The 144,179-nt window shown below is 39.3% G+C and overlaps 6 protein-coding genes across 6 annotated transcripts; 5 read left to right on the top strand and 1 right to left on the bottom strand.

The window, feature by feature from the left end:
* Nucleotides 1-18,634: 18,634 nt before the first annotated feature.
* LOC115808005 (RALY RNA binding protein like) lies at nucleotides 18,635-54,265 on the top strand. Its single transcript, XM_030769240.1, has 7 exons — nucleotides 18,635-18,896; nucleotides 45,087-45,162; nucleotides 47,179-47,226; nucleotides 48,255-48,430; nucleotides 52,212-52,325; nucleotides 52,953-53,122; nucleotides 54,233-54,265. The coding sequence occupies exons 1-7, from the start codon at nucleotides 18,641-18,643 to the stop codon at nucleotides 54,263-54,265; spliced, it is 873 nt and encodes a 290-aa protein (XP_030625100.1). The 5' UTR covers nucleotides 18,635-18,640.
* Nucleotides 54,266-71,744: 17,479 nt separating this feature from the next.
* On the top strand, nucleotides 71,745-75,963 carry LOC115807444 (carbonic anhydrase-like). The gene is made up of 7 exons (XM_030768427.1): nucleotides 71,745-71,816; nucleotides 72,115-72,312; nucleotides 73,614-73,732; nucleotides 73,836-73,928; nucleotides 74,038-74,100; nucleotides 74,230-74,385; nucleotides 75,807-75,963. The coding sequence occupies exons 1-7, from the start codon at nucleotides 71,783-71,785 to the stop codon at nucleotides 75,924-75,926; spliced, it is 783 nt and encodes a 260-aa protein (XP_030624287.1). The 5' UTR covers nucleotides 71,745-71,782; the 3' UTR covers nucleotides 75,927-75,963.
* A 20,531-nt stretch (nucleotides 75,964-96,494) lies between these two features.
* rdh12l (retinol dehydrogenase 12, like) lies at nucleotides 96,495-99,373 on the top strand. Its single transcript, XM_030767444.1, has 7 exons — nucleotides 96,495-96,610; nucleotides 96,988-97,103; nucleotides 97,377-97,532; nucleotides 97,641-97,745; nucleotides 97,876-98,085; nucleotides 98,560-98,752; nucleotides 98,981-99,373. The coding sequence occupies exons 1-7, from the start codon at nucleotides 96,597-96,599 to the stop codon at nucleotides 99,081-99,083; spliced, it is 897 nt and encodes a 298-aa protein (XP_030623304.1). The 5' UTR covers nucleotides 96,495-96,596; the 3' UTR covers nucleotides 99,084-99,373.
* A 1,940-nt stretch (nucleotides 99,374-101,313) lies between these two features.
* LOC115808669 (phthiocerol/phenolphthiocerol synthesis polyketide synthase type I PpsD-like) lies at nucleotides 101,314-111,090 on the bottom strand. Its single transcript, XM_030770114.1, has 6 exons — nucleotides 111,033-111,090; nucleotides 110,634-110,787; nucleotides 110,361-110,521; nucleotides 108,597-108,803; nucleotides 107,662-107,843; nucleotides 101,314-106,913 (listed from the first exon to the last, which is right to left on the bottom strand). Exons 1-6 carry the CDS (start codon nucleotides 111,088-111,090, stop codon nucleotides 101,349-101,351), a joined length of 6,327 nt encoding a protein of 2,108 aa, XP_030625974.1. The 3' UTR covers nucleotides 101,314-101,348.
* Nucleotides 111,091-114,386: 3,296 nt separating this feature from the next.
* LOC115806730 (patched domain-containing protein 3-like) lies at nucleotides 114,387-119,699 on the top strand. Its single transcript, XM_030767595.1, has 4 exons — nucleotides 114,387-115,031; nucleotides 115,493-115,620; nucleotides 117,652-117,797; nucleotides 117,886-119,699. The coding sequence occupies exons 1-4, from the start codon at nucleotides 114,387-114,389 to the stop codon at nucleotides 119,697-119,699; spliced, it is 2,733 nt and encodes a 910-aa protein (XP_030623455.1).
* Nucleotides 119,700-125,089: 5,390 nt separating this feature from the next.
* On the top strand, nucleotides 125,090-129,712 carry LOC115806729 (patched domain-containing protein 3-like). The gene is made up of 5 exons (XM_030767594.1): nucleotides 125,090-125,099; nucleotides 125,211-125,734; nucleotides 126,137-126,264; nucleotides 127,410-127,555; nucleotides 127,642-129,712. The coding sequence occupies exons 1-5, from the start codon at nucleotides 125,090-125,092 to the stop codon at nucleotides 129,294-129,296; spliced, it is 2,463 nt and encodes an 820-aa protein (XP_030623454.1). The 3' UTR covers nucleotides 129,297-129,712.
* Nucleotides 129,713-144,179: the final 14,467 nt, after the last annotated feature.

The raw sequence follows: 144,179 nt of genomic DNA, 5'->3' as shown, positions 1-144,179 counted from the left end.
AAGCATTGGCCGAATATGACTCTTAAATTTATGTCATTATTTTGACCATATACTGAATTTGCATAACTCAGTCTTGAAAATTGAAAATGCATGTATGTGTGTGTATATGTGCGTGTGTGTGTGTGTGTGCATGTGCATGTGAGAGAGTCCTTGCGTGTGTGTGTGTGTGCGCGTGTGTTTGTGTGTTTGTTTGTGTGTCTTCCGTGCTTGTGTTCACCTGCTCTTGTCATGATGTGTGGGGATTCAGCGCATAGACTCTGTCAGGATAGTCAATGCGTTCTTTGCTCTTTTCCCCTCGTGGGGCCAACGCAGTGGTTCAGAAGCACGAGCCACTGAAGTGCAGGCTTCACTACACGGATACACCTCCACACAGTATTGATCACCAAGACTGCAACGGCAGCAGCCAAAAGCGACCTGCGCCTAAAGACCTGTGTCTGCCACACCACAGGGCTCAATAAATATTGACTAATGAGAGTGGGTCATGAGATGCCCCCTCGGCCATAGTCAGCCTCAGAAGCGGGGTTTGCTTTATTGGGGCAGTTCGGCTGTGAAACGATGTGACGGTGCAGATCTCTCATCCCCTTCCTCCAGGTCTAACAAGGGCCTTTTTACAAGACAAGCTTTAATACCCTCAAGTCTTGGGCTCAGTTCACTCAATATATGAATCTAGGCACAGAGAGTGAGGAAAGGACGTGGCATCTACCAAGAATGAGATGAGCAATAGAGTAAAGGGTCAGTACAAAGGGGGTGGTGTGATAAACAATGCAACTGTTATTGGCTACAGCACAGAATTATGATAATGTGTAATTGTAACAGTCGAAATCTGGAAGTTTAGGTGCTGCTCTTTTTTTTTTTTGAGAGTTCTTGTGTTTTGTTTTGTTTTTTGAGAAATGTTCCAGTGGTTGTCCGTACTTTTTAGTTCTGACTTTCCATGGAATTTAAATAGGAATTAAACACATCCCTGTCCTGGCAGAAACTTTCACTTTTGGAATCTTTCATTCTCTATATTTAAGTTTTCAGATTAATACTCAAAGCACTACAAATTTCTTCATAAAATATCCCAGTTTTGACCCCTGTTCATTCTCACTGAAAATCTTTTATATGGGATCATTTTTAATGCTGCAAATCAATTCAGAGCAGCAAGATATATATTTAACAGCTTCCCTTCTGTCATAAATTTGAAAGATTTACTATCCTAGTCCACTGTAAAATATAGCCTCTTTTCCCTGCATGGAGTTTTCCAATTTTGTACATATGCCTTTTGAGATATTATGCTGTTCTCTGTCCCACTTCTAACTTTCTAGGTTGGGCTCAAGTAGCCAAGTATGTAAGGAAAAGAAAATCTATAATGGCTCTGTGTTTGGTGAAGAAATGAAATTCTTCCTGAATTGGGCAAGTTATACACCAAGTGACAGTTCCAAAAGGACACAAGCAGTCAGCGTATAACGGTTTTATAAAACGTGACATTCTCTGTGCTGAAGGTGCTATTGGGGGGGTGGAGGGTGAGGGGTATGAATCACAGAGGTATTTATGAAAAAATCAGAGGAGAAAAGAGAAGAGTTTGACTTTCCTCCATCTCCCATGAACAAAGAACAAGGACACTGTTAGCTTTTGTGTATTAAAGCTGGCTCACATGGTTCCATCACCAACTTTGCATTGTAGCCATGGAGACATCCTCTCACTTTTCAAACAGGTTTTGCTGATTAAATCTGAGGATGCACCAAAGTATCTCATGAATGAGGTTTCAAAATTAATGTCAAGTATCTGAGTAATCCACGGTCTCTCACAGTAGACGATGAATAAGCCTAGACTCATTTGTGGCTGAATAAGAATGCATAGGATAGAAATTGTCCGTAACGTGTTTATGTTATCGTTCATGACACAATATCGATAAAAGTTTATGACAGCAGAGTAACATACAGGCCTATCGAAGAGACCCATCTTAAAACCCATCTTTTCACGTCCGATATGATGCTGCCGTGCTATGTGTTAATAGGGATGTCAGCATATGTGGTGCTATTTGAATATCTACTGATAAAGTCTGATATGCTTTCTCTTTGTGTTCCGATTGCACAGTCATGTCTGGTGTAATGATAAGCAAAGCCTGGTTTCAATCTCTTTCTCCAGCTCTGTCTATTACAGACAATATTCTTTCATAAATAAGCTCCACAGAGAGCCATTAATTATCGGAGAAAGTCATTACATCCCTTCCGCAGCCTGAATAATGGAGCGCAGTGGAAACTCGTACGCTCACCATTAATAAATTCATCGCTGAAGCTCAATCTTGCCTTCCGTCCTGTCCAAGGATACAGCTGCCTAATCAGTTCTGTCCTTTTGCAGTGATGTGATGAGCTCTTCTTCATTAATGTGTTGGCTCTGTTGAGTCGTATCCAAACCCAAACACACTTAATTGGCATGGTCTTTAAAGACGCTTTGTTTCAGAAGGTAAGAAAAGGGGACTAGAATGTCAAACAAATGAAATGACAGAATAAAGTGGTAAGATGGAATGAAGCGATAAAACGTCGTAATGGCATTTCATTTCAAAATCAAAGTCGAGCGAGCCACAAATTGTTCATTTCCCCAGTTAAATACATTACTGAAAACATGACCATTGTCTGTTTGTTCAGAATTCCTTTTCATTTTCAATCTGTTTGAGTTCAGTAATTCTATGCAGTCTTAGTCAGTGGGTGCCTAAGTGTTAGCATTCAAGGGCTCATAAAATAGCTCATAAATGTCAATGATTTTCAACAGGCTCAGTTCCTGTCCCCTTCTGCCAGAATTCCCAAAAGAACTATGAAATTAAGCATGTCTTGTCAGACAATTTTTTTTCTTTTGCTATAATATGTAATAATACACACTTGTGAATTGTTTAGTGCTGGCTAAAAGATTACGCTGTCTGCGGGCATTTGGACACAACGGGTGTGTACAGTGTGGGGAAATGATGTATTTATCCTGTGTTTGCTTCCCTATTGTGAAAACCCACAGAGAGGTAGGAGCGGAGGGGGATCTGTGGGTAATGGACAAAGAGAGGTTTGAAGAGTCAGAGCTGAGCTATCCCAGACGCTACCTCATATCCTCTTCATGTTCTCAGAGCCTGTGATATGCTGCAGTAAGCACTGATCTGCCCTTAGTCCTGTCATAAATATTATGCACTGTGATATAATGCAAACCTTGAAATAATCCTCTGAAGCTCACGGGCACGTTTGGGAAATTTATGTACATTGAATTAGCGGGTAATCAAGGCTCTCCTTCTCTCTCTCACCATCAGAAATAGAGAGAGAAAGAGAGAGAGAGAGAGAGAGCAACAGAGCTGGAGAAAGGGAAAGAGAGACTGTGTGTGTGTGTGTGTGTGTGTGTGTGTGTGTGTGGGTGTGTGTGTTTGAGTGTGGGTGTGTGTGTGTTTGAGTGGTTCATTTCATATTTATGATATAAATTCTTCACTTCCATTCAGGGTCAAGTTGGAATGTATTGTTTAGGTTGCACTTTACCGTTGAGTTATGAATAAATCATACAGAAAGGAATGAGATGCTGAAACTTGAACTGACCGCAATATCAAACTTAAGCTTTCCAGAAAGTCTTGCCACAGGGACAAATTTGACTCATAGGAGAATAATTTCATATCGGAATGCCATCAATATTAAACCTAAACTCTTCAGTGTGGCCTTATTTTCCCCTGTCGTGTTTGTTTAGACCATACAGGCCAACTCAGATTGCATGGAAACCTAGTGTTACACACTGGTCTCCCAGACGTACAGTTACACTTTTCAGTTGGTCCTGTGTGTGATGTGTTTTTGTTTTTCACATTAAATCATGGATGATTTGCTGACTTTTTTTTCTGTCCTGAACTGTCAGAACTCTGTAAAGTGTTCTGACCCTGATGCTCTCCAACTCTTTGCCCTACTTTCATAAATGTATTCACCTTACAACCCCAAATTCTCTCTCTCTCTCTCTCTCTCTCTCTCTCTCTCTCTCTCTCTCTCTCTCTGTGTGTGTGTGTGTGTCTCAACCTCACCTCTGATCTTTTTTATACATAGTTTAGTGGAGACCTTGCCTAAGGTGCAAAAACTTTTAGTTGACAAATATTTGATTTTGGATGGGCCTTGAAATACGAAACAAGTGAGAGACAGAGAAATTGATTGAATCCCTGTTAAAGGAGATGGAAACCTTAAACCGCATATATATGCAGAAACAATCATTTAACAGCTAGTGGAGTCTCAGATTCTGATAGTTTGCTTCTTCTCATTCACCAGTCTATGAAGCATATTCACCCATCAATCAATCAATCATTTTTAAAAAAAAACAACAAAAAACTGTAAAATGAAGCTTCGAGAGTTACGAGACACCAAATACGGATCATTTCATTACCTTAATTATTTTTGAGTGGGAGAACTTCACATTCAGTTACTTATGAACTATGAACTGTGTCTGATTATGAACTGTAGGAAGAACATTAAGCTTTTTGTCAGAACCAAATGCCCTGAATGATTTATCCAAGATTGTGTTGATGTAATTACTCAGCTAGAATGAGCTGACCATTTGAAGCCATGCAATGAAAATGGCAAAGAGATGCCATGTAAATCTGATCCAGTTTGTGCTATCAGAGTTACAAGAGAGAAATGTCTGTCTAATTAGTTTGTGTTTAAATAAATACCCACATGTCAACAGCCCGTGGGACTGTAAACTGCTTTTGTTAAATGGAGTGCAGTATTCAGGCATCGTGGTAACAATTCCATTCCCCTTATGCTTCCGCAGATCAGCAGACTAAATTAAAATAAACATAATTAGTAAAATTTAGGAAAGAGAGTGCCTTTTTTGTCATCTCACCTGGCCAATACCCAGACAAACAATTTATTACTCAACCAGTTAATATTTCATTTGTGTCAATGTTTAATGTGAGTGTTGGGTATATTAAAAGTGGCTATTATTTCTAATAGGTTATATTTTCCTTTTTCATCGTGTTGAATTATTATTATTTTTGTATTATCTTTCCACACATAAGTGTATAATATAAATCATCTCCTAAGACCAGAACAAGATCCACTCAGTATGTAAATTGCTCATTCTGTTTACCTTATCTGGTCATCTTTCTGCCATTGTTTGCTATCATAAAGATCTTGTTCATATTTGAATCACAGTGTCAATTTACTGGATCACTCGTGGTAATGTGTTTTGGATGTCAGTGCAAACAAAGCAATGGATGATGAGAAATCTAGAAACAATGATTCCCTAACTCATTTCAAATACATCCATCTTTTTATGTCTCAAAGCAAACATAATGATCATGTTCCTTTAAACAAACAGAACTTAATTAAGTTCATTCAGAGTTGTAATCACACAGAAAGCAATGCAAACTCTTGTCTATTTAAAGAAAAGAAACAAATCCAGAAGCATCGGATAATATGTGTAGAATGCAGTATCTGTGGACAGGGAACATAGATATGATTGTTACACAGAGGGCAAACAGCAAGATGTGTGTGTTTTTTTTTTAATTATTTTTTTTAATGCATTCATATCAGAACTGAATTTAATCGGCAGGCTTTTGTTCCTTCCCCAGGCTTTGCAGTGACTAGTGCAGCTGTGATAGGGACCAGTATGATAACTCTATTTTCTTTTATTATTTCCTGCATGAGGCCTGAACATTTTTTTTTCCCACTGTGTGATTACAGATATGAACACAATCATTCATTCTACACCTTCCTATTTCAACCATTTTCTTTTCTTTCCATTGGTTTAAACAATAACAGATGCCCTCTAATTTTGGCGTAGGGAAAACGCAGTCCCTTTACATGATGATAGAATTACAATGTTGGGATCAGATGTGTGTTTATGACCACTCAGCTACTGGTCTGTAGTTAAGACGTTAGAGGAGCCAGCAGACAGGGGAGTAATTGCTATATTCCATCTAAATCATGTCCCTCTCTGAATCCCGTTTGCTCATGGCATTTACAACACTATCAAAACACCACATTGTTATTTACCTCCCTAGTATCAGCAGAATATAGATTCTACCGTGCAATTCCACAACATAGATGGATAAATAAATGCATGTATCAGAGCACTCACAGTTACTTTCACTTTGAACCTTATAATCGTGTTGGTTAATGTGAGGACTAAGTATTTGTTCAGAGATATGTTAGGCCAGTACGGAATTCAAATGCAGCCTAATTCATCATTGATAGAGCCCATTTAAGAGGTCTGAGAACATGGAGTGCATAGTGTTTTCACACAGTTTACATTTGTGATGATGATGCTGATGGTACGGTAATGACCTCTCCAAGTGGGAGACGTTCTCACAGTTGTCTTGGAATAAAATCCAAGGAAAAGATTATTATGTTTTGTGAAAACATGTTTTCCTTTAGGAAATTAGATATGCTGTAGATAGACTTTATCTATTAAGTTGTAATTGCATTGTGAACTATGATTTCAGAGAGAAAATGAGATTAGAGTAACTCTATATTTGGTATGTTGCCTTAGGAGCTAAACTGAAATTTATGTTCAATTAAATTAGTCATGTTGGATATCATAATTTATCATGTTTAACGATAAGAAAATTGTCCAGTCAGAGATTCTGATATGACGTGTCATTCTTGAATACAGTTTTTTTTTTCAAATCTTCTCTTGTTCATTCAAGTCTTATTACTTATAAATCTCAGATTTCAATTCTTAATTTCCCAGCTGAACATTTTTGAATGATCAAGCACTGAAAAACCTGTTATTTCTCCTTCCATGCTGATTTGTGGTAAATCTTTAGACACATTTCACGTGTGCATTGGTTAGAGTTCTACACTGAGTAAGCATCCTGCTGTGTGTAATCTACACTGAACAAATCTTTTGCAACATCTTCAGATGAGCTGATCAAAAAGAGTCCACTCTCAGAATGAATAAACACAAACACAGAGTCGGGAATCGTTCAAGGCCAGTCTGTTTGATCCATCCTTATCTCCAATGTGATTTCTCCTCTCACATCCCAAAAACTTTTGATTATTTTTTTTCCCTGATTCTTTTATTCTTTATTCTCTTAGTCTATTCTTTAATTCAACTTACCTCGTTATTACAATCAAACATAACCGATATTTTCCACCGCTTGCTGGCTCATGTGTAATGAGTATTTCTGAGCTCAAATATATTTCAATAGATTTGATTGTTTTCTCACCTGTCGATAACACACTGAATCATAACAAACTCTAATAGGAATGCGCTAACAAGAACATAGAAATATACCTTGTCAGCTTACTGTTAAGCATGCACTCATATACCGAAAGCTGAGAACAGTACTTGATTCAAAACATGCTATCTCTCTGGGACTTCATGTCTTTCAGGCTTGTTCTTCATGTTTGCTTCACTCATTCTGAGGGAAAGTGGAAATAAAAACAGGAGAGATTTAAGGAGGACACAAGCCTCTGAAATGAAACACAGTGCAAGCTTTGATGTGTGTGTGCGTGTGTGTGTGTGTGTGTGTGTGTGTGAGAGAGAGAGAGAGAGAGAGAGAGAAAGACCGATAGTTGAGGGGGGGGGGTAGGAAGAGTAAAACAGAGGAATGGCACAGAGAAACAATGAATAGGGAGAATTCCAAGGAAAGAAGAGGTGAAACACCGACAAAGAATGAGCGGCTCAGGGAGGCGGTAGAAAAGAAAGGCCAAGCGTGCTCGGAGAGTTGCAGTGTGATGACATGAAAGTTGCCATAATGAAATAGTCTGATACACACGATGAGGCAGCAATAGCCCTCCAGCAGCCTCAGGGAGCACCAGAGGCTGCTCCAGGCTCTACTGTGCATAACACAGAACATTAGACTCTCTCTCTCTCTCTCTCTCTCTCTCTCTCTCTCTCTCCCTGCCTGCCCCGTGAGTTTTCTTACTAATTACACTCTTTGAATGATTCCTCCATGGTCATTCGCTAAAAAAGCAGGTAATTAGCTCGGTAATTTATGTAGGCAAATTAAAAGACAGAACTGCACAAGAATAGACTGCAAAGTGCCGTGGAAAACTAAAAAGAATATAATGTCGCGTAAAAATGTAAAAAAAAAAAAAAAAAAAATGCGAGAAATGTGCCTGACATTGAAATGGAGTACTTTTATATGACTGGTCTTTTTCATTAACCCAGTCTGTTTTGGCCCTTTCCACGCCATCTCTCTCTCTTGCTCTTTCACTCTCTCTCTCGCTCTCTCTTTCTGTAGTTCATCTACAACCTTAAATTATTCACTGTGCGACAGACATGGAATGCACCTCTGCTAAAAGATTCATATACCTTACCGCAGGCTCCCAGGCTACCATGAAATATTGAAGGTTATTTGTGCTTTATCCACAAAAGCAAAACGCAATTAAAGGCAAAGGGAATAAATAAGAGAAATGATATTTTGTTCCAGGTTGGAGACGTAGCCAGTTGGGCTGGGCAGCTATATTAATATATTAGTTATCTACTCCCTCTTCCAATTACAAAATGTAGCTCAACATGTAATTTATTTTTCTGTGATGTGCAGTTTACCTCTCAGGCTTTCAAATTGGTCTAACTCGGCCCCTCCTGTTATTTGACCCAAGGGTATGAGGCTTGAACTCTGAGTCCATTTTCCTCCATCTCTTTGACCATCGCTGTGCTTTTACAGCTTCCGACCTTGTCAGGCGTTTAAGCTCATATGCATGTGTGGGTAATAGAAATGTAATTGAAAGCACCTTTGAAAGAGGGGGGAGAGAGAGAGAGAGAGAGAATCAGTGAGTCTAGCATACAGTCATGGTCTCTTTGTCCTGCTATGTATTTGACTGGTTTTAAGTTTCTTCATTTACATAGCTGTAATCGAGAATAAATATCACGTCAGTCAAGATTCATGTTTCAACATTCAAGATTCTTGCCTTCATCAAAGAGAACAATGTTTGCCCTTAATAGCAGGCCTGTTTATAAAGGTACCTGGCAAAACAGCAAGTGATTGAACTGAAATACAATTACATTCTTGTGTAAGCATTGTTGTATTAAAATTCATAACTTTAATGTGATACAAAGCTCAGCAAAGTTTCAAAGCAAAGTGTGAGCTGTGTTATGTAGTCTTCCCACCATACATCACTATATGAATTACACAAGAGAGAAGGGGGTAAAATATATGTGTTCAGTGTTCAGTGATCTCGCTGACATTTCACATGGTTTTGAAGTTACAGAAACCAATTCTGCACTGTAGGCCTATGTGGTTTGATACATTGATTCACCCACTGCAAACGTTTGATAAATAATTATAAAACTCGGACAATAGATCAGATGTCTTACGATAAACGCAACAAAGTTGAAGTTGTCCAGGACAACGCTCAAGCTTACGCAGCGAGCCGCTCCTGGGGGCCAGGAACAACAAGGCTGAGACAACGAGGACAACACGACAGTGGTAAATCAAGTGTTGGGTATTTACAAAGGAAGCTAATGACAACAAAATATCCCAGACTCCACTTTAATGTCAGGTCTCAACCTGTGATAGCACATTAGCTTGACTGATTGGGCTGTCCTGACAGTTGCAATTACCCGCATGTCTTCAGCTAGGGAAGGGCAATCCACACAAGCAGGGGGCAGTCTGTGTCTCAATTAGTCTGCTATATTTTATCACTCTCACTACACAAACACCTCATTGGCTCTGTGAAGGACAAGACAAACAAGTGGCCACACCAAATGCCAACGTGGAATACTTTCTGTCCTTGAAACAGCAGTGGGTATATTGTGAAAAAGAAAAAAACAAAACAAAACACAGCAGGCAGCATTTCACAAGGTTCTCCTTTTGAAGTCTGTGAGTCGCATTTTAGAGTCAAGATATGGCTGTCCTCAGAAAATGAGTGCTTTGCAAAGTAAGTGTTTTTTTTTTTTTTTTTAAATAACTCTAACAGTGTCGAAATCTTATTTGACATAGTAGCCTACGAGTGGTATGTTGTTACATCTTTTGTCGCTGATCGTGGTACATCTTGAAACATAATTGGAACGTTTTAATCAATTGCACCCCCCCTTCCTCCCACCTCCAACCCCCACCCCCCACCCCCACCCCCTTAGTCATCTGATAAATACTATGGTGGCAGCATTCTGCTGTGAGGTAGGAAAATAAATAACTTTATGGTGGAAATAAAAGCTGGAAGCTAAATCACTCATAAACTTTACATGCAGATGAGCTGCATAGGCAAATAGACTCATTAGTTATACAAGCTTCTTTTACAGACTTCTTGTCCTGCATACAGTGTAAAGAGCCATATTTGCCATAATGTCTTAACACACAGCGAAATCAAATGCATAAAATGGAATACATAATGTTTCACGTGAACATGTCTCCTGGGAGAGTACGTCTTTGGATTTTCATATGCCTTAGGTTTCCTTTTCACCTCGTGTACAGGTGTGTGCGCTTCCCCTGAACATCCCCAAAGCTTCATTTAGATCTGCTGCTGCGGTCAAGCCATCACACAGTGGCCTTGTTGACTTGGTGTGTCTCTTAGGATGGGATGAGGAGGAGAGGAGAAAGGCCCTATGATTGCCCTTGCTCTGCTCCTGTCCTTTAATGTTTGCTGGAACACAGTGTGCAGAGGCACAGTCTGTCTTCAGCCCCGACTCTAAAACAGCTCTACCTTGATCTGGCTCTGTCTCCCATGCAGGTGCACGGGTGCGCGCACACACACTCACACACACACACACACACACGCACACACGCACACACCTAGTATACTAGGTTCTGAGGACCCTCTGTTGACTTACATTATAACAAAAGTAAGGAGTAACACGCTAACCTTAACCTTCACCCTGACTCAATCCCCAATCAAAACATTTTTCACACTTTAGTTTTACCAAAAACAACATTATTTATTAAAGAAGCATATATGCATTTTTTTTTTACTTGTGGGGACTAATTTTGACCCAAGTTTATCAAGGAATTTCGACCCCACATTGACTAGGAATCCAGAGTAGAATAGTGTGCTTTCAGAAAAAGGTCCACCAAACTTAGCTAAAACAAGTACACACATCACACACACACACATATGCACAGACTCAGACACAGACACGCACACCAGGGTGGTGCTTCCTCACGACGCTAATTTCAGAGACTAAAGGGACAAAAGCAACAGCAGGACTTTGCTCCATCTGTTTGTCCTGCCTTGTTGTGTAGAACCAGGCTTCCAGACATTCATACTTGACAGAAAAAAAAAGAAGAAGAAGGAAAAAAAAAAAGAGAGCAGCAGCAGAGGGGCAAGGGACTGAACTCTGAACATGACACAGCTTTAGAGTGTGGTGTGTGTGTGGCACCGCGGGGAAGGACAGCCACTGACTGAGCGGGCTGAACCTCTGAAGGGTCAACTCAGCAATCGCACATACAGAGCCTTGTCTCACAGTGCCTTACTCAGCCTTTTGCTGAAAACACACACACACACACACACATATTCAATTTTTAGAGATTCTATTCAAGTGTAATGTGATCTGACATGAGAAGTACAAAAAAAAAAACCCATTGTAGCTAAAAGGAAGGAGAAACAGAATGGCCTTAACCATTGGTCAAATCCCTTTTTTTTCTTTTTTTTTTTGTAGGAGATTGGCTCAGTTTATTGAGTATAAACGAGGTATGTGCGATGCATATATTGCTTTAGGCTGCCATTCATCCAGTCCTATACCAGACAATAAAAAGACTTTTCCTCTTGACACAGCAGCTTGCGTGGACTTTGGAACTCTTTGAACCTTCTTCGTTTTCTTTTTTCGTTGCGGTAGTTACTGTTTCCCATTTTCCTCTGCCAGACATTTTCCCCAATTACCAGCACATTGCATTTCCTCTCCTTCTCCCAATCAGAAGCTGCTCCTGCCAGGCCGTAAGAGGGGGATAATGGCCTGCCATCATGCTGACAGAGATCCACAGCTCATTGGCGAGTGTACTCTCAAGGTCTTTGAGGGACTCCTCTGTACTGCAGTACTTTTTTTTTTATCTTTTCTTTTTTTTATCGCATCATTATGAGCAGGGAAAAACATCCGTCTCCTTCTGTAAGCTCATGTTTCTGGTGCTGTTATACACACACAGCTATCAAACACACTCCGCTAACTGCTAATTGTTGGTCCGGAGCTGTGCAAATACGAGGGGTAATTTGACTCCGTAATTAGAGCCTGAGAGGGTTTCAGTCTTCATATGTGTAGATATGAAAGCATCGTGATCAGGGGGCATGCTTTTCATGTAAGGTTTTGTTACAGATCTGATGCTGGTTTCGCACTCCCCCCCCCCCCCCCCCCCCTTTCTCTCTCTCTCTCTCTCTCTCTCTCTCTCTCCCTCTCTCTCTCTCTCCCTCTCTCTCTCCCTAGCTTTCTTTCTTTTTCTGTTTTGGTTTTTTTTTTTGGTTGTTTTTGTTGTTTTTTTTTTTAATATGGATTATCCCTGCTAATTAAGAGCATCAGTTCTGTTTGACTTTATCAGTGCAGTAAAAGTAAACAAGCTCTAATTTGTTCCCATTAAAGCCATTTCTATGATTTCCGTCCATTCACCTGCAGTGGTAGTAAGAGCTCGAATGGGGCTATTGGAGGTGAAGCTTATTTTTAATGAGGGAAGCAGAGCATGGTCAGATCTCAGATAAAGGCCAAAGACTGCATCTTCACACCAGCTTGACTCAGTCTGTGTCGCTGGCCCAGCTCTCCCCTCACTCCTCTGCAACTAGCATTCCCCTGTGTGCCTCTGGATCTTAAACGGCTTTTGAGTATACAGAAAACAGACCAAAAAAAAAAAAAAAAAAGAAAGAAGGAAAGAAAGAAAGAAAGAAAAAAGTTTTTAGTTTTGCTGCTGTTCTAGGGAATTTTTAGTTAGCGCCACGTTAGACTGTGTCCTTCCCTAGGATGGTTTGCTTGTCAAGACTTTGTGTCACAGAATGCTCTCAGGGAGCAGCCTGGATATCATTTGTTGTACTTGTTCTTTGACTGTATCCTTCGTTATTTGTTTATGCCCCAGTTCTGTTCAATTAATTTTCTGTGACTTATATTTGCCTGAACAATGCTCATATATCACTGGTCCTGATGGATCCTAAACTATTTTGATCGTACGTGTGATTATGACTGACTAAGTATAGCTCTGATGATTTTAGGAAACGAATGATTTGTTTTTATTTTTTATCTATTTTTATCTTACGATGCTCATCGCGCCATCATTATTTCTGGAGACTCAGTTCCAGCAGATGATTCTCTCTCTGTTAATCAGAGCGTTCTCAGAGTGAGGAAACTGCAGCCGTTTATGACTTATCTTTATTAGAGGTTGATAATGTGAGAAGCAGCTGGCTTAGTCTGGTCGCTCTCCTAGAAATATGAGTAACATATGATTTTTCTGTCTTTTCAAGGGCAAACAGGGGCAAGTACTGTGAAGCTGTTCCCATGTTGGCAATGAATAATGGGCTGGAACAGGGCCAAGGAGACTTGTCTGTGCACCTGCGGCCACAAACGGGCAGCGAGGTGTTGAGGGGGTGCTGGAGAAGGGGGTTGTGATTGGAAGGGGGTGAGATTGAGGTCAAAGTTCTGCACAGTGATGTGCGCCAAACTGGGCAATTCGGCATACGGAGACCGGCGGTTAATGACACACTCTGGATCTCTGCTGTTTGCTTCATACTAGCTAACTGCTTATATTGATTCGGGCTTTGGGGTTCTCGTACGCTGCCCACATTCAATTTAAAAGGATTTTAAAATGAACTCTGTGGGTTTTTTTTTTTCTTTTCTTTTTTTTACATTTTTTTCTGTTGGGGTGGATGGGTAGGGTGTTGAATTCCATATTCTAAATTAGAGGGCTAGACTTTACCAAGCACAATGCCTTTGGCTTATAATGATGACAAATCATTCTGAAGTCCGAACCTTGCACTTCACATGCAGTCCAAGGCCAGAGTTGGATTGATCTTCCTCCGCCTCCCTTTTGTGCATCTGTGGAGAATAACGTAAATAACATGGTGCTGCGAAGGAGCGGCGGAAGGCAATTAAATCCTGTCACAGCGAATGTGTCTCCTTGTCTTCCGCAGACAAGAGATTTCTTTTCAAGCCATTAGAGGTTCAGTTGCAACAAGTGCAGTATCATCAACTAAACTCTCTCTCCACTTCTCCTCTCTTTTTCCACTACCACCTTATACACACACATCTGCTAATGCAGGTGACTACATCCCAAATGAGCTATAGCTTCATCTTCTTCCCGGTTAATTGGATTACTTCTCACAGCACTATAATAAGAGTATTGAATGGTGTTCCAACCAGTGCTGGAAGTTGAAAGGAGGAACTGAAGGAGACCACATACAAGAAGCAATTTTCCAGTAAAATGAGCTTGGCTCCAGGTGAGGGGGGGAAGGGTTCCTACTGTGGGAGAGGTGCCAATGGTGATGTTCTAAAAGATGAAGCAAAGAAATCTCACACATTTTAATAATGCACTCATATGGGCGCACGTACATACAAAAGCTTTTTTCTCCTGCATTGCCTCTGAGTGCCATATTCGTATTCTTAACTTTCAAAAAAAAAATGTCTGAATCATCAACCGTGAGGTCAGGGACTAGAAATATGTGTTTGCTTGTGTGTGTATAAGAGTGTGTGTGTGTGTGTGTGTGTGTGTGTGTGTGTGTGTTTGTGTTTGTGTGAGTGTGAGTGAGAGTGAGAGACAAACTGACAGAGAGATTAGGACAGGGAATTGGATCTGGAGGTTGATTTAAAAGCATGTTTTAAAAGCATGTCAACTTCACATGGTGTTTCTGCACCACAGAGGCCCTGCCTGATGCGAGTGAGGTGATTGTCATCTCTGCAGCTGTGTGTGTGTGTGCGTGCGCGCGTGTGCGTGCACATGTGCATATTAAAAGTTGTGTTTAATTGATCAGCTTTTCAGCTCCGATTACCACTTTGACAGTTCTGCCCAAGCACCGAAGGGGCAGAAGGAGCTGCACAAGCACCCTAGACAAAAATTACACAGGAAGGCAATTCATAGAGTTTCTGTGACTATCTTAACCAACCCAGGGGCAAGCCTCTTTAAACTCCAATGTTTCCCTTTTGAGCAGGCTCTCTAGCATGGCGCTATTCATTATACTACTGCGAGAGTTCCCAGGTCATGGTTCTCCCTCTGCTTGGCGCTTCTGAACTCAGCTTTCAAATCCAGCTGTTAACCTGGGATGGTCAATAGAGGACTGTCTGCCCTGGATGTGCTGTCTTTTCAACCGTACATTTCAAATGTAACAAGACAGGTGTATCTCATCTGTGTTCAGCGTGTACAATTAGAGAATGGCCTATAATGATCCCCGTTTCATTTTCCTCTTTTATTTTTCCGGAGGTATCACATTGTAACTGAAGCGATGTAACATGCTTTAATTTTTAATGGAGGGGATATGGTAGGTTTTTTTGTGCGCTTTGTCTTCAGGACACCGAAAAGAATGGATTAGTGTAGATGAGTTTATGGTCTACCCTGTGCAAAAAAAGACAAGAGGGACAAGGGAGAACGTTGTGTTAACATCTCATGTAATCCCATATCACCGCTTGCTCTTGGTCCTATTGTGTTCAGTGCAGTAGTTTTGTGGGCTTCCTCTAAGGGTATGACATGGCTTTGAACAGTTATTACAAGGCTTGTAAACTGAGTAAACAGTAAGTGCTGCAGGAAAATTGGAGATAAAATCAATTAAGCCCCGAAGCTCTTAAAAAGAAGAAAAAAAGAAGAAGAAGAAGACGAAGAGAAAAGTAGAGAACCTGACATGCAATAACTTAGAAAGGGTGAGGAAAGGAACACTACCTGAGAGAAGGAGCGAGAGACACTTGCGTGAGTGCTCAAGAAAACTGATTTATCTGACATGGGAGGCAATTTAACACATCTCCACTGATTTGTGAATGTTCTCGCTTCCCTGTCCAGTGACATCAATACGGGTGTCAACACGTCTGCTTTAAATTACAGTTAGCTGCTCATTACTCTGCCAAACCAGAAGGAATCAGGGGGAAGTGTTGATACGATGGAGACAAGGCTGTGCACCTTGCCCAGAATCCTCATAAATGACCGACAGCGATATAAATATCAAGGCTTCACGGAGCGTTAATCAAGTTTGGCTATTATTCAGAAGCGTAGTCTCATGAGGGCACACTCTGAAACGTACACCAAGGCTAAGCTCTGACCCTCACCTGCCTAATTCTTTACCACTCCATTGGCATTTCTGTGTGTGTGTGTGTGTGTGTGTGTGTGTGTGTGTGTGGTGTGTGTGTGTGCGTGTGGTATGTGTGTGTGTGTGTGTGTGTGTGTGTGTGTGTGTGTGTGCGTGTGTGTGTATGTGTGTTGTGTTTTCTCTGTGAGCATTTTGAGAAACAGGACTTGAACAACTACACAGAAAATGGTGGTCACTCTCTCGTTCAGCCAGTTGAACAGCTGTAATGATCCCAGTCTCAGGTAGTGGAAAGAGAGAGAGAAAGAGAGAAAGAGTGAAAGAGAGAGAGAGAGAGAGAGAGAGAAAGAGTGAAAGAAGGAGTGAGAGGGGGGCAGAGAGAGGGGCTATTTGCTGCAAATCATTCGCTTCTCTCCTATGCCAGATGGTTGAATAGTTGCCTCCCCAGCCAGGATTGAGCTACCTCCACAGATGTGTATCAGTGTTTCAGTGTTGACTGACAACGATGCGCTTGGTGAGGCTTGATCTGGACAATGACTTTATCTCACACTACCAACGCGGTACAATAAGCCACAATGTCAAGTCGTTTTTTAGCTGCACCATGGAGGCCACAATATTTACCCTCAGCACCATGTCTCTCTTTATGCCTGAGTTGAACAGGGGTGTGTGGGGTTGGTCTGGGATTAAGCCTTTGTGTGTTTGTACAAACGTGAGGAAGGAGAATGAGCTGTGGATGGTGGAAGGTAATCCTGACAGGTCAACAGAGTGTGTATGTCAGCACCTCCAGGAACTGTTGAAAACTCAGCTCCTGAGCCCATGAGCCGCAGAGGCTGAAATTGCACAAACAATAGCTGGCATCTCAATATTACAGAACCAACTCTGTGTGTGTGTGCGCGCGCGTGTATATGTGTGTTTACTTGTGTGTGTGGCCGCACGGTCATATTGCTCTTTTTTTTCACAGAGGCCACTACAACAGAGTACAAGTGGCAATGGGCAGAGGACATAAGATGTCAACAGAGCAAATTTTATTTTTCAATTTCTGACTTCATGCATTAGAGTGTGGTAGTGTGTGTGTTCCCACTGGCATTCCCACAATATGTGTTACCTTGGTAACTAATCCTATTTACTGGATATTGGGTCCATCATTCAGGCTTTAGTTCAAGGCTAATGAGATATAATCTCAAGAAATAGTAGCAGCTACTCAGCAATGAAAGATTTAAGAAATGTTATTGATGTAAATAATGCATGACTGTCACATTAGCCTAGATAACCCAGAAAAAAAAATGTATAGTCATTTTTACATGCTGACATTGAGAAGTGCTGTTTTAATACGTCACGTAAAATAGCCCGCTTGACCTTTGACCCATGTCTGTAATGTTAACACACCCCACAGATTTTTATTTATTTATTTATTTAACACGTGGATTTTTTTCCCACTAAGAAGACATTTCAGCTTACATAGTGTCTGTAGTCATTTTCCATTTCCTTTCTCTCACACTTGCATAGTCTGTGACATGGGGAGCCTTGAGTGGGCGTAGTTGACACAGTGAGAGACAGACCATAATGCATTTCTGTCTCCGACAATAGCAGTCAGTGTGTCAGCCACACTTATTCGGAGTGTCTGTGGGGCTGGGTGACACTCAACAGGAGGCTAGTTGTCATGGAATAGCAGGGGCTCCCAGCCAAAGACAGTGCTGCTTCACTGTACAGTGAATACTCACTATATATATATGTGTTGTAGAGGTCTGAATACGCAGCACACTGCTCTGTCACTGTGCCATTCTTATTGATGACATGTCATGTGCAGTAAGGTTGAGACAAGGTCATATCTGAAAGGACTGCGCTGTAGGTCTGTGTAAATTACGTCTACCAAGGACTTCTAGGACAATAAAGAAGCATCAGTTTACATAAATAAAAATAAAAACCTCAACAATCACAATCAAATGATGTAACGTCCTGATTTATGATATCTCCGAAGCACATATGATGTGTGATCTTTTTTTTTTTTTTTAAATTTCACACACACAAATACACAATGCCATATATAAATATCTTTATAAGTACATATGGACAGTACTGGCTTTTTAGTAACTGGGCTGTAATAACTGCAACACATTCTATTCATTTAATATTCATGATATCATACTCAGTGTTCATTCACATAAATAATTAAATCAGGTACAGAGCACATATAAAAATTCAACATGTAACCATGATGTGAAAAGATAATCTAGATAAACTCATCAAGACATCACCCTAAAATGCTATGAAGTAGTAGCAAGGAACAGATGTGGGTCCAACTTATTTATACATGTTCTTTCAGACTAGCATGATACTACTCCTATAAAAACAGATATAGAAAGAGCTAATATAAGATCTCAGGGAGCTACCTCAATGGAAACTTTTAAAACGATTACGATGTTACTTTCACATCACATTCTTAAATAAAGCAAAAACGTGTTGTTGTACATGATCATAACAGCCAAACATACATATTAGAGTAAAGTTAATACGTTAGATCTGCAGTCTGAAAGAGGTGTGCTCGTTTCTGTGTATCTCAGGACGGCAAACGGAAGAGGATGACCGGTAAGAGTCAGACCAGCAACGTGACCAACAAGAATGACCCACGCTCCCTCAATTCCAGAGTCTTTATCGGCAACCTCAACACTGCCATCGTCAAGAAGAGCGACATCGAGGTCATTTTTGCCAAATATGGTAAAATTGTGGGTTGTTCGGTGCACAAGGGCTACGCTTTCGTCCAGTACATGAGTGAGAGGAACGCGCGTGCCGCCGTGGCGGGGGAAAATGCAAGGATCATCGCTGGCCAGCCCCTCGGTGAGTTGACGGCTTGTATTTTGATTGCGATGCTGTTAAAACTGCATGAGTTTCGTCTCTGTCAGTCTCTTTTCCTGGAATGAACCGACTGGTTTCACAGAGACCCTCATTGCCTCGGGCCTGCTTTTGATGCTGAGTTGTTTTGATCTGTGATTCTTGGATGCAAAAATGCATCTGAATGTTTTGCTGTTTTTGGAAAAAGAGGTTTTCTTGAGACATTTAACTTGACTAGCACTTACATGCGATGGGGTTTCTTCAGCAGGGGAAAGTGTGTCACTGTTCCTTCAGCAGTGCATGGGCAGAGATATTGAAAATGTTACAAAACCTAACTACTTTGTTTTGTTGAGTAGAAATCTGTCAGCTCTCTACATGATTACCTCTGATTCTGAACAAAGATCAAATTGATTTTGAATAAGTTGCTGTCACTTTTCCTCCTTACATGTTTGGCTACCTCAAACATTTCAGAATGGCACGTCTAAAAGCCCCTTCCAGCGCCTGCTTAGCTTTGACAGAGAGTTTTTAGTGACTCTTAAGAAGCAGCCATTGGGGTTCTGTCCCCGCTTCAGGCTCTGAATTGGTTTCTCAGGCCAACCTCAGGAGAGCTGAGGCTAAATCAAAGATCTGCTGTACTGCCGTCTTGCCTTCAAGCGAAGACCTCCCGAGACCAGTGCTTTTAAGAAGGAGGCACCACTGATTACTTACCCTTTATCTACTGTCTCATTATGCACTTGACCCGCTTTTAATTCTTTTTTTTTCTTTTTTTTTTCTTTTTCTTCCTCTTTTTGCAATGCAAATCCAAGGAACGAAAAAGCGCAACAATTTATATATAATGCAAAGAGTAGCCAAGAGACCTTCATTAAAACCCTGCATTGAGGAATCCCTGTAAATGTAACTGCAGGCAGAATATAAACATACATGGGAAGAAGCAAAGGCAAAGAGCATATCTGAATACAGTATCGGTTGCTTTTCTAAAGGGATAACACCATCCCTGTAGAACAAACCTGAAATCTGTCAAACAGCCTTGTACGTTTCCCATACGCGCACAGTGTGTGTGGATTTTTTTTAAATGAGGTCTGAAACCATCCTTGTTGTAGAGTGACTCATTGGAATTGATATGTACCGCATACACATCCTGTGCATATGTACAGCAGTGCGTGATCTTGGAATTGCATTTCAGTGCTGGGTGTCTGGTGTTGTGAATAGCTGTGAGACTGAGCTCTCGGCACTCATTCAACATACCTTTATCTCTCTGTCTTGTCACTGGCTCACACGCCGAGATGTATGATCCTGGCCTCTCTCCTAATCTGCTCACCACACAGACCCTGGCTACAGGCTAATGTGGGAATGCTGATAGGCCTTTCTCCTGACTGACTGATGAAAGCTAATGCTTTCAGTGGTGCAGTCCTCTCTCTCTCTCTCTCTCTCTCTCTCGCTCTCTCTCTCTCTCTCTCTCTCTCTCTCTATGTCTCTCTCTCTCTCTGTCTCTCTCCCTCTCTCTCTCTCGCTCTCCCTCTCTCTGTCTCTCTCTCGCTCTCTCCTTCTCCTTCTTTCACAAGACTACATCCCCTGCTTTCTCCCATTCCGTGTAGACAGACCTGGGCACTGCCTAATGGAATCCAGTCAACGCCTCCGATAGCATCACCCGTTGTGCTGCCTCACCTCGATAAAGGCGGCGTTGGCTCTCTTTCTGGAGACGTTGCCAGCATCTCTGAGACCTACGGCGGATGTTACATATTAATACCCGCCGACATTTCCCGCTGATAAGCAGTCTGGCAATATATATTTTTTATATCCACTTGCGCCGCCTTTGCTTGGCTCAAGCAATCTTGGGGGCTGTTTTCTATTTGCGGGCTTATATCTGAATAGAAATGTTTGTGCTTCTCTGTTTTCAATAAGCTGCCAGTGAGTGAAGTGTTCTTTGCCCTACGCGGGGCTGTGAGGGAGATCCGTCTTTGAAAAGACCCTGTATTATCATGAAGTGAGATTGAATTAGAATGAAACTCATTAGTACTGCTGGTGCTTTATCTGTTGATCGAGGCCTGTCACTGGCTGATAAATCATTCAGACAGCAGGACACATGCGTGAGTGTGTGTGTGTGTGTGTGCGAGCGAATGTGGGAAAGAGAGAGAGAGAGGTAGACAGAGAGAAAGAGAGAGTAGGGAGGGGAGGAGTGTGAGTGATGAAGCTAAAGAGAGTGTAAGACAAAAAGAGAGCATACTATAATGCATGTTTGTGGTTGGGTTGGCCAGGGGAATCTTAAGTGTTTTTGTCCGACATTAAAGGTCAAATCATTACAGCATAGCTGATAGGCAATTCTGTAATGATTATCAGTCAATGTGCAAATCATGACGCAGAGTGCCAGCAGAAAATAAATTTCTGATTGGCAATTAAGGACACACACTCATCTCATTCTGCTGGCCTGGCATGTTTTATTAACGATGGAAAACATTTCCAAGGAATTCAACTGGGGCAGTGCTTGCCATGTTTTGTAGAATGGGATCACTGCATGACAAGAAATAACAATAACCAAATAAGATCATTTTCAAAATCATGAGCAAGATATTCAGGATGTCCGTGTCTGTCTGTAATTCATGTTTCATGTTATACAACATTATATTGACTCACGGTTGTTACAAAATGCCAGAAAGATGGAAAGATACATAGCAAAACATGACAGAGGGAGAGACACACTGCATGGTGAGAGTGAGGGTAATGACAAATGACAATTGCGCCACTGTCTTCTTTACGCCCGAAATGTTCCTCTTACCATCTGGCTAGTTCTGCGTTCAGAGACCACTACAGCAAAGCATGATGTACTTACCTTTACAATAAACCTTAATGAGCAGGTTTATGCTCTTCACAATAATACCATTACCTCTCACTGCACCTCTGTGGCCTCTTTCAGATACATCCAAATGTATCAGTGGAGACAGTTCCCAGGAGGGCTGTTGGCACGGAATCTCTACTGCCTCTGCAGGGACCCCAGTAAAAGTGAAAGGACAGGGAGCACATTCTCAGTGTAGGGTGAACTGCATCATAAAATCTCCTTTGCCAATGAAACAGGTCAGAGGAAGAGCCAGGCTGTTGAATTATCAGATTACTGCCAGCTTTCTGACGAATGGGCCATTGCTCCGCTCCAGGCCCACAGTGGCACCGTGTCAACAGTCAGCAGCATAGCACCGGCGTAAACACTCTTCAGCACATCTGACACCCTCTCCCTAAGCCCTGTCCTCACAGCACACAGCATGGAGAGCAGAGGAGAGAGAGAGAGAGAGAGAGAAAGAGAGAGAGAGAGAGTGAGATAACATCAGCTTATCTCCCTTTATCTGAAGAAGAGGAAAGAATGAATAAACATGTCATACACGGTGAGAGAGCCACTTAAGTCTGAGACAGAGGTTCCTAAGTCTGATCATTCTGATTTCTAATACATTTAATGTGTGCTACTTCAGCAGCGATCATGGGAGCTTAAATCTACAACTTTTGATAGATACTTGAAGTACTACCAGTTATTACTCTACTTTCATATTTCTCTCTCTCTCTCTCTCTCTCTCTCTCTCTCTTTCTCTGTCTGTCTCCTCTTCAGGTCTATGAGCATGAGAGAGTCACTGTGGAGTTAATAAGTAGGGAAGTGAAAATGGAGTAAGAATTCATATGCAGACCTCAAGTCTGACCTCTGACTATAATTTATACATTTTTCTTACCACTTCCACTTCCCATGAGACTAAAGTTCATATTCTGTTACCTGTTTAAAAATAAATGATGGTATAGGAGACCATATCTGAAGCGCAGTATCTATTTAAAAGACGTTTAATGCATTCTTAACTACACAGGTTGGAACATGTCAGTGTTCACTACACAGAATCAGCTAAGACATAAACATGTCTGAAGTTCACTAAAATCATGTCTTCATTTGATAGCACAGTGAAAGCCATGGACAAACTTCAGATTTGGTGCATGAAAATACATGGTTATGTTGGACTGATTTTATCTAGAATCTCCAATGATTATAAGTGAGAGTAACTGCAATGCTGTCTTCAGGCTTATTAAGAGCTTTTAATTATGCCTGTAAAAATCTAAATGTATGTTATTTTACCGTATACAGAGAGAATAAAAGCATTTCACGTGAAATGCAATGTAAACCGTTCCCTCGTTTCTCCTTAACCATTCAGAGACGGTAATCCTTTAACCTCTCTCCTGCATTCAGCATTATTAAAATACCGCAGCCGGGCAGATATAGCGAGAAGTCACCCCTACTGCATTAGAATGAAAAACACTGAAGTCATTCTCTCTCTACCCAGGGCTCTGTAATGTGTTAGGCTGGATTGCTTGCTGATTTTAGGAATGTATGAGCATGCTCACAACAGACGGTCAAGCTCTGGGCCCGCAGGTAGGAAGCAGTGTGCTACACATAATGAGCTTGGACGTTAAGCTGCACGCCACAAAGTCCTGGCACCGCTGCTTAGCACTCAAGGCGTCGTGTGTCGCTCTGCTGGCCTCCGCAGAGCGTGAGAGAGCAATGTCCGTATCCCCATCGCCATCACTACAGTTTAATGTGGAAGTGTGAGTCATGACGCGTCCCAAAACTCTGTTGTTTAGCATTTGCTCTTTTTTCTTTTTCTTTTCCTTCTCCAACCAAGCCCCCCCCCCCCCCCAACTTTTTGTTTGTATTGTATTATATTGTCATGTGGAGATATTGTAACTGATATTTAAGGTTGTGTATCTGTTTGGAGAGTAGCATTTTGTGCTCACCTCTTGCTGTTTTTTTTTTTGGGGGGGGGGGGGGGGGGGGGGGGGGGGGGGGGGGGGATGGGTTGCTTTTTTTTTCCCCTATAAACACTCAAGGCATTGAGCTTCAAATCTGCATAGTCATCGCAGAGTAATACAACACACTGAGTGCATTTAGGCACTATACTTGAGATAAACCTAAACTGGAATATCAGACTACCCCTTGTTGTAGAGAGAAAACTGAACTAACTTTTGACAGGTTGACTGACAGGGCAGCTGACAGCCTTGCCCAGAGACAACGAGTGAAGCGATGCAATGAGTAATGATACTGCGGCACGACTGCTTTAACTCCTGCCCTTGCCTTTTTATGAATCTAGGTCATCCGTAATCGTGAGCGCTGTGTAAACTAAGAAGTTCATAAAAGTTAAGAAGCTTACACACCTTAGGCTGGGAGCACAAGTTGCAGCGTCTTCTTCTGTGCACAGTGGGGTATTCAAACGTGCTTAAAAGCACACCGTTCAATGACAAATCTTATTAAGAACATACATGTCCAGATTCTCCAATTAAACACAGATGGACAATAAAAATGGCTAGTTTTCTTTACATCTCACTTAAAGCAAAAAAAAAAAAAGGTGTAATGATACTGCACCTGCTGCAGAGGAGTCAAAGCCGGATGAGTTAGGAAAAAGAAGAAATCGTGATTTAAAAAAATATTCTTCTGACTCAATTCAATTTCAGAGACACAGTTAAAGGTTACTCTGCTCTCTTTTTCTACACTTGGCATTCAAGCAATTGGCAAGACAGTAACTCTATAGTAAAAGTAATATTATATGTAGTCATCCTGTTGACCCACTTCCATTAAGATACAATGAATTCAGAGAGAATCACATTTGAAAATCTAATATCTCCACAACTAGTATCATGTCTGACACAACAAATATCTCAGTAAAGAAAGAAGCACAAATTCTTCCGAGGACCAAAAGTGACCATATCCTGTCTCACAAACCATAATGTCATATCTTTGACTGAAGTTTTTTTTTTTCTGACCAACAGAGAAGATTACACTCTGTCCTCTTGCCCTTCAGTCTGCCTGTATGTACTTCTCCCAGGTTGAGTTCTGCTCTCCCTGCAGGCTATGGAGGACTCCCACTGGTGAGTTGGCTTCTGCCACACTTTACCTCTCAAAAGAGGCCATCTGAACTGGCAGCCAGCCTTCACCTCGGCCCCTCTCACATTTACATAAGGAGGCCAAGCCTAGAGCTGCACCTCTCCATGTGTCAACCCAGCACCGTGGCCTAACACACATATGCTCCGCCGGGCCGTGCCAGCTGAGACCTCCAGGACGGTCCATACTTCCCTCACCCTGCCCGCTGAGAGCAGGAAGCTGACAGACGGTACGGCGAGAGCAACCTCGTTCTTCAAGAATGAGCCAGTGGTTGTCTGGCCCACTCCCAGAACGCAGCGCCAAAAATTGAGTGTTAAAGCATATCTATTATTCATCAAAAGCGAAGCTCTCATTTCAAATTTATGCCCACTGTGCGTATAAGATTGCCCATATCTTCCTTTTTTTTTCTTCTTTTTTTTCTTGGCACAGTTTAGTGATTTTCTTCTCATTTTGCAAAGGAGTTGTTCAATAATGGGAACTTTCATACCTCTGATGGATGAGGTAGTCAAAACATATAAAACTGATGGCAAGTCAAATAAAACAAATTAGCTGCCTTCAATATAGCATCTAGAGCACCATTAAATGTTAATTCACTAATAAATTCTGTCCTGTACTCGTGTCTTGTGTTGAAGTGGAGTAATTAAATCCAATTTGTCGATATTAGTGTTTCACAAGTGAGGCCTAGTAAATTTGGAGACACTGGACTTGCCCTTGTCTCAGTGTATGACGTTAGTAGGAACACACTAAGCCCCTTGTTGCTCTTTGAAGACTAGCTCAAATTACGTGCTGATGGATGGTGTGTTGAGGAGTCTGATATGTGAACATTTGATTGGCACAGTGAGATTAAGCGCTTTGTTTCCATTGCTCTGCTTGGCGAGGACACAGAAAACCCAGCTCAGTATACCGTGGGCCGTCTGCAAAGAACACTGTATCTCCAGCTACAGGCAAAAGAAGTGCGCTAACAATGTCTCTGGAGAAATGCTCCTGTAAGGGGCAGGTGGTGCGGTTACAGAGAACAGAAGTTCCGCCGAGACACGTCAGCGCTAGTCCTGTTGCTACGCTCGCCTTGTCAAGGTTTCTCACAGTCCCACAGTTTAAACGTGGATGTATATTATTCAAAGGTCAGTGCATCGAATGAGGCCTTACATGCCAAGTAATGTAACAAATTGCACTGGATGGTTTGTTTCAGCAATGTGACTTGTTTTTTTTGTTTTTTTTGTACAGATGATCTGCTGTGAACATTCTGATCCATCTACGTTTTGCAATTTCGTATTGCTATGACTAGGACAGGTTGAATTTATTACAAGGATAAACATGAAAGCCTTGTATACAGCGTACCTGAGGAAAATGGAGTAGCTCCATTAGCATTGCTCAGACTGAAGGATAATGGGAGATGGATCACCTATAGCTTTCTCCAAATAACAGTGGGAGAATTAGATGCATAAATAACTGAGTGATTTAGAAGAAAAATCCATGCTAAGCAGATTACAGTGGCAGCAATGCTGCAATCAATCGTCATTTTAGGCAAACATGATGCATGGACAGTGCAATAATACTGAGAAAATAATCACGGCAGGTTGGGGGGTTCCGTGAGGTACCACACAACAGGGACCTGCAGAGATGACCAGACCACCTGCCTTATGCCCCCCCTCCCAGCCGCTCTCTCTCTCTGTCTCTCTCTCTCTCTCTCTCTCTCTCTCCCTCACATACATACACCATACACACACACACACACGCGCGCGCACAGACATTTTCTCTCTTTTTCTGTCATACCCCCCCCCCCCATTTGCACATGCGACTCTTCTCATTTCTATCAGTTTTGACAATTTTTCTGACACCTTTATTTCCTCTGTCTATTCGACTTTTCATATGTCATCTCCCTGCCTCCCCAAGACTGAAAGGTCAGGTCATTTATCTACATTTACTGTTTAAAATGGAGGCACTGCATCACTGCACCTGAAAGCATGAAAAGCAGACAGTCTTAACTTTTTGATGGGCGTTATAGTTATGTAAAAAAATTATTTTCAAATTGCAAGTAACCACTCCATTCAAATCCAATATGGCTGTTTCCCTCTGTGTTAAGAGATGATTTAAATCATAAATCGTTCAAACATGCTCCACCAATGCATGTGAACCATATAAATAAATATACATGTAAGAAAGTAACATAAAGCCAATAATCATTGGAAAGAATGGCATTCATTGTTTGGTGCAAGGGCATTTTCAGCGCAATGCCTATTCAGTCTTTCCTGCTCTCCAAGACTGCTCCAAGTCTGCTATGTTCCTATTTTCTTCAATGTTCCAAACAAATAAGACATTTCACAGAACGCACGCGTGTGTGTGTGTGTGTGTGTGTGTGTGTGTGTGTGTGCAGCATGTACACCTGTATGTGATTGCATGTTTTCACTGTAACCCAAATCGATAACCATTACCCCCCTCCCCTCCCCACCTCTGAAGAGAGGTTGAGATTTTGCAGATTTTGCAAATGAAACATTTAGAGCTGCAGGCTCACTGCATCCCAGAGCAGTATTTGGTATTTGGTACATATCCCCTCTGCATAATGTGGTAGTGCTGTGGTATTTACCCGCCTCCATCCCAGGATGGTTCTGTTGTGTTTATCCTGCTCCATCCCGGGATATTGCTGTTGTATTTATCCCTCTATAACCTGCAACAGTGTTCTATTTTCATTCCTCTGCATCACTGGATAGCGCTGTGATATCTATTCCTAACTGATTTCTCAGACTGGCTATTCTACTCATTGTCCTTGTGAATGATTAGAATGCGTCCTCAATGTCTGTCTGTGTTCTCATTAATCAGACCATGTGTGAGCGTGGTGGATGCAGAATAAACAGCATGTCCTGGTCATGTTCCTCCCCTTGGCTTTCATCTCTACGGATCGGTTCTGCGCTTGAGAGGAAATTTATTGTGAGAAATTGCTTTCAGCATTACGGAGATGTCAAAGGATTGCAATCAAGCCTAAAAAAAAAAAAAAAAAAAAAACTATCTCAAATCTTTTTTTATGTAAAAAGGATCATTTTACAGCACAAAAGATGTGAACTGATTACTTTGCTGCATGAATCATTGCAGATGCAAAAATTGAATATAAATGTTTAAGGCTAGTCGCTATTCATGTTCCTAGCAGAGGTAGCTGAGATATTTTTAGCATACTGAAAAAGCTGTATCATGTATGTAGGTAAATGTCATATTTCATTCTTAGAGTAGTTTTATATTCATCTCTGCTAAATGAAAATGTAACATCTCTGCTAAATGAAAATGTAACAGAAAACAGTACTCAACATTCACAGTTTGAGAACCTGCTCAATCCTTATTTGATATCTATTTTTTGATCAACCGAAGGCACATCTGAAGATAAAGACGAAAAGTAAACTGTCTGAAGAATTCTGTCTGTTTGCAACCAAAAACCACAGCAAATGACATTTGCATGAATGTTGTGTGGGTAAAGGTACAGTCATGTGGTTTTGCGCAGTCTCACATTAAGCCCCTTCACGGCCGTGATTCTGATAGAGCGCTTAGCATTTTCCTGCTTGTGAACCCAAATTTGTAATCGCAGAATTAGTTGCTTCAGTCCTGCCAAAATGCGCGCACCGTAATCCATCTCACTTTGCCCAGACTGTGGCTTCGGAAGTGTGGAAATGCGCATGTGGGAAAAGCGTTTGGCACGAAACGTTCATCTGTTATTTACTCCGGGGCCTCTGTTGGACAACAGTGGCCCCATAATCACTGATGTTTCTCACCTAAACAAACCAGCATCTACAGAGAGTTTTAGAGTATGTGTGGAAGTCCTTACTGACAGATGACAGTGCAGTGTCAGGGTCAATGTTCTTTAAAACACTCTTGTACTTTCAAGCGTGGAGGATAATAATTTTGACGAAAAAGTAGAGGGACATGTGTGTGTGTGTGTGTGTGTGTGTGTGTGTGTGCATGCGTGCCTGCATGCGCGCGTTGTGTCTGTGTGTTGCACGGTTGCATGACATCACCACATCTTGCGTATAAAAAATACATGAAGTTACAGCTCTGCCACTTCAGTGGTCTCACAGAATGAACTGAACCGAGCACGTTCCCATGTGTAGGGGTCTGAACACAAACACTGAGTGTTTCCGTATGGTATGTAAACAGGTGATGCTGGTCACTGCTGCTTATGAGACATGCCTTTTTTTCTTGAAAGCCTCTTGTTGAAATGAGGCACGAGAGGCTTGTATTTGTTTTGATGTGTGTATTCTCTTCATCTGGGTTGAGTCTGGCTGTGGCTAAGCCTAAGAATCAGTGTGTAAATATCAGACGGTTCCCTCAGAATATATGTTGCCATGGTGTAAAGAACATCAGAAAGGTGAGGGTTTCGCTCTCAGCTGTCTTGCCAGCTTTCATTCTAGATAAAGAAACGCATTTGTGAGAATGAGGTGGGTTATCTATCCACAACACGGCTTGACATTGTAAGAAAATAGGAATTAACGGACATTAATTAATGATGCCTCTTGTACATGAGTAGAGATAACCAGTGGAAGATGTGCAGCATTGTCAAAACATAAACCTTGACAAGAAACTACACAGAAGGTAAACAGATATCTGCTCCGTTTCTCAGACTCAGTCATTATTTGCAGGAATTTTGGGTATGATTATTTCCAATGACTTCATGACTCATTTTCAAATGTTATAGTGCGATTGTGATTCGTAAGTTTTAAATGATTTGGCTCAATTTATTTTCAGAGATAAATTAATGTGTCTCACCAGGACTGATGCTGTGTAACCCAATTGCAAAACCATGTGACCTATATAACAAAATGTGCCTTCAATGTTACCTTTACCAGGGCAATTAAAAAAGGTAGAAACATGCTCAAAGCTCATGATAAATTAATGTAGCGTGTGTGTGTGTGTGTGTGCGTGCGTGCGTGTGTGTGCGTGCGTGCGTGTGTGTGCATGCGTGTGTGTGTGTGTGTATGCGCGTGTGTGTGCACAGGCACGTGTGTGTGTGTGTGTGTGTGTGTGTGTGTTTGCCTCTAGCTAAACTACAAAAAGCTTTTTTTTTCTCCAGATTAGCTTCCACCTGACTGATCCTCATCAGAGCTGCTTCTGTGGATGTTTCCTTTACGTACAGCCTACTGTAAATTGTTCACGAGGACCACACACAGGGCAGGTGTACATGGCAACAGGCCATCGCCAAACAAGACAATCCACTTTGGAAAACACTCATTAGAATTCCATCCGGTCGTGTAGAACACACGGAGAGCCGGCCTGTGACAAACCAGGGCCCTGACAGGGCGCCTGCAGTCAGGAGGTTATTGAACGGTTGCACCCTTGCCGTCCACTCTAACCAAGAGATGCGCTTATCCTTGGAATCAAGGTCAAACTCTCGCGCAGATAGTGGAAAGAAAAGATCAAAGACACAACAAGAAAGAGACGAGAAATCAATGGATTTTTCAGTGATTTCATTTGTATTGAGAGATAATGCTAGGCTCTGGTCGAAAGTGGCCGTGACTTTGGTGATTTCATTTGTCACGGTTTTGGGACAGGAGCGTAGTCTTTATATTAAAGCTTAATGGAGGTGTCATGGAGTCAGTGAACAGAGACAGAGAGCATGAAGCACCGGGACAGAAACAATTCTCGACCTTTAAGCAGGCCACTTCTTTACAGCCTAACAGATACAACTTTATGGAGTTGACATGGACCTCCTCAATGGAAATCTTGACCTTTCTCACTCCCACAGAATTGATCGATCTGACTCTTTATTCATGCCATAATCATTCACTGATCGTGCCCTGCAGCCTGCTTAACTAACTGTCTCTTGTGAGAGGGACAGGTGAGAGAGAGAGAGAGAGAGAAAGAAATACGCGACATGATATTGTACAACATTTTCAACCTGTGCAGCAGTAGTAATAACTCTTATCCCCAGAGGTCTGTTTGGTGTCCCTCTTGTGTTCACTGTAGTGGAACACTGTGCCTCTCCTGCTCCCTACACACAATTTAATAAATATTCGTTAAATTAAGTTAAGCATGTCCCTCCATCTCCCACACACATCCCTACAACACACATACACAAAAACACATACACCCATACGTACACACAAATGCATGTACACTGTCTCACTCAGACAATTAAGAAAACTGCTTTGAGGCATTGAGTCAGCTGAGAGGTGGAGCAGATAAGCAGTGAGTCACCTCCTGTCCTGTAGAGGCAGCATGACTCAGGACTCAGAACCCGCTAAAAGTCAGAATGAGTGGATTTTCCTTGGAAGTACACTATATTTTTCTTCATCTGTTACGTGCTAACCATGAACACTTAGTCAAACAGCATCCACCCACTGTATCTCTGTAAAATGGTTACTAGTATGCTACCAAACCCTCTTTCCAGTGCCAAAAAAAGATAAAAGTGGTCTGTTTTCAAAGTGAAAACAAGAAAGCCATAGACAACAATCTAGTTACATTCCACAGGGACACAAGTGAAGCAAAGAGGTGCAGAATATAAAATGTGACATGCTTGTCCTCAAAATCCCCGCCCCCCCCCCCCCAAAAAGTCTCTTTTGCTCACATGTACAGCTCAGAACAGCACATACTAAGTGTGCGGTATTCTCTTTGTGCACATGTGCAAAATAACCTTTGTCCTTATTGTAGTCTTTTGACAAATTGAGGCAGCTTTGAAGAGGGAGGGTATCTAGTGAATGAGCAAGTGTTGATACAGTGTGTGAAAGACACGAGACTTGTCTATAGTGGGCCTTGTCTCCTTGCCTACCAGGGTGACAGCATTAATAATGAGATGGAGCTGTATTTATGCACCTAATATCCCCTGAGAAAATGAGCTGACCCTCACTTTAAGAGTTTTGAATACAGGTGTCAAGTGAAATTTCGGTGTGTGATAGGATGATGGTTTCTTGTTATTCCCTAAGTGGAAATATATTAAATATTAATTGCATTGTGAAATTATTGTGCAGAGAATGCCTGTCAGATCAGACATTTGAAGAACGAAGCAATGGTCTGATCTTGTTAGTAAAGTGGGTTTGTATAAATGACCAGTTAACTCACTTTGTGGTCTGTGAGCTCCCCGCTGTGGTTAATATGAGTATTACAGCATTGACCTAAAAATTCTGGATTCCTGAAATGTAAAATATTGAGGAATTGATATTCAATTGCATTTTGATGAGTCAGTATTATCATTCACTTAATTAGTCTCTGAAGTCGAAAGGAAGTATTTAAACTCTGTAATACAAACTCTAGAATACACTGGATTATTAAAATACTGTGATAACATAGTCGTATATTTCTTTTTAAATTTTGTATCTCGGCAATTCTGCAAAATTAATTTACCATCAAGACACAGACAAGCGGAAAAAGATAACAGCAGACTGATGGTGCTGTTGTGAATCAGATAATGCCATCAGCTATTACTCCAAATTCTCAATGGCTTCAGATGAGCTTGACATCATTGGTACTATATCTAACCCTCTCAGCCTGTAACTGTATCCTGCCTCTTCTGCCTGGGATTCCATTCAGCATACGAGTGTCTGTCTCTCAATTCACGATAAGATTTCAGATTAGTCCAAACCCGAGAGGAACGACCCTTGTCAGCCCTGTTCGGTGAAGGAATAAGCGACTCGATCCAGCACGTCTCTGACTCTAAAGATGACTTCCGTATTCTTGGAGATGACCTCAGAACAGCTCTCCATTAGCACTAACTGACAGACGCTCAGAGCAGCAGAGCCATGACTCACACAGTCTGTTCAACGGCAGACCCTCAAAAACTCACTCGTGTGTAAACCGTACGTATTGCATCTCTCTCTCTCTCTTTCTCTCTCTCTCTCTCTCTCTCTCTCTCTCTCTCTGTCCTTCTGTTATTCTGGGAATCTTTCTGTCCCTTTTAACGTCCCGCTCTCTCGCTCCAACAAAGATAAACATATGCATGGAGTCTATCATTCTTAACTACTAAGCTTCATGTTGTGACTCATAGTTCCATACTGTGTGTCTCCTGCTTATACGATTGGACTCCGATCAAATTAAAACTGTGCTCATGAGATTATGGTATTAGGATGGGTGTGCTCCAGTTTTTACCTAATTAACATAATGACATCAGGGTGTGAGATGACAACACATACAGTTAAGGTAAAGGGGGGGGGGGTTTGAAGTAAAGCAGGGGGGGGGTTGACCTCAATCTTCAAAGTATTATATATTCATATGATAACTACAGGGAATGTTTGATATAATGATCTGATTCAAATGTCTACATTAGGAACTGAGACTCATGCCAGCAGCTTTCAAGCACCTTCTGTCTATGAGCCTGTCAATCTCAGCACAACATTAGTCCATCCATCAGTCATGCTATATCAATTTTACTCTAGCTGACAGCAAATTTGGGATCATTTCCCTCAAATGGAGCACTTGAGGATAATAGCACCTCCATTATTAGCCATATTAGTTGATGAATGCATTACCCCGGTGAGATGGAAAAGCAGAAGGAAAAAGGCAGAGAAGCCTGAAGACAATTTATTCCTTCAGTAGATAAACAGGAAAAAAAAGCAAAAGACTCTACACATCCCTTCCATCTCTTCAAATATGATTCCATGGTTGACGTCCCTGCCATTTGAAGCTCCATTATTTTTAGAGACATTATGGTTGGTGAGGCAGGTTTTTACAACCCCTGGTGACCTGCCGCAGCTGTATCTGCTCTTCTGTGTGGATGAGTGGCTGTGGGAGAGATAGCGCCTGAGCAGAATTAGATTAGTCAGACTCTAATGGCTATTTGAATAGCATTCGGCAAAATTTGAATTTTTTTTTTTTTTTTATTATTATTTTTTTTTTAACATGACTCTCTGCACACTGCTGGCTTTTCAAAGATGGTAAGAATGAGGAGAAAGAGAATGTGTGAAAGAGAGCCATGAAAGAGACACAGAGAGAGAGAGAGAGAGAGAGAGAGAGAGAGAATGCTTACATTTTGTGACAATTGCTTCATTTTAATTAAGTATACAAAGTTTGCAATTAATGATTTGTTTAGAATTAAATGTGCTAATTTTTTTTTTTTTTTTTTTTGGAACAATTCAATTCTTACGAACCCAAACAATTCTTACGTGTTTGGGGAATACTTTATGACAGCGTCATGATCTAATGAAACAGAGAATTAAGTCTTCTGAAGAAGTCCTGTAAAGTGTCTTCAGAATAGTATGGATTTTTCCTTGGATTACAAGATCTAGCCATAGTTAACCAGTGAACTACACAGCCCCATTTTAGTGATAGAGCTCTTGGCTGTAATGACAGCCTGCTCATCAAATAATTAAGACTGTGGTCAATTAATAAGTAATTTAGGCATGTTTAATCTAACATTTCAAATAGTGGTTGAAGTTGACACAGAAGAAGAATTTGCGACTGAAACTGCTTTATACCATGGTGTTCGATATTAAACTCTGCCATGTCGAAAACATGTTTACCCAGACTATTCCCTAAGAACCACTTATACCCCAAGAGAGAGAAAAACAAATCAGGCATTTTAAAATATTCCTAGAACATGACATGTTCCAGTTGTATGCAAGCTGAAGCAAGCTCATGAACTGTCTCAGCAAATAGCATTAATATTAGCCGGGTACTGTGCACGAAACCATCAAAGTATTTATCTTACTTCAACCAATCTACTATCTAAATGCTAAGAGGTGTGCAAATGCATTTGCTTCACTTTGCAGTGAGTGAGTGTGTGTGTGTGTGTGCGCGCAACTCTCCATGACGATATAAATATCTATAAAATTGATCTAATTTAGACATTTTGGTCTTCCACTTTTGTTTAACAGAAAAATGAAAGTCAATGAGAGGCCCTCATCAGAATAGAATTCTAGGTTTTTGTGGCATCAGTTTGACCAAATGCCCCCATGATATAAATAAGGGCATTTTACTAATCCATACTTTGTGAAACTATTTTAATGATGTTGCTGATGTTGTTGCAGGTAATTCATTATAATTACAGCCTAGAATGAAATATCAGTCTTGTTTCATTATACACAAGTATACACATGTACAGGTATGCTCAGATTCTGTCAGCAGGTGGTGCTATTTCCATATGACATAGACTCATTGTGTCTCACCATGGGTTCTTTCTTAACTCATTTTCGAAAGACTTTGGGAAAGAAGAGATCCATTGAAGCAGAGCTTAGGACCATTTATTCAAATGCGTTTGTCTAAAATATATTTTTATAGTTATATATTGTAATAGTTTGTGTAATTGTGTCAAGGTGGGCTAGATAAGATTTTGCGAAGCTATTTTCTTACATGCAGACTGAACAATAGGTGACTGATGCTTTGTGACAACATTGGCTCAGTGATGTATATCCTCAAATGAGACTTCCTGAATCAGATCCATGTCTATAATTGGATTCTTATGGTATTCAGATGTAATTCGAAGGGCTTCACCTCATCAGGTTTTCATTACATAAAAGAGAGAGCCATATCAGTTTTGTATAGTATATTATATGCTTTATATAGGACATTTGAAAGTTTCACTCTTGTGTTTTTTATGTATTCAAAAGAGCATGCAGGCACAAAGCTGTTTGCAGAATATTGTTATTTTTACTTATAGACCCACACATTAATCTACGTACCAGCAGAGGGCAGAAGAGATCTTGCTGAAAGGCTTGTACAAAGAATACAGTGATTTCCTTAATTAACCCTAAGTGCTCCACAATTTGTCACTTCTATGCCATGGAGGAGGTTACTCATGCCACTGAATAACACTAACCATTAGCAGTAATGATTCTGCTACACTGTTTGGCATGTAGAGTGTATAATAGACTTACCTCTGAGCCCTGTGATATAAAGGCATGCTGTAAACTGCATGGAATATTAAATGAACAATAAACTGTGTATTGCTTTCATTTATTTTGCTCATTCCCCATCTCTTTTTGTAATACAGCAGTATAAGCTTAACTCAACTGTGGGGATTTTAGAGAGGCACAGAACCGTTCGGGAAAAGTGGATTGTGGAAGTGCACGGTGATTTGTCATCCCTGAGCTGAGCCTGTTTGTTGAGGCAGCAAGATATTGATTGAATATCTCCTATTATCTTACCTTCTGAAATTTGATCTTGTTCAGTTCATTCTGACGGTGTTATTTTGGTTAAGAAATAATAAATAAATACTCGTCTCAAACTACACACACACACACACACACACAAAAAGCTGATTAAACAGTACAGTATCAATATACCATGCATGCTCCCTTTTCTCTCGGTCTCCCTAGCAACGCAATTTCCCACCGGAAGCAAGATGGATGAGATAGTCTCCCAAGTATTCTTGAGGTGGGGATTTTATTGTGTGTATCTATTACAGTGCAGTATAGCGAATTTAACATCGCCTCCACTCACAATTCTTATAAAATACAGTTTAGAAGGTTACAGTCTCAAACAGCGCATCTTTGTCATTTTCTTGGAACTGATGACCAATTTGGAAGAGATATCAGCTGACTCGAAACTTTTAAAACTTTCGAGTATTCAGGATTTAGACTGTGGTGCTTCATTTAGTGGAGTTATGCTAATTAATGCCAATTAACTCGAATGAATCAGCGTGACAGTTATTTTATCTGGCTCTTAGTCTTTTAATGCGGTCAGGCAACGGGTCTTGCCTTAAAGCATTCCATCTCGTTTTGTAATCTTGGGGATTTGACCTAAGGTCCAAATCCTGATCATTCTGATTCACCTCATAATTGTGGTGGTTTTCACTGCGCCTTGTAACGGCTATCTCTCTCTCTGCATTTAGGACCAGTCCAATTTTTATTCGTAATATTTGTGTCAGTGTTAAGCTTGGGGTCAGCGTGTATCGATTGGGAAGCCCACAATTTATTTTAATGTGATGGCTGATCATACCACTAAATACAAAGATTTATATACCCACGTGTAAATATCCAGTATACACTGCATTCTGATAATTTCCCTGACCACTGGATTCTATGATAAGGAAAATCCGAAGTAAATGACGATCACTATTACCGTTTCAATGACGGAACACCCCTTTGTGGACACTCGGAGTGGTATTGTCGTCTTCCACCTCACGGTCTCATTTAACCACGGAAACGGCGGATCTATTTCAAGGAAAACGCAAGGGTTGGTGAGACACGTATTCGCTACTTTGTGTGAGGAAAGAATCTCGTCTGGTCAAACTGGACTCCTTTAGAATGACCATGTATAAGGGGAAACGTCGTAATCAACGATGTAAGTGTTTGCCGATCGGTAATTATATGCATGTACAACATAGAAGGATGATTATTTTCGTTTGCGCGAATGCATGTTTGGACAGAAATATTTTTTAAAGCGAACTTGTGAATCAATGCGCAGATATCATTAATTCCACTACTCATAAGCCACTTGTTTTGGGAGACTACGTTTGTTTATTTATATATTGTCCAAATGATAAGAAGACAATGAAGAGTTGATCTGTTTGAATGTGAACATGACGCGCCAATTCTGATGATGAACAGAATATGTTTAGAAAGGACAATGCTATCGGACAAGGAAGATCGCGAGCAAAAACATACTTGAACGGCATTTGAAATGTGTTCATGCTTCGTATGAATTGAATAGATGGATTAAACAAAATGTGAGACGCAAGAGCATTTGTGTAGTAGGTTTACCTACGCAAGTTGCGCACTCACGCGTATGTTAACTAATACGTACCAAAGCCTATTAGGGTTTCAGAGACGTCTTCATTTATTGCGTCTTTGTATGCAGACGCTTATTAGAAAATGAGTTTCAGCTTGTTTGAAACACCATTACATATAATTCCTGTATTATCTTGTACTCAAGCACTGGAAAGAAGAATAGCATATCGGACAACATTGATTGAAAGTGTCTCATTTACTTTTTTAAGTTGTTCTAGGTTATTTTGACCATGGATGATCATCATCATCGTCGTCGTCATCATCATCAACATCTTATCATTGTCATTGGCAACAACATTAAAGCAACATCATTTACTTTGCTTTAGATTTTGCAGGGTCTTGTTGATTATGGTTTTAAGTTATTCTTGAAACCGTGATTGCTTATCGATTTCATCTTCTGATATTCTAGAAATGAAGTGGTAGTTTCGCACAAAATGAAAACGTGCTCTTTGTGCTTGCCAAGGGTGCATTTATCAGTGCAAAGTTTTAAACCGCAGGTGACAGTGAATCAAACCTTCCTCTAAAAATGAATTCTGATATGGGGTGATTTTGAGTCTTAACACATGAAATATTGAAGACCTTGCAGTGATGGGATCTTTAGGGATCAAATATGACGCTGCTTGCCTACACACTGGTGAATTATTGTGTGTGTGTGTGTGTGTGTGTGTTTCTACATGCGTGGACGCTTTCAAAACACTTGTTTCACATTCTAATTTTACAAATATAATGCAAATGATGTTCTTTAAATTACTTTTAGAGATGTACTAAAGAGATCATGTGTACTGCATTTGTACTCCCTAGAAAAATTCTCTGTTTTACCGATATAAATATATGCAGTTTCACTTATTCCAAGCATCCAAATTTTTCCAAACTTTTTGCGCTGCATAGCCTATATAGAATGTCAGTCAAGCAGCAGTAAAAATATTATCATGTATGTTATCTTCAAAATGTCCCTCCCTTACACTGAGGGAAAAGAATAGCAAGTACAAAATGAGGATGGGGCTTGATTTGTTCACGGCAGTCAGTCATGATGACATCCTAATGCTGGGGAAATGTCATTTCCTCTCTTATCTGCGGACAAAAACCACCTTAGATTCTCTTTCTCAGTTTTCTTACATTCCTCCCCATGAGTAGGAAGGTAGAACGGTGTTAGCTAAACATTCATCACAGGTAACTGTGAGGTAGTCCTTCAATATCGCAGATATTTTTTTTTCTTTCTTTTTTTTTTCTTTTTTTTTACTAAAGCTCAGACTAATCTTAAATGATTCGTTTTCACTTGAAATAAACACTCACTATATTCAATTTTTGGGCATGCTGACAGAGACCTGGACAGATGACTGTACCTCTTACTCTTGGTTGCTACAGGAGCATTCTGTAGTTGCTATGGTCTCAGAGTTGATGATTGCACCAGAAGCAGAGGAGCTGGGTGCAGGGCATGTATGTAATGAGAGGCAATGCCTGATGAAATATCCACACAACAGATGAGTCTCCCTGGGCACCCTAGGGTCTCACAGTATCTCATCAGGAGGAGCTGTGTGTGGGAGGACAGTCATCTGCTTGCCATGGATCAGCATTCACACACACACATACACATGCATGCACGCGCGCACGCACACACACACACACACACACTCATACACACACATGCACACACATGCACACACACACACATACACGCGCACACACACACACACACACACACACACAGTCTCTCTCTCACACGCACACACACACACACACACACCTACGTACTCATACACATATACACAAAGATGTGAGACAACGAGCTATTCTGACTGGCACTTTCAAACTCTATGTCTGATTCACATCTCTAATGAGGACAGAATTCTTGAAAATGCCACGGCCCTATCCCCAGTGGAGCCATACAGCTCTATTTAGAGCTACAAACCCTGCTCGGTAACTTTTACTCCTGTTTCACAAACTGTGATGAGCTGCAGAATATTTGGATTTTTCTTTTTCTCAATGCACTGTCCTGGCTTGAATTTTACATGGCAGTGAAGGTCAAACAGCCTATGCACTTCTGCATGTGTTACTTTTTGAGCATTTTCTAAAATGCATGCATGCAGTTAGTTTTCATGTGCAGTATTATAATTCTGAGTCAGTTCATGGAATTGATACTGTAATCATTATTAAGTGTCAGTGATTGAAATTTCTTGGTAAACGTTTGCAAGAGTAAAACTTCATCTCCTAGTCACTTAGAAGCTGAAATATTGAATATCACAAAGAATATGGGAAGCCTTTAATGTCAGAATGTTTCAAAGATAAAGTACAGCCCATGCCAAGGAAGATGGCAACAGCTTATTTTTAGAGTCTGCTCTCTGTCAGCGATACAGGGTGAGATTGCTTAGATTAATGTTCCCCTTAACCTGATTATCCTTGAATGTCATGATTATTTCATGCAGCTGAATATCAAAGCAAAAATTCCTGTGTTCAAAATGTTTATATTTGTTTTCCCTTTTTACAGTTTACTGCTCAGCATCATATTATCACAGGCTAAGCCAATTAACTTCAGTTCCCTCGGGCGCATTCTGCACTCCTTATTAGCTTAAAGGCAGAATTTGTGCTTGATTTTTCTTCCTTTGTGACTTACTGCTGGATTGCATGCAGAAGCTTGAGTTTTTTACAGTGCATATCAAAATGCCACAAGGACGAGATGCTGAGTGATTTTCTGGGATCTGCGGACACTAGGGTTCTTCTTTTGTGGTGTAATGGAAGGTCCAGTAGGGGGGTTTGGGGGGGATAGGAAAACTTTAGTACTACTTTAGTTTAAAGGCTTCCTTTTTCTGTTACCTGCAGGCGAGTAGAGCAAAGCCAGGTTTGCAACTCCTGATGGGTGGGAATGGAAAAAAAAAATAAAGATAAAATACTGGGCAGATGGCTGTCACTACTGCATAAAATCAGCATTCAGAATCAGTTTCAGAACATCCTGAAAATACAGATTTTTTTTCTTTTTTTTTCCTTTGCATTTAACAGATGGTTTACCTAAACGTAGGACTGTTGTTGGAATCTTTCAGAGTCTCAGACATCCTTGGGTTCTGCCTGTACAGAGAGTGACAATGCAATGAGCTGATAGTGGAAAAATTAACAAAGGAATATGAAATTCCCACCTGTAATGTTTGAGTGGATTGCCTCTCTTGTAATCATTGCCTGTGTAGCCGCTCTGTGGACTGATGAGAAGCGCGTCTGATATGCAGAGTGCTGGGAAGCCTGTGTGCCTGTGTTTGACTGTGTAATGAAATGACAGACCGACCTCGGGTAGCAGCCAGCGCCGTGGTTACTGGCCCTCTTTTGTATTCAGAACAAGTCTGTCAATAAACAGGTAGTGCTCATCTGCAGAGCCCGAGAACCAAAGACCCGATCTTGAAAACATCAGAACAGAGACGGTGCTGACCAAGGACTCTCATAAATGTTGAGCACACACACTCGTACGGACACAGACGAAAACATTACATGTGAATGTCACTATGTTTGGAGAGTCTACACGAGTGAAAGCAGAATAAATGGTTTCACTTCATGAAAATAAATTTGAATGTGCTACAGTCTTATTTATATATAAAAGCAGACATATAAAGGCATTTAGTGTGAATGCAGATGAAAGAACAGATTTATTCTGTGACCTGGCAGACCATGATTTGACTATAGTCGAGGAGATGTATCATACCTATTCTAATGGCATAGAGTGAGGAGACAGCTGAAATGAATTATGACTGTCGTCTGCCTTCCAGCACCAAGTGCCAGATGAACCAGATGTCACATTGCTGCAGCTCTATAGTCTTTTCTGAAAAAAACTATGACACTTAGACTTTATGTTAACTTGATCTCGGAAAATAAGGCCTGTTGTGGTAAATGATTTATTTCTGTTTGGCTGAAAATAGATTTTTCAATGCTATTCAGGGTGGGGGATGAATGGTGGAGGAGGGTAAAAAAAATATAACAATATCTTTTTTTTTTTGCTTTTTTTTGGGTTTTTTTTTTTTTTTAAGTCAGCTACTGCATTTGTCATTAAAAAAAAAAAAAACAACTCCAAGGGACCTCTCAGCTCAACACCTACGCCAAATATCAGAGCTTAAAGAAAGTCTTTTTACAGCTGGCCTCTAAGCAGGGATTGTGTGGGATGGAAGCTTACTGCTCTCCTCCGGACCAAATACATGTGCGTGTTGATCTAAAAAGCAGGTTTCTTCTAAAGAGCCCTTTTTCCCCCTTTTTTTCCCTTCATGCTGTGTGTGGCTTTCATAATTAATTATATTGCAGAATTAGGGAGTGGTTTGCAGACTTAAGATTTTAACACATAGAAAGACAACTCACTGCTTTCAGGCGTATCTGATTATGGGTACAGAGTTACAGCAAAAGGCCAGCATGACAGTGGGAAATAAAGAATGGGTGTTTTGGTACAAGAGCTTGACTGCTTGTTGAAAAAGTCGGAAGGAATGTGTGTCTCGGTCCCCGTGGGTCACTTCTGCTGAAAGGGAGAACGATATTAAATAATTCATCTTATGGTCTGAAAAGTTCAATCTGTTTTGTGAGGGGTACCAATGCATTAAATTGTTCAAGGGACAGAGATGCTGTTGTAAAAGAGTGAATTTGGAGTTCTGTCCTGCTTTGCTGTTATGGGGGATGTCGTTGAGAAGCAAAACAGATGGCATTTGAGGACAACTCCAGCAAATGTCTGAGACAACAGTCTGAAAAAATACTTGTGACTGTAATGCAAAATGAGACCATGCTCTTTTCAAGCTCAATCTTTCACCCTATGTCAAATATATTTTTTATGAGATTCTTTTGCGGTCTCTTAGTTTCATTGATCGGTTCCAGTTCTAGGACTAGTCATTGGTGACCTCCTTTTTTTTTGCATGATGACAAGGGGATGCCTCAAAGCCGAATGCCTTTGAGAACTTCTTCAAAGCTTGTACATTTCCTTAGGAGTTTTTTTCTTTATGCAACTTTAGTGTAATAGACATTGCATTTTTTCATTGCATCATTGTACAGATGGCATTACAATACTTGAATAACTGCAATATTTATTCTGTACCACAATCTTCCCCATATTCTCCTATCAGGTGCAGTGTTTACTGTTACATTCTAAAGACCAGCATAAACAATAAACCGTAATATTAATGGAGCTTACTAATTTCATAGCATGCAGTGGTGATGTTAATCATGAGTTGCTGTTTGTCTGCATGCACTTATACCCTGTACTTGGGCTCCAGGCCTGCACTGACTTCTCTTCTCTTGGGCTGAGATCAGAGAAGCTGATCCAGCAGGTTAGCGTATAAAGATGAGTTGTCTGATTGCGTAAGTACACCCTCAGAGGAGAACTGACCTCCCAAAAACCTGCCCGTCGTGACAAAAACTCTGCTTCATGCTGTAATGAAGACGGCTTTTATCTGTGGTTCGACACCTTGGGTAGAAGGCCTTAAGGCTTTGTCTCTCTCTCTCTATCTTTCTCTCTCTCTCTTTGCTTTTGATTTTTTTTTTTGTTTGTTGGTTTTGTTGTGTTTGTTTTATATGTATATTACCATGCCTCAGTGAATTGTGATATTTAACCCTCTATCAGTGATTTTCCAGAAGTCATGACATGACAGCTGAAAATTGCTTGAAGAGCGCAAAGGATTTATTTGCAGTATTCCATGTGTTAGGAGGAAATAAACTGCAATTCTGGTCTGTAAATGAGAAAGACAAAGACATGTGTGGGAAAGCAGTATGTGTAAGAGGCACAGGCTATTAATCTCTCCCATAAAAGAGATAGAGAGAGAAAAAGAGAGAGAAAGTATGTGACAAACCTGGATTTATCTCCTCAGGGAGTCATGGACTTATGTTTGCCCGTTAAGAAACTGCCAGTAATATGTAAATTCTCATCATCCAATCCTACCACTGCTAGTATACTTCACCTGCAGATAGAATCTCGAAAGGAGATTTCTTTTATTCATAACTGGAGTGTAGTGATCTGTGTTCTCTTCAATCTTGTATGAAATTATAGAGATCAGTAGAGGTTAGTAATTTGGAGTATTTATTAAGAATTACTCTTATGCATGTTGCATATGTAGTTTGTATCATAGCTCATATAGTAACACTATTTATGAACAAGATCTCTAGAGGTTTAACAGACACCTCATAGTGACATTATAGTTACTCCCTTTTTGGATTCTGTGGGTCCTTCAGTGCAAGGAGCTCTCTGAATGGAAAGCATTCATTTCTTCCACAGTCTAAACAACAAGAGAGGGAGTTCCCTAGCTTATGCCAGCAAGTTCAGCTTTCAGCACCACGGAGAGCTCTGTTCCACTGGGGTCTCCTGGCAACAGCCAGAGGCAGAGCTGATAAATGTATGTTTCTCTTATTAATCACAGGCTCTCAATTTTTGAAGTTTAAGAAACTTGATACCCCCCCCCCCCACCCCCCTCTCTCTCTCTCTCTTTCTCTCTCTTTCTCTCTCTCTCTGAGAGCTGTTGCCTTGATGTATTCTGGTTCGGCTAGCATCTGTTGTGATGTGCCCCTGACAGCAAAATCAAATTGTTTTAAACCTGAAGCTGCAACAAGCCACTCGCCAACTTAATCTGACAGACAACAGCTCAAGGTCCTTAGGCGCAGTGAAGATGAGCTCAGAAAGTTTCAGCTGTTTCACATGTTGAGTACCTTCTGTAAAAAATGTTACACTTCAGAGAGGCTAACTTTCTTCTGGGAACGACACTATTTGTTGCATGGTTTGTAAGAACTGTCAGCCAAAATGTTCTAAATGTTAAATGTTGTGAATCATTATGCGTTATAGCGCACAGGGCTGGGATAGAATCACAGATAGAATCTAACCTCACACTGTAATCAGTGGTTTTAACAAAGCTATTTTCCTGGTCCAGCAGGGAATGAAAGAGCAAATAAAAATAAATAAACACCATCCTTTAAACTGCTGAAGCAGACCTTGGGTGTGTACATTCCCTAGAGAAACGTTACCAAAATTTTATCTAACAGCTGGATTACAGCAGATTTTGACACATGGGTCATGAATGAGCTCTCCTCATACATCCAAACGTTGTCTCCTCCAAGCATAGATATAGTTTTCATAAATGTGTCATGTGACATGTACATGCGACATGACCGTATGCACATCTGGGAATATGTGCTTTATATTGGGCTCTGAATTATCAGCGGAATAATCAGAGGCCTGAGCTTCAAAATAGACAAGTGTGGGAGTTATGGCCTTCACGGTCTGGCTCTCTATAATCAGACTGTGTTTTCTCATGATTCATGCCACTAAATTAAATGTCAAATCCGGCGTTTGAAATATGCCGGCTTTATTGACAGAAAAAAAAGAAATGTTTTGCATGCCAGTGTGGGAAACTGAAAGTTTTTGGCATTTTGCTGTTTTTTTTTTTTTTCTATCGCTGAGAAGTGATGACACTCCAGGTCATACAACCATGGAGATGGAAAGGGTAGAGAAATTACAAATGGGTGCCAATTAAAATTCATTATTTAAAACAGAATTCCATAAAGAATGAGAATGAGAAATGTAATCTGAATTGTTTTATCACAGCACTGGAGTGAAAAATGACAGAAAATGCTTGAATAGCTCTTGAGTGCATTGACTGAAATGAGAGCAACACACGTATGTGATTCTTTTGTGTGTGTGTGTGTGTGTGTGCGTGTGTGTGTGTGCAGATATAAATATGGCAGGGGAGCCAAAACCATACAGGCCCAAAGCGGGATCCAAAAGACCCCTCTCTGCTGTGTACAGGTGAGTCTTACTGCTTTTTACTACAAGCAACCACCTTCTGCTGTGTCCTCTGACAGTTCTCATGGTCATTGAAGACTTCATTGTCGTATCTGTCAGATTTGTTTGTTGTTAGAGCAAAGCGGTTCTTATCATTTCATATTCTTTTAAGAAGAAGCAGTTGTTTGGTTTGCTCGTATACATTTTTCAGGAAAGGTAATAAGGTGATAAGGATGTTTGTGGAGATAGCTGGATGATGTACTCACTGTATCATATTATTGATGTTTATTGTCTGGCCGTGATAACATAAAGTATCTCCATTTTTTCGGTTCAGCGCTAGTGAGGTCTTATCTCCGTGGAATCGCTCCTCTCATTTCATTGAAGTTCTACTTTGGTCATGCTTCTCGGGCAATTCCGCTGTTTTATTCACTGCTGCAAAACATTAGAGAGGCTTGAGGATCAAAACTCTTTTTAACGCTGCCTCACTGAAAAGCTAAGCAGTTAGGAAATTAATGAAAGGGTGAATCACTGGATAAGACTGACAGTGTAGTGAGCCTGAACCTCGGGGACTGTGATTGGACGGCTAACGGCTGTGCTTCGTCTGGCTCCGTGAAGGTTAAGTACGTGCCTGAAGAGCGACACACGGGCTTTACGCAAACTTTTCCACGAACTGGAGTGGGAGTGGATTCATTTGGACAGGTAAAGGCTAGCTGAGGCTGAGGAGTGACTGGAATTTAGATGGGAGGAAAGAGGCAGTAAAGAGACTGTGCAAGATGCATGCCCACAGCAGTTTTACAGGTTTGGCCAAAAAAAGTAGCTTTAAAATGCACAGACTTGCTCAGAAGATGACTGTTCATGTGTGCGATGGCATTGTTCACGTGTGCATATGGCATATGATGGATGTGCCAGACATGTTGGATTAATGTGTCATTACAATTGTCATAAACACGTACAGCATATGCAGGGTAACCCCCCCCCCCCCCCCCCCCCCCCACCCCAAAAAAATGCAAGAACAGGGAAGCAGACTCACATTCTAATCTAAAACTTTCAAAGCTTTGTCTGTTTGCTGTACAATTCCAGTAAATGCTAAAGCTTATTGGGGAAAAAATCAGAAAATAATGAGACATGCAGAACAATAAGTTGTGAAACAATTTAAGTGTTCTGTTTTTTTCTTTTTTTTCTTTTAGCCATTAAAGATTATTCTTACTCCATTGGCTAGCTTTGTTTCTAATTTATTTATTTTTTCTCATTTTGTTTTGATGTTATAAATTCATTAAAACTCAATTTGCATTTTAATAGTACACATCAAAACATTCCATGTTACCCAGTAATTAGAGAAACATTACAGGAGATTGGCCAAACCAACAAAGAAGTATTTCAAATGGTACTTTCTATTTGTAAAATTTAGTTAAATTAATTTAACAAAATAAGAATTACTTCTTTAATACAATAGAACATCAGACTATACATGCTTTGTCACAAGTTTAGTTTTATTCATGGCTTTTGTTGACCTTGCTGCTGGTAGCTAGATGGGATTAAAAAGGAGGCACTGCTCTTTCTGACAATTCATTCTTTCTAATTTCAGTCTCATGTGCTCACTGTTGGTCAGTATATATATTAAACGTGTTCATGTTTTAATATTAAGAATTGGTGATCTAAGTAAGCACATAGACATTGTCACATGGACATTTAACACATAGTCTGACATGTAGCTATGAAATATCACAGTAATAAGAGTGTGAAGTGAATGTTAAAAATGTTTAAATAGTTTTGTGCATGGCAACTGAAGGAAAGGGGCCACGGACCCTCTGGTCAATGAATTCTGAGGCAGTACCTGGCAGCATATGCCATTATTTTCCCCACATCTAACAGACACATTCCCTTGAGGAGGAGCAGGCAGCTGTTTCTTAACAGACAGGTGTCTGGGAGTCTTAGAGTTCTTTTGTGATATTTTGTGAGCTGCTAACATAGGAAATATGACCAGAATCATCATTTTATTTCACACACACCATTTGTTTGTCTTTGTGCTTACCTTCTCAGCGGTTATGAATTTGACTACGACTACTACAGGGATGACTTCTACAATCGGTGAGCATGGTCTGATCTTCTTGTCCCCATTCAAGTCATACAACAGCTTTTTTTTTTTTTTTTTTTGTTAAGGGTAAGCAGTGTTTCTTGAGATATCAGGAACTTAAAAGCTCTGGAGAATGACTCAACTATCTGCGGTTCAGTCAAGCCTTGTGGTAAAGGATAATGTTCAACTTTGTCAAAGAGTGTAAAAATGGAACTGGAAAAGAAGACATTTTCTTACTAAACTTGTTATTTCACTGTCATCTTGGGTGGCAAGGTTTTTTTGGGTTTTTTTTTTTGTTAAGATGAAATCAGAGAATAGGCACATGAAAAATCCATTAGAATTGATGAATGGAGCACGTCGTTAAACTTCTAGAAGCCGTATTTTCCTTCATTAATTCCCTTGTTGATGATCAAGGCCTTTGCGAACAGAGGCATTTAGTAAATGCCAGACAGGCCGAGAGCTGTGATACAGTCTGGAGTGAGGGAGGAGAGAGACCAAGGGCAGACGTCTCCATTTGACATTTTCACGCGCCTCATTTCTTCCCTCCTCTGTTAGAGGATTCCGAAAAAGAGACACTGCTACCTTGAAAGAGCATCTCTAAAGGGTGTCTCATAATTACAAAGACAAAAGCAAGGGCGCTTGAGGGCGTGGATGAGAGAAGGCGAGAATGGGAGTATGTATGGCTTAGGGTTGTGCTTAGCCCTCTTCTGTTTTAGTCACATAAAATCAACTGATCTGTGTTTACATAGCTATATTTGCAAAATGTCATTAAATGTCATGGGCGGAGATACATAATGAAGTATGTTAGAGGAATCGTCGACACATCCCATTTAGCTTGGAAAGAACACACTGTATGATATTTGATACAGTGAGTAGGACAATGTGGTCTTAAAGTATTTACGAGTCTAAAACGGGATGTTTGGGATTAAAAAGAACGGATCATTTGAAAGCACAGGCTTAAAGTTATATGTAAATAATGGTAACTGTTATTTAGTTTTGCCATATAATGTGATATTAGGACTGCATTTTTGCCCTGTGTCAGGCTGTTTGACTATCATGGACGGGTGGCCCCCCCACCAAGGGCAGTGATCCCACTGAAACGCTCCCGGGTGGTGGTTCCGTCCACGCGTCGTGGGAAGACCTCTTTCCCCATCAAGACCTCTTCATCTTCGTCAAGACCTCCCTCTTCCTCTTCCTCCTTTTCATCTGGACCGAAATGTAAGTTTCTTACGTTGTCTCTACATTATGAAAGTAACTTGCTATATTAATGAAAAAAGCCTGTTTGAAAACCTCAGAATCAGAATTTAGTGTATTGTCGAGTAGGTTGCCCCTACTAGGAATTTTTTTTTTTTTTTTTTGGTATGATGGTGCTCCATACAATACAACACTAAAGTACAATGAGTAATAAAAGCAGCAAGTTTTAAAAAAGCAAACAAAGATAAAAAAAAAGAAATAAAAGACTGTACAATGTACAGTAATACTTTGAATATAATATAGAAACTATCTTAAAAGAGGTAGAAAATATACTGAATATACTACTGAATAGACTGAACTGTGGCGAGGAAACATCGTATTACTGAGAATATAAAATATGTTGTTTACGAGACACAGTATACGTCAGTAAATAACACAAAATACCCACTAGCCACAAGACATTTAGTGCTTCTTTTCAAACACTGAGAGTCTTCAAGATTTACAACTGAATTGTCTTTTTTTTTTCTTTTTTTGTCAACAATATAATTATCACTACAGCACAATGTAATTGCCACTGGAAAAAAGAAAAGACAAAGTAAGTGCTAATAATACATGAAATGTATTATTAGAAAGTCATGGAAGTGGAGACCATGTTGTGCTGTGCAGAAAACAGTGCTGTGACTAACCATTTAATGAATATAACTGATTACATCTCTCTCAGCAGTACAAACGCAAGAGCTCTGAGGTTTTCTAGACCGAAAACAACTTCCCAATCTCACGAATCACCGGGAAACAGCAGTACATAGTTGCATCTCAGGAAACATCATCTACCTCAATATTCTACCCACACGCTAATTTAGACCAAAGCACACAGGGCACATTGTATTCCCTCTATTTTGGATCTCGGTCTAAAAAAAAAAAAAAAAGGAGAAGAATATGTTAATGTACAGAGCAGTGAAAGCTATCTGGAGAGGATAGATGAGTTGGCCTTTTGGCACCGCTGGTTTAAACGAGGTCTAAATGAGGTTTAGAATGAAGAACGTTAGTTTTTTCCATCACTTTTCAGGCCACTGTTATCAAGGCCAGCAGCTGGAAGGTGTGGGTCAGGGATCTCATACAGTGTGCAAATGGAGGAAGAGGAAAATGGATTTCTCTCTCTCTCTCTCTCTCTCTCTCTCTCTCTCTCTCTCCCTTTTGTCACAGTTCTCTGAAGTCATATATTGATTTTTCTCGGACCACAGCTACACGTCTGCGGATATCAGTTTCTGTTGGTTGTCGACTTAAACTGTCACTTTAAATTTAGAATTGAATGTGAACTTATTTCTTGCCAGTAATTCTGGAAAGCAAATGGGGGGAGGGGGAGGTCCATATATTTTTAATGTGAGGATGTATCGTGGCTCTTAAGATACTATCTAAGTGGGAAAAGTGAAACAGACATGCACACTATGACGGCAACATAGATTTTCAGAGTCACGCTTTCCTTGTAGGCTTATGTGTGACACTAATGCTCTTAGCCTTCTGGTAGTGATTTTTCTGTGGCCCGGGATTGCATCAAAGCAGTTCAAAATCAAATACTAACCACTGCATCATGTGTTGTGTGATTATTGTGTGCTTTAATCTTTATCTCGCAAGGGTTCATAGCCCTGCCACAAGAGGCGTTTGTTATCACAGACTAGAGATTAGGATTTTGGAGGGTATTATGAAAAACCAAAATTAGATCATTGTTGTGCCCAAACAATCTCCTGTAAAGCACCAAAGTGTGTATTTTTTCTGGTCAAGGATGGACAGAGTGGTGAATGAGGCAGGATTACTTCATTTATCTTTTCAATTGCATCTCCTTGTTACCCTGTAAATGAAAGAACAGGACCTGAAGTTACGGATAAATTACAAACTCTTCTTCTCTTTCTTTTCATCAAACAAGGTGCTTTGAGCAGCCGGAGAGGCAAAAAAAAAAGGCTCATCTTGACTCAGCTGTTGTTGTGTTTTTGCTTTTGTGAATGAGTATATGTGTTCATACACACAAATGTATGTGTAGTTATAGTATGTGCTGGGAACAATGGAAGGCCTTTACTATTTGACGCAATTACTGAGCAACATCAAAAATCATTTCAAATTTTGCATTCCATGCATGCATGCGTGCATGTCCTTTAATGTATTAAAGATAACAGTGTTCTCCTAGACACAGTGAATTGCCTCTACACACACACACACACACACACACACACACACACACACTCTTCATTAAACAAGGTCTTGGAATGGTTCCCAACGAGATGAAAGTTTCTTGCTTTGAGGTTGTGTCATTAGGGTCACCCAGACAGTGTTCCACATGAGCACTCTCAAAGGCTGTGACAGTCAACTAAAGGTTATTCATTTAAAAGTAGTACTAACAAATGGATCCACACATAATGAGGATGTGAGCTACAGACACATCAGCCACTCAAACATATAATGGCCTTTTGTGTCAGTGAGGGACACAGGAAATTATTTAATGGAACATCTCAAACCCTCAGCATGTAACGTAATGCCTAGCTGACGTAGTTAATATAGTCATATGCAGGTTTCCTTTTAACCCAAACAAGCACATTACTATTCGTCTGCTTGCATTGCGAATCACGGTCAAATTGGTGATGATTTTGTCAGTAAGCATGGTTGGTAAGACCCAGCTTTGGGAGCACTTAGCCTCTGAGTTGAATAAAGGAAGAGGAAATCTGTCCATCCTATGCTGATGGAAAAGCATGCATCCATTATTTTCTATTCACATTATGGCACGTGCCCCATGTCCACTGAAAACTCCGGGGGGTGGTTGAGTGGTGCTGTCGATGTGGCATTGTTATATCTCTGGACTCCACAGAGATGTAAAAGAAAAAGGCTAAACACATACAACAGGAGAGGACAGTGCTGGAGAGCTGAGCACAGAGGCAAAGACCAGTGAACCGATGGGATGGCTTACCAATCACTTGTTCAACTTTGAAATGACATTGAGGAGGTCTGAGCGGTGTCAAAGGCTGTCTTGAGTTAAAGGCAGTGTGTCTATCCATCCTACTCATAGATTGAGGATTTTTCTCTTGCTTGCTTTTGGATTCTGGTCAAATATTTTCCCCACTGAAATATGCCAAGCAAAACGTAATGTTTTTAAAGTTTATATTAATGGTTCTAAGCTACTTAAGTGTGCTCAATAGCTAAGACGTCAAAGCGGGGGAAACATTTGAGATTAATCTGACATCTGTCAAATAATACACACCAACTATTTTTAGCATACAAGAGCTGCTTATGACACGTTTAAAGATTTGAATGTTTACTGAAGTGCTGCTGTGGTATTAAATGCGTGGTTATACAGGCAAATAAAACTTGACAACTGCTTATATATTACATTCATTTTCATATTTACCTCTTAGCATATTCCTCTTCTAACGTTTGGCAACAGCAATAGAGACACAGAAAGACAATTGACTTTTTACATTAAGCTGATTTCCAACAGCAGGGCTTGCAAAAACTATGGGAAAAAGTCCAAATTGGAAACAGCAGGAGAGGAGCTTCCTGTGAATGTGTAGATGTAGATATGAATCCCTGTGGTAAATAAGAGTCTGGCAGACAAAATGATAGGGACAGCATGTGAACAGAGGAGGTGACAATACTGCTCATGTAGCACACCAGTGTGTGTGTGTGTGTGTGTGTGTGTTTTGTTAGTTTCTGTACTGACTTATCTATTTGTGTGCATGTTTGTGTGTGTGTGTGTGTGTGTGTGTGTGTGTGTGTGTGTGTGTGTGTGTGTGTATGTGTGTGTGTGTGTTTCCACCTAAAGTAAAGACGGATCAGCTCCAAACGATCAAGCGTGAGCTGACTCAGATCAAAATGAAGATCGACTCACTGCTGGGCCGACTGGAGAAAATCGAGAAACAACAGAGAGCCGAGTCCGGTGAGAGAGGGGAGTGAACCCGGGAGGACGGAAGCTGGAGGGTGTAGTGTGGAGGGGGAGTAAATTAAGAGAGCACACGAGCTATCAATCATGCTGACAGATGAGGAGATAGGAAAGCCAAACACTTTGTCATAACACAGCTCTTAAGACAACATTGTGCTTATATCAAGCTTGTATGAGGAGATATTTATAGCCATTCCAGAGAATGGAATATCAGTAGAATAGAAGAGAAGTTCAACTTGTAAACTTTGAAAAGTCAAAGGGGCTGTGTTGGGCAATCTATCTTAATGTCATAGAACTGTTCCTCCCCATGGACTTATTTGTTGTTGTTGTTGTTGTTTTCAATAGGACTTGTACTTTCATTTTCAGTTGTACTGGAAGAACATTTCAGGCACAGATGTCAAACTTATGTCAAAGTTAGTCAGACAACAGTCAGGCCCATTAATACCACTTCTCTGCAGAGCTGTTTTGCCCGTTCTCACAAGTATCTTACCCCTTGTTGATTAATTAGTTGTTTTGGAGGCCTGCAGTTTTCAGTTGCTAGATGATTGATTTTTCTCTTGGAGTAGCTTGGACTTTTGTAGCTTTGCTCACTCTCATTCTTAACCCACCCCCCCCCCCCCCCAGAGGCGCAGAGGAAGTATGAAGACAACTGTGACTCTCTACATGAGGAGTCCATATCAGAGACAGCAGAAAACTCTGCCGAAGAAACGGGCGAAGGGATGCTTGACGCCGAGGCTGGGGAGATGACAGACGGGGGCGAGGATGACTACGACGAAGAGGGCAGCACTGATCTGGTGAGCACTGGGCAGGTCAGAGAAGGGAAAGAGAATAGGGTAGCGGCCAGGGGATTTGAAAAGACTCCCTTATTAAAGATAATACTTCAGGAATTATTCATAGCTCCAGATCTGAGAGAGAATGGTTTCACATGAGTGAGTAGTTGGGGCACCGCGGCTGACAGGTCCCTGCCGGCCTGACTCTAGTCTCCACCCCAGCCTGTCACACGCTGTAATTAAAACAGAGAGCAGGAATCACAGAAGGAAGCGGAGGGACTGGGTACAACCATATAGATGGGAAGTCAAATGAAGACTGAAAGCTTGTTTTTCAACTGAGAGGGAAGGACAGAGACAGTATTTCACAAAGTTACTGTGTTCCTTAAAAGGGGGAAATGAAGCAGAGAATGTGTAATGGGCAACACATCTACTCACAATTAGCGTTCATATTAGCTCCCAGGTAGTGAGGTTTGAAGTTTTTAAAGTAGATATGAATGCCAGTCATTGCTTGTGCCCCAGATGTTCATTTCTTGGAGTCACTTGAACTGAGATAACCATTAACCAATATTTTCAGATTCATTTTTATTAATATAGATTAATGGAGCCAGACTGTGTTGGCAGTGCATTAAATATTCTGCCAAGCAACTGATGAGGGCATGTAGAGCTTTGTTTAAGAGATTTTACATTATGAGTGTTCCTCAAAGACACCTAGACTTGTGTTTACTGCCTCCTCAGTTCAAAGTCTTACATCAAAGCTATAATAGCTGTCTTATCTGGGTTCATTGAAGGTTCACTACGACCACACTGGTCCTATTCTCTCATATTTATGACCCTATTTAAAGAGAAGTGAGAGTGTGCTATGGAAGATATTCTCTCAGTAATGGGGGATGATATTTTTTTTTCAGTAGAAGATCTGTTCAGAGAAAGATTTGCCAGTTTCCTCAATCAAGGTCATAGTCATCACAGCTAATGATATTGGTCCCTCAAGATACATTTGTATTTTTAAAAGCTGTGTAAAATTGGTTATAACACTATCTTTGAGAGAAGAGGGAACGCTACAGGTCTCTTTTCAAGTTACATTATTCTTTCAACACTTAAAGAAGAAGCTAATATTCTGTACTTTTTTCTTCACAGATAGAGAACCATGTATCTGACATTGACAACTAAGAAAAGGTGAGGTTCATCCTTTGAATATAACACATGCTTGGTTTAAATCATTTTCAGTCAGATGTCAGAATCCTCCTGTAACCTAACCCCTGAAAGAGTGTTTCTCCTTTATATGTTCCATTTTTTTTTATCCACCGTGGAAATTCAGTGCATTCAATTTGACTGCAAAAGGCATTTTACGGCATTTTCGTTATATTCATAGAATGTCTGTAAATGGGATTTGTGGAATAACTGTAGGTGAGGCATAACCTGCACCTCTGACATCATTCATAGCAGGATCATCATCTGTTCGGCAGCTCCCATTTCAGGCTATGACAGAGGGAAAAACCACTCCTTGGACTGTCTCAGTCAAAAAGGATTCTCAACTCTGGAAGAGGACTTCAAATGTAAAGAAAAAGGTGACATTTCCTCTTTTGGACAGACAATAAAAAAAGTCAATATTTGCCCAGCTTTGAGTCAGAACAGACAAAGGCCTCCATTTGAAACAAAAGTTTTCTTCATACTCCAGCATTTATTGTTTACAACATAGCAGGTATTCATTTGAACATTTTAAAGACGATCAATCAGTTGATCTGCGGGGAAAAAGTCACTTATTGGGATTTGTGCAACATTACTTTTTTTGTCAGTGCTTTATATATGTTTTCTATCAGATAAGTCATTCCTGTTTATTCCTGTTGAAATTCCTGTTTATTTGTTGAATGTCTACTGGATCAAGTTTTAGATTTTAGTCAGTGTTATGGTTCTTGTAAATATTAAGGCACTTTGATCTGAGGAACTCTGTATAAAGCATTGTTGTGAAATAAATCAAAAATGAGAGTAAATTGGCCACAACAGGCCCTTTGGTTCCTGCCTTTCTGTTACACACCTCACAGAGAAAATGACTTTATACTCTCCAAATTCATGCCAAGTGGGAAAGGGTTGTTGTGAGAAGACAGCTGCTGTTCTGTCTGCTCTGGCCACTCTCCAGTGAACACTGCCATGTGTCTGTTTGCTGTCATTCTGAGCATCCTGTGTCTCCTAGTATCCCTCTGTCATCAATGACTCATATCTACTGTCCACACCAACTCTCTGAAGGGGAGCTGAGATAGTAACAAATGCATCCACATTGATATATATATATATGTATATATATATATATATATATATATATATATATATATTCCTTTTCTTTCAACTTTGCTCTTACTCTGGTAATCCAAAGGCTTTAAAACAGTTTTCATCCTGTATCATTTCTTTTGGTCAAATGAAAACCATTTGACCAACTGAAAGGCTAATTATTTACAAGACAGATTGCTGTATGCTAGGGATGCTATAATTTTAGATCAATGTGCCAAGTTACTGGAGAAAAACTGTGACTGACGAAGCGCCTCTGAGGACAGTACCATCTCTCTAAAAAAATCTGTGTTTTTTACATGCATAGTTGTGTTTGAAAGCCAAAATAAAACAGTGTTGTTTTGTTATAATTCCATTTCCATGTGTCAAATAGTAAATATTTGAATCTTGATAATGAACAATGAGCTATCTCTATTTTTGTATGGCAGATTTGGATTGTAGAAATGGCTTTGTTTTATGCATTCATTTTTTTTTTCTGCCAGCATTATCATCTCTCAGCAACTACATTCAGTGTGTTCAAACGAGGGAAAGGTTTTGTTTTTAAAATGAACTTCACCCACAGAAAAAATGGATTCACATTTTGAGGAGATATTATGTGTTTGTGTGTGTGTGTGTGTGTGTGTGTGTGTGTGTGTTTTTTTTTTCTTGTTTGTTTATTTGTTTGTTGGATTTTTTTATATTCATGTTTGAAAGGAAAATCAATATTATATGCAGTACATGGTCAACAGTGTGAAAATTGGTCTACTGAAAAGCCTGATAAAGATATTTAATTGAAAAAAAAATCTTGTATAGAAATGTAAACTATTTGTAAAGCTATTTTTATGAGGAGCATGTTTACCGTTAAGTGTTTGTTTGTTTGTTTGTTTTAGTTGTTGCAACTGCTTTATGGCTTTATGCTCCAAAACATTTTTTTAGCTGTTGCAACTGTTGTATGGCTTTAGGCACTAGACTAAAATACTATTAAAATCACTGTACTTATCAGAGTTGTTGCCTGATTTTTCAATGATACTTTCTGATACTTCGCCCAAATATTTACGCTTTTCACTGACCCCTAACAGAAACACTATTGTGTCATTCACCCAATACTGACAGAAACAAACTGATCCTGGAACAGTGATGGGGACCGAAATTAGTCACATCAATGTTGAAGGCAGTAAGTCAAACTATAGTCAAACTACATGCATCTCTGAATTTGGTTTAAACAAAAACTTGTTGTGATGTATATATATGATTTCACAGACCTGCAGCATTTTGCCGCATTAAATCACAAGATAAACAAATTTATTCAAAATAGCATATCAAAACTAGATCTGTAAATTGCATTACATCAACCACACCTACATTAGCATATGCAAACTAGCTGAACAGGAACAGATGGCAAATGTAATGTTCTCAATTTGTCACTGTAATAAGCAATGTGCTGAGGTTAATGAAGGCCACTGGCCAAATCACAGGTCATTTGTTCACTGCATTAATTTCACACTGCTACCTGCAATGATCACTAACACAGCTGTTCATATTTCAACAATGTATATTTGTATATGGCCAAAATAAAAAGTTTTCCTTGTGGAAATAAACTGATAACATTCTTGGAACTTTTCAGTTAACTGTAATCAACAGATGCATTTTAAATCAATGAGTCCAACACCATAGCTATGTCCTAATAATTGCACAGATTACAACACAGCAAAAAAAATAAACTATACATATATATAAACTATATATCAGTTTAGTTTAAACCACTGGATATAATTTATTGAATTAACATTAAAATTATGTAAGTCTCAATAATATTTTTTAAGCAAAATTGTGTCGAAGGATTAAATAATGAGCTCTTTCATTCAGAATGTTTAAAAATGATGTGTCAGACAATGATAAATATTTCATCAAAAAATTGGTCTATTGAATCTTTCAGGAGATACTGAATACCAAGGGAGATTTCCTCCAAAAATATAAAACAAAAGCTTTTTTTGAAATATCATGGCATGCAAAATATCCCTCTAGATGTGTCTTGAAAGGCAATTAATGTTTGAAATGTTTTTGTCTTTTTTTGATGGCTAATTCTTGTTGGACTAAGTGAAAATTGCATTACATTTGTTGTTTGCTTATACAAAGCATACAACAAAAAGTCTGTCAAATCACAATTATCTCCGTTTACATATGGATGGGTTGGATGGGTTATGAATCTGTAAAGAACTGCATTTGGAGAGATGCCAATGTAATTACTATATTTGCGCCTTAACATAAATAAGCTCAGAGTTCAAATCTCCCATTAATTTTCCACCTCTTTCTAAACATTTTCAGCATATTTCATTACGTGGCTCATTCCCTCGGTTTATTTACCTTGCTTACTGTCTAACATTTTAATATTATTCCATAAAGGAATGCAAAAATGCAGTATCCAATTTCATATCCACAAGTTAAAGTGGATTTACTATACTACGAATATTCATCTGCTTGGCACACTACACAAATTTTCATTAACATTTATATTATATTAGCTTAGGGGTGCATGATATGCATATTTTTCAAGGCCTGATTTCAAAAATATTTAAATGGAGTTTGTGTAATGCAAGGTCTGACTGCCAAACAGCATCTAGTGAGCAGTTTTTTAATGATACCCAGGACTAGATATCGCATACAGTGAAAATTGTGTATTTGTTGTGTGTATGATGTGAGTGAACTTCGCTCAGAACTGATGCAGATTCAAGTTTAAAACGAAGTCCAGTTGAAAAGATGGAATTTAAAAACGCTGGTCAAGCTGTGCCCTGACCTCCAAACAGGAACTCTATCCCTAGGAACTCTATTTTAAGAAAAGTTGCTGTCTCATAAACAGAGGACCCACATTTTTAGACTACTTTAGCATTACTTAAGAAATATATATATATATATAGAAATCTTTATGCATAATCCATAGGTAGATTTGGACACCAACAATTAAATGTTTGTATCCTGTTTGATCAGTACCTGAACCTGTCTTAATTCTTGCTGTGAACATATTTGAAATGATACTATTTGGAGGATCTTTAACTGTGCTCCTGAGTAAGAAATAAGGTTGGACAACAGCTGAATCAAAAGCAGAACGAAAGTCATCAAGATTATCCTGACTTTTTCATCATTTGATGATCGGGCATTGAAAAAATGCTGTTCTGATGAATGGCTTGCAAATATTAAAGCAAAGGTTTCATGCTAAGGTCTCCCATCAGATTATATTATTAAGACAAGTGGACATCTTGCTGGATTTTACAGACAACGTATTTGAATATTTATATTTGAGAGGACTAAGGCCTCTTTTTAACATCATACAAGCAAATGATTAGATATGTCTTCAATATAAGTACAGTTAGAATAACAATCTAGCAAGCGTAGTCTACATACAAGGGGAAAATCTCTGCAAAATATGGCATCATAAAAAGAAAAAAGAAAAACAAAGAAGAGTGGAGGAGGGGAACTGGAAAACATATTTTCAGTTAGTAATGAAAAAACTTGATGCTAGCCTTTTAGTTGAAGCTACTGTATTGAAGCCTCTGAAGATTATCTCCAGGGTAAGTTACTCAGACCTATACAGGCATAGAAAAACAATATAGAGGGCATCAGGGTCAAACAAACTTTCATAAATAAGTCAAAACAATCATCACGTGGTAACTATTATGTCAAAGGGCCATTATGCACTCAAATGGTCCTCGGTGCAAGCGAGTAAACTGTGAAATTGCAATCATGCATATTGCGAGCAAAATATGAACCACTCAAGGCTGAAAGAGCACCCATAGCAATAGTAATTATACTTGAAGGAGCTCCACATCTATTTTCTCTAAAGTGAATCAGGGAATCATGAAGCCATTGCTCAAAGCGTAATGCATGTGAGCCTGTGGCTGTCTCAGGCCATGCACTTTTAAAAATACAACTCTTTTACAGAAAAACCAAGAAACATGCTGAAGGACGCCACTTTATAATCAGCCAGTATTACTGTGTAAAATTACGTATTGCTGAACTAAACTGGAGTCATTGTGGGGTCCAAAAGATTTTGGACTGACAGGTATGAAAGGTATTTTCACAGGATGTCTCTAACATCCAAAGACTGTTTCTCTATAGGACAAGGAATGAAGGTTCATTAAGCTGTTCACTGGATCCAAGTGGAACATGGAAGTTGAGCTGAAAAGAAAGATAAGAAAAAAAGAAGAGAAAATAGCTTTTCCCGGATCCAATATGGAGTCAAGGACAAAATTGCTTATTGATTCCTTTCACTTTGTCTATAAAAGAGAAAGGATTGCATGTTGACATCAGTCACTGCAATATCAGTAGCCCATATCTCGCTGTTGATTGATTTCCCCAAGAGTTTTGATTCAGCAGTCTGTATAGATCGTGACAGGAGATGGCTTGCAGAGGTCACGGGTGGCCAGCAATCAATATCCATCATCAGATGCCAAAATTTGAACTCAAAGTGATTTGATGGACTTTCATGAAGTTCTGCTTACCAGTGCTGACGATGTATGTTGTCTCTCATGATTCTCTCTTTCTCTCATGATATTCTCTCTCTCTCTCTCTCTCTCTCTCTCTCTCTCTCTCACTCACTCACTCACTCACTCTCATCTTTTTGTACTGCAAGCTCCCCATTTTGAAAGGCTAGAATGCAAGCATTGAAGGTTATCCAGTTAGAGTCTTTAGAGAGTCTTTATGTAATCAATGCTGGCCAAACAGAATGGACTGAGTGTCTCACTAACAATTTTGAATGAGAGAATAGGGCTTGAATTGTGTGGGAGACAAACAGGAGCACAGAACTCCCTCTGGTCTCTGTTAGGGGCCAGCCTCTTTCTGATTACAGCCACCACTAATCTAAGACTCCAACAGTGTAAAATGTCTTCCACTGACTTTGTGCTCATCTGATAGCAGTTCTGATCGCTTAGTCAGAGGTGTGCTATCAAAGTGTTTTACATGACTCCCCACAGAATACTGATTTTTTGAGAATTATCTCACGACTCCAAAGGATCTTATCATGAACTGCTGTGTTTTCCAAACATTGTTGCCATGTTGCAGCGGCTCATGGCAGCAAACATGAACTAACCACTAATATTTTTCACATTATGGTTAGAGCTTAGTGATCATCAGTGGCCACCTCCTACCGTAAACAAGACTCAAATTACAGACAGACCAATTTGGTCCAGTGGTTTGAAATGATACTTATTAATTTCTCGGTTACAGGAGCATGAAATTGAATTTGGAATTGAGGATATTGGGCATGCAGGTCTAATCAAACAACTAACCAAATGGAAAAGGAAAGATATACGTATTTATGTGTCATGCACACTGTAATGATACTGCCTCAGATCAATCTTAAGACTATTTATATTGGCTGATGCAAATCAGTTGATATTACTGTGACCCAGAATAAACACAGTATGGTTGTTTTGATGAAGATGAGAATAACAGACAGTATTTAATTACAGATGTTCTGTCCTTTTCAGGAACGGTCTGACAAACTGTCTCTGCCACAATAGAACTCTCAGTCAAGGAGTCAAAAGAGAGTGTCAAGTTTAATCATCGCTTTATTCATCTCGCTCAGCCGTTTCTGCCATGATGAAAGCTCTTCACAATCAGGATCTAATCCTTAGTCTCAATGGCAAGCAAAGATGAATTTCCAAGAATGTGAAGGAAAAGAATGTATTCTGGGTCAAAACTCTTATCCAGTACAAAATGTTTCGTGATATAATACATCTATAAAAACAATTATTAAAAAACATAATGTCACAGAGTAAGATTCCATTTCCCTTAATATTAAACCATTTTTTTTTGGTTTTGTATCCTGGTTCTTTCCGTACACTAAAAAAAGTTCTGTACTCAGGAATCATGTCTCATTAAACACCTTGTAATGTCATTTTCAGAGAGGCCAGTCTGTCGTGCAGTGTGAGATTGATGCAGTTCTTTTTCTTGTTGGTCTCAGGGACATGAGAATTATGTCTGCAATGACGTATCTGTGGATGCTACTGGAACAGTTGAGAAATAAAAGGTCAAATGTGGGGTTGTAACCTTTTCAACCTGAAAAAGACTGACATCCCCCATCCTCGTTATTCTTATTTTTACCTTATCTGACTGACGTGAGAATGCATGACAGAAATATCTCTGTCTTGCTTAATGGGTCACACTTTGTACATTTCTTTTCAAACACAACTGCTATCACATGTATAATTTTCCTATATATGTAACAAGGACAGCTCATATTTATTTTCTTGCCTCATAAGAAAACCTTGTAGTATATCAATTCGTCCCCGTAGACACACATCTGTTGTACATGCATGTCTTTCATAGCAATTTGAAATAACTGCTTTACAAATATGTACTGCATAATCATTCTGTGTTGGAGACTGTTAGTCTTTGCCAATTATAAGTAAATAAATTTAAAAACAAAAAAAAAAGATTAAAGCCAAATTCATACTCTGATAATCTTCGTGCTAATTCTTATTTCTCAGTGTATTCTACGCAGAATGTATGAAATCACATTCCATCAGTAAATGTTTGGACCCAGTCTCCTGTTTGATAATTACAGGTTATGACTGATTCTAGATTTTATTAATATCCAACCTCCATTCCCAGTTCCAACTATCACTGAATTCTGTCCGTTGGGAAAATGTCATTTAACTGTCAACGCATTTATTTTTCGGCCCTTCGTCCTTATTTCTGCTAAAACTTGGTATGACTGAGAAAGGAATCTACAATGCCTTTTAGCACAGGTAAAACCAGCCAGAACTATGCCTACCATATACCTAATCCATCACTAAGGTAATCTTCCAATGTCAGGCGGTTTAATATGAATAAGGACCTCAATCTCATTGTAGTGATTGGGTTATGAATCACGTCATATACCATATGGGACAGATAAGTGTCCTCCATGGGTTGAATCTGGTTTGTATGCAGTAAACACCTGTGAGGCTACCAGTAACTTAAAATGCTATTTGCAGGCAAGCAAATCTAAAGAGCATGAAAAGAAAAACGTGACTCTTCATGAAGGTCAGCCTACATGGTCTCCTTTTAATGCTGATGTTTTAATTAAGGGGTAACACACAGCTAATTTAGCTGTCCTGCTCTGAGCAACAGCATCACCATTAACAGTCCTTTTTCTGCCTCATTCTGAAGGGGGGAATATGGAGAAGTGATTAAGGGAGACAGGTTCAATCAGTAGGTTGTCCATAATTATAGATGGTGAAAATCAGTAGGATTGTGTATCTCTGTGCCTAGTCTATGTTACAACTTATGTGCAGAACAATTTTCCCTTTTGGTTCTTTGAATGCAGGCTGAGGGGATCCTTTGAATTTTCCAAAAGATAAACCCTTTCAGATGTAAAAACAGACTAAAAATGATTTTCAGACTACGTTATTTTTTCTCTGCCATGGAATGGTGACCTGTCCAGGGTGTTTCCCCGCCTTCCACCCAGTGAGCGCTGGGATAGGCTCCAGCAACCCCCGCGACCCTAATTAGGACAAGCAGCTCAGAAAATGAATGAATGAATGTTATTTTATCTCACTGCATTCAAGGTCTTTGTTCTCTCACAATGACCGTCGTTACTAGAAGATTCCCCATATTTGCGCCACCATAAGTGTGGCAGACTAGAATGTTGTGTTGTGTTGTGCTGTGCTGTGTTGTGGCAATAATAATGGCAAGCATGAGCTGAGTAGAGATCTGTCGATTTATTTTTATGAGAAACAAAAGAAAACATTGGCGTGACACAGGAACATGAGCATCTCTCTACCTTCCTACTCCTGTCAGCATCAACAGTGGTCTCAAAGCTCTTTTTTTTCCAAGCATGGATATGTTTAAACAGAAATAAATCTCCACTGCCTAACATTTATATCCGTTATGTCTTGCAATGCAAAACATCTGAAGTGCTTTTGCATGATTATCCATAATGTAAGTGTAATATCAAAATGAACATCCATTACGTTCTTAAGCAATTTGTGTTTGCATCATACAATATGCGGTGTATGTATCTACAAAGGTTTAATAAGCTATGCATTGGCAGTTCCTCTTTGATTTTAATAAATCTAATGGACCTCGTATTTTTATATAATTTCTGTTACAAAAGTGATTGTCATACCTCATGAGAAATAAAGGAAAACATGGACGTGATACATTAACATAAGCCACATTCTTAATTAGAATGTAAAAGTGCCTTTATTTTGTTAGTGTGTTTTTTATAATACAGCATATTTGTGCCGTAATTTTCCCTTTTACACTCGTGTACAGACACCCACACTTTACAAATTACTAAAAAGGAGGGGTTTGCCTAATCTAAAATCTTCTTTATTTCATGTCTACAGCCACTCAAATCCCACTACTGAAAACTCATGAAAATGTTACACATGAAAATGTTAATTGACAGCAATGTCAGACTGATTTAATGAACGTATGCTAACAGATCTACGTGCCCAGAGTGACATTAGAGCATTCTCACCTAAAAACGGATAGAATAATGAGAGGGAACATATCTAACTACAAAAATAATATAATGTCATTTTAACCATAATTACTCGCAGTACTTCTACATTTGATGATTATGTTGAATTAAAAGCACTTGGCTTTACTATTTTAACTCTAGTAAAAAATTTAAATGGGAGACTTCTATTTTTACTGGAGTAATATTTTACCAAAGGCATCACTACTTTCACTCAGGTACAGGATTTGTGCACTTTGTCCACCACTATTTTGTCCACTCCATGAATATAAATGGATTAGTTATCAATGAAATGAAATATGACCCACATCTCATGATAAACATTCTTTAAACTCATGGCTGTTCACTAAGGCACTTACAGATTATCATAATACACAGTAAACATGGGTGCTGGTCATGCATGCTCAGTTCCACCCAGCATTCTCATTTACTTTCATCAGAGATGGATTATTAAGCAAACAACATAATTATTTGAAGTGCTGTTATCAAGCTTGGACACAAGTCATAACTGCTGCATGTGATGTGCAGGGATCACTTAAGTGGAGATGATAGATTAGCTTAAAGGAAAAACCTCAAAGTGAAATGTGTTGCAATCTTAATCCACTGAAATATATTTGAGTACCCTGAGTAGACCTGGAATTTACACAGTATGGCATGGACACTTGTGGTACCTGTATTGATTTTTATTTATTCATTTTTTTTCTTTCCTTTTTTCAGGAAGTTCTGTTTCTTAGGAGTACTATAGGGACTGGAGAGATTTTCTGATGAGAAATTCAATACCAGGTCTGTTTTACTGTCGGTTGATGCTCTGTTCTGAGAGGACTGCAGTAAAACAACAACTGTGTGGTCAGAATTCTAAGAGAATCCCGTGAGTGTGTAAGAAAGGAGTAAATCTATAATGCTGATGTTGAGAATTTTTGAGCAAACAAAACTGTACACTGTGGCACCAACATTCATATAACCGTCCCTCAGCCGACAGCTTAGCCCTTGAGTATGAGTTTTTACAACTCATTAAGACATGGTGATAAATGGTGAGTAGGAACAAAAACTGTTCAGTCATTTGTGTCACCAAGGCTGGAAGTAAGAGGCATCACTTTTATATAACTATCTCTTTGAAGGTTAAGCCTCCTGGAAAAGCATTTATTCCAACACTAATGGAACACACCTTGTTATACTATTCAGATATTGTTCAAAGCTTTGATTAGCCAAATGGGATGCATCTGAATTGGGCTGCAGCAAAAGCTTGCATACTCGATGGCTCTTTAGTAGGAGAGACAGCCAATTCAAGCACTGCCTGGGGGTAGCGTAAGAGCATCGGAAATGCTATTATCATATTAGCATCAGTCCAGGATGTTTATGCTTATCAATTTCTCAAGTGTCATATCTTATTTTGTTCTATGCCTGTGCCTCTAAAATGACACAATGTCCAACATTTTGTAAAACCTAAACAACTCTGACTACTCATCATTTAGGCCTGTGGTCCAGTTCAACATTATTAATGCAAGCAACATAAGTAACTGAAACTGTGTCTATGCTATTGTGGGCTCTAATTGTGGTTATATGTCTTGACTTGTCCTTTTAGGGCTTGAGTTCCTGGCCTGGAGTGGAAAAATACCTGCTGTATTCAGGGCCACGGCTTGAGAGTTTGGCAGCCCCTGAACAGAACAATGAAAGTAGCCTCAGATGGTTTGCTGCAGGGCAAGCTTTCATCGAACACAAAGTAAAGTTTCAGCCGAAATACTCACCCAGGTACACATTTACTAAACTACATTTAATAAATATTAAGACACGGGCTCTCAAAGTTCTTCTGGCACATTCCGCACATACTTATTATATCATCATCAACTGAGAACTCACAGATTCATCGTAAAGATAATGTGCAGCCCGTCCCATATTGATGTATGTTTGTGTGGGTGTGTATAATGTCACAGCAGAAGTTTAGTTTGGTGCTCTGAAAGTCTGACTGGTGAGTAGTCAGTATTTAAAAGGGTTGATATTGAGCATGGAGGTGATGTCGAGGAACCAGACAATAATAGGTGTCAGTCCTTTAAAGTCAATTCCGTGCTGGGCATGTTTGCGCCATGAAGATGAGTTTGAGGTTCAATAGCTGACAGCTGAAAGACATTTGGGAAAGCAGCTTCAGTTGGCAAACATGTCTGAAAGGTGTATAGGCAGAGCATACGCATAAGTCTTTCTCTCTGATAGATTGTGACGAGCGTATCTACACACTCCCACGCATACGCCCCTCTTTCCAGCCTACTCCTCAGAGCCACACTTCGCTCCCGTCTCAGACACACAAACACTTGAGTTAGACACCGAGAGCTTACACAACATGTCTGGAATTTTGTTTAGAAAGTGTTCTCCCTCTCCACTCAAGTGTAAAAACCTATTTCTCTCCTCTGACGCCAAGCTGCATGCAGCCGGTTGATGTTGTTTTGGTTGGCTTATTTGGAGAACGAGACAGAAGAGTTTGTACTTCTGTTTGTATCTGGTTCTGATCCAGATCCAGTGAGAGAGAGTGAGGCTCTGGTAGCCTGATTTCAGCTGTCATCAACAGTGCAGCACAGCAATCTTCTGGAGAAGAAAAAAACAGAACAATTTCAGGTTACAATGTTTGCTGTAGTCTTTATTTTCTTGACCATAAAACTTAATAATAGACATAAAATGATGATGGGAATGATAGGCATCCAGTTTACAGCGCTGTAATGAACGATTTGTATACAAATGTTTTACTAAAGAGGCTTTATGATGGGATATCAAAGCAAAGATACACAGGCAAATGACATTGTTCCTTGCTCTCCGGCCAAATGAAATTTCTTTTCCATTTCTTTTTTTTATTATAAATTCCTAGCAATAAGAGAACGGAATGTGTAATACTTGCCTTTTTAGGGTCTCTGTCATTCACAAGTTAAAATGACTGTGTAGGACACTGAGGTGAAAGGCATAAGTTGCAGCTGCACTGACTGGAAAATGACTTTAGCAGCAGGACCAATCACCTTTCGCTCTCTTTTGCCCTCAGCTTCAGCCTCATTTCTGTCAAAAGGCAGGGGAGGGTAGTCAGTCCACCTTTCAGAGCTGCCCTGCCACAGCAAGAGAAACCGCAGTGTGCAAAACACAAAAGTGTGGTTGATGCTTATTGGCATTCAGTGGACCGTGTCTCGTCTCTTTCTCCATGTGGAGGCGTCAGCCACAGATGCACTCACTCAGAGATTCGAAACATGCACCAAGATACAGATAGAGTTCTTTTTGCTAGGATCATTTTTTTAATCTTAGAATCTATTTTAAGTTGCTTTCAGTGTGCAGTTTTTTCAATCCCAATCCAGGGAACCAACCATTCTATATGATATTGCTCTATTCTTGTACTACTAGTCTAGATTGGGTGGACCACTGGCTTTATAAATTGTGTTTGTGGTTAAAAAAACTTACAAATGACATGAGGTGCCATAAGGGTTCTGAAAATTGTATTTCAGTAACAATCAAAATCAGTCAAAATTCAAAACATTTTGTTGAATAAACATAGGTTGTTTTCCATTAATATTTGCACTATATCAATCATCCATGCAAATAATGTGTTTGGATATATATCCAGCACTACATCAGTTCATATGATAACCACAGGAAATAATCATTGTATTCTATTATCATTCTACCAGACTGCCATCTAGTGGATTTGGCAATACAGCACAATTTGTTTGTGTGAACAGTCTTGCTTATTGTTCATAAACGGTGTGAATCCCTGTGCTCGTAAATTAAATTAGAACAAATATAATTTGTGTTTTTCCAATCATATTTTTTTCTTCTGTGTGTGTCAGTCTTAATACTGAAGTGAGAACACCATGTTGGATGAGTTATTCACTAAGAATATAAACAAAGAAAGACACAACATTAAGTCGTACAATAAAAAAAAAATGGACTACAGTGTATTCTGTAAGAGATGAGCCGGCGTAAGCATTGTGTGTATTTACATAAACTGTTTCACATACTGTTTTTATACTGCCTCATCCATCTTTCTAGGACACCTCCAGAATCCAAGACATGGGAAATGGATTTCTTGGAGATAGCTACAACTGCAAGGAAATCAATCTCACTCTATTCTTTCAAAACCTGAATATGCCTAGGACAGTAATCAAAGTCATCTTTTTCTGAGTCAAAGCATCTCCTTTTTTGTTTGTGTCCATTCTGGGAGTTACAATGAGAGGAACACAAAAAAAAAACCCTGCACTATGATTTGGCATTTATGTATGTCACTGCTTTAAAAACAAAAAACAAACAAACAAAAAAAACGCTTTACCTAGCTCTGCACTGATGAAATGCTATTTTTGTCTCTTTGGCACCCTGTACAGTGTTAGTGTGTATCTGCCAGCCCCCCCCTACGATTCAGATACAGTCTCTGTGTGAATGTATGCGTCACAAAGCACTCAATGAGTCCTCTGAGGCTTGGTGTGTGTTGCCGCGTTTTAGCTCCAGGATGCAGCAGTGACACCCTGCTGATTATGAGGGTGCCATCTGGAACACTGTAGGAGGTACCTGCTCCTACCTTGGCTTTCTCATGCTAAAGGAAAAATTACATTTATAACCCAAGGATAAACTTCACTATCAATATTACCTTGTTAGAATTAAACTAGCTACAGAAATAATCCACAAATATTTTGTCAATACACATTTTTTAATATTGCAGAATACATTAATTAATGTACAAATCCTTTTATTAAAAGGAAAGTCATTTTTGAAAGTCCACTGTATGGACATGGTTGAAACAAACAATGTCAGTATTAATATTCATGACACTTAACATAGTGATTGCAATTTCAAGAGATCAGATGATTTATGTGTAAGATTCTTTAATGGATGCTCGTCTTGAATATTACGATTCCATTTGGTTACGGCCAGATCCAAACCTTGGTTCCATTTCAACAGCTCGAATGAAGCACATAACTTCAGTCTGCATACCTAGCTTTGCGCTACAGTTTTCATAGTCCTCCCTTGTGTAACTGATATGATGTCATAGCTCACTTCATCACAGCTGTGAGAAGAGCTGAGCAGCACTGTCCACATTTACAGTTTCCCGTGGTGCCTCCCTCACAACCTGTATCAATGAAAACATACAAGTTTTTGAAAAGGTTCAATCAGCTCAAATGAGTGAGATCATTAAGTGTTTGTTTTTGTGATTGGAATATAAGGCTGTGCGACACTGTTTTGCTAACCAACCAAATGCAGACTGCATACTAAGAGCTCTGAGTAAGGTCAAATTAACCCTGTCTGAAGCAGCTCAAATTTTGTTCCACAGACAAACCAATTACACTGCACACTCTGTATTCCATTACATATCTATCAAATAATTTTATTTGTACATACCTAAAACTTTAAGTATGGAGGCACTGTAAGTAGTGCAGATCAGATGGTCATAACAAATGGTCGCCTTTCATGTTTCTTGGCATAATGTATACTAGATTAATTAAAACATAAAGGAGTACGCATAGACTGCTGACGGAAAACAAAGACGGCTAAAATAATGTTTTTCTCTAATATGAAAAGGAAAGAAAGCTGGAGGGGCTCCCAGATGTCTTACCGCTGTTTGACCCTTTTTAGTGTCAGGCACTGTGCATTTTGAGATACTTTTGACGTCTCTTTGGACCTCTGTGAATATCTGATTTAGACTCTCCACCTTTTCATTTTTAAGAGTGTTTATCTGTTGCGACACAGAAACGAGAACACGTAAATTCTAAGACATGACACAACATACTACTCGCTCAGTTTATCAGTTGCTGGGTTAGTCCACAATAACACGCAGCTGCTAAACATCCACCCGCAACCTGTCACAAATAACTGTCATGATACTTACATGTTTAAGGGATGTTGTGACAGGTTTTGTTTTGCTCTTTGGCTTCATCTGTTTGTTTGCCACTTGAAATACGCTCTTCGGTTTTTTACTCTTCTGCTTATTTTTCGCCATGTTAACCTGTAGGACGATAGCGAAAGTACCGCAGCAGGAGGAGCGTCTCGAATATAAGGCAGTTTTCACACCGTTCTGTCAAAATACAATGAATTGTGTTACTGATATTTAATGAGCGTTGTGATGACGCTAGCTTAATTACCGAAAGCTGCATATTGGTGTCAGCGAGTAAAACAAGAGGGTTAATGATCCCAAGAAAACAAAGCTGTAATTCGGTATAAGATCTGCAATATAATTTTACTAGTCAGTATAAACAATCACATATGTGCTGACATATAAACATTACCTAGCGTTTTGAGGAAATTTCAGAGAACAAGGCTGCGTACCACCCAGGAAGAGTCCAGACACGTGTATACCACTAATATTTTTCCTTTCCCCTTCCGTCTTCTATCATTTTTTTACATTTCGTTCCTCGCAGTACATTACTACCATCTACTGACTTGGGGTGGTACTAAACTGTGACCGATGCATTCGTAAAGTGCGGCGGTCTCCTCTGCATGACAGTAACTGCCGTAGAGAGAGAATTAAACTAGGATTAGGGATGCCAAACGTGACTAAAAAGATGAATAGATAGGAAATATTCATTTGCCACTGCAAATTCCCCACTCTCTCAACTGAAAGTTTATTTTTATTCCACATTTCAGTCCACGCAGAGAACCTTAAGTTCTCAACTTTGTTCTGACTTTTGAAAGTCTACGTTAATGCCAAATAGCCTGAATCAAAGCAGTTACATCTGAGAAAAAGCAACATGTGAAGATTGTGTAAACAGCAACAAAAGTCAAATATTTTCAATTTCATTCCAACATATTAAATTTATGACATTTGTTTAACTTTTATATGCGCTCGAAATATCTTTACTATTTATTTAATAGCAGTTCAATTCAATACAAACTTGAATCTGAATTGTTTGTTTACAGTTGTTTCTTATACAATTCAGCCTTAAAAATTGTATTCCGCCACCAGTAGATGGCAATTAAGAATCAATCCCCAAGTCTGTTGTGTTTACAGAATAAACCGGGGCTTATGGGCTCCACTGAAAGATATGGTACTGATACAGTTTTGTGATGCTTACGTCACTACATGCGAGATTATTTTATCAGTTTTAGATCAGGGAAACTCTGAACGGAACTCATATCTCTTGATTATTTTCAAAGGTCATATAAAACGATATGTAATATTGCTTGCTATTTTATCTAAGTTGTTTATTAACTTATTGGTTTGGACCACTACTTGGGCATTGCTTTTCAGCTGCAATGCTTTGTCCTACGTAGCAATAAATACAGAGCAATATCTAAGGCGAGAGGCTGCATTTATGTGGAAACAGTCTCATTTAAATGTATGTAACAAGAATCATTAATGGAATAACAATTGCGTATTGTCAATGAGCAATTCCATTATTTTTCTGCCTTTATCTTTTTTCTTTAATTTGTGTCTCATTTGAGTTTACGTGCAGTTTTTACCGCAATATATGCTTTGTGGCAGTTACTGTTTGCAACACATATAGGTGCTGTGTTTCGGGTACCTAACTAGCCGGCATTCATAATCACTCGTCCTGTTGAATGAGTTCCTGGATTAATCATTATCATCACCAATGTCTCAGTTGCAGTAATTACGCTGCTGAAAAACAGTGTCGTTTTTAGGTCAGTGTAGAGCATTTATTGAAGTGTAAAACTCGGGAAGATTAATGTTATATTATCCACTAGTGTTGTGAATTCCTGTGGATAAAGTGCGCACCACACGGAATGTCAATCGAGAGAGACGTGAGAGAGAGAAAGAGAGAGAGAGAGATGTCATCGATCGGTGGCGCTTGTAACTCCTCCTGCTTCACACACTGAAACACACGGCGATCATGTAGCCAAGCCCTCCAGTCTAAGACACATACCATCCCGAGGAACCCTATATATACCCTGACAGTTGCCTGTTTGAGGTTACTGCTGCTTTGCGCACAGGACTGAGACAATTCGGAGGACTGCAGCTCTAGACACTCAGACAAACTGAAATTGTAACAATGTCTCACGGATGGGGATACGCAGAAAACAACGGTGAGACATTTTGTTCTGCTCATTACACATTGAGTGACCTGTGAGTGATATGTATTCTATGGATGAGTGAATGAAACATTCCTGGTCATGCATCATTGACTCATATGCCTCTGTCTCTACCTTTCGTGCATCATCTATTTTTGACACTGTTATACGAGACACGATCACCTTGGCCACGCCGCTGCGCAACCAATATAAATTTGGTGTTAGATTCCTTTACAACACAATCAGGTTATTTTCATGGGTACATATGATGTGTTTGGCCTTTAACGAAAGAAAATATCCCTTCTCATTGCAGGACCTGACAAGTGGTGTGAAAGCTTTCCAATTGCTAACGGACCTCGACAGTCTCCCATCGATATAGTTCCCAGTGCTGCGCAGTACGACCCCGCGCTGCAGCCGCTAGTGCTGAAGTATGACCCTTCCACCTCCATTGACATTCTCAACAACGGACATTCCTTTCAAGTGACCTTCGCTGACGACAATGACAATTCAAGTTAGTGACCTCTTCTTACTATTTTTATTAAAGCATGCATGGCAGAAGAATCATTCATTCATTGGGTTACATCGGCGGGGGGCTGAGTGCCAATGTGGAGACGCTACAAAAATATACCTCTAGCAGCATGTTATGTAGAAATTTACACATTTTTTTCCTCATTGGACACAATCCTACCCTGACGTAATGTTAATCACGCAAACCGAAAATTTTCCACTCAGACACATAGCTAGGTCAGGATTGCCATGAATGAGGGTCGTGGTTGACTCCAAAGTCGTGGTTAAACATTAATATGGCAAACCATGCTGGATTTGTACGCACTCTGTCTAAATGCGAGTACAGTCTCTCACATGACAGTTTCTTGTGTGCATGCATGCAGTATATGGCTGCCTTGTGTAGTCGGAAGAAGTAAGTGCCATCCTTTTCCAAATATTTAGGAGTACGGACACTGATTATTTCTAGTGCTTTTCAGATTTTAAGAATTTGTGTATGGCATTACTATAAGTAGCTAACTGAGTAGAAGCAGTAAGTTTTTACCATGACAGAAATATGCAAACAGAATTCTTTTAAGAGTTGGCTAAATAATGCACTAAATGAAAAAACAAAGCTGATTGATGAATAGTCTACTATCTCAGCACACTGCCACAGGATGCACGCTCACGTGTAGTCGCATACATCCTGAGAAAGAGGCAGGGAGAGCTTATCTAATCGGGCTAACTGTAGGAAAAGCAATGAGATACTCTTTTTGTTACAGACGTCATTTGAGTGAATTTACCTAAGCAGGATAGGAGTCTTTTGATCAAGGATTAGTGTTTGGTTGTACTTGTTTTTAATTACAATCATTTCACAGTGTTCTTGTAATCATAAACAGACTCAGGATATCATCTGAGTTTAACCTTTGTGTTGTTTAGCTGGTTACGTAAGTGGAATTCTGTCTACCAGTACATCCTATGAGGGTTTTTTTTTTTTTTTAGTTTTGTTTTTAATGGGCAGATGTGTGTTAGACACTTACTTGCTTAAAAAAAAGAAAATTACAATGTAGCAAAATTTTTTAAGAGCGCATGTTGAAATGACTACATTGTAGACTGTGCAAAGCGCAAGTATTATAGTTTGCACAACCTATTTCTGTGCAGTCACACAATGATTATGTCTTTGTATACCGTATTATTTTGGTTTCTTTTTCTTTTTTTTTTTTTTTTGGCCAAGGATCGAAATGTAATGAAAAGATCAGAAAAAAAAAGAGTTGGAAACACACAGATGTAATACTCTTTTTGACTCTTTTTTTGATTGTGCATGTGCAGCCCTGACCGGGGGACCCATTTCTGGGACATACAGACTGAAGCAGTTCCATTTCCACTGGGGTGCAAATGATGGCAGAGGCTCTGAACACACTGTAGGTGGGACCAAATATGCTGCTGAGGTATGACATTCTCATTCTCTGTGTGTTTTATGATTTTCATAAAAAAAAAACTTTCCCATCTGGTAAAGATAAATATATAGCCCGGTCATCTTTGTTTCTCCAGCTTCATCTTGTTCACTGGAACACAAAATACCCCAGCTTTAGTGACGCGGCCAGTCAGCCTGATGGGCTTGCTGTGGTTGGAGTGTTCCTGGAGGTCTGTATGACTGAAGTGTATGACTGTCTTTTCTCTCATGAAAAAGAAACTCTCTTCCCTCAGTGACTGTGTCTACAACCCCGTGTTTTCCATTATTTGTATTTGTCAGGTTGGTGGTGAAAATCCTCAGCTCCAGACAGTTCTCGATGCCCTGGATCCCATTAAGGCCAAGGCAAGTGTGTTATATATGCATTTTATTGCAACCAGTGAACTAACTGCAACACAATTGTGGAAATGCAAACAACAACACTGGTTTGCTCCTCATGGTACACTCATTTTTTATTCTTAATATTCTCTTCAGGGCAAACAGACATCATTCGCAAACTTTGACCCTAGTACCTTGCTTCCAAGTACTTTGGATTACTGGACTTACGATGGGTCCTTGACCACACCCCCTCTGCTAGAGAGCGTCACCTGGATTGTGTGCAAGCAGTCAATCAGCGTCAGCCCTGCACAGGTACAGATTATCTCACCATCTTTCAAATGATATGTTTAAACTTGAAATTTATGCAGTAATGTCCAATTCATAAGTTATGGTTAAGGGGAAACTGCTGTAATGATGCAGTCATATCATACCTCTCTCACAGGGCTTGTTTCTGTACACTCAGCAGATGTGGTTTTTCTTGGTTTAGTGGACTATGACTGTTTGCAAAGAAGTGATATTTCAGATGTAGCCACAAAAATATTGTAATTTTGCCAGTGGGCTTAAAACACGCTCTCCACAGATCACCCAAGCAGTATTTCTTTTAAAAATAGTCCAGTTTTCATCCTTGCTCAGCAAATTACTGGAAGACCAAATTTATTCAGTTTGAACTCGGTGAACACATGGAGTCATGCAGAAAACTGAACATGCATGTTTATACTGGGTGAAGTAATAGTGGTGAGATGGTCAGACACAAGTATACCTTTGAGCTATGATTTTTTTATGCATTTGCATAAAAGTTTTTCAACACACCAAGAAGAGAAGTTTGACTCAAAGATAGTCTTACTGGCATATTAGTAGAGTTCAGAGCTCTCCTGCTTTTTTCCTTTCTGTTGGCTGCAACAGTGGACCAGATGATGAATTTCCTGACAAACACAAGGTGTCTGAACAAATATAAAGTCTTGTCTGTCTTGCACAGCTGTTCTTCACCGAAAACAAAACTTTTTTGTTCAACTTAAAAAAAAATCTCAAATTTGAATAAGCATTTTTTTTTAAATGATATGAATACTCCCTTTTAATGTAATCTGACAAAACTGGTTTAGAAAAACTTACAAAATGCCACTGCAATTGAATATTGTAGCACAAACCTAGTCCTGTTCCACTTAATGCTTGCTGTCCACTGGTTTTCAGCCTCCCTGTCCCAGTGGCCATCTTGTGCATATGTGAAAATTAACACTGCCCAGTCAAATGGTTTGGTCTTGACTGGCCTGCCCAGGTTTACGTGAGGAGCAGTGTACACAAGCCCAGTTGGTTATGCCTCATTTCAGCTGCAGTAGCTGCTTGTTGAAATGTCAAATATGGAAGAATATTTTGTGTTTGGAAAAGAGGATCTCTTAGGCAAACTCTCAGTCATCTAGTTGACCAAACACCTAATCTTTATGTATGGAAAAGAACAAGAAAAATGAAAGACATGGGATATGCAGCATACAGTGTATTTTCCTTGAATCATTTCTAATTAAATTTATTCAAAATATACACACAAGTATGTATAAGCATATGTGGATGTATAGTATATATGAGTATATATGGAAAAGTTTTGTACAAATCCCTCTCTCTTTACCTTCATGTAGCAGATAAAGCTGCTTGGTGACAGTAGGGTCCCTGACTCATAAGTGGCAAGGGCAGGTGCTGAAGACTCTCTCTCTCTCTCTCTCTCTCTCTCTCTCTCTCAACAGATGCAAAAATTCCGTAGCTTGCTGTTCACTGCAGATGGGGAGGAGCCATGCTGCATGGTGGACAACTACCGTCCCCCTCAGCCTCTGAAGGGTCGTACTGTCCGTGCATCTTTCAAATAAGGGGCCACAGACTCCCAGATTCCTCTTTACGAGGCTTTCTCCCCATCCCCTCTCCCTCCATTCAGTGCTTCCAAGCAGAAGGCAAGATCACACTCACCCATCTATTCTGTATCTCTGCAGAGCAGGAATCTCAACATCCAGTCACTTGTCCAGTCGGATCACCTTGTTGAAATATGTAACCAAGACTCCTCACTGCACTAGTCCTTATAAGGCACCAAGTCTGTGAATTCTCTGAGTTATATATATAATAAGAACGCATCCCACAGTCATAAGTGATGCATTTACTGGGATTCTGCATAGAGTGCCAAAAGCTGATACTCTGGTCATGTTAAAATAAACAAACAAGCAGACACACAAACAAACAAACAAAGCAAGGGTGGAAGCACAGTAAAATTCACTGATGTTTCATAAATGTCCTCTACTCAGTGGGGAATAGGCAGGCATCCATGCATCCAGCACCAGTCATGCTGGCACAGACGAAATGCCAGGCCATCTGTGAAGGGAGATCCTGCATAATGCTGCACAGGCAGTAATCTCTGCCTGGCTGCTTCAGGATCACTGCAGCTTAATGAAACGCAACATGCACAGCCATCATGCCCCAGAGAACCAGCAAAATCTCCCTATAGCACACAAATGCACATAGTATATACGATTGGGGCCAGTTTTGGCTTTTACTGTGGCTTCCGTTTAGTGTCTTTGTGCCTCATATCCTCAAAAACTCCGTTTTGTTTATTTGTTTGTACATCTGTATCATCAATACTGCTGGATGTTAGAGCAGGATGTATGAGAAAGTTAGTGTGGAGGCGTAGGCAGCTTTTGAAATGATTCCTAAATGGTAAGTTTTGTAAGTAAATGTGTCGTGTTATTCTGCCAAAAATCTTTGACAACAAGAGGGATCAGCAACCTTCCCAAAAAACAACACTTAGTGTTGAAACTAACCAGACGCACATTGGCCTCATAGTCAATATAAGGGCAAAACACTGACTAAAGCAAGAAACCTGCTACCTGTTGAGAAGTTTTCAGGCTTGAAAGTGTGAATACAGTATATATTTAAAAGCTTGTAGTCTTACCAGGGTATTAGTTCCTTACCAGGCAATATTCCAGCTTCAGTGCATCACCAATGACCTTAGTGAAGAAAATTGTGTCTAGGAGGGGTTTATTTTTGTGAACATGACATAGTACAAATGAATTTTAAAGTGTGACATGTATGGATTGTACTGAGTTATGCATTATGAATGTGAGGCTTATGCAAGAGTCAATGCTTAGACCACCCAGAGAATCCACTCTGCTGTCTGCTATTTTGGAAGAGGAATATTTTGAATAAATATATTTTATAACCATCTGGTCTTCAGTGGCTTTTTTCTTCTTTGGCAGTATTTACCACAAAATGCTACAAACGAGTCAAAGAAAACAAGAAATTTTATGTACGAGTGAAACATACTGTATTTTTGTTCAAAAGTCTTTAAAAATGTAAAATTTTCTACCAAAGTAAACTTAATATTAAAGATTTGACTGATATCTTCTTCAGCAGAAACAAAAAATCATTTAGCATTATATTTTATGTTATGGAATGTGTGTGTGTGTGTGTGTGTGTGTGTGTGTGAGAGTGAGAGAGAGAGAGAGAGAGAGAGAGAGAGAGAGAATTTTTTCACTATGGAACATTTAGCAAATAACCACTGATAGAAACAAAGAAGAAATAAAACCTTAAAGATAGAGGGAAGGTTCATCTAAAGTTTTATGTCTGATCATAATGGCCCTATGAAAGAGCACTTTAGACTTAATGACTTAACAACCACACCTCCCACAAATGGCACTCCCTATACACAAACACATACCTGTTCACATGTGACTCAAGACAATAAGAACAATGTCACTAAATTGCACAGGACATCCAACCCCCTACTCCCCTGTGGAGAGCTTATCACAAAACATGACAATGTTTCTGATTTGTTCATAAAAATCTAATCAAACAAGACTAGCGTGAATTCTGCATGAATACATTATCTCTCCTTCTCTCTTCTGTTTGTGACTTGCTCTCAAGGAAATAAATGAGATTGTGTTTGTGCAGATAAACTTGAACTGTGCTGACCTGTATCTGCCCACATTTACAGCCTTGTTAAATTATACCTAGCTCTGCCTGTTCACGGGGTCAAGCTAGACCTTTAACATGTGCCATAGGTGTTTTTGTTTGTTTGTTTGTTTTTTGGTTTTTTTTGCCCCTTTCATCTCATCGTCTCACTTTAGATTGTCCCACATAAGATGTGTAGAACAGTTCAGGTTATATCACTCATACAACTCTACTTTTCAAAGTCACCTCAGTAAAAAACTGTAAATCCTGGTTTGCACATGACCACGTCATTTTTGTGATATGCTGACGTTACTCTGATTATAAATTCAAATACCCCCCAGAGAACCGTGAATGACATTTTATGCTGAAGCTGTTGCTGGGAATATCCCTCTCGCTTTTTGGTGTGTGCATCTTTTATTCTCAGCTCCCAGGGATGCGTGTGGGCTCATTCCATCATTCATCTCTCCTCCTGCTATTATGACAGCTGCGTGAGAAGGGAAGAGCCATGACACACTTAGTGAGGCAGCTGCAGACATAGTTTGTATATCTTCTCTCAGCAGTGTCAACTTTTTCACACGCCATAAAGATACAGCGTCCTGGTCATGTAGTCTTGTGCATGGGTATGTGTCTGTCACAAACCCCAATGGGATAACAGTGGTATTACATTTGCAAACAATACAGTGGCACGCTATGACAGAACAGCGCTATGGGAATTGCAGAGTAGGGATTTCCCTCTGATCAGTGGTGCCGTAAAGCAAATGATAAAGGAAGAATCTAGTAATTATGACATCTCATCTTCCATATTGTCTTATAATCCTGTCATATAATGAACTGCCCCAGAGTTCCCTTCCTCACGCTGCAGAAAATTAGACAAGCATAGTGAATGGATGAACTAAGTGAAAATGCTGCATGCATTTTTATTCCTGTGCGTACACTGCTAATTTATATGGATCCATGGCAGTGTGCTGGGTTCTCTAAATCTGACTGTGCACATCCACATGATTAACAAGCAGAGCAGAATCTGATCCGCAGCCAAGGTCGAGGACAACCATGTCTGCAGGCTCAGAGGCAAAGATGACAAGAGCAATGGGTTGGTGATGTAACAGCTTGTCCTGATGGACACGCATGCTCCCGCGCACCAAATCACACAGTCTGTTCACTGTCAATATTTCATACTTGAATGCCCCTTATTGTGATCTTATTATGGTATGTTATATCTTCTCATGATCTAGTTCTATTTAGGAACATTCATTTTTTGTAAAATAAAATAAAAATATCATTTGTGTACATCTAAACAAAAATATCATTTGTGCACATCTAAACTGTTGCCGTCATCTGCTTTTAACAAGTCTGTTATATTATCTAGGAACACAGACAGCAGGCTAAATGCTGTTTTTAGCCAGGAGGTGCTTAACCAGGGGGATGGAGGGAACATTGAAGTCTCTAGTGACAACTACAATGAGAGAAGGGCTCTATATATTTATAGCATAGGACAGCTAAAGGACAGGAACCAGGGCAGTAGAAGGGTAATACTTGGGTGAATCTCCCTGACAGATAAATACACAACATTGTGAGAGAATTTACAACATGCACATTGACATGAAGATGTCTCGTCAATAAATCAACTGAGGTGTCCTTTTAAACATATGCCTACATTTATGGTACATATTGCATACAGATATAGTTTAAAGGAAGTCAGTGTGAGAATTTTGTATGTTTATTTATCTGCTTAATGTGGAAGTTCTACTCACATGCTAGACTCTGCTTTTCAGCGCAGTAATAGAGAACATGATCAGTTCCATGGCCATATTCAAATTTTGGGTAACATGGCCCTACTAAGGTATATCAATGTAGACCTCAGAACCATGTCAGATCCTAAGATTAGTGCTGTGGAACATCATCCACCACCATTCAGAACCATAAAGCTATTTCTTTGAAGTTCTTATGCCAAACCTCATTAAATAAATGATCGTCTATGACATCATGTTAGAGAATTGCTCTTTGCGTTTAGGCAGATCCCTATTACTCTTACGTCTTTGTGACCATGCAATGACAGAAACTTTAATGGTCTACCAGCTGTTAATTATTAAATTATTTTGGCTGGCCCGATCCCTCAGCCACCCCCTTCCCCCTTGGTACCAGCTCAACCACAGCACTGTTCTAAATAGTCTCTGTTGTGAGTCTGTAATGTTTATGCTAAAGCTATGTAATGTTTACATCTTTATTCTCTGGTTTGTTTTGTAATGTCATGTTTTTTTTTTGTTTGTTTGTTTTCTCTTTTAGTGTGTATGTACTCATCGCTATTGCGTCATTTTAAAAGGTCAAGAACATTGATCAGCATCCGGATTAGATGCATATACTTCAATAACTAGAAATAACAACAGAAATATCTAAAATAAAATGTTGTCCAGACACAAAAAGCTATGCTTGAGCACACCAAAAGCCTTTATGTTTTATTCATACTGCCTTTTTAGTTATGATATTATACTACCTGTTTAGTTAGCGTTTTGTTGTAAAGATTTAGTTGTAAAAAATATGTTACACAGCCTAATGGTTAGGAAGTAGCTGAAGATAAATACATTCATGGGATCAGTATCAGGGTGTGTTCCTCTCAAAGAACTATGACTACATGTGTATGCTGATAACCAAGACCTAATGGGGTTGTTGAAAAAGGAAATGTTTCAAAGATCAACTGCACTGTTATTGCATGTTAATCCAAGGGACGTCAAACTGTCTCATCCTCAAGAAAATAAAACAGTCTTTATTTAAGCAATAATGAAAATATTTGGATCTGTTATCTGCTGAAATAGACAGTCATTACATCCCAAAATATGGTGCCAAAAAACCTAAAACAAACAAACAAACCCCATTGCAAACAACACAACATTATTAAATATTCTGAACATGTGGGGAGGATTTTAAAGAGAACATCTCGGTAATCATCCACTGATAGGTTAGACAGAACACAGTCTGATAATACATCAGCATGTCACATCGTTAAAAGCAGTTTTGGGCCACATGTGTGTAGCTACTAAGCTAAATGAGTTCAGTTTGTCACTCTTGGCTGGAGACAAGCAGGGCACTTATTCAGTAGACTTAATGTAGGCTATAGGATAATGATCTTAAATGCATTAATTCTCCATGAGACTCCACACCCAAAGCTATAATTACATGCTCAGTGATGGTCGTATTATTTTTTTAAAATGTAATATTCTAGGATATTTTAAGTTATTTGTTAAAGACATTTACTAAATTTAAGGTTGTATGCAGCTTTTTCATATTTTTGGTGTGATGTTTTGTTCTGAAGATGCTGCATATACGTGCAATATCTTCAGAATGTGCTGTCATTTAATTTAAGTATAATTTTTTTAGGGCAAAATAAAACCACTGTCAACATGCATCCATTCTCTTCATGTAATTCTAAAGAAATCATTCTAATGTACAGTAGGAAGAGAGACTATTGCAAAGTAAGATCTGAGGTTTCACCTGTCCTAATCCACCTTCTATCCTAATCAAAGACTTAAGGGAGCTAGGCTCACTTCACACTCCAAGATCTGAAATTTAATTTGGACTCTAATTTAGAGACTTGACACTTGACCTGGAGTTGTGCAAAATGGGATGGCTTACCAAACATTGAAAGAATTCTTTTTTTTTTTTTTTTAAAGTAGAATGGCTCTGTCATGTGTTTCCTGGCTTTGGGTGGTTATATAGTTTTTGCTGTAAATCATCATCTGATTATGAGGTTTCCAGAGCCTCTGATAGCAGAGAGGCAGGGAGGTGATAGCAGAGGGTGTATCACCAGAGAGATTACAGTGTTCCTAACACCACTCCACTGAAAAAGACTGCAACTAGGTCACCCACTTATTACAACTGTATCCCAAGTAGACCATAGACAGACAGACACACACACACACACACACACACACACACTAAGTGGGACTACGAATTTGATTGCAGTTTGATAAGGTTTTCCCAGTAGAATAATGTGCTTTCAGTAAAATGTCCCCCTAACTATGTAAAACTAAGTACACACACACACACACACACACACACAGGTGCTTGTCTTGGACTTCAGACTGAGGCAACTGCGCCAGTGAGAGCAGATAGCATTTCTCTGGGGAGTACAGTTTCCTAGGGTTCATGTCTCTCACATTACCACCTATTGGCAGCTGCCTGCCCTGTACCACACAGCAGACTCCCAAAGGTCAGGGAGAAGGGAGAGGACAGCAACTCTGTGGAAGTCTCCTCTCAGAGCTCCTAGTACTGAAGGCTCAATACCCTGAAGAGCTACAGTCTTTCTACTGCTTTGAACTGTAAATCCTTCCAAGATTTGCTTCAATTTTTCATCAGTACTGAGCCAAGAGAGAAAGCCATTGAAATGTACATGTGAGGCGGCTACCGATGTAATTTATTCTCTCACCAATGTTCCCTTTTTCACACACCATACAAAAACAGTGACCTGGTCATGAAGTCTAGTGCATGTGTGTGTGTGTGTCTGTCACAATTTCAATGACGTAATAGCAGAGTTACATTTACAAACCGTACAGTGGCATGCTACCATGCAACAGTACTGTGCAACAGGTACTATACAGCTGAGATTTCCCACTGATATATGGTTCTGTACAGAAAATCATAAAGGATTAATTTGGGGCTTATGACATCTTGTTGACACATACTGTCACGCTATAAGGAACTACCTAAGCGTTCCCATCGTGATGCTGGCGAAAATTACATAAGCATAGTGAATGGCCCAAATAAATTAAGATATCTGTGTTTTCTATCATATGTATACACTCGCATACTCACACTGTTAATGTATGTGGATCAATAAGAGTTTGTTGTGTTCAATAAATCTGACCATATAAATCTGTAAATCTGTAAATCTATAAATCTGAGAAATAAGTGAACTCTAAGGCACAGCCAACAATGAGGACAGCTCTGGTCATAGGCCCTGAGGCAAAAACAATCAAAAGCTTATGTATTTTGCGAATGACCTTTGATGCAGAGGAGGACAAGAAAATTCTCAAAGACCACCAAATTCATGTTTTAAACCTGCGTCTGACCACAATAAACCTTAAAGCAGGCATTTCAGAACAGACAATTTAGATATGACAATATATGAATACACACTTTCCACTAATGATTCTCTGTACTCATGCGCACAGTTGACAACTGACTCGAGACCACCAGACAGTGCCTCCAAATTACATAACATCTCCAACCCCCACCTCCCCCCTGGAGCATATATCACAATACATGAAAGTGTTTACGTTTTTTGACGAGATTAGCCTGGATTCCACAAACTAACTGCTGATGATAAGGGTGTGGATGCACTTTTTCATATAAATATGTGTAAAGAGTGGCCTCTCCTCCTCTTCCTCTCTGTTCGCCACAGTTTCTTTAGGATATATACATCAGTGTCTGTGCGCCTTGTCCAGGCAAATAAACATTAATTGTCCCTGCTAGAATTTGTGCACGTTGACAGCTCTGTTAAGTCACACTGGGGACAGCCTGTGTATAAAGTCAAGATATTGTCTTCATTGTATTGTCTAAATCTGGGTTAGAGGCTAATTGTTTCCAAGAAGATCCTCTATACATTAAAAAAAAAACGACAATAAAACAAAACAACACAAAAAATGACTCCAGTGTTGTTACAACCGGAACAGTCTATTTGAGATCACCAAATGATGCATTTTTTTTTTTGCTGATTATTAAACTTAATATTCCTTAAATGTTAAATACTTCAGGTGTTTTTGTAATATTTTGGTGGTTTCACCTTGTAACTTAAACTCCTATGTCATGTACTATGTGGTTTTTGGTTGTTGCCTGTTTTTGGGTCTCGTAAGTCTTTATCTGATAATGAGGTTCTCTATTGCTCTATACACTGCCTCTGAGAGCACAGAGGAGGGGAGGAGATAGCAGTGAGTGTTTCAGTGGAGAGACCATAGCATTCCTAACACCACACCTCTGAAAGAGGCCACAACTAGGTCACCCACTTACTACTGCTGTTTTCAAAACAGACCGATCTCTGATATGCCACAACAATATTACAACAACCATATTAAACTTTTCAAGGCTTGGAGTTCAGACAGTAGCATGTACGCCAGAGAGAGGAGCTAGTGTTTCTCTTAGGAGTAGAGTTTCCTGTGAGCGAGTGTTGGGTCACATGTCTCATGTTACCACATGTTGGCAGCTGTCTGACCTGTACCGCACAATTGATCCACAGGTCACACATGAGGTAGACGACTGAGACTGAGTCTGTGTGAGGAAACCATAGATATGGATACGAGTTGCATTTGATAATGAGCTCAGATCATACTATCTCAGGTACGAACACCACACTGGTATTACAAATATTCAGCTATGCATGGATTAGCCTTGTATATGGCTGAGAGACCTCCCTACAAGTTATAAACAGGCAAAATTACTTTTCCATTGAATTTGTATTGTGCATGTGTATAAAACAGACTTGTCTTGTCACGCACTATTTAAGATCATGCATTTTAAATAATGTCAAATAAGATATTGCATTCCAAGTTCACTTATGCTGAAAATAATGTATATACTCTAAAAGATTATTATTACTGAATCTTTTAGGGCCATTGTGTTGTGTAAACAAGGACATGGACATAAGCTGTCATGAGGGTGTGTTACTTTGGCTATATCTGCTTTCAACAGATATAACCCGAGAAATCTACCTCCCAAAACTGTATGGTCATATCAGCATTAGACACACACACACACACACACACACACACACACACACACACACACACACACACACACACACACAAAAGTACACTAATCAATTAACACACTGTGCAGACACACTCATACACACAGGCTGCCTGTGCATGGTCTTCAGATCAAAATCAAGATAAAAATTTTGTTTTTAATTTAGGACAATCCCAAAATACTTTAACTACATATCCTGAGGTTTTAGCTAGTATACAGGAAGTATATATGCTAGTATATAGGAAAAAGATTGAGGATTAAGATGAATGGGATTCCATATTGAATATCACACTATGAAAAAATGATTCATCTTACTTTATAACCAAGCTATTGTTTTATTTAAGTTATTATGCATACAGTTGATATGAAAAATCTTTGACTTACTTGGCTTAGTGGTGAGTTGCTCATCACTTTGAGTAACACCTTCGTAATACATTTTTAACTGTCTGGCATATTGCAACACTCCAGGCAGACTAAGGAATCCTGTTTTTGAGGATGCAAACTGAAGAAGTGTGTAGTCAGGAAATGACTAAACTGACCCCTTTGTAAGTGTGTACAAAGAAAGTACATTAAAAATCTGCATATTTTTAGAATACATTTAATAGGTATAACTTATGTCAATCCAGTTCAAGTTGACAGAATGTGTGCTGTAACTCACCTGTAAAATGACAGCTGGAAACAGAGTTCATAAATATGGACCACTATGGAACAATATTTAAGGAAAGGTGCTGTATTTATAAGTTTTCTAGAAGAAAAACGGAACATCAATCAGGCAGGCAAACTTATATATATATATATATATACACACACACACACACACAAACAAACACACACACACACACACACACACACACACATATATAGTTTTTGGTTTGCTAGTACATGGGCAGAGAGATACAGAATTATACAGTTCAAAAACCCCTTAAATGTGATCCCATAACAATAAAAATAGCAGGACAACATTAATACCCTTATTGCATTCTGTACAGATTGTAGATGTGTTAAACTTATGTGAAGAGAAATGTGCAGTGTCCAAAAGTGCAGGATCAGAACTTGATTACGGGTGAACAGATGAATACAGTCTATGTAGTTCCTCTTACTGCGTAACAATTTACCTTTCACAAAGACGAGAGCAGCAATGTATTTGAAAAGTCAAAGGAAGATATAATACAGAAGTAAAGTTGTCTCTACAATTACACAAAATGCGCTTTACTAATGAATGTAGAATTTTAAAAAGATGTATGTTAAGTATATGCTTTAATTGATCCACTACGGAAACAACCTCCATCAGAAACTCAGCTCGGTCAATAAGGACATGCCCTTTCAGTGGTTAAATCTTTAAGTGAGTTTAGGCTGTGGTTCTAACAAAAAAGTGTCTGATTGATGACCTGAAAATACATAACTCTTAAGACATCCTCATACACGCAACACAGAGTTCAGGTTTTTCCACTGCGTGTTTCTATAACCTTTCTAATCTCTCCAACATGTAAACAATAGGTTTCCGTGAAGCGGGGAGTGACTCATCATTCGAAAACATGGAGTTCACGTAAAATGAACAGAATTTCCTAAAATGAAAAAAACAAAAACAAAACTCATGCCCAAATGTTCAGACACAGCATACACAGCTAATTCAACCATTAAATCACACATCTTCACTGAGACACACACAATAAATATATTAAAGATTTTGTACCGCCTGATGATATAGTACATCTGGACAATACATTCCCTGTTGGTGACCAAGACTGCAAACACAATGAGAGTGTAAATAAACAAACCCTAAATAGACAGAAAACAAACAGAGAAAACAATAGACAATTGTTCCAATTGTCCCTAGAGGGACTGCTGATTTACAAAGAAGAGAGGTATCATGAAGTCAGCTAAGGCATTACACTACACAACCTATGAAAGGAGCAAGCATATATACATTTATAAGTATGTGTGTGTGTGTGTGTGTGATTTTTTTTTTTTGGTGGGGGCATTTTGTCAGGTCCAGCCAATGACCATTTGGGCCCTTGAATGATCTGACTCCAGTGGTGACAATAAATTAAGGACTGGTAGCTGAAATAACAGTGAGACATGCTTGCCTCATATTTGTACTGTTATGCAAATGATGCGTGTTTAGATTCAAGCCCTCCTCTTTCCTCTCCTAATCAACAGTCATTCACTGATAACTTGGCAATGAGAATACATTGTTAGTTGACTCTTCATCAGACAGAGCTTTAACCATGTCATCTGAATTGTTTTACCGGGTGGAGCTGTGACTTTCTAATCTCCACAGAGCCTCACGTTAGGATATGTTATGTTCACTGTCTGATAAGAGGTTTTAAGAACAAACTTTTATCTGAGCGAAAAAGATGTATGTATTTTGTGGTGATGACCTATAGCTTATTTTACATAAGTTATGTATATGACAAAGGCTACTGATAACAGTAAATGAGAAATGATCAGTAATGACGCAGGGTTGTTCATCTAATAAAAAAGAGCTTACCTATGAATTTTATGTAAAGATTAATTTCATTAGTTGCACACATTTCAGCTACCAGTCCTTATAATGATTAGTATTTACAAAATAAATCAAATATACACCTTATTTAAGAACGGACAGTGTTTGTGACGTATAACAAAAAACAAATAACGAAAAAAAAGTAGAGGGCGAACAGGGAGAAAAGGAAGAAGAAAGAAAGAAAGAAAGAAAGAAAGAAAGAAAGAAAGAAAGAAAGAAAGAAAGAAAGAAAGAAATTCATCATCCCTTCGTGTCATCAGCACAGCTGCTTCACCAGATGGATGTGACCTGGTGATCCAATCCCTATCTCAAACCTCCACTATGTCAGGACCCCTGACTATCACAAATGTTTCATTAGAGTCTTAGTGTGCTGAGGTATAATGTCTTACATAATAATAACTAAATAAATAAATAAACAGGGGACTAAATAGGAGCAGTGCTATTGATTGCTTTGTGTAAGTTATATCTGTCAAATATGGAAAGACACTTGTCATCTGACAGAGGCTGGACAGAGGACTGAACACAGGACTCGTTTTAACCGTCTGTGAACTAACAGTGGTCCCGTATTTATCACTTATCTCGCCTGATCTCTCTGACTCTGAAAAATACAGCCAAAAGCTATTACTGTGTAAACATATGGAAGGATATCTCAGTGTTGGCAAAGCAATACAAACACCCTGATCATTTGAAGTCAAAACTGGTCCTATAAGGCTCCCAGATTGTCATCACAGTTCCTGCCTCAGGAGAGGACAGGGTTTGAGAGACGGGCAGCCATATAAAATAAAAAAAAAAAACCTATCTATATGCATTAAGCTAGTTTTAGTCCTGTTTAGGCTACCTCTGTTAAGAGTTTAATGTGGAAAGTAGTTGTTTTATTTTCATCACTTAATATGCTCCAAAATATCACCAGCTTAGTCATTAGTATACCTAATATAGGATCGCAAAAGACAATGTTGTTTTGTTCCATACATTGACTCAGACCTGGAAATAGTTGTTTTAAATGTAATTTAGTAAATTACAAAATACAGTACATTAGAGCTAACTCTGTCTGACAAGAATAAGATAACCAACTAAAGTGCCACAGATAACTCCACCGAATTACCTTTTACAAGGGGGTACAGAGAGTGTATGTGTTTACCCAAAAGGTAAGTTTTCCCAGCCACAGGTCTGTGAGTGATGAATTATGAATCCAGATAAGGTAGAGAGAAATGAGTACAGATTTATATTTGTACTGTAAACACTTGGACAACCATTAACATTTCATAGACACTCATATACCCATTAACTTCTGATTAGCAATTGGTAACTTAGCAAAGGTTGTAAGGACACTTGTGGTCAAGGCAATTTTTTCAGGATCCTCTTACTGAGTGACTTTGTTGTAATTATGTTAAATGCAGAAGCACTACTGTAGAAATGACACAACTCCTCTCTTTAAATCTGACTCCTTGATGATAGTGTGTGAGGATGATCAGAAGCTACCTCTTCAGTGTTGCCATGATGCTTGTTGCCCTTTCATTATTTTGGGACAAACATGACCGGAGACTAAACCAGTCAGATTACTCTAAGCACACTTCCTTTTTCAACTGAAAACAAAGAAAAAGAGGTTTAACAAAGAACAAAGGTCTTCCTTTATTAATGTTAAAGACTGCGCTAATTGCTCTAATTCATAAGTACTTTGCACCTCGGGCTTACATTTTTTCGGAGCGCTGAATGAAGAAGGAGCCAAAGCCTAAACAACCGATTTCTCCGGCAGGATTATGAAACAAGAACATCTATTGTATTAAGTGCTGATTAGGTGAAATATGTTCATCATCTCTATTATGGGTCAAGGTTATGTCTACTCATTCATCGTTTGAAAGCAGATCTCATTATCTTAATGTAGGACATAGTGCCGTAATCATCTTAACTAAATCCACAGCTTTACCATGCGTTACCTGTTACACTCTCTTACAGCATGGCCTCTGTGTCTGTTATACACCAAACAGGGTTAATAGGATTTTGTCATTAATCTAACCTTGGACCTGGACTCTTCCATAGGGATAGTAGGGTAATGGATTGTTTGATTGCTTTATAACTTGTGTTAGCTCTTCATATATGAATGGTTTGTTCTCTGACTCCCGTGTGAACACAGGATACATGGCCATGGTCTGAAAGACAGTTCCTGTTGGTGTAAATGCCTTGTGTTTTGGATCAGTGCAGCAAGCTTTCATCGGTTCTTTTAATGTTTTTGCTTATGTTTAATGGTATAGAGAGATTACATTTTCTTATCGTTGTTTTACAGTGCAAAGGGATTTCCTGAATACATACCCAGCATTCCAGCAGTTCCCCTGTTAATCACCACACAAATCTTCCTTTTTTTTTTTTTTAAGCCAGAGCAATCAAGTTCTAGAGAAAGAGGTCACTTTCAGATTACATATTTCCGAGGTCTTCATTACAACGTGGAAACACAAAACATTATTTAGTTTCAATGTGACATTTAATGCAAATATTGACCCAGCTCTCCAAAATAAGAAAAATAAAATATTTAACGTAACATGAGGCATCTGTGGTTCAGAAAAAAATATCTTCTGAGTGGTGAAGTCCCCACTTGCTTTTTGCCAGTAGTCACCACAGTACGTTTTAAACAAATCTATTCTCGGTCAGATGCATAAACATTCACACTGCATCACTGTTCCCATTCAAGATGCTCAGCACTGACTATGATGGAGGAAATGCATCATAGTGTATCTCATTCCCCATCTGCATTTCTCACTACCTGCCTGACTCCAGGCTTGCTGTGGATGACTTCTGCCTTGTCTGCTTCCTCCCAGGGGATGAGTGCGTCTCGGGGGAGCTCTGGGATACAACCCTCATTTGAGTGGCAGGCTTGCAACTCAGCATGATTCATCTGCAAAATAAATTCATCAGCAAAATAGCCTGTCTCTAGGATGGGCACTAGTCTCTGTGGGCAGGGAAACAGTGCCTGCCATGCACTGCATGCAATTTTTCTGCATTTGGACAGAACAGAATGAATAAGCATACATGTAACTGCATTCATTATTGTTCAGCCATAAATTCATATGGTAAGGGAGATACAAAATGTAATTGCTAAGTATGAGAGGAGTTGCATCAGCAACGTAAAAATATGAAAACCTGGTGCAGCTGACTAAGGGACTTACCAATGGATCTTTGTTCACTTTTGTAAAGGCAGGCAGTCTCAACTATTTTCTGGTTCAGAGTGCACATTAATTCCCTATTACAGATTGAAAAAACAAACTGGAAAAAAAAAGAAAATATTCATCAGTAGCCAGGATAAACAGATCAGCATTTTCCTCACAAAGAGCTTGGTGAATACTAAATGTACTGGATATTACCAAAAGCGAGGTGAACGGGCTTAAAATGTAAATTAATACCGAAAGACACTTAGCTCTGACCAGAACACATCACCAAAATGTTCCCATCCATTTTTAGCTTTGTGACCTCCAGGGAAGGCACAGGAACAACATACTGATTTTCCATGAGTTGCTCTATGCGTAACTGACAAACATAATTCAATAATTCTTAAGTTAAGCTCTGCATTTGTGTTTTTTAAGGTCAAATTAATGCCCAAGTATGTACTAAGCTGATAGATTTTCTCTAAAGTCATATTATTAGCAGGAGATTTTAGGATTCACATATCTTTAAAAAAAATGTAAAAAAAAAATAAAACCTCTTTAAAATGTAGAGGACAGCCAGTCATGAGACATTGTTATAAATTCATCAGACAACACATCATCAAAATGATCAGCAGTCTGCCCTTGGTTAAAGTCACAATTTCAATAATTGTCTCTATATGTGTAAGATTAGGTCTGTAGTGACAGCATTGGAAATGTGACCTGAATAAATTAAATTAAAGTGCAAACATATGTAATGCACAGGGAAACACACATTACTCCAACACCATGAGAGATCGAGAGGGAAAAATTGTATTCCAGTGTTTACGTGACTACAAAACTATGATGATAGCTAAAATGTCTGTGTTGCTGTTCTTTCTTTCTTTGATTTTCTTTAGAATGATTGATTGTTCTGGAACCCATGCCGCAGGGCATGCTGGCATCCAAGTTTAGTCAATGACATGGCCACACTGACTGTGGCAATGTCCTGACCATGACCCAGAAACCTGCTGCATCTTTTTTATTTTAATTATTACTATTTCATCCAAGCTTTTTTATTGCTGCTACTGTTGTTGTTGTTGTAGTTTTTGTTATACTGATCATGATATAATTCATGGTAACTGGTATTCAGGTACTTTTAGGCTTGTAATTATCCTTCTTTTACACTTTACACTTTAATTATAGTTATAATTATAATTATAATTACACTTTAATTGTACTTTTTTTCATATAAGAGTGAAGAGCAGACCATAAAGTGATTAAAAATAATAATAATAACATGCACTTGCTGTACTGGACAGTCTGACATCTTCTCTTCCTGACAAGTACATGTTTTATCTGAGGTTACTTTGTGAATTCGATTTTTATTTTTGGAAACCCGTCAGGACAGAAGCTCTCTGTGCACAGGAAGAGCACAGGACAGGGAGAATGAGGTGAGTTTATTTGCTCTATGAGGAGGGAAATGCTCTGTTATTTCCTCTCTAAGTAGCTTTTGCAATTTAGTCAGGCTACAGGACCCAAACAGACCCTTACTGACTCTGATCCAAACTAATTCCATCTCTGAATGACTCAGAGATGGAATTATACACATTACTCCATCTGAGAATACACATTACTCCATCTCTATCTGTTATATAGTCAGTACTACATTAGAGAAGTGCTCTTTTCCCCTCATTCAAATACAGAGGAGGACAGAAAATACACTGACAAAACATTTTAGTCATGAGCACATCACAACAGAAACAAGACAACTGCGATTTAGCCCATGTCTCCACACATACTGTTTATCACTCATTTATCAAAGATCATCAAAAGAACAGATGCCCCTAGCTGAGAGATTGATTTATGATGGACATCAGTACCCCAGCAGCTGAGGCCTTGCAGCAAGGGTAGATATATCTGAATTACCGTCAGTCCATAAACCCAATCCGTCTGAATGGATTTAGTTGCTATGAGACAGGGGTGTTTCTGAACCTCCAGTTACTGGGGGTCTGCATGAGAGATGGCACATCACGCTCCAAATGACAGGTCCCTGATGCACTCTTGTATTTCTAATGTACCGTTACAGTAAACATAATAGAAAGCAGAGGATTCTGATCCCACTCACTATTCATGAATGAGATAAGGCAGATATTTTCATGATATCCATTTATCACATTTTACAGATTTATTTTATTTGATTCTTGATGAGGTGCTTAAAAGAGTGCAGATGGCATTAAAGAAAACAGGAGTGCATCGCAGACCTACAACACTGAGCTCTTAAGATGGTTCTAAAAATAAATAGGACTGTGTGTGTTTGTGTGTGTGTGTGTGTGTGTGTGTGTGTGTGTGTGTGTGTGTGTGTGTGTGTGTGCGCGTGTGCGTGTGCGTGTGCGTGTGCGTGTGCGTGTGTGCGTGTGTGCGTGTGTGCATGTGTGTGTGTGTGTGCGTGTGTCAGAGCTTACCGCACACCTATTATGAGGGCAGTGAGAATTTAATCACCACAGCTCATATCCAGCACATCAGCCAAGAGATCAAACAGGTGAGATCAAAAGATTTACTCCAAACCTAGGATGGCAGCAGGATGTTACCACTGGTTGTGTAATACTTTAGGTTTGACACATCAGAGAAAGAAAACAAAACATGACTGAAGTCAGCATGAGGAACATAATATCTGCTTGAGGAGGCTAAAAATATAGAAAAAATTGTTTCAAATCATCCTCGCCTCTGTTTGATCATGTATCAGATAATTTTCCCATACATAAAGAGTAACAACTAATCAATATCTGGATATATCACCTATGACTGTTTTTCAACAAAGCATAAATTTACAGAACATTAATCACTTTCACAGGTTTGCAAGACAACTACAAGGCAGGGAAAACAAATTGGATGAATCCATGAAAGTAGCATGCACTTCCTCACCATCAGAGTAAGACATCCCAGAACAGTAACGGTATTATGGTCTGCTTTAGCTTTCTGGCAGCATTGTGTATTTGTGAGGAAAAGAACTCATTACAAACTCATTACATAACCGTGACCAGTTCCATTTATGTGTGGATTATGTTCTTTTTTTTCTGGTCTTGCTGGTGGGAGAACTCTGATCTGAAAACTGACTGCCGGAAGGAACAATGTATAGACAAACTCTGCATGACCTTGCTGTCCATGCCTGCAGAGGTCTTAGTATTGTCCCAAAGAGGAGAGTACTGCTGACTTAGTACACTATCAGTTAGCATCTGTGACTCTCAAACAGCACTAGAAAAAGAAACCCTAAGGAAAAGTGTGCCTTGTGTGCTTCCTGCCTAGCATAAAGGGGACCAAATCAGCATCACTAAAATTATAATGCATGTCAATCAGCGGTGTGTGTACCTAATCAACATCAGCCCAATCAGCCACAGAGTGAACTTTCTAAAATTGGCCAGATTGAAGCAGCTTATATGTTACATAATCACTGTCACAGAGGGTGTGCAGACTGCTACTTTGTCTAAAATGTGTATGCTGGTCATGCCGTTCTGGACAAATGCATCCTCCCCCACCCCCATCTCTCTCTCTCTCTCTCTCTCTCTCTCTCTTTCTCTCTCAATATATGTATGTGTAGAGAGAGGAGGGGATGCATTTGTACTGACATACACAGAGAAAGTGAGAGAGAGAGAGAGAGAGAGAGAGAGAGAGAGAGAGAGAGAGAGAGAGATAGAGGGAGGGAGGGAGGGAGGGAGGGAGAGAGAGGAAGGAGGGGTCAAATAGGCACCACTATTGACTATTGTAACATTGTTGTCCTTCCACTATCAAAAAGTGGTCTCAGGAAAGCCTCAGTGAAATCCAGTACTTCTCTGACGCCTGTATACACATCACCAAACACACAAGCACAGTTTATAGATTAAACATAACCTGGTGAATTGGAGAACAGGGCTTGCATTTGCCTGCACAATGAATTGATGTATACAACCACCACTCAAATGTGTACCTTTAACTGTTTGATGGGAGGAGTATAAACTTGTAAGTATGTTCCCTTTAATGTTTTTCGTAAGTATAAAAATAAAAGATTCAGTATTGTGTAACCCCTATCCTATGTTGTTCAATCATGTATTCTGACCCCACTTTTAAGTTACCTAGGAAGACCTGTGTCTAACACACAGTTATGACTGTCTATCAATATAATGGAAGACACGAATACCTGCCTTGATATGGAGACAAATTAAACAAAAGACAGATGTAAAGATACTATGAATGGGGTCAAAATGACTTATAATGGCTTCTGTGCCTCTTATTGGCTTTTAGAGGCCCTGTAAACTCATTCTAACAGACCTTACAATGACATTTTGGAATACATTAGTTTGGACAGAATTTATCATGTACTTCATTTGAGATGAGATTAGCCTGAACTGTATCACAATAAACTGTGACAATAAAAAGAGTAAAAATAGATATTCAACATTGTATATCAATTTCCTCAACATATTTTACTGTGGGATTTTAAATTCTGACTGATAAATTCTGATGGTGAAACACAAGTCATAATGACATTTACTAGTAGCACAAAATAGAAATGATGGCTTGATTTATGTAATACTTGTAAAGATGAACATATTACAGATGTTATAAATCTGGAATAAGGAAGTACAAATGGTGACAAGTTGCTATCTGTTTGGCTTACCTCACCAGGATTGGGGGGAAAGAGAAATGTGAAGATTTTTGTTTATGTTTGTCTGCAACTGGAGATCACAAATGAATTTTAATCAGAAACACTCTAATTTTAGCCTCCTCTCTGTCCAGAGCGTCGCAGAGGAAGGAAATGTTTACTTACAGAAAATCAGCTGATGGCAAACTTCGTACTTCCTGTTTCAGAGTCCTTCTTATACATTACTGGGCAGACATGATTTTTAAATGGATTAAAGCTCAAACTACATTGTGCAAGAAAGCTGCCCCCTGCTTTAAATCAGCCTCAGCGATGAATTGTGTGGCAAGAGCACGCTCCAGCATGGTGCTATTGCCCTCTAGTGGCAAGTGCCTTCAGATGACCTGACGTCACAAGACATGTCTTATTGAAAACGGGATAAAGAGGATTCCTCTGACTTTAATGTTATGGATTTGAGCACTCATCTGGTTACAAGACAAGTCATAGGACATGAAGCAAATAGCGTATGCACAACAAGCTTAGGTTCCTGTAAAGGCAGTCATTTGGACACATTTCACCTATGAGTACTGACTTAAGAACACCTTTTATTAGTTATATTTGAATAAAATGCAACCGGGTCTAACTGGTCAATATCCTCATTACATGCAAATGGTCAAAACGCTCTCAAATGAGTGCCAGATGACTCCGAGTGGACAGCTTGACTTTAAAGGTGTGTACATACTGCCCTCTGCTGGTAAATAGAAAACACAACACACGATGTCCTACGATAAAACCAGCTAACACCGGCTCTCAAGAACATTACTGCTATAATACTAAAATACAGCTTATACTATTTCTACTTCTACTCCGGCTAATTCCAGTAAATAAAATGATTTTTTTTTACATTTTAAAAGATACAGAGTGTCATGCTTCACGGCTGCGTTAAAACGGGTGTCTATTCTTAATCGCTGAAGCACAACATTTTGTAGAAGTACGACAGAATTCATAAGTAACATTAGCCAAGTAAAAAAAAAATATTGTACCTGGGACTCATTTGTTACAAAATATATCATTCCGCCAACAGAATTCTGTTATGGAAATAGATGCATTTTGCGGAACGATGCCAAACGGTAATGCAGCTTTGTAGACTGCTTTGCTGTTGCGCTCAACGCAGGTTTGACCAATCAGAGGAGTACTAGACAGTATTCGTCTTATAATAAATAGTATATTATGGCTTTCGATTCGTTGAACGACACTTTCAGCTTGTAGGAGGCGCTCATCAGAAGTTGTCATGGGTAACTTTGGCAATTTCTGGGTTTCATAGTGGCTGAAGCGATGAAATGTGATCTTTAAAATACGCTAGCAGTCGCAGCCTTCTTTCCTAATACTTTAGTGATCAGCTATTGTGCAAAGCCTAGCCGTTGAGAAAGAAAAAGGCACACCCCACTGTCTAAGGAGAGGCTTCCGTGTTAAATAAACACGCCTACACGTCCTTTATTCACGAACTCTCTCAAGAAAATCTTATTGGCGTTAGTAGTGGTAGATATGTTTCTCGCTTTTTTCGGTGGTAAATTGTGCTGATCTGTATTCACAGTGTCACATCAAGTGCTGGGACAAGTAGGTCGCGAGCAACGAAATGGAAAGACTCAGGTAAATTGTGTAGGTTATTGTCAGTGGTGATTTGTTCAGCTGATTGCTAACTCTAATGCGTCTAACGTGTTTTGCCTGTTGCTCAAGAGAGCATTGGACGTGAATGTCGCTTGCTAACAGGAATGACATTGCAAAAAATCTTAGCTGTATATGAAGTCTGGTTCTTCTGTCTGTTTCTAGTAATCCTTTCTAACGGCTTTAGCTTATGTCAGACCAACAACACGCAGTGGTCATGTTCAAGAACTCACTTCAAACAATCAATAAAAATGTTCAGAATTTCTTCGTTTTTAGCTGTATCTCATCAGACAATGCCAAAGAAACATCCAGTTTTAGACAAGCATCACATCCAGTAACATTGTATGCCATTTGTTTCTTAGACGTGCTTTCGGTTGTCGATGGTCATCGGATGTTAAACTGGATGGCAAAACAGTCATTATAACCGGAGCCAATACAGGAATTGGTAAAGAGACGGCTGTTGATCTAGCAAAGAGAGGTATTACGTTTTCTAGTACTTCATTTCATCAGTTCATTTATTCATTATGCACGACTGACAATACCCAGAGGTTTGTATTGACTTGCCTCCCCTGATATAGTTCAAGTGACGCAGGACATGACTTTATTTTGAGCTGGTATGAATCATTTGTCAACAATATTACATGTTTAATGAATTGCTTTATGCTGTAGCTAGTGTACATTTGGTGATCATATGATAATCAGTGAGTAATTAAAGACATTATCTGCTTATCACCATGCAATCCCTCCCCAGGAGCAAGGATCATAATGGCTTGCAGAGATATGGAGAAAGCCAGTGCAGCACTGAAGGAAGTCATAGAGCTCTCAGGAAACCAAAATGTTGTGACCAGAAAGCTTGACTTATCAGATTCCAAATCAATAAGGGAGTTTGCAGAGGCAATTAATAAAGGTAACAGAATCACGGGCTCAAAACAATGATGCAGAACACAGTGAAAATACATAAGCATAATTTCATATGTTTGTGTTGTATCTGACATGGGTTTTTATTTTTATATAGAGGAAGAACAAGTCAACATACTGATCAATAATGCTGGAGTTATGGTTTGCCCATATGCAAAGACTGCAGATGGTTTTGAGATGCAGATTGGTGTCAACCATATGGGTAAGAACAAGTAGTTTGAGCAGAGAAGGAGAGCACCATTTTATATGGGGGATCTGTGAATATGGCCGAATATTTTTATCTGGTTTTACTCTTGACCGTAAGGCTCAGGGCTGCATGTATGATTTTGTAGGCCACTTCCTGTTGACTTACCTGCTGATGGATTTAATTAAAAGATCAACGCCAGCAAGGATCATCAATGTATCTTCCATGGCACATTCATGGGGAACCATCAATCTGGAAGACATTAACAGTGAGAAGAGCTATGACAAAAATAAAGCATATAGTCAGAGCAAGCTCGCCAATGTCCTTTTCACCCGTTCTCTCGGCAAAAAGCTACAAGGTCAGTCACAGCATCTTTAATATTGTCTGGTTTTCTGGTTTTGTGCTAGAGTATGAGAAGTGTTTGTCAAACATAATATTCGTGTAAATCTTTGAGCCGTCTTAACTGAGCTGTCCTTCAGTTTGTATTTTATTTTGTTTTACTTCTAACAGAAAACTTTGTTAGAGGTAATCTAGCAACATGTTTGAACCTTTTCAAAAGCAGGTAGACCAGCAGTTTCAGGGTCTTTGTCTTACTTGTTGACATTAGCTTCATTTCCATCTTGTATCCTGTAGTTCTCTGCCCTCAGATTTATGTCTCACAAATGAACACTTAAAGTGTGGCACAATATTACACAAACTTGTGACTCAAGAGGTTATCTAGAGAGCTTGTCCTGCTTATGTTGATGATGCAATCCACATTCCTCAGGGAGACACATTTTGCACTGTGTTTGTTCATTATTCATAATGATAAAAAAAATTTGCTGTGTCACAGGCACAGGTGTAACGGTGTACGCCCTCCACCCAGGCGTTGTGCAGACAGAACTGTGGAGGCACCTCAGTAAGCCACAGCAGGCACTCTTTTGGATGATAAAGCCATTTACTAAGACATCAGTGCAAGGAGCTCAAACCACCATCTACTGTGCTGTGGCACCTGAACTAGAGACTCAGACTGGTGGATATTACAGGTCAGTAGCATTTACAGAATATCTGCATAAAAAGGTTTTGAACAAACAATGTTACATTATGATGACAGTTATTTTGGTAGTGATCTTGGTTTGCTGTTGTCCGTGCGTAGGACCTATGACAGTTTTGTTTCCAGAAATGACTCATATTAACCTCTTCCATTTTCAGTATGTCTTAGTTTATGAAATTAACATGTTCATGTTACGTCTTTTAATATCCATCCTTTACAGCGACTGTGCACCAGCAAACTGCTCCAGGCTGGCCTCTGATGATGACCTGGCTAACAGACTGTGGAATCTCAGCTCTCAGATGCTGGGCATATCATGGGATTAAAAGCATTACCATGGCTCTTGGGTGGTAAAGGTTTACATAAGAATTGATTTGGGAAGTCTTGGGCCATGGTCAAACACTGACAAGATGAAAAGCCTGAGTGTATTTAGATAAATGTGATATACTAATATGTCTAAAATATCACCAGTTGTGCCCCTGACATCATTTACCTTTCTTCATGCTGAAGGAAATATCGTTGTCCAGAATTCACATAATTGTGAGTCTAACATAATCTCACTGTAAATAGCTGGGTCATATTTTTGTAAACACTAAGACATTTCTTAAAAAGGTGTGTGAGAAATACAGATATTTTGTGAAATTTCAGAAAACGTTAGAGATATTAAACAATGTGCAATTTCTTTAGGCTGTTTACAAAAAAAACAACAACAACACATGATTGTTTTTATATTTTGTATACACAGTTCTATTAAATTGACAAAGAATCTGTTGTGATCAAACATTTTTTTTTTTTTAAATTACGGAACATGTTTAGAGAGACATTTTATAACAATCTGAAGCATCTCCAGACTGAAAGCAAATATTACATGAGTGCCTTAAAAAGTCATACACATTCTGGTTTCTGTAATGTCTTTGTAATGTCTATACAGCTGCAACATCATAAGTCACATGCATATTCACATTATGTAAATATATCATGTTAAATGAAGTAAAAGAAAGAAACTGTTCAGATTCACAACATTAAAAACAGCTTTCAGAATGAAATAGTAGTCAGAGAAAAGTAACAATCAAAAGGATTCCGAGGATACATGTGTGCAGCCGCAGCTGTAATGTTTAGATCAGTGAGTTATTAAGTAAGAACAAATTTGTTTTGGCATAATACAAGATATTCTTCGGTAAAGTAAATAAATGGATAATCTGATTTAAGACTGATGGATTGATTAATGTAGCATCAGGATCTTTCGGGTTGGAGGAGCGGTAGCAGGTTTATGGAGCGGAGCAAGGAACAATTAAAACTAGAGATGCTTTTCCGACAGAAAATGAGAATATTATTTCGCTGCAGCATCAGTTTTTGAATTAGATTTCACAACTGGCTTGTGCGTCAAATATACATATGGTCAACAAGACCATTGAATCCAACTATCGACTGCCCTGTGTGCAAAGCCCCGTCGATCCACTAGAGACCTAATATTTTCCCCATTCATTTTTAATGGGAAAATAAGCGATTAAAAACGGCAATTAAAAAAAGAAAAAAGCTTATTAAAAGCTCTGTGCCATGCGCAAAGTGCAAGAGCCAGAGATTCTCAGCAGACAGAAACACGCTACGTGAGGTTGTTTGCCCAGGAGATCGTGGGCTTTGCTTACAGGCTATGTACATTCAGCAATCACATTAATAACGAAAAATAAAAACATAGTATTGTTTAAACAGAAAACATATTGAGAGAGTACATTGCTTTAACAGTACGTTAGATCACCTCGGGTCGCTGCCTGCCTCACGCTACAGCGTTCCTACAAAATACCAAACGTGCATGTCAACCAAACATTACAACAGGAGCTTAAGTGCAAATATACATATGCACCTAAATATGATCAAATGGCTAACGTGGTTTACGAAGCTTGTTAACGTTTCCTTGTGACTTTACATGGTGTCACTCATGTACAAGAATCCAATGTGTGCAAGCCCTCGTAACAATAGAAACCTAAAACTTTACCCATTTATTTTCAATGGGAAAATAAGCGATTAAAAACGGTGATGAAAAAAAATGAGTGAACCAATCAGTTAGCTATATACAAGCACACTACTACGCATCAGGACAGACCTGTTACCGCTGGAATGGAATCGATATCTAGAAAACTGCGGGAGTACATACGGTGCTAAAAAACGACCGTAATAGTAACAATAATACTATTCTGTGAGTCACCACTAGGCAAAGAAGACCCTTAAGAATGAGTAGAAACAGCGCCAAAAATAATTCGTCTTACCAGTAGAGTTGGAAGACCAATATATGATTGCTTACGCTTCTGCTGTTGTCATGATTAAGTAATCAAGATCACTCACATCTGTACAAGTACTTTGAACGCAATGGATAATATCACACTGCTCAACAGAACACCATGCATAATATCACCAGTGTGTGTGTGTATGTGTGTGTGTGTGTGTGTGTGTGTGTGTGTGTGTGTGCGCTCTCCCTGTTATTTACAACACATTTAAAAACATTATTCTGCTTTCATATGACATTTAAATAAAATTAACATATTTGTTAAACCTCTACCATCAAGGTAAAGCTAGGGACCTCTTGCAATGCTATTTTAAAGTTTTGTTATTATGTCATTTGTTAGGCTGTGATCTGCATCATCCTGATGATGAGGAAGTTTGTCTTTGGTCTCTGTCAGTATGGACACCAAAGTCAACACAGTACTGTTTGGATCTAACAGTTTCACAAGGGGAATATTCACACCTCTTTCCTGAAAAATGAGATCTTGCAGAGTCATAGCTAACATGGAATCAATGCCCAAACCTGACAAAGTAGTGTCATAATTTAACTCATCTTTACTGACATTAATAGTTTCACTGAGCACACTCCTTACAAATTCATCAGGTGAGGAAGGAGCTGGGTTTTTACTCTGTTTGAAATTACGGATTCCATCTGTTTTGAATCCTTCTACAACTGCAGCCAAACGAATTGCCAGAGACATGTTTTGAGAATCAACATGGTTTGCCATGTTCTTAAAGCTGAATTTACACACAGCCTGTTGAGGTCTGTTCAGCTGAAGACACTTTACTAGACTTTCATGAATCTCATCTATACCTAACACCATTATGCCCTTTGCCTCCAAGAACTTTTGAAGGTGATCCTTGTCCAAGAGGAGACCGAGATTGAGGGCTCCCCAGTTTATGGACTGTCCAGCAAGCCCAAGATGTCTCCGGTAATGACAGAACATGTCAAGAAAAGAGTTGGCGGCAGCATAATTTGTCTGTGATGCATTGCCAATAAAAGAGCAGATGGAAGAATAGCACACAAAATAATCCAACTTGCAGCGCCTAGTGGCACGGTGCAGATTCAAAGCTCCATTCACCTTTGGCCTCAATACTTTCTCAAAGAGAGTTTTGTTGAGATTCTCAATCAGCGCATCATGAAGGACAACTGCACTGTGGAAAATTCCTCTGATTGGACAAGTGGGGAACCTCTGTCCAATGTCAGCAACAACCTTCTCTACCTGGACAGGGATTGAGACATCACACTGTAAACTAACAATGACAGCCTCAAACTGATTTGTTAAACTGTTGATCTCTTCCTGCATAGCAGGACTGGGATGACTTCTGGAGAGAATGACAATGTACCCTCCACCTCTCTGTGCAATGAATTTTACTGTCTCAAACCCTAACCCTGACAGTCCGCCAGTCACAATATACACAGAGTTTTTCTTGAACATTTGCTTCTGGTTGTGCATGAATGGGATCTCTGATAATGCTTTCTTTTCATCACCATTGCTCATTACCACCAAGGACATGGTCCTTGCTCTGAAATATGACTCTGAGTCTGACTCTTGTACTGCCAGCAAATCAATTTCAGAAGTCTCTTTCTGACAGACAGTGAAAGGAATATCTAATGCCCTGCGGTCCAAATGCATTCTCTTCAGCCATTTGTAAATGTATGGCATGTGTGCTCTAAGGGTGCCTTTATCCAGGATGCTGGACATCTGAATGGTGTGCATGCGGACATTGTCATTGCAATGACTGAAAATGTTCTCTGTGAGGAAGGATGGCTTGTTTTTGCACACAGTGATAACATCCTTTACACCTGAGATCTTGCAAGCCTCTGTGAAAACATACTTGTCAAATGGTGGAAGCAAGACTAAAGCATCAAACTTGTTCTCATTCTGGAATCCTCTAAATTCAGGACCTACCATGGTATTCCACCCTGATTTGCCAGCAGAGAGGATTAAAACCTTCAGTAGACCTGAATCTGACACTGGAGAGACAATGCCCAACTTCCTCTGCTGTTTTGCCTTGGGTAGTACCTTCTGCAAAATCTCCCAAGCTAGTGCACAGTATGATGCACAGGGGTTGTCCCTCAACCAAGGAAGTCTCTTTGTTTTGAAACAAACAGTGTCTGGAATTGTAATGCTGCTAGAAGCAGTCACAGGGTAACAAGAAACAATCTGATCTCCTACTTTAAGATTTCTCACATCTTTCCCTACAGCTGTGACAGTGCCACTAAAGTCAAGTGCTAGTAGCTTGTGATTCTGAGTCATGTGCTTACTCCAGTACATTGTCTGACCAAACTTAAAATCTGTGACACTGACTGGAAAGTAGTCTGAAGAGTGAACGCATATTGTATCAAGCTGAATTTCAACCCTTTTTTCTTGAAATTGGTTTGCCAAAGCACTAGAAGGAAGAGCTGACAAGTTTTTCATTCTGTGTGGATCAGCTATCTGTAAAACAAAATTCTCATTGAGCATAGAATTGATGTTGCTTTCAGCATTGTCGAAGAGCAGATTCGGGGTGCGGCTGATGCACGGTTTAAGAACCTGACCGTCTTTCACCACCACCTCAGGGTGTTTTCTGGGAGGACATGAACTGATGACTTGAGCCAGGGCTTTGATATTCTCTGTAGAAAAAGAGCTGATGTCTATCAGCTGGAAAGAGAGATTTGATATCTCTGCAGCACATGCTCTTGTCATGCCACACAGAGAGAATCCAGGGCTGATGCTGTTCACAGTATTCTCTGCAGACTGACAAGTTACTACTCTAATGCAGTTTCCAAAATTCATCGCTTTCAGTGCAGCAACAATCAGGCGGAAATTCTCGCAACAATTTGCAACGTTCTCAAGAACTGCTTCTGTTTCATGTGAGGTGAGCTGTTCTGTCCCCCACAAGAAGATGATCTCTTGGAAGTTTTTCTTGACATCAGAGATCTTAAGTGCTGTGAGTAATCCTGCAAAGCCATGCTGCAGTAGCGTCTTGCTATGTTTAGGTGAAATGTATGTTGATGCAGGGTTTAAGTGTCTCTGTAAAGCTCTGGAAACTCCTAACTGATCAGCAAAGACCAAAGCTCTGCAATCACTGGATGTATGAATATCCGCAGATATTACACTGAACTCATTGTGATAGAAGTTTTCTTCAACAACACTAGAACGGCCCCCAAAATACTTCACCATTATATGCTTGAGCTCAACCAAAACTCTGCCTTCTTTGTCTGTGAAGCAACCACACACCTCAAAATACTCAGGTGTTACCACAATGGCTTTCAAATAAATAACCATTTCATCTTGTAAGTGATCGACAACAGTCATGCTACCTACTGCAGAGGGGAAGCTGGGCTTCACTTCAGATCCATTAACGGTGATCAGTGTCATCTGCATCAGATAGTCCAAAACTACAGGGTGAATGTAAAACTCATGCAATTGGGGCAGCAACTCCTCAGGGACAGTTATAAGTGAAATGGCTTCCCTGAACTCCTCGCCATAGTGAACATCTGACTTGTTCCTGAACACAGAGCCATACTGAAATCCTCCGAGATCAAGACTTTTGTACAGTTCATCAGAACTCACCACAGATTTGCATCTCTCATATACACATTCTAATGAAATATGAGATACCTCAACCAGCCTTTCCTTTTGATACTCTATGCTACCGGCAGCAAAAGTTGCTGTTTTCGAGTATATTTTGAATTTGGTCTCATTTCCTGCTGGCTCAAGTTTTACTTTCATTTCAGTGGAGTTTTGCGTGAACAGAAATGGACTTTGGAAACTGACACTGAGCTTCAGGGTGCTGAGTGGCACCTTGGGTTTGGCACTGGCCATGAAAGCTGCCAGGCCAAGTTCAGCATACAAGGACCCAGGAATGATAGCAACACCATTATTCTTATGGTCACTTATGTAAGATATTGACTCAGAGGACAAATCACAGGTGAATTCATTGCCACCTTTTCCTTTCTGTGTGAGTACTGGATGGTTGCTTTCAGAATACTGTGGTACATACTCAGTGGAAATTGGTTTCTTTGCAGTGTCAAAGTGATATCTTGGGATATTTGCTGGTGGTGTTTCAAAACCAATATAGAGCTTGTCCCAGTTTACACTGACACCAAGCTCAAATAACTTTGAAACAAGAGTGAGCATTGCTTCATGATCATTATCAGGCTGGACTGAGCACAATACTGTTGTGTCTTTTCCCAGTATCTCTATGATGTTTCTCTGAAGAGCCCTTCTTGGGCCTATCTCTACAAAAACCACATTCTTCTTGTCATCAGCTGCTGATTTCACTGCCTGTTCAAATGCTACTGGCTCCCTGATATTTTTTGCCCAATATTTGCCATCAACAAAATCTGGAGGGCAGAACCTCTTTCCTGTGACGGTTGAAAACAATTCGGTGACCAGATTGTTCTCTTGTAGGCTGCCTATGCTCTCCTCTACATTCAGCAGGATGGGATCCATCATGTGGCTGTGATAGGCTGCAGGAACATCCAAGACATGGAGGAACAGCTTTTGGCTATTGACAGAGTTGCTCAGATTTTTGTGCAGACAAGAAATAGCATCTGCATCTCCTGAAAGGGTACAGGACTGAGGACTGTTGTAGGCAGCTAAGCAGACCTTTCCTGAGTAAGAGGGGAGGAGTTTCAAGACCTCAGACACAGCCATGTTACTAACAACTAACATCTTTCCCCCTGTGACCTTGCTCTGCAGAAGACTCCTGTGATAGATCACTTTTACTGCATCCTCAAGAGACAACAGACCAGAACAATGAGCAGCTGCAACCTCACCCACAGAATGCCCGAGAATGGCATCTGGCCTGACACCCCAGTGATTCAGAAGGCTGGTAATAGCAACCTGAATGGTGAAGAGGAGAGGTTGGATAACCTCTGGTTTTGAAAAGTCATCACTCTCATCAGAATCACTTTCTAGTTTTTCAAGTAGATTTGTACTTTTGTGGCTCTGAAAAAGAGCCTCAATCTCTTTCACTTTATCTCTGAAAAGAGGTTCCTCCTTCAGAATCTGTCTACACATGCCTCTGTAGGTAACACCATTTCCACAAAACACAAAAACTAACCTGGGGTCTGGCTTAGATGCAACTATTTTTTTGTCCTCGGCAGAAATGAGCTTCTCTTTTAAATCTGTCAGAGATGAAGCTGGGAACACTTTCCTGTATCTGTGTTTGAAGTGGCTTCTCCTACATGCTGATGTATATGCCAGGGTTTGTAGATCTGCTATGCTGCCTGAATGTATATGCTCTGCTGTGTCCTGAATCATCATCGCAAGGGACTTTTCTGAGGCTGCAGAAAGCACAAAGATTTGCTTTGATTTCTGTTTGCATGGTCTTGGATCCTGTATGTATTTATGTTGTCTTACAGTGGTATGTGCATTTGTGCCTCCAAACCCAAAGTTGTTGATGCCTGCAACTCTTCCAATTTCACCTTTATTCTCCCATTTCACTGCTTTGGCAGGTATTTTCAAGTTAAGAGCTTTCACATCTATACTGGAACTGTCCTCTGAGTAGAAGACTGTAGGAACAATAGTTTCATGTTTCATCATCAATAGCACCTTAATCAGTCCTGCAATTCCTGCTGCAGATTCTGTGTGCCCAATATTACTCTTAACAGAACCAATGTAGAGAGGTCCTGATCCTGGAGGTCTGACTTTGGCAAGGATTCTAGAGATGCTACCTGCCTCTATGGGATCTCCTACTGGAGTTCCAGTTCCATGAGCCTCTATGTACTGGACATTTACACGGTCAGTCTTTGTAGAGTAAATTCTCCTGAGTAGCTCCTCTTGCTGTACCATGGATGGCTTTGTTATTGGAGTGACTGAGTGGCCATCTTGATTTATGGCAGTTTTGCTGATAATTCCCCACACATGATCGAAGTCTCTTAAAGCCTGCAATAGGAAAAAATATTTTAGAATAGAACGTCATTTAATTGCCAAAAGTGGAAACAATAAAACTCTCTGACCATTCAAGCTTACATATATATTTGGGTGCATAGTGCACCTGAGGAAAATCCAATAAAAGATTGTGCCATGTGCTGATGGTTGTACATTTTTCTGACTATTAAGCTGAGAAACCCTTTAATCAGCCAAATAGAGTGCAAGTAATGCATATCTCTAATGTGTAACATGCTAAATGGATCAAAGAAATAAAATTGATATAGGTAACGTAACTGAATAAGTATCATACCATGATTTCATCCACTTGCTATTTATTCTGCTAAACACAGTATGAACTCTGACATATTGTGCTACTGAATTTATGAGACTAATTAAAGCAATGAGAATTGAATAATCATTTGCCCCCTACGCCCTTCTTCTCAGTTATTTCTCTCTGTTTCAAGTCATCATATATGTCTCATGTAAAAGATGTCCTTTTAGCATGCATTGGTAGTACATAGGGAAACTGTACAGAGTACTTTGAATGAAAACCTTTTTAAATTATTCTGTTTAATAATGTTCACTGCAAACATTTTTAAGTTATTCTGAGCCACTGTGAAGACATTAGAAATTTCATTCAAGAAGTGATATTTATTAATTTGCATTTCCTTCCTCTATAGCTTAATTTGTTTTACACCATAAACTACATCCTCCATCTCCCTGCAGGACACTTTTCTTTCAAAAGAGCAAAAAAGACTACCTGCTTAAGTGGTTTCAGAAGAACAACACCACAACCTTCTCCTCTGCCATAGCCATCAGCTCTTCTGGAAAATGGTTTGCTGGTGCCCTCAGGAGAAATCATCTTTGCTTTGCTGAGAGCAACAAATACTTGAGGCTCAAGAATACAGCTAACACCAGCACAAAGTGCCATATCACAATCACCTGTTGAGAGTAGACAGAGGTATAGTTTAAGTGTACAGTTGCTCTTAACAATTTTCAAACTGTTACTTGTAGGTTTTGTATATATGTTTCACTTTCAAGTGTGAATCTATTCCATGATCATGAGGTAATTTTGAAAAATATTTTAAAATCTATACACACATTTCATATATTTACTATATGTCATTAGTTATTTCATTATGTATCCATTACCATTATTTTCCATGTATTGTTTTTGAGTTCTTTGGGAAAAGAGAGAAATATAACATTTTTGCCCATAAAGTGCTAGAAATGCCATGGTAGCATATAAGCAGGGTTGATTTGGAAATCCTCCATCAAAACTGAGTTATACATTCAGTTATTTTGTATTTCAGTTCAACTAAATCTAATTAAACATTTAAGTCATTGCTTTGAAGTTTTAGGCCAATCTATTTCTCTACTAGTGCCCTAAAAATTGTGCTAATACAAATAAGAAGGTACAAACCAGCTTTCATCATTTCATACTTTCCATGAATTGCATAGATAGATGAATAGAAAGATAGATGGATGGATAGATAGAGAGAGAGAGAGAGAGAGAGAGAGAGAGATATCTATGTCTATTTATCTTTCTATTTCTAGAGATGGATAGATAGATACACACACACACACACATGTGTGTGTACCCCCCCCCCCCATCTTATTTTGTGTTATGTGTAAAAAACTGAAAGTGTAACTGCAAAAAACAAAACAAAAAAATAAAGTAGATATGAACATTACCTTGTTTAATGGCCTGACATGCTAAGTGTAGGGCAACAAGAGAGGAGGAACATGCACTGTCAATGGCCAGAGATGGTCCAGTAAAGTTGAAAATGTAAGATATCCGGTTAGCAGCTATACTCATGGCAGATCCAGTTCCAGTCCAGTGATTGATAGCATTTGGATTTGCATTCATTGAGTGAAGCTCAAAGTCTCTGTTCATCAAACCTAAACAAAGAAAATAAATACTTTATTTTTTGCTGTGATTTGAGCAATGAAACAGACACTAATAAATGATAGTTTTAAAATATTTTTCATATTTGAATTTTGTCACACACAGTTTTCATGCTACCATCATACCTCTCTGAATATTCACGATTCAATATAAACTTTCAGTTCTGTGTTGTGAAGAGTGAAAAACTTGGGTGGTTCCAAAATGTTTTGTGAAGAAAACTGTTAAGTTTACATTGGATTAATTTATGGACGATTCATTGATGCCCTGAACGATTTCCTGGACACTGCATTATAGTTGTTTTTTAGCGGCAGATAAGAGCCTATGCCTCAGAGAGATAGAATTTGAACTTAGAATTAAAATCAAAATGGCACCACTCAACAAGGGTGTTCATTAAAATATGTGTTGCTGGAAAAAAAATTACATATTACATTCGAAAATGACTAGGCAACCTAAGCAAACACAGTCATCATTAAGGCCAAAGACAGGCCATGACAATTAATTAATGGATATAAATGGTTGGACATTCATGTCTCACAAAGTAGGGCATAAAAATGCAAGTGTGTGCTTTCTTAGCTAACCTGTGTGTTAATACCAGGAAAGCTGTTGACATTGCATGTCTCAGGATGCAAATAGTGTAGTGTTTGGTAATATTTAATTGTTTCTCTGATGTTAACAATCAGTCACTTGTCACGCCCCGGCTCTCTCTTCCCTCCTCTGCTTGCCATTCTATGTTAAATTTACACATATACTTCCTGGTTTCTCGTTCCACCTCTTTTGGGTTAGTTTAGTCTTGTTCTGTTCATTTTAAATACTCCTAGTTTTTCATTCTTTAGCTGTGTGAAATTGTGCTTTCAATGTTTTGTGTTAACCTGAAGTTTGAATCCTGAAGTCCTTTGTTTCACCTTAGGGCTTTTCACACTGCATATTCTTATCCCAGGGCTATCCTTAGCTCTGGGCTAAGAGTTGACCCTGGGATAACTTAGCCCCTTTTCACACACATATTGTTAACCCAGGGTTAGCCTAAGCCCAGGGCTATATGATTCACACTGCACTTCTACGAACCCTGGGTTAAATGTACGTTGGAACAAGTGACTAATGTTTGCATTATCGAATGACTCAAGGTCCAGTGTTTACTTTAGCCCTATTTCACACTGGCACTTTTCACCCTGTTTTTAGTCATGTTTCAGGTGATATTCCCGCAAACTCAGGGCCAACAAGCCCTAGGCTTAAGTCGGGGTTAGCCCACTTTGAAATGTGCCAAGGTTGTGCCAGTGTGACAGCTTCCTTAGCCTGGGCCTAAAAGCTCGTTTAACACGGGGCTAAGAAGAGTTTAAGAATGCCTTTAACCCTGGGCTAAGTGCAGTGTGAGAAGCCCTCATGTTTCATTCTAATAAATTCTGAGCTATTTTGCAAATGTGCCCAAACCTTTCTTCAGCCCATGACATCATTTTTTTTGTTCTGGCCTTACAATGCAACTATAATATACAATATGAATTTGTTGTGATTTTGGAAAAGCTGCAACAGAAGCATTAAGAAAGTGGTGAAATTACCCAAGAACACTCCTGTGCTGGTTCCATTAGCCTTCTCCAAAGGGAGCCCTGCATTCTCCAAAGCTCTGTAAGTACACTGTAACAAAATTTTGTGCTGAGGGTCCATTTGTGTTGCCTCAGCATCCATGATGCCAAAGAACTTTTGATCAAATTCATTGAACCTACACAGTAAAAAAAGAAAATATGAATAAATAAATAGAATTAAAAAAGAAAATGCATTTATGCATGCATGAAAGTATATGTCACATTAAAGACAACTGTTCAGGTCTTTACCCATCAATTAAGGCAGCCTTTGAGGTCCTTGCTTTTCCAAGTTTGCTGTCATCAGGATCATACCAGTATTTTGAGTCAAATCTCTCCTCTGGAATTTCTACAGCACAATTCCTTCCCTCCACAAGAACCTTCCAGAAATTGTCTAGACCCTCACCTGAAGTGACGATTTACAAAACAATGTACTTTTACAGGCTATCATACAGTACAAGATCATGCATGTATATAGCACTTAAATTGACACAATTTCAAGACTTAAAATTAAACTGTAAAAGATTTTGGAACTGTGGATGTGTATATATTTTGGAAAAAACAGTCAATAGTCATAGTCAGATCTTTATAATAGAATTATTTAAATTAATCTGAAGCTTCAAGACTGTAAAGGTATTTAGAAATACATACCTCCTGGAAAACTGCACCCAATACCAACCACTGCAATGTCCTGATCCGCTTCTTCCATACTGACAAACACTGGGTATTATTGAAGTTTGTTGAAGCAATGACATGTGACAAGTAATAATGCTATATATTTCAAATAACTGATGAAAGGTAATACTTGAGAATTCTGAACATAGTCAACTTGAAGCTTGCTTCTCCTCATGGGTTCAGAATGCCCATGTTCACCTTTTTATATCCTCAGAGTAAGGTGAAATGGGACATAAAACTGGCTGGAATCCAAGAAACTGTTAATGAAAACAAGGAGCACTATTTCCTCATTGTGGGGAGGGGCAAGACTTTTAAACATTGTTCTGCTCTCATCACATCACATTGTCATGAATAACACAGTATTCTGTGATCATTTATCAAGCGTGAGAAATTATAATTAAACAGATATCGCCAAATTAACAGACAGCCATGACCTTTTTAGTCTGTTCTTCCCAGCTGCATTATGACTTCTATGCCATACCTATAGAAATAGCAAATTCTACCTTATATTGAGTTAAAAACAACAATTCTGTCCAGGTTAGAATGAAGTTAAATATCAGTCTCTTGCTTGTAGGCCCAGTTGTTCAGAAGTAATCTGATCGGATTGGATCAAATCTTGAAAATGGGTTGTTCAAAAGAAAAAAAAGGATTCTGAAATTGGATTAGATCATGTAATCCAGTTTTGGTTTTGATCTGGATCAAACCTTCAGTATGTGTTGTTCAAAACTTTTTAGTAAGATTGGGATACCTTTGTTCCAAAAAATCAGGATTATCCTGATCCCAGCAGAAGGGTAGATTCAGGGTGGATTTCAGAAACAAAATGTAGTAAAACTTTGAAATTGGTCAAATAATACAACATTTGTAACATGTAGTATATATACATTTATTTATATTTGGAAATTGATTTGTTTAACTTCTACAGTGATGAAGAAGATAAAGTAGACATTAGGCTACCCACTAAGCCTTTTTGACCCGATAAAATAAACCTCCAAACAGCTGTCAGTATCAAACAAAAATAACTGTCATTTATCACTGTATATTAATTACAATGACACAGTCATCAGAGATGAACCAGTAAAAAGTAGTTTCTAGCAATAGCTAAATTAGTTCCTAATAATTTCTGTCTCTTCAAATAAAAACACTTTAAGTGACCCCTGCTGGCTATTATACCTGTTGTTCATTACATAGCCAGTAGCCAACTTTGTGATATGTAGTCCCATTTAGAGCACCGGTAATCTGGATTTGGTGATCTTGAAAAGTCTGTATCTGGATCAGGATCTAATCCAGAGTTGCTTTGAAAAACTGGCACGAAAGTAAAATGGATTACTTGATCCTGGATAGTAAAAAATGGGATTTCCAAATCCGGATCATTCTGGTCCAGATGAAACTTTTTGAACAACTGGGCCCTAGTGATCATACATTCATATTCCACCCGTAAGTAGAGCATGCAAAAAAATTCTCTGCACTTTATTTTGCATTGCATTATTGGAAATTTCAAGCTGCAAGATTTATTATTACATTTATTCAATGCTTTTGGAACTAAAAAGCAAGATGTACAGCATTCAAGAAAATTCTCTGTGTCATCTAAATTAGATTTAAAAAGAAAAGCAAACTTTTGAGACTGAGGAGGCCGTTAAGGACTGTATTAGATGACAGATTAAATAGATAAGATCATGCATAATGTGCATTCATTATATCCCTGGCTAACGCTGATTCAGCATTTCCAAAATTCACGTTAAAAGTAACTGCAATCCCATGGAATCTTCCTGAATCTACGTTTGTCTAATTATACATAATAGCTAGTGACTGACATAGACAGTTAAATCATTTTGAAGAGCAGTGCCAGCCCAAGCCTTTACGAGGCCCTAAGCAGAATTTGATTTGAGGGCTCCCCACCGCCTCTGCACCGCCAATACTATTGTCAATGCTTGATCATTCGCATACCTATTGTCAATTTAACACATTTATTAATTCAGTGATTATCTTTGCACCCATCCTAATAATCAAATGCTTAATTTCACAATCGAATGCTAGCTCAATGAACAAAGCTTCAAAGAAAAATTGGCTTTTTATTTTCAAAAACTTGCTGTCCACAGATCCTTACTCATTTTCTCTTTGTGTTTCTTGAGACTATATCTAAACAATACGGCCACAAATAGAAGTGCAGCTGAGTATTAAGAGAATTTGAATTTAAGGTGGTGTGTGTTCATTTTTTTTTCAGTCTCATTTTTTTGCAGTACAGAAGTTTTTATATCAAAATATGGTACCAACAAATGAAATACTTGTTTATGGTAGCCTTGACAACGCAAACAGTAGTAAGTCCAGTTTTTCAGTAGGTCTAATAAACGTTCCGAGAAACCACAAGGAAATGGTTATCTGGGAAGTGTTATTATACAGTAAATAAATTGCAAGACCTTCTGGTTAATAAGTGAATCACTAGATGTAGGGAAAATTTTTTTTACTCCAAAATATTTTTCAGCAGAGAAGTTTTCCTCGATTAAAATGAAAAAGCACACGTGTTCATCAGTAGAAGGTCACTTATTCTGAAGAAGATTTTTTAATCATTAAAAAACAAACAAGGAAGAGGGAAGTATTCTGCTCTCCTCATTCTTTCACTGTTTAAACTTTAGCCCTCAATAGGATGTAGCTGAGATCAGTGTGCTAGTACATTTTGAACGCATTCTCCATTTCATCAGTTTATGACTCGACCCGACCTGAAAATGAAAATGACTTTCTGGCCACAAAACAGAAAAACAGAAGAAATCCATTAAGGTTTTGTGTTGTCCCCATGAACCCTATGATCTATGTGAACATAAATGTACGTGGACGTGTAAACCATTTGACAATTCCAACGAGTTTAGCTGTAATAAGAATTGGGACAACCCACCATACGCTGTCTCCCTGAAAATTCTATTTCAAATATCAACATACTTGTGTATCCGAAAAATATTAAATGTCCATAAAATACCGAGACAAAAACATTATTTTTTTTCCGCACTGTCATCCCCTATACCACAGGTTTAGTTTTTTTTTAAATCCAACATATGCTACACATAGTTAGTTATGTCACAGGTCAAACCAACATTCTTGGTAACCATGAGGATATAGGGAAACAGGAATTACCTTCACGCTGTTAATAAATTCCGAGACCTTTTGGATTTGTGAGTAAATCATTAGAACAGTCTCTGTTCATCACACTTTATCAGACCTGATGAGATGGTCGGTCTGATAAAGCCTTCTCACTGGACAGGACGAGTAACTTGCGGAACGAATAGCCTACAAATAATTCACATCGCCCGAGAACACTAAACATTGGCTAAATCAGCGAGTATGTCTCGATGTCAGACAAATTGTATTGAGAAACGCATATCTCAAGTCTTTGGGAAGCTTGGACAGTTCGTTGGTACACACATATGGAGTTTTTTTATTTTACCCGCGCTCATATCTGCAGTGCTTGGCGTAGGTTTTTACTTTCTACCTGAGAGAGAGAGAAGCGATATTGAGGACCAGTTCACACCGGTGAACGGTCCTGCCAAAACAGAAAGGGCGTTTGTTCAAAATAACCTTCAAGACAATGAAGAATTTTCTCCTTTAAGACTCTCAACAGAGGGCACGTTTGCGGCTTTAATCATAGTAGGATTAGAAGAGAACAATATTTTGACGCCTCGTGCCAGTAAGGAGATAATAGAATTAGACAACACAGTTAGACGTATTGAAGCAGGGAAGAATTTTAGCAGTATCTGCGCTGAAGCAAATGGGACGTGTTGGTCGCAAACCTTAGATGCTAACTTCTCTGCTGATACTGCCCCGGAAGGTAGTCTTGGAGGTATCAATTTTAAACCGGGCACTCTGGAAATCGAAAGCGCAGAAGCGATCAGGCTTTTCTATTACTTACGAGAGATCAACAAAACAGAAAATGAAATATGGTTGCGTGCATTTTTACGGACGTTCGCCAACTACACAACAATCAGTGCTGTAAGTGAACGTATGAGACTAATTGAACGTAGTCCCATGAATCCGAGTCTTTCTTCCTTGTAAAAACCCACAGAGTGATCAGTAAACTGTATTTTTATTGCCGCATCGCATATTTATGGACATATCTCCTGTATTTCACAGACTACTGTAAAAAAGAACGAAGCAGTATCCAGTTTAAAGCAGCATTGCCCTTTTTCCTTTCTGGATAACCCGAATTTTAGAGAAAATTCAGTTTTGGATTGTGTCCCAGAGAGTTAGGTTTATAAATGTATTAGAGTTAGCACTAGAGTTAGATTTATAAATTTGCATACCCAGCTTTGAAAATGTAGAGTGATAATGTTGTCGACTTCTTCTTCTTCTTCTTCTTCTTCTTCTTCTTCTTCTTCTTCTCTTCTCAATAGCATTATCTTAGTGTAGTTTTCTGAAAAATGTAAATATTTTCTCTTGGTTTTTCATTATAGGTTTCTGTATCATATTTTACATCGATATCAAGAGAAGAGGAGTTAAAGAGAAATTCAAAGACAGTGATTCCATTTTTCTCAATCACTTATTTCCTGGCCATCACCATTTCAATCGTTTCCTGCATGAGGTATGTCAGCATTTGTTGTGCTCATTTTTTTCTTTCTTTCTTTCCAAAACATAAACAGTGTTAAAAAGGCAGTTATTACCTAATCAGCTTAACTTCTTCGAAGGGAAATCGTGATCACTCGTGATCATCGTAGGCACTGATCACTGTAAAGCTGCTTTGAGACAATTTTGCAAAAAGCGCTATAGAAATACGAATTGAATTGATTTGATTACAAATCCAGCTAAATTGAAAGTGGGTCAGTAATATTCCATGGAAAGTGTTGTTAGATAATGTCTTTCAGTGTTTCCAAAATGATAACTTCTACTGAGGGAGGGAGGTTACCAAAAACTACACTTAACAAGAAATGATCCATGGCTGTGGAACTAGTTGGGTCACACACTTTCTGATTCTCCCCATTGTCAAGTCGGCTCACAACTGCCAACAAAAAGGCCATGGTATATCCATGGACGTCAACGGTTTATGTGGATCTGCACACTTCTTTTTGAAAGCTGCCTTTATGTTGTACAGTTTGCCCTCGGTATCCGCGGGAGACTGGCTCCAGGACCCTCCGCGGATACCAAAATCCGCGGATGTTCAAGTTCGTTGGTCCTATATAAAATGGCGTAGTATTTGCATACCGCCTACGCACATCCTCCCCTATATTTTAAATCATCTCTAGATTACTTATAATACCTAATACAATGTAAATACTATGTAAATAGTCGCTGTGCTGTATTGTTTAGGGAATAATGACAAGACAATAAGTCTGTACAGTACTGTTCAGCGCAGACGGATCCATGTAAGTCTAACTACATAGTACACTTCAGCAACAACGTAATTTTCTTTCGTTCAACAATTAGGCCTACAGATTGCTTTTGTTTAATGACCTGGAAGAGAAGTACGTAATGTATAATGTACAGTGAGCCGGTCATTATTGCGAAATAAATCTATTCAGGGTGATTCAGTAGGTTTATTTCACAATAATGACCGGCTAGCTGTACATGATCCAGCTTATCACATGGCTAGTCACTAAAGAAATCAGTAATTTCACGCAAAATATCGGTTTAAAAAAGATTTTATTGCTTCCGCTAAAAAAAAAAAAACGAGTCCGTTAGATTCAGAAGTGCCACAGTCTGTTTTTCATTACAGCGGTCTGCTATTCAGAAATAACAGACTGTAGAATGCCTTAACTGACCGATCAGAATCGAGTATTCAACTGAGCCGTGTGATAAATAGATAATTATAAGTACATAAATAGATAATGATAAATACATTATTCTTCTTGTAGCGCTTCCTTTTTTTCGAATATTTTCAATCCGCGGTTGGTTGAGCCGACTGTAGGCTTGTATGCTGGTTATACCGCATGCCACATTGTGTAAAATGAAAGTGAAAGTGAAATAATTCAGGCGACAGATGAATGACTTGAGGTTTCCTGTAAGGAATTTTTCCTACCGTGAGTGGCACGTTTCGGCAAAAAGAGTGTCATGGCAAAAATAAGGGCATAACCATAAATACTATAGATATATTCCTGATAAACACTCATGATACACACATGGGCTTAACTTTATTCTGCAACCTCTGAAATATGCAATGCAATTAGAATTGTTCTTCGGCTTGAGGTTACATGAGTAAACAAGTGTCAGCATGAAATGTTCTCGTGAAAAACTTAAGGTTAGTGCTCATTGCAATTGACCTGCTGTCTGCACTCTATATATTCTACACTGTAAGCATGGAGGAGTTCAGCAATGTCCATGTTTGCTCAATTCAAGTTAAAACTTTCCGTTACATTTTCATGTACAAAGACAGAAAATGACATTAAAACATAGTCACAAATTGGACTTTATCAGTTTATGGTTTTATTTGTTAATTATTTCAATGGATGTGAGAATGGTGAAAATAAAAACAAAAAGTCTTGTCCCTCCCTGTATTCCCTGTAAAATCTCTTTATGTGATACTAAAATAGATTCAAAACAACAACAACAACAAAAACCTCTGCCTACACTGTTTAAATTTGTAAACATGTACCCTAATACATCATACTGATTTTTTTAGGTTTGACTGTGTGAGAAACAAGGTCTGGGTAGCCTCTTTTGGAGTCCTGTCTGCTGGCCTGGCTGTGCTTTCCAGTTTTGGGTTGCTGCTTTTCTGTGGTGTTCCCTTTGCAATGACAGTAGCAACAGCTCCATTTCTGGTTCTGGGTAAGCCTAAAACTTTTTTTTTCAGTAAATTTAATTAAAAGTGGAATATCTTAATCTTACTGCAATTGTTTCATATGTTTTTTGACAGGTATTGGTGTTGATGACATGTTCATCATGATCTCCTGCTGGCAGAGGACTCAAGTTCATGATAAAGTTGAGAAACGTCTGGCAGACACATACAAAGAAGCTGGTGTTTCGATCACCATCACCACTCTGACTGATGTCCTGGCTTTTTACATTGGTCTCATGACTCCTTTCCGTTCTGTGCAGTCATTCTGTCTGTACACTGGTACAGCTATTCTCTTCTGCTACATCTACAACATCACATTCTTTGGTGCCTTCCTGGCATTAAACGGCAGGCGAGAGGAGAGCAACAGGCATTGGCTGACCTGTATGAAGGTTGATAAACCAAAAGAAAAATATTCACAAAACACAGATGACTCTAAAACCAACATTTGTTGTGTTGGTGGGGCTTTTGACCGAGACACTGGAACTGAGGAGGACACCCCTATGAACTACTTCTTCAGAAATTATTATGGGCCTTTTCTGACAAAAAACTGGACCAAGGTGTTTGTAGTTGTGCTCTATACAGGATATTTAGCTGCCAGTATTTATGGTTGCTTCCAAATTCAGGAGGGTATTGATCTAACGAACCTGGCTCCTGATGGTTCATATGTCGCTAGCTATTATGATAATGAAGACAAATACTTTTCAGACTATGGCCCTAATGTCATGCTGGTTATCAAAGACCAAACATTTCAGTACTGGAATGAAAGTGCTCGATCAGGTCTTGATACCTGTCTTCAAGAGTTTCGCAATCTATCCATGGTTTCAGAAAATATGTTTGTCTCTTGGCTTAATTCTTACCTGGTTTATGGAGAAAAACATGGATTGAATTTGAATGATGAAAATGTTTTCAAAGGGCATTTATCAGGATTTCTAAATGCATCAGGTTTCAGCCAAGATGTTAACTTCACTAATAGTCAAATTTATGCATCTCGACTGTTCATTCAGACAGTGAATATCAGCACAGCACTTGATGAAAGGAACATGTTGAGTGCATTCAGAGATACAGCTGAAAACTGTGCAAAATCACAAAATCCTATTGATATGTTAGTGTACCATCCTGCTTTCATCTACTTTGACCAATATGCAGTTATTGTCAACAATACGATACAAAATCTCATTGTTGCTACTGCTGTGATGCTTGTCATCTCTCTGTTGTTGATTCCACATCCTCTCTGCTCTCTGTGGGTGGCCTTTGCTATCGCTTCTGTCATTGTTGGAGTGTCTGGTTTTATGGCATTGTGGGATGTGAATTTAGACTCCATATCTATGATTAATCTGGTCATCTGTATTGGCTTCTCTGTAGACTTCTCTGCACACATCTCTTATGCATTTGTTTCAAGTGAGAAACCTTCAGCTAACAAGAAAGCAATAGATGCACTCTACCACCTTGGCTATCCAATAATACAAGGAGCCATATCCACGATTGCAGGGGTTGTGGTTTTATCTGCTGCTCAGAGCTACATCTTCAGAACCTTCTTTAAGATCATGTTCTTGGTCATCCTGTTTGGGGCAGTTCATGGCATCATGTTCATCCCTGTATTTCTGACATTCTTTGGAGTATGTAGTAAGAAAAGCACTGTCAAAAATGAGAGTTATCCAAGAGCTGTGTGCAAATCAAAGTGCGCAAACATTAAGACAAAAGAAACCATTGTGTATGCCAACCCAGATTTCAGTGTAGAAAGAGAGTTGGAAATGGAGGCACATATACAATTGAGATGGCAGAATACCACCAAATTCACGTTTAAAAATGACAAGTTGTCTGACATAGCCAGGAACTGTCAGAGCTCTATAGAGAATCAGTCAAGGTACACTTTTGAGCCTGATTGTCCTTGATGTTATATGAGAGATGTTTTTTTAATTACCTGGTTAAAAGTTGATCAGAGAAATTCAGGCAGTCACTGAAGCTGTGATTCACTTTGAATAGCTTTGAGCAACCTCATACATCTGATGGTATTTGACCATCATTTGAGTTCTTTGTGTGGCACTGACCAGCAATAATTTTGTCATATTTTTAAAGGAGGGACTGAAGGCCTTCTCTTTGGCTTCATTTCCACGGGCACACTTGTACCCTGAACAGCTGAAAAGAAGGGATGGGTCTGTATATTTCAAACTCTTTTCCCTTTCACATTTTCTCAGGGACTGTATTTCCCTTTGTGAATTTATGGTGGTGCCAGCCACTGGTGGTTCCAAAAAGGAAAAAAGGGAACAAAAATCCTTAAAATAAGGTGGGGGGACTGTTATATATCTGTGGTTTATTTTCCAGGATATATAGATTAAAAGGCAACATGCGATTAAAAGGTAGCAACAAGTTTCAAAGGAGCTGTAGTTTTTTGTGGGCACTTGTATTATATTATTTACTATTTTCTTTACAATCAGAGATACAGATGTGTTTTGAGTAGCAGCTATGTTAAAACTGAGTGTCCTTTTTACAGAAGCACCACAGCATACACCAAAGAGTAATGCAAAATTTACATTTTAGAATAAAATCTCATTTCCTCTTACACTCTTACACTCTTGGAGTACATTTCAGTTTAAGACTGTCTATACAAAGCTGGTTTTTTTTTTAAAGAATTTCTAAGTAAAAATATTCAGATTGTCCTGTGTTTACCCTTTCGTCTTTATTTTCTTTGCAAATAATATTATTGCAGCTGCTGATCATATTAAAGTACATGTCCACAACTTGGTGATTCACATGGATGCACTTATTCGTGTAGATCATCTAAGTGTCTACAAAGAAGATGACACCACCAATATCTACAGCAGTCAAGTGCATTACTTTATTATAGATAATGACCTTAAATAATTACAGAATCTTACATTATCATAGATCCTTTTTAATTATGAAAATCATTTGCATATCTCATTCATATATCATATATCACTTTCTATTTCATACAACTGTATGTTTCCTCACTTCAGCTACAGAAAATATTTTTTATTATTCCTATTAAAAAATGTAAGTTTTCTAACCATACCACCTGTGAGATTTGGATTACTGCGAAGAAGTTCTGTAAAGAATGCATAAGGAAATCTTCAAGGACAGCTATTGATTCATTCCACTGAAGAATGATGAAACTATTACAAATTACGCAATCACAAAAAAAGACCAAAAAAAAAAGCTTTAAACAGAACAACTACACATACAGAAAAATGATAGTTCTTTAAACTAAATGTTGTAATATTGTTGGCAATAAATGTAGTATTATATTATATGGCCACATGATTAAATACATTAGAACATCAGTTTCGAGCAAAGCAGTCACAAGATTTAATTTAATGTAAATTTAATGTAAATCACGTTTCCATAACTACACTATGACTCTGTTGGTGCCCATAATACTGAAATTTTTATCATAATTACCCAAAGGGGAGATTTTATTAATAAGGTGCAATATACTCAAATTAGTGAAAAAATTTTGAAGATGTGAGTGCAGTAAACACAGACAGAAAGAAATATTTTAAATAAACTTAATTTCAGCATGGATTCAAACAAAATGAACTGAAAATAAATTTATTTGAACTAAGTTTTCAAAGTTTTGTGGTTATGTCATCATGTGTATCACTTAAAACCCCTCTCATCCACATGATTCAGATTTTTGCCACTGGCCTCATCAAGAATCAACACCAAAGTTAAAACTGTACTATTGGGATCAAGCACTTTCACAATGGGGATATTTACATCTCTGTCTTGAAAAATGTGGTTCTGTAGAGTTATGGCTAGCATGGAGTCAATGCCCAGGGACATCATCTGTCACTTAATCTTTTCTGATGTCAGGTGTTTCACTGAGCAAAGACTTAATATATTCAGCAGGAAGAGCAACTGACCTTGGTGTCCCCAACTGTTTTCCAAGTTCTACATCAGACAATTTGTTCTTTCTCAGACCTTCCTCCACCAGCTCTGACAAGCGCATTGCCAAAGAGTTGTTTTGAGACAAAACATGGTTTCTTAAGTTTTTGAAACTGAACTTGCAAAAAACCTGCTGAGGTTTGTTTAGCAGAAGGCACTTCTCCAGACTCTGGTGAATTTCATTTACCCCCATCACCATCATGCCCTTTGATTCCAAGAACTTTTGGAAATGATCGTTGTCTAAGAGAAGACAGAGATTTAGGGCTCCCCAGTTTATGGACTGTCCAGCAAGCCCAAGACATGCTGCAGTAGCGTCTTGCTATGCTTAGGTGAAATGTATCTTGATGCAGGGCTTAAGTGCCTCTGTAAAGCTTTGGAAACTCCTAACTGATCAGCAAAGACCAAGGCTCTGCAGTCACTGGATGTACGAATATTCTCAGAGATTACACTGAACTCATTGTGATAGAAGTTTTCTTCAACAACACTAGAACGGCCCCCAAAATACTTCACCATTGTATGCTTGAGCTCAACCAAAACTCTGCCTTCTTTGTCTGTGAAGTAACCACACACCTCAAAATACTCAGGTATTACCTTGATGGCTTTCAGATAAATAACCATCTCATCTTGTAAGTGATCAACAACAGTTATGCTACCATTTGTGAACAGCTAGTCTTTCAGTAGGTAAGTCCCCCATTTTCTGACACTCTAAGCATCCTCTAAGCTTGTGTTTTTCCTCTCTTGGTATGCCTGCCGAGACTAAGCGACCCCCTATCTTGAATAATCCGTTCTCATCCACAATAGGGTTGAGCTTTTTTAGTAGCCTTTGCTTTGGGATAGTCTGCCCTCTCAGTACAACTCTCTGTCAAGTTTGGGCGTTGACTTGATGCTGGCCATGACTGTACAGAACTTCATTTTCCAGGAAAGAGGTGTAAAATTTCTATCGTAAAATAACTTGATCCTAACAGTACAGTGTTAACTTTGGTGTCATTTCTGGCTGAGGCCAGCGACAAAAATCAGAATTATGTGGACAGTGGCATTCTAGCTTGCGTGGGCCCCTGGACAAACCCCTCTTTCAGCACCCCCACCCCCCACCTCTACCAACAAAAATTGTGTCTGCCCCCACCCCTATCCCTATGCTAACAGAAAAAAGCACCATTCTGCACTAATTGGAACAACACATATAATAATAAATATCTCATAAATATCACAAAGAAGTAACAAAGACAAATATACCTTTGTGTTGATTTGGCACTTGAGCATCAATACATTACCCATCTCCCAACATTGTCAACCAAGAGTCAAGACTAAACCAGTTCACCTTGGTGGTGTCCAGACCAGCAGTGCCAGAACGAGTCTCAGAGTTGGGGGGCAAGAACACGAGGTAAACCCAGAGCTGTATGAGAGGGTCCGGGGGCATCCTCCCCAAGGAAAAGTTTCTTAATTCTGGCAGCTTAATGCACATGTCACAGTTTGAGACAGAAACGGAAAGCCTAAAGGCAGTGGTGTTACCAGGATGTCATAGCATATGCTACATTACAACTTTGCAGCTTCTAATTTGATCCAATCAAAACTGTCAAAACACAGACACCTTAGCTGAAGAGCTGGACCCTTCAAATCAACGGGGACAGGAACGTATTTTCAGAGTCTAGGATAGATGGAATTACAAAGAAATCATGCTTTACAATCAAGTAAGGTTTGTTGCTCATTCTGATTTCTCAAATCAACAAAACACATCGGACACAGCCAGTGTACACTTCGCCTTTCTTCTTAAAGGATGCAAGTGTGTTGCCTACATACAAATCTTTGAAAATTTCAATACCTAATTTAGACCAAGTTACAAAGGCATTGTCCATCAGAGAAGGGGAAAAATGTGACTGGCCAAATGAGCCTTATTAGAAAAGGGTTGCAGGCCGAAAATTTTGAGAAAGGATTTCATAATTGAATTTTTAGTATAAGGAGAAGTGCAGGAGTGAATGGGAGAGTGCAGCAAGGCTTTCAGTGTGACTGGTTTGGTGGAAGTTGCCTCCATGATCAACCACGCTGAGGGGGAATCAGCTTTCTCTCCTTAGAGGCAAGAATTCAAAGCTCAAAATCATCATGAAGCCGAGATAGTAAAAGTTTACTTTATAAAGGTTTGCAAATTTATGAGTAATATGAACTCCAAAACACAGTAAAACTGTGTTGAGCAATTTTAAAAGGGAAGTTATGTGAGGGATATTTCTGAGCAAAAACAATTGTTTGCACTTGTTCTCAAATATAATATTCATTTCACTCCATCTGTATATAACTCAAATATGGCTTATCCCTCGCACCTTATCTGTAAATATTGCTTTGTCAGCACCTTCTTTTTATTATCTGTGTGTATTTCATGTTCATATAACCATATATCACATAAAATCTCACCTGTAAATATTGCTTCATCAGCACCTTATTCTACTGTTTGCACTTTCTGGTTAGATCCAAAACTGCATTTCAGTGTATTTGTACTTGTGCTGTGTGCAATGATAAAAAAGCTGAATCTAATTGCAAACACTGGTCCACCAGGTAGAAGTGAGAGTGAGCAAACAAGGGATAGTCAAAACTATTCTGAGAACAGTGTCAGAAAGTGTAATTCTTCTCTCTGAATCTCCCTACAAAATTGTCATTGATATATGATATTGTGTTTAAAAGTTAATAGTGACACAAAGTAATTGTATCAGGCTGGGAGTGTGATGCCTTGTCTGTTAAATAGTAATTTGTGTTGAGTTCTGTTATTATACTGCCACCTGCAGGCAATATGTGATGCTGTTGCTACATTAGTGGAAGGCATTCACTTTCGTTTTCGGTTCATCGGAAATCAGCGAATGTGGATGTACCTCGTGGTTAAAAAGAAAAAGGAAAACATATATATACACATATATTTTTGTCTTATGCATAGAGCCTTGGAGACTACTCGTCTGTAAGTAACGTGATTACGAGTTTTTACACGGCAATTGTGAATTATACCGAGCATTAAACAAGAACCAGATAAAACGCTGGAAAGAATGTTGATATAAAACCGTTATCTTTGGTATTAAGCTACACTCGTTAGTGTGTGCTTTAGTCTGTTAGCATTAGCTGGATATGATGCAATTCCTCGATTTAATGTAATTCTGTTATGTAAACAGTCATGTGTAATGATGTATATTTTGTATATTTTTTCTGCTTGCATTTTCAGTTTTACAACAGTCATTGCTTCAGCAAAATCAGGAAGAGTCACGCCTTGGTCTTCACTGGAGAATGCTTAGTTGTTCACTATCTGTCTAGCTCTTCAGCATAGTGACGCACTGTGAGGACAGCATAAATACAGATAATTCACGTAGCCTGAGAACACTAAATATTGGCTAGATCAGCGAATATGTCTCGATGTAAGACAAACTGTGTTGAAAAAAAAATATCTCAAGTCTTTGAGAAGCTTGGACAGTTCGTTGGTACACACATGTGGAGTTTTTTTATTTTACCAATGTTCATATCTACAGTTCTCGGCGCGGGTTTTTACTTTCTACCTGAGAGAGAGAGAAGCAATATTGAGGACCAGTTCACACCGGTGAACGGTCCTGCCAAAACAGAAAGGGCGTTTGTTCAAATTAACTTTCCAGACGATGAGTTTTTTTCTCGTTTAAGACTCTCAACAGAGGGCACATATGCGGCTTTAATCATAGTAGGATTAGAAGAGAAAAACATTTTGACGCGTCATGCCCGAAATGAGATAATAGAATTAGACAACACCGTTAGGCGCATTAAGGCAGGGAAGAATTTTAGTACTATTTGTGCGAAAGCAAATGGGGCGTGTTGGTCGAATACTGTAGGTGTTGACTTCTCAGTTGATACTGCCGCAAGAGGCAGTCTTGGAGGTATCAAATTTAAACCGGGCACTTTGGAAGTCGAAAGCGCAGAAGCTGTCAGGCTTTTTTATTACTTACGAGAGATCAGTAGAACGGAAAATGAAATATGGTTACGTGAATTCTTAAGGACGTTCGCCAGCTACACAACACTCAGAACGGTAAGTGAACGTATGATAACTGACTTCATGTAGTCACACAGAACCGAGTCTTTTTTCCTTGTAAAAACCTACAGAGGGACCAGTAAACTGTATTTTTTATTGTCGCATAGCATATTTACGGACATATCTTCTGAAATTTACCCACCACTATCTATTTAAAGCAGTGTTCCCCTTTTATCTTTGTGAGTAACCTGAATTTTAGAGATAATTCAGTTTTGGATTGTGTCCCACAGAGTTAAGTTTGCTCGACTTTGAAAATGTACAGTGGTGATGCTGTTGATTTCTTCTTCTTCTTCTTCTTCTTCTTCTTCTTCTTCTTCTTCTTCTCAACAGTCTCAATAACATCACCTTTCTGCAGTTTTCTGCAAAATTTAAACATTTTCTCTTGGGTCCTCATAATAGGTTTCTGTGTCATATTTTACATCGATATCAAGAGAAGAGGAGTTAAAGAGAAATTCAAAGACTGTGATTCCATTTTTCTCAATCACTTATTTCCTGGCCATCACCATTTCAGTCATTTCATGCATGAGGTATGTCAACATTTGTTGTGCTATTTTTTTCTTTCTTTCTTTCCAAAACAAACAGTGTTACAAAGGTATTAATTACCTGATGAGTTTGATTTTCTTTAAATGGAAATTATGATTACAAATCCAATCAAGTTGAAAGTGGGTCAGTAATATTCCATGTAAACTGTTGTGAGATGATGTTTTTCAATGAACCCATCCTCCCCATTTCTAAATGTTTGTTTAACTTTCCAAAAATTAAACAATGGATACATTTTGCTGAAGGAGGGATGTTACAAAACACCATGCTTAATCAGAGACGATCCTTTGTTGTGGAACTAGTTGGTTACACACTTTCTGATTCTCCCCATAGTCAAGTTGGCTCACAACAGACGACAAAAAGGCCATGGTATATTCAGTGGATGTCAAAAGTTTATGTTGACGTACACTTCTTTGTAGAAGTTGTCTTTATGTTGTATATGCTGGTTATACCAGATGCCAGGTAGTGTTAATTTAGTGACATAAGTTAGGGGACAAATGAATAATTTTCGGTTTCCTGCAAGGGATTTTCCCTACTTTGAGTGACATGTTTCAGCAAACAGAGTGTCATGGCAAATATAAGGGCATAACCATAAATATTACAGATATATTGATTAACAGTCATGATACACACATGGAAAACTGGGCTTACCTTTAGCCTGCAACTTATGAAATGTTCACTGCAATTAGAATTGTTCTTTGGCTCGAGGTTACATGAATAAACAAGTGACAGCGAGAGATGATCTCAAGAAAAACTTATGGTTGATGTTCATTGCAATTGACCTGCTGTCTGCATCCTATATATTCTACACTGTAAGCAAGGAGGAGTTCAGCGATGTCCATGTTTGCTCAATTCAAATTAAAATTTTGGAGATTTCTGTTATTTTTTTATATGTACAAAGACAGACATTGACATTAGACATAGTCATAAATTGGACTTTATCAGTTTATGGTTTTATCTGTTAATGATTTCGATGGATGTGATAATGGTGAAAATAAAGACAAAAAGTCTTGTCCCTATCCCTGTAAAACCTCTTTGTGTGAAACTGTAAAAGAGACTCAAAAAAATCTCAGCTTACACTGTTTAAATGGGTAAACATGTACCATAATAAAGCATACTGATCTTTTCTTAGGTTTGACTGTGTAAGAAATAAAGTTTGGGTAGCCTCTTTTGGGGTCCTCTCTGCTGGCCTGGCTGTGCTTTCCAGTTTTGGGTTGCTACTTTTCAGCGGTGTTCCCTTTTCAATGACAGTAGCAACAGCTCCATTTCTGATTCTGGGTAAGCCTAAAACTTTTTAAAAGTAAAATTACTTATTAATAAAATATCCTAATCTTACTGCAATTGTTTCAAATGTTTTTTGACAGGTATTGGTGTTGATGACATGTTCATCATGATCTCCTGCTGGCAGAAGACTCAAGTTCAGGATAAAGTTGAGAAACGTCTGGCAGACACATACAAAGAAGCTGGTGTTTCGATCACCATCACCACTCTGACTGATGTCCTGGCTTTTTACATTGGTCTCATGACTCCTTTCCGTTCTGTGCAGTCATTCTGTCTGTACACTGGTACAGCTATTCTCTTCTGCTACATCTACAACATCACATTCTTTGGTGCCTTCCTGGCATTAAACGGCAGGCGAGAGGAGAGCAACAGGCATTGGCTGACCTGTATGAAGGTTGATAAACCAAAAGAAAAATATTCACAAAACACAGATGACTCTAAAACCAACATTTGTTGTGTTGGTGGGGCTTTTGACCGAGACACTGGAACTGAGGAGGACACCCCTATGAACTACTTCTTCAGAAATTATTATGGGCCTTTTCTGACAAAAAACTGGACCAAGGTGTTTGTAGTTGTGCTCTATACAGGATATTTAGCTGCCAGTATTTATGGTTGCTTCCAAATTCAGGAGGGTATTGATCTAACGAACCTGGCTCCTGATGGTTCATATGTCGCTAGCTATTATGATAATGAAGACAAATACTTTTCAGACTATGGCCCTAATGTCATGCTGGTTATCAAAGACCAAACATTTCAGTACTGGAATGAAAGTGCTCGATCAGGTCTTGATACCTGTCTTCAAGAGTTTCGCAATCTATCCATGGTTTCAGAAAATATGTTTGTCTCTTGGCTTAATTCTTACCTGGTTTATGGAGAAAAACATGGATTGAATTTGAATGATGAAAATGTTTTCAAAGGGCATTTATCAGGATTTCTAAATGCATCAGGTTTCAGCCAAGATGTTAACTTCACTAATAGTCAAATTTATGCATCTCGACTGTTCATTCAGACAGTGAATATCAGCACAGCACTTGATGAAAGGAACATGTTGAGTGCATTCAGAGATACAGCTGAAAACTGTGCAAAATCACAAAATCCTATTGATATGTTAGTGTACCATCCTGCTTTCATCTACTTTGACCAATATGCAGTTATTGTCAACAATACGATACAAAATCTCATTGTTGCTACTACTGTGATGCTCATCATCTCTCTGTTGTTGATTCCACATCCTCTCTGCTCTCTGTGGGTGGCCTTTGCTATCGCTTCTGTCATTGTTGGAGTGTCTGGTTTTATGGCATTGTGGGATGTGAATTTAGACTCCATATCTATGATCAATCTTGTCATCTGTATTGGTTTCTCTGTAGACTTCTCTGCACACATCTCTTATGCATTTGTTTCAAGTAAAGAACCCTCAGCTAACAAGAAAGCAATAGATGCTCTCTACCACCTTGGCTATCCAATAATACAAGGAGCCATATCCACTATTGCAGGGGTTGTGGTCCTATCTGCTGCTCGGAGCTACATCTTCAGAACCTTCTTTAAGATCATGTTCTTGGTCATCCTGTTTGGGGCAGTTCATGGCATCATGTTCATCCCTGTATTTCTGACATTCTTTGGGGTGTGTGGTAAGAAAATCACTGTCAAGAATGAGAGCTATCCAAGAGCTGTGCCCTTGAGGTGTCAGAAATCTATGGAAAATCAGTCAAAGAACATTTCTGAGCCTGATTCTTGTTGATGTTATGTGAGTGATTTCTTTTTTTAATTACCTGGTTAAAAGTTGATCTGAGAAACTCAGGCAGTCACTGAAGCCGCGATGCAGTTGGAGAAGCTTTGAACAACCTCATACATCTGATGGTATTTGACCATCATTTGAGCTCCCTGTGGCACTGACCACCAGTAAGCTTATCATTTTTTGAAGGAGGGACTTCAGGCCTTCTCATTGGCTTCATGTCCATGGGTATGCTTGTACGCTGAACAGCTGAAAAGGAGAGCTGGCTTACTTTGCATATCTCAAACTCTTTGCTCTTTCACATTTTCTCAAGAGTTGTACTTCCCTTTGTGCACTTACAGTGGTGCCAGCAATTGGTGGTTCCAAAAAGGAAGACAAGGTAATAAAATTCCTTTAAAAAAGTGTGTGTGTGTGTGTGTGTGTGTGTGAAAGATATGCTGTGACTGCACCTCTGTAATATTTTCTTACTTTTGAATGCATGCACTACATGATGATGGAACTGAACTACTGCTGTTTTCCTGTTTATGCCACCTGTGTTATTGAAGTGCTTTGTTGTGTAAAATGTACATTTTAGAATAAAATCTAATTTCTTCCTGAGCTCTTCTTCTGTTTGAAGTCCATCTTAAACTTCTGGAGTACATTTCAGCTTAAGACTGTCTATGCAAAGCCTTTTTTTGTCGTTGTTGTTTGTTTGTTTTTGTTTTAAAAAATCTTCAGATTGTCCTGTGTTTACCCTTTCATCTCCATTTTCTTTGCAAATTATATGATTGCAGCTGGTGACCCTATTAAAATATAGGTGCACAACTTGGTGATTCACATGGATGCACTTATACGTGTAGAATATCAAACTGTACAAAGTGTCTACAAAGAAGATGACACCACCAATATCTACAGCAATCAAGTGCAGTACTTTATTATAGATAATGACCTTAAATAATTACAGAATCTTACATTATCATAGATCCTTTTTAATTATGAAAATCATTTGCATATCTCATTCATATATCATATATCATTCTCTTTTTCATACAACTATATGTTTCCTCACTTCAGCTACAGAGCATATTTCTTATGATTCCTATTAAAAATGTATGTTTTCTAACCATACCATCAGTAAGATTTGGATTACTGCAAAGAAGCTCTGTAAAGAATGCATAAGGAAATCTTTAAGGACAGCTACTGATTCATTCCACTGAAGAATGATAAAACTATCACAAATTTAGCAATCACAAAGAAAATTTAATTAAAATACAACAATTGTACATACAGAAACACATACAGAAAAATGACTGTTCTATATACTAAATTTTCCAATATTGTTAAAAATGAATGAAGTATTACATAGAAGGTCAAATGATTAAATACAATAGAAAATCGGTTATGAACAAAACCGTGGTAATTTTACTCAAATTTAATGTAAATAACATTGACTCATATCTGCATAACTACAGTATGACTCTGTTGGTGCCCATAATCCAGAAATTCTTATAACAAATACAGGATAGGCAGCTGATTTTAATGAGCTATAGTACACTCACATTAGTGAAGCATTTGACAAATATGAATGAAATATATAGGAAGTGATATTTGAAAACAGTCAACAAACATTGTTTATTAAACTAACTTGGAGCAACGATTCAAAGAAAATAGACCAAAAGTGACTCTCTTTGATTTCAAACTTTTGTGCATATGACACTTCGAGTATCATTTCTTTCATCAAAACCCATGTCATCCATATGATTTAGATTTTTGCCACTGCCCTCAGCCAGAATCGACACCAAAGTTAACACTGTGCCGTTGGGATCAAGTAATTTTATGATAGGAATGTTTACACCTGTTTCCTGGAAAAATGAGGTTCTGCAGAGTCATGACTAGTATTAAGTCAATGCTTGACAGAGCAACATCATCTGTCAGATCATCTTTTCTGACATCAAGTGTTTCACTGAGCAAAGATTTAACATATTCAGAGGGAGAAACAAGAGAACTTTGTGTGCCCAACTGTTTTTCAATTTGTTTGTCTGACATTTTGGCTTTTTTGAGAGCTGCCTCCTCCAGCAGTTCTGACATGCGTGTGTACAGGGAGTGATTTTGAGAAAGAACATGGTTTTCCATATTTTTGAAACTGAACTTGCAAACAACCTGCTGAGGTTTATTTAACAGAAGGCACTTCTCCAAACTGACTCATCTCACTCATTATCTAAGCCGCTTATCCTAATTAGGGGCACAGGGGGTGCTGGAACCTATCCCAGCACTCATAGGGCGAAAGGTGGGGAAACACCCTGGACAGGTCACCAGTCCATCACAGGGTAGACACACAGACAAACACGCTCACACACACAGTCATACCTAGGGGTAATTCACCTTTTGACTGTCGGAGGAAACTGGAGCTACCCACTGCCCCAGCCTCAAACTGTTTCTCAAACTGTTGTTGGGCATCAGTGTTTTAATGTTAAAATTGAGAAACAGGCACGATGATGACTTGAGGTAGCTTTTTGTCTTTATTGAGGAAAAAGGGTGGAATACAAAACAAAAGCAGACAGTAGGTCATCAAAGGCACCCAGACTGAGTCTTGATGTTGGAAGACTAGCAAGAGCAGTACCTCTCACACACACAGATATACCCTGTACAGCCAAGGACTTTTGACCTTGGTGGCCATAGATAACAGAAACTTCCAAACTTACACTTCAAACCGAAGTAAGAATACTTTGTTCCTGTGAATTATATAAACCAGTACTCATGTGAAAGAATGTATAAGTAAAACAAATGTATATCTGGGTCATAAGGTGAATATGTTCACATAGGGTGGATCTGTTGATTAAACAGGCTAGGCTGTGATCGTATTTTACCGTTATCTAAACACTGGAAACACTCTGTGATGGTAGAGAATATTCAGCTAGGCCCCACACTTTCTGCACAACAGGACAGGGATTACTTCTGGAGAGAAGGGTTATGTACCCCCCAACCCACTAAGCAATGAATTTTACTGTCTTAAACCCTAACCCTGACAGTCCACCAGTCACAATACACAGAGACCTCCTTTGATCCTGGGTCACTCCTAGGTAATTCAACACAACCCCCATCTTGTTTGGTCCATCAGTAAAGTAGTTAGTTGGAGTTCATTTTGTCATTCCACGTGCCTGCAATCAGCCCTGTCCCCAGCAGAGGTCGCTGTTCCTTCAACTACACCAGAACTCCCCGACTTGTCATTGGTTCCCAATGAATATCATGATCTAGGACACAGGTGTCAAAATCCAGCCCTGGAGGGCCATGGTCCTACCGTTTTTCTTGTAGACCAACTAAATAGAATCTCTGATTGGCTGAAGAGTGTCCACACCAGTTTTCAAGGTGAAAATCAACAGGTAACTAGAAGGCGAAAACAAAAATCAGCAGGACCCCGGCCCTCCAGGGTATTCAGCAAGGAATGAGCCCTTTCTCTGCCTCCACATCAACCTTATCACTGCGCAATAGATTTACTTCTCGGAGCTCCATACCCACTAGTAGATTGTATAATTTATCTTGTCCAGTAAGAGAAGCAAAGGAGAAATACATGAACGACTCCCTTGCGGCTGGCATTAGTCAACCATCATCCTCCCCCTTTGGTGCTGGCTTCTTTTTTATATCCAAAAAAGACCACTCACTTTGTCTGTGTATTGACTATCGTGACTTAAACAACATCACTGTTAAAAAGAAACACCCTCTACACTTGATCAAGTCGGCATTGAAAGTTATTCATGGAGCTCACAAAACGTTTCACCTCTGCTCCTGTCTTAATTCAGCCTGGCCCCTCTCACCAGTTTATTGTTGAAGTTGATGCCTCAGACAATGGAGTGGGAGCAGTTCTGTCTCAACACACTGACCCTGACAAAAGTTTTCTTCCATGTGCCTTCTTCTCTCACCGCCTATCCCCCACTGAATGAAATTATGATGCTGGGAACCGGGAATTGCTAGTTGTTAAGCTTGCTTTGGAGGAATGGAGACACTGGCTTGAAGGAACACAGCAACAAGTCATTGTTTGGTCAGATCGTAAGAACTTGAGCTAAATGCCTCAATTCCTGTCAAGCCCGTTGGGCACTGTTTTTCTGTCATTTCAATTTCACCCTAACTTACCAACCTGGTTCCAAGAATGTAAAACCCAATGCTCTCTCTTGTCAGTTTGTCTCCAATGAAGGCCCCTCCAATCCTGAAACCATTCTCCCATTGTTATATACTGTATAATTGTATGGCACTACTTTATGTTACTGGAGCATGTATACATTGATGCATACTGAGAAGTGTATTGAGTTGAGTGATTGCTATGTTTTACGTAAAGTTCAACAGTAAAAGATTTCAAGCTTATTCAGGAGCCTGAATCTTGTGTCCTCAAGGTCAAGGTCAAACATTAAAGGTGTTAAAAGTGTGTGAATGACAAACACAACACCTGCCATCCCGTGTCGTGGCTGCCACTACCTGGCCACAGTTAACTGTAAGTTCTGGCAGCAGCCAGCAACAACATCGTGACCAACCATGGCAAGCACATCTGCAACTGCTGTGCCATTTGTGATAAGCTTTGGCCATAATGCCTTCACACAAGGCTCAAAAAAAACAGTCACTCAATGCAATGTGTGCGGTGCCCAAATAAAGGATCCTGGATCGACCACAATAAATTTTATTAGACACCTCAAAACGCATTTGGATAGGTCTGTCAGTCACTTGGTAATGTGAAAGACAAGTTAACCCTTAGACCAGAGAGCTCTTTGAACAGTTATACCCGTTGCTGCGTAAGCTTTTTTGCTCATGCACCAGCGTTCCACACTAAAATTTGACAAGTTGTTACTTTGTATTGGATTTCATACTTGTATTTGCTCCAGTGGTTTGATTTTCGAGGCCCGGGACATGCCTTTGTGACTGCAGAGCCGCACTTTCAGAGCAGCAGATTCACAGCAGCAGTTTAAGGCTAGTGGCAATGTAAACAGCAACCGTCTAACCCCTAATCCTAACTGTAAAAGATTCAAAAGTGTTCGACACTAGCCTTGTTTTATTTCAGTTTCATATCACAAATTTATCAGAAACCTGCCTAAAATGCCTGAAATCTTAATTAACCTAACAGTTGCTAAGATAAACCAAAAAAATTGTCTGCGCAAGCACTGAATGCCATTGGCCTGAAACTGCTGTTGTGAAGCTCTGGTGGTGTAAAACTGCGGCTCTGCAGACGTGGATATGAATCGGTTTGAAGCTAACATTATAAAGCAATATTATAATTTAAGCTATTTCCCACAGTTTGCTTGGAAATTAACTAGACAGTATTTCATCTTCTTACATCTATGGTAGGCTATTTGAATTGTATTGAACAACTTCGCTCTGGTCACATAACTTGCAAGCCATGTGACACACTGCTATACAGTGGACTAGCATTCAAAGAAGTCAACAAAACCCCCCCGAAGGGTCGGCTCATTTCAGTAGCATTACATTTAAAACCCAAGCCATTTCCCACAGTTGGCTGCAGCTGAAAGATGTTATGTTCTTCAAACCAACACAGAGGAGCTGCTGCTGCTGAAAATGTTAAAAAAAAAGAAAAAAAAGAAAAGAAAAAAGCAAATGGACTACCATCTCCTGTAAGTACGAATCCTGTTTTTCATGATATAAATGTTGAAATATTCCACTGTGCAGGAAAAAATGTTGTAGCCTCATAAGCAAAATCTGAGACTGGTGCTATTTGTAAAACAGCGAAAAATTAGTTGAAGTGAGAATGATGTAGGATTGTGAGAAAGTGGACTTTATGTCCATTTTTTCTAATTTATCATTTCAGAGATTCTTAAAAATACAGTTGAAAAGGTTTTACAAAGCACCTGCTATATGTTTTATGCCATAATATTATATGCTATATAATATGTCAGTATGAATGGAATGGTTGGAAGCTGTCACACAGATTAGAGAAGATCTTGAAGAAAATATTTATTCAAAACACCGCAATCACACTGTCACACACGTACATACTATACCACATACAAGGCTTACAACTACTACTACTGCTACAAACTACTTCCATCTAAGTTCTATACTATAACTATTAACTGCTGCTACAAACTACTACTGTATAACCACTATAAATAATACACTGCCAATAAAACACTACAACTACACAACAGTACTACTTCCACTATAACTACACTACTACCTCCAACTACTACTTAAACTCTACAACTAAACAACAACAACTACTACTACTACTACTAAGTGCAACTGCTGCTACTACTACTACTAGGAGCTACTACTACTACTACTAAGTGCTACTAACATAACACTTATTGATGAATATAATTTAGATTATTCTTTCTAATGATATTCTGTTCTCTTTTGTGTTGCAGGTCAGAGAAGGGTCATCTAAAAGTGCTTAAGAGTATAATATTCCTCAAAGCAGGGAAACACACACAATGGTGACTGCCAAGGAGTGTAGAATTCCTCAGCTGGTGGATCATGTTCAGGCAAAATTGGTAATAAGTGAGCACCTGTCCTGTGAGCCTGCGATGGACTACATAACTGCTGAAAGTGGTCACATCCACAAGATGGAAAAAAAGTTTTCTGTACCATTTCAGGCTTTTCCTTGTGCACTCCACAAAGCTGTTTACTTTACCTGTTGCTTGCATTTCTGCTTTGTGCACTGTGGACACACATGGACATCTCTTTTATCATGCCACTTTGTTGCCAGCATGGTGCCGTTGTTATAAAAGGCCACCTCACCCCTGCCCTTTTCTTTTTTTTTTCAAATTTGGCCACAGGCCCCAGTTTGGCTGTTGAGTAGGCACTGGAAGAGGGCAGGACTTGAATACCAATTGTCCATCACAGGGCAGCCATTTTGTCATTGTTTATTATTATTCTTATTGTATCGCAGTAGGGCCCACTGGCAATCAGATTAATTGTGGTAAAGGAAAGAGTAAAGGAACGGGATGTCTTGTGGTAACATGAGGATGGGTCCCTGGGATTCAAACCAGGAACATTCCTCTTACTGTGTGGAGACCTGGGTCACTGGGTTGCTACCACCGTGTGCTCTTCCTTCACACCGGTGTAGCAGATTGGCCACGTCTACCAGAATGATATCAACAATACTCTGATCTTACAGGCCATCTTGTTTGTGCGTGAGTGTGTGTCTGTGTGCCTGAGTTTATCAGGACGGCTACAGTTCTTCACCACTGGCTGCACTGTAAGTAGAGAGTGTCCTGTGACAGGAAGTTGGTGGTGTTGGGTGAGGTAATCAGTCAAACTCAGATGCCATCTTCTCTCTTGGAGGGTAACTGTGATCTCAGCTTCAGTGTCATCAGCACCTTCTAACACTCAGCTTCCCAGCATTGGCTCCCCACCCCCAGCATGCAGTTTCTGGTGAATTTCCCCTTTCTCCTGCTTGTCAATTTATTTCTTTTTATTTCTATTTTTAAATTTTATTTTTAGGCTGTGGAAGATGCTGGTGCTGCGTGATGTTGTGAAAGAATGGCAGTCTCAACCAGAGTTTGAGTGAGAGACAAGTCCCTGAATAAAATTCAGAGGAAGAGTAGACAGCAGTCTGAATGTGCCATCAGCCCTTCTCACTTCCTCTTTCCTGGTCAGGGAGAGGCTTCCATTAGCCTGGCCAAACAGGACTGGAGAGGCCACGAGTCCTGACTCACCTAATATGCACCTAACCCCTTCTTGTACCTCTTTTGCAGTGTGTGTGTGCCATGTGTGTGTGTGTGTGTGTGTGTGTGAGTGCGTGCATGTTCACAATCACGTGTGGCAGGGGTAAGTATATTCCTCCCAAACTTGGCAATCCCCCCATTGGTCCCCTCAGCGGTTGGCCTGCCTCAATCTTTGTTGGCCCCCTTCATGGCATCCTAGTAACCCCAGTGGCAGTTGTAGGTACAGAAACACCTTGTTTTAAATCTTTCTTTTATGCTTTTATTAAATAATAAATTAAATTCTTTAGTATTTAAATAAAGTGCTGTTTCTTGTGCATGGCCGCTCTCTTGCAGCTCCTTGTCTCCCATTACAGCAAATTGAAATAAACTTTACTCTCTTAACACTTGAAGACCACGTCTCTGTTCTTGTTTTACAATAAAGGACCTGTGCAATACTTCAAATTCCCAAAGTGGCGTTGTTGGTATATACATTACCCTAGGGGGTACCCTTTTACCTACCCTAGCCTCCCCCTTCAGTCACAATCAGATGAAACTTTCTACTGTGTAACTTCAAGTTGAGGAAACACACATACACAATATTTACAAGCAGCAGCCCTAACAGTCACGCACAGGCAAAGATACAGACTCACCCACACCCACACGCACACACACACACACACACAGTGTCTTCAGCACCTTCTAACACTCAGCTTCCCAGCATTGGCTCCCCACCCCCAGCATGCAGTTTCTGGTGAATTTCCCCTTTCTCCTGCTTGTCAATTCAATTCAGGACCAGGAAAGAGGAAGTGAGAAGGGCTGATGGCACATTCAGACTGCTGTCTACTCTTCCTCTGAATTTTATTCAGGGACTTGTCTCTCACTCAAACTCTGGTTGAGACTGCCATTCTTTCACAACATCACGCAGCACCAGCATCTTCCACACAGCCTAAAAATAAAATTTAAAAATAGAAATAAAAAGCAATGCTGGGAAGCTGAGTGTTAGAAGGTGCTGATGACACTGAAACTGAGATCACAGTTCCCCCTCCAAGACAGAAGATGGCATCTGAGTTTGACTGATTACCTCAACCAACACCACCAACTTCCTGTCACAGGACACTCTCTACTTACAGTGCAGCCAGTGGTGAAGAACTGTAGCCATCCTGATAAACTCAGGCACACAGACACACACTCACGCACAAACAAGATGGCCTGTAAGATCAGAGTATTGTTGATATCATTCTGGTAGACGTGGCCAATCTGCTACACCGGTGTGAAGGAAGAGCACACGGTGGTAGCAACCCAGTGACCCAGGTCTCCACACAGTAAGAGGAATGTTCCTGGTTTGAATCCCAGGATATTAGCTTAGTACCAGAGGGCCACCGGTCCTATTGTCTCTACTCTTCCTTTGATGCCACTGTGTCCTTCAGTAAGGGATCCATCCTCATGTTACCACAAGACATCCCGTTCCTTTACTCTTTCCTTTACCACAAAAACTCTGACTGTCAGTGGGCTCTACTGCGATACAATAAGAATAATAATAAACAATGACAAAATGGTCACCCTGCGATGGACTGGCAACCTGTCTAAGGTGTTTCCCCACCTTTTGCCCAGTGAATGATGGGATAGACTCCAGCACCCCCATGACCCTAATTAGGACAGGCAGTGTAGATAATGAGTGACTGAGACAGCAACACAATGGTAATAAATAAACAAAAGGATAATGAAGCTTTGCAAAGACAAGGTGTGCAACCACCATTATGACATACTAACTTCTACTACAGCTTTATTTTCATGTTGCTTCATTCTTTTTTATTGTGTCCTGCAGTGCAAGTTTTTAATGCCACTTTTATAGTGTGTGAGATCTAATATATCAGGATAAATTGTATGCTAATATATTTGTAATATATTTACACAATATATTATTGTGAAACCTCTCAAATGTATCTTAAATTAGTTGCAGTCTTATTTTTTTTTAATGTAAAGAATTTATAAATTAATAAGGACGGTGATATATTTTGAAAGACAGAAAATAGACGGGGAAGTCTTGAAAATTCTCATTGAAATTTAAAACTTCTGAGGATGGTCTGGGTGCACATCCGTTGACATCCAGTGACACAAAGGGCCACAACACATATAAATGTAATCTTTAGAATCCTCTTCAAGGCGATTAGCAAATATGTAGTCACTTTTTCGCGGTCACATTATTCCACACAGCGTTATGGACACTGTCCAAACCAGGGACATCAAGGTCTCTCCAAACTTTGTTTCTAAACAAACTCCAGTCTTTAGCAGGGAATGAAGTGTGCCGCATGTCCTCTGTAAATGTCTCACCAGATTCAACGGTGTACAGTTTCACAGAGCATGCAACTTTGTGAAAAACATATCTGCCAACTAGAGATGTAATGATACACTCAGCTCACAATTTGTTTCGATTCACAATTTTATGCTTACAGTTCGATTATTCCATGACATTTTTAAGAAAATCAATTGAACTGATACAGGAATAAAGACAATGGATTTATTTTTGATGCATTTACAATGCTGAACTATTGTCTTTTTGTACCATGAAATCAAAGGTGATGACAGCTTGACCCTAGGAGGAATCCTTTGAAAGCTAGGCAAAAATAAATAGTCTTAAAACTTAAAATAATATTAAAATGAATGGGTCTGTCTGTATTACATTAATATGAAATTATGAAAATTGCACCTCAACACACAATGTTCAGTTTCAGACACAAGTTAATGAGCTAAGATGCTGTCACAAACACTACTGATACTATCGATTTTAAAACTTCAGCTATGTTTGTTCTTGTGTGCATCTCAAAAGCAGACAAGTCTGGAGCATAAAACTTTTCAGTAGCCTACCTACTCACTATTGGTAACATGTGCCATTATTGTCATGTAGCCCTGAACAGCCCTGGACGTCCACCCATCTGTTGTCATCACCACACTCTCTGCACTCTTCAGAATTTCTGTCACTTTGGTTTTTGCTTTGTTGTAAAAGGCTGGAATTACTGACTGACTAAAGTGCGAGCCTGACGGAATGTCGTATTTGGGTTCTAGTGTCTTAAGTAGTAGGCAAAATTCTTCGTTGTCAAGTACCGAGCGTTAAACACTCCTGTGGGTGTGGTGATATCTTGTGCTCTTGCACATGTGTGAGGCAACAAGGATGCAAAACTTTTTTCAATTTTTTCAATTTCTTTCTCACATCTGACCACTACTTGTCCTTGCTTTGTTGACCCTGCCCTCTCGTTACCTAGCTCACCTGTGCCTTATTGTCTCTGTCATGTGCTTTGTTTGCTTGTTAACCCAGTGTATTTCAGCCCAGTCCTGTGTCGCTGTCTTTGCTAAGTCTTTGCTAAGTCTTTGTGATTCCTTGTGTCTCTCAGGTTCTAAGCCTTTTGTTCTTTGTGGTTTCTGTGTGTCTGGTACGATTCTGCTTGCTCACGGTAACCTCTTTTGGATTGTCCCTTGTCAACCTGTTTGCCTTATTTTGACTGACTCTGGCTTGTTTTTTGGATTCCGATTTTGGACTTTGCATTGGATTGGTTCTGCCTGCATACTGCATTTTTTTTTCCTGTTTTGGATTTTTTGTCTTTGCTTGGATCGTTTGGGCTTTTTTGGACTTCGTTTTTTGTAATAAACCTATTGAACTAATTTGTGTGCTCTGCACTTGAGTCTCCACCAGTCTTTGGTAGCTGAGTAGATAAGCATTTGACCAACACCTCGGGGACCTGGATTCTAATCCTGAGCCTGACAACCCCCTGACCAGCATTTGTCGAGGTTTTTTTTTTTTGTTTTTTTTTTTCCTTCTTCTTCTTCTCTGCAGTGTTTGTGTACCATCTTTGTTTTGTCAGCTGATTTGTCACCATTCTCCAGTTGAATGATTGGAAAGCCAAAATGTCGCCACACCTCTGATTTAAAGGAGGATGGCGCATCCTCACTTTCAGTCTCAGCTCCAGCCATTCTCATTATGTTTCACACTGACGCTGCTAGTCTGCCACTGAAACCTCTTTCTGTCTATGACTGAAACATATAAAATATGAGGCCTCAATAGGAATTCCTGAAGGATGAAGTATGGCTTGGTGCACTCATAACACAAATAATAATACAGGTGACTACTTTCATTTTATAGATTTATTTACTACCACTGATGAATTTGTGATGCGTACTGCCAACTTACATGATGTGCACTGTCACCGCAATGTATCGTGCTACGATGAATCATGACACCCCTACTGCCAACATGCCTATCAGACAATAGCCATCCATATGCTTCCCTTTCATTTTGAAGAAATCAGATCAAACTTTTTTTTTTTTTTAGCGCAAAAGTCATTTTGTCATTCACAGTAGTAGTGGAAATAGTAATGAGCGGTGCCCTCTTTACACTCTTTGTTACTGTAGATGCTGACATTTTTAAACAGCTAACTAGTTAGACTTGACGCAAATTATCAGAATGCCAATTCCCGGCCCGACACATTTACAGCCACCAGGACTGGTCAACGGATGTCATGAGATGCCTGGGCAACCCACCAACCTTTCATTGACTGTTCCCACACCTGTCGTCTACAATCACGCCATTTTGTCACACATTATCAACACAACAGTTTCTGACACACATAACCAAAAGTCACAAATCCTAAATCATAGCTCTAAACTATGACACATGCCCTGTAATCAGTACGACAAGGACACGTCGTAAGTCTAGATGGCAAACAGTTGTCCATCAACTGACCTGTCAATCAAGCTGACAGGGGGTGTCATAAGTCACAGGGGTCATAAATCATTTTGATTGACAGTTTGACAAAGTGTAGGATGTATACTACTCACCATAACACGAGCACACATGGCTTTATAAAATGAAAAATAGAGGTGAAGGGAGCCGGTTAATTAGATGTGCTTTATCTGTCATACCCTTGCTCTAGGTCACTCGATTTGCCAGCGCTAGACATTTAATCAAACAGTAACTGAATGTCTGTCTGCCTGCTTTTTATATAAAAAGCCATAGCTGCCACAATGTCTGTAGGACAGGTACATTTTCATTAGCATTTTAGTGCTAATTTACAGGCCATTGAGTATATATCTCCTGTTTAAAAGAAAAAAATATTCTGTCATATATGTGGAATTGCTCACTTTAACAATAATAATGATGACAATAAATTATATTTAAACATTTGATCGTTAGTAATTGTTATTGCATATACTAAAGTATTTGCATTCATTTATATTTATATTGCCTTTTTGTTAATTTTACTGAAGGCATAAAGGCTTTGCAAAGTGGTACACATACATGTATGAATATTTTTATATGTTTTTTCAAGGAATTGGTGGAGCTGATATGTTCATCATGATCTGCTGGCAGAGGACTCAAGCTCATGATAAAGTTCAGAAACGTTTGGGAAACACATACAAAGAAGCTGGTGTTTTTATCACCATCACCACTCTGACTGATGTCCTGGCTTTTTACATTGGTCTAATGACTTTCTGTTCTGTGCAGTCATTCTGTCTGTACACTGGTACAGCTATTCTCTTCTGCTACAACATCACATCCTTTGGTGCTTTCCTAGCATTGAACTGCAGGTGAGAGAATAGCAGAGAATAGCAACAGGCATTGGCTGACCTGTATGAAGCTTGATAAACCAAAAGAAAAACATTCACAAAACACATATGACTCTAAAACTAACAACTGCTGTGTAGGTGGGGCTTTTGACCGAAACACTGGAACTGAGGGGGAAATGCGTTTTAACCACTTCTTCAAAAATTATTATGGGCCTTTTCTGACAAATAACTGGACCAAAGTGTTTGTAATTTTGCTCTATGCTGGACATTTCGCTGCCAGTATTTATGGTTGCTTCCAAATTCAGGAGGGTATTGATCTAACGAACTTGGCTCCTGATGATTCATATGTCGCTAGCTATTATGATAACGAAGACAAATTCTTTTCAGAGTATGGCCCTAATGTCATGTTAGTTATAAGGGACCAAACATTTTGATACTGGAATATCAGTGCTCAAGTATATCTTGAGTCTTTCACAATCTATCCATGGTTTCAAAAAATATGCTGGTCTCTTGGCTTGATTCTTACCTAGTTTATGGAAAACAAAACAAATTGAATTTGAATGATGAAAATGTTTTCAAAGGAAATTTATTAGCATTTCTCAACATATCTGGAATTTGCCAAGATGTTAGCTTTATTGATAATGAAATTTATGCATCCCGATTTTTCAAACAGACAGTGAATATCAGTGCAGCAGTTGATGAAGAAAACATGTTGAATACATTTAGAGATACAGCTAAAAACTGCACAAAGTTACAGAATCCCATTGACCTGTTTGTGTAGCAGCCTGCATTCATCTACTATGACCAATAAGCCGTTGGTCATAGTAGACTCCACCTTCAGGGGAAAGAGCAGGCCCCTCTCAGCTGCCGCTTCCCCAACCAGCCAACACTGTATCAGGTCTGGCACCCACTGAACGGCTGGTGTGTGTGCCCCGGGAGCGAAAATGTCCCAGGTTTTCGGGAAAGAGATCTGTCAATAACATTTCAGTTGAGGACTGGATTGAAGAGGCACGTCGGTCATTGTCAGCCCGTCTGATGCCTCTATTAGAACAGGCTTTGTTCTTGTATGATTTGTTGGATGGGGAAGCTAAAAGGGAAGTTAAGTTTAGTCCATCAGCTGATAGAAATGACCCTGACAAGATCTTTGCCATTTTAAAAGAAAATTTTCGGTGCTCTAAGTCCCTTAATACACTGTATCGCCAGTTTTATCACCGCCGGCAACAGGAAAGTGAATCAGTTAGAGAATATTCACATGTTTTGATGGAGTTCATGGAGCAGATTAAAGACAGGGACGAGAACCTGGACAATGATGACCGTGTGTCACGCGATCAGTTTGTCGAGGGCCTCCGTGACGACAAGCTTCAAGGTGACTTGTTAGATAAAATTTCAGCTAATTGTACTTTGACCTTTCGTGATATACGCCGTGAAGCTCAGTAGACGTACCCAGCCACCTCGATCTCGTGCTTACTCTTGTAACTCCTATGAAGCAGACACCAACGCTGTTACTGCTGGCCCGGCGTCAGAGCTTACTGAGCTTAAAGAGTGTTTTCGCAAGCAACATGCTCAGCTTGATGCTATCTTAAATCAGTTGGGGCAGGCACGTGCTGACCCTAGTCCCCCTCAACGCCCATCAGCCCATCGGCCTAGATCCTACCGCTATCAGGCGGATGGTAAACCTATCTGCATGCGTTGTAATAAAGCAGGT

Source organism: Chanos chanos, chromosome 3, assembly GCF_902362185.1.
Source record: "Chanos chanos chromosome 3, fChaCha1.1, whole genome shotgun sequence".
NCBI classification, from domain to species: Eukaryota; Metazoa; Chordata; class Actinopteri; order Gonorynchiformes; family Chanidae; genus Chanos; species Chanos chanos.
The sequence above is the reverse complement of the archived record's forward strand: the minus strand, read 5'-3'. Positions and strand labels throughout refer to the sequence as shown.

What these genes read in the sequence shown, in the direction of transcription:
- LOC115808005 (XM_030769240.1), top strand. Translation starts at nt 18,641, where the DNA reads ATGACCGGTAAGAGTCAGACCAGCAACGTGACCAACAAGAATGACCCA. An exon ending in CATCGCTGGCCAGCCCCTCG is followed by an intron (nt 18,897 to 45,086) that starts GTGAGTTGACGG and finishes GTGTGTGTGCAG; the next exon opens with ATATAAATATGGCAGGGGAG. An exon ending in AGGGATGACTTCTACAATCG is followed by an intron (nt 47,227 to 48,254) that starts GTGAGCATGGTC and finishes GCCCTGTGTCAG; the next exon opens with GCTGTTTGACTATCATGGAC.
- LOC115807444 (XM_030768427.1), top strand. Translation starts at nt 71,783, where the DNA reads ATGTCTCACGGATGGGGATACGCAGAAAACAACG. An exon ending in TGGTTGGAGTGTTCCTGGAG is followed by an intron (nt 73,929 to 74,037) that starts GTCTGTATGACT and finishes TGTATTTGTCAG; the next exon opens with GTTGGTGGTGAAAATCCTCA. An exon ending in TGGATCCCATTAAGGCCAAG is followed by an intron (nt 74,101 to 74,229) that starts GCAAGTGTGTTA and finishes TATTCTCTTCAG; the next exon opens with GGCAAACAGACATCATTCGC.
- rdh12l (XM_030767444.1), top strand. An exon ending in TGCAGAGGCAATTAATAAAG is followed by an intron (nt 97,533 to 97,640) that starts GTAACAGAATCA and finishes ATTTTTATATAG; the next exon opens with AGGAAGAACAAGTCAACATA. An exon ending in GATTGGTGTCAACCATATGG is followed by an intron (nt 97,746 to 97,875) that starts GTAAGAACAAGT and finishes ATGATTTTGTAG; the next exon opens with GCCACTTCCTGTTGACTTAC.
- LOC115808669 (XM_030770114.1), bottom strand. Translation starts at nt 111,090, where the DNA reads ATGGAAGAAGCGGATCAGGACATTGCAGTGGTTGGTATTGGGTGCAGT. An exon ending in CAGCACAGGAGTGTTCTTGG is followed by an intron (nt 108,804 to 110,360) that starts GTAATTTCACCA and finishes TTCTTTGTTTAG; the next exon opens with GTTTGATGAACAGAGACTTT. An exon ending in ATGTCAGGCCATTAAACAAG is followed by an intron (nt 107,844 to 108,596) that starts GTAATGTTCATA and finishes TACTCTCAACAG; the next exon opens with GTGATTGTGATATGGCACTT.
- LOC115806730 (XM_030767595.1), top strand. Translation starts at nt 114,387, where the DNA reads ATGTCTCGATGTCAGACAAATTGTATTGAGAAACGCATATCTCAAGTC. An exon ending in TCAATCGTTTCCTGCATGAG is followed by an intron (nt 115,621 to 117,651) that starts GTATGTCAGCAT and finishes TGATTTTTTTAG; the next exon opens with GTTTGACTGTGTGAGAAACA. An exon ending in AGCTCCATTTCTGGTTCTGG is followed by an intron (nt 117,798 to 117,885) that starts GTAAGCCTAAAA and finishes GTTTTTTGACAG; the next exon opens with GTATTGGTGTTGATGACATG.
- LOC115806729 (XM_030767594.1), top strand. An exon ending in GCTACACAACACTCAGAACG is followed by an intron (nt 125,735 to 126,136) that starts GTAAGTGAACGT and finishes TCCTCATAATAG; the next exon opens with GTTTCTGTGTCATATTTTAC. An exon ending in AGCTCCATTTCTGATTCTGG is followed by an intron (nt 127,556 to 127,641) that starts GTAAGCCTAAAA and finishes GTTTTTTGACAG; the next exon opens with GTATTGGTGTTGATGACATG.